Source organism: Phyllobates terribilis, unplaced genomic scaffold (assembly GCF_046119375.1).
Source record: "Phyllobates terribilis strain yellow unplaced genomic scaffold, ASM4611937v1 Scaffold_36__1_contigs__length_13169755, whole genome shotgun sequence".
Classification (NCBI taxonomy): Eukaryota; Metazoa; Chordata; class Amphibia; order Anura; family Dendrobatidae; genus Phyllobates; species Phyllobates terribilis.
Window position 1 is genome coordinate 7,503,312 of NW_027362796.1, and position 144,179 is coordinate 7,647,490.

Sequence of the window (144,179 nt, forward strand, 5' to 3'; positions counted from 1 at the left end):
GGATATGACGCCAAAGAAACTAATGAAGTGCTTTGCAAAGTGCCATAATTTTCACAATTCTGAAAATAAATTGCAAGTTTAGTTCCACTATAAGTGATGTTAATTCTGTTATGAGAGCTAACCTTCTGAGACAGTTTATCAATGCGCTGTGTGAATTGTCACATTAAGCTTTGCTACATCTATACATAGTGAAGTTCAGGATCAAAATGCTGCAGGTCCCATCTCTGCTACAGAACGATCCCATGGAAATAAAGCTGATCATTTTATCAGACGGGATCATTAGAACTTACCTGGTTGGATCCTTTGTTTCTGGTGGTTTCTTTCCCAGGTCGTCATTAAGACCCTTTACAATAAGCTCCAAAAACTCATCGGACTTTCTGAATCTTTCAAGCGTTTTCTCCATCACAGAAAGGACAGAAAGGAGGCGCTTATCCTGGCAGAAGAGAATCACAGATATATTGTTCTACATCTTCCAGATGTTTGGATTTATCTACAGACTAATGATTAATCTCGCATGAAGAATGATAATATTATCAGAGATCACAATTTTGGGGTAAAATTATTCAATTTTAAATATATATATATAGCAATAACATTATTCTGACAAGAGCAATTTTTTGTTTTTTTCCTCCCTTTTTCCCAAAAAATATAACTTTGTTTTTTCATTAACACAGACGGAGGGCTTGTGTTTTGTGGGACTAGTTGTTCTTTGGAATGACAACATTCAATTTAGCACATAAAGTATTGAAAAATGGGGGAAAAAATCAAAGTAAGGTTATTATTTTTGTTTTCGTTACAGCATTGACCCGACGTGTAATAGATTTATATATAATGAAAGATTGTACTTATGTCAATGCAGCAGAAACAAATATTGTTTTACGCTTTTTCTTTTTTATAGTTTCCAGAAAACCGCAAAACCTTCAGCAGAAAATGACATGAATGAGAACATCTGCCCGGCTTGTACCGGATCCGGGGGTGTTACGTACAAGGCGAGGTCGCCAGAATAAGGATTTGCTTCATTTTGGTGCAGAGTTTCTAGTAGTTTCTGGTTACTACTGTTACAGGCAGATGCCGTCTGCATAATACAGCCAGCACCGCCTCAACCCCTCCATGCATGAGGACCCCGGCACAAACACTCAGGTCCATCCTTTTATGCTGAGACATTAATAATTCTACAATTATCACACACAACTTATATACAGAAACCTCCCAACCGTCCCAGATCCAATGGGACTGTCCGGCTGTCGCTGGAGGTCGGGGCTATGTCCTGACGAGCTGTGTTCTGTCAGGACAGTCCGTGTAGTACAAGAATGTCTCATGCCGAGCATGCTGCTGTGATCGCTCCTGGAGAGGGGCAGCATCCGCTCCGCACACCTCGTACACGCGCGGCTCCGCTCCGTACGCCTCGTACACGCGCGGCTCCGCTCCGTACGCCTCGTACAAGCCCGGCTCCGCTCCGTAAACCTCGTACACACGCGGCTCCACTCCGTACGCCTCGTACACGCCCGGTTCCGCTCCGCACGCCTCGTACACACGCGGCTCCGCTCCGTACACCTCGTACACGCGCGACTCCGCTCCGCACGCCTCGTACACGCCCGGCTCCGCTCCGTACACCTCGTACACGCGCGGCTCTGCTCCGTACACACGCGGCTCCGCTCCGTACGCCTCGTACACACGCGGCTCTGCTCCGTACACCTCGTACACACGCGGCTCTGCTCCGTACACCTCGTACACACGCGGCTCTGCTCCGTACACCTCGTACACGCGCGGCTCTGCTCCGTACACCTCGTACACGCGCGGCTCTGCTCCGTACACCTCGTACACACGCGGCTCTGCTCCGTACACCTCGTACACACGCGGCTCCGCTCCGTACACCTCGTACACACGCGGCTCTGCTCGGTACACCTCGTACACACGCGGCTCCGCTCCGTACACCTCGTACACACGCGGCTCTGCTCCGTACACCTCGTACACGCGGCTCTGCTCCGTACACCTCGTACACACACGGCTCCGCTCTGTACACCTCGTACACACGCGGCTCTGCTACATCCACACTGTAAACCCCTCCTGACCCCACACATAAACTTCAGCTCATCCAGCACCATGACAACCAGCACAACAGAGTCCTGCATCCACTGAGGCCCCTGATCATGTGACCCCTGACTCCTCCCCTCCTGTGACCTCATCACAGCTCCTGTGCGCACAGAGCAGCCATATATGTGGTGGCGGCTCTGCAGGTGGAGGTATGTGGAGACCCCATTGCTGGGCGCAGGGGGCATTAACCCCTTCAGCACGGAGGCTCTTTTGGGGTCTTGTGTTGCCCCTTTATAAGAATCATAAGGTTTTTGTTCTGTTTCATGTAATAGATACATACGACCCAACTATGGAGACAGGAAGGGAGGAAACGTATTGTTCTCATAGTACAGGACCCCTTTACTGCCCCACAGTGTAATGCCCCCATTATGCCCCTTATGCAGGATGTATGATGCCCCCACACAGTGTAATGCCCCCATTATGCCCCTTATGCAGTATGTAGCCCCCCACAGTGTAATGCCCCCATTATGCCCCTTATGCAGTATGTATGATGCACCACACAGTGTATGCCCCCATTATGCCCCTTATGCAGTATGTATGATGCCCCCACACAGTGTAATGCCTCCATTATGCCCCTTATGCTGGATGTATGATGCCCCCACACAGTGTAAAGCCCCCATTATGCCCCTTATGCAGTATGTATGATGCATGGCCCCCTCATCCCCCAATCCGGGTATGTATGGCCTCCTCACCCCCCAATCCTGGTATGTGTGGCTCCATCACTGCACACACAAAAAATAAACACATACTCACTTTCCTTCCTCACCTCTGCTCCAGAGCTGCTGTGTTCTGTCTGCCAGCAGCTCATGTTGGTATCTGAGCAGCGCGCGCTCTCAGTTGCCTAGGTGAGCTGCTGCTGCTGCCGGCATATTCACTCCTCTCCACGCCGGAACTATGAGCGTTGACAAGCGTGAATATGCATTCTCTTTAGTAGCGGGCACTGTAAGCAGGAGCCACGGCTCAGCGCTTCTCCGTGCCCGCTACTAAAGAGAATGAATATTCCCTCTTCTCCACGCCCATGGAAGTGGAGAAGAGGGAATATTCATATCCCTTTAGCAGCGGGCACACGTGGTAGCTACAGCAGCCGCTACTGCGTGTGCCCACTCCTCTGCCGCAACCTCCCACCCCCCCAATACTCACCTATCCTCCTCGCTCCCCCGAGGCTCACGGGCCCCATAGCAGTGGTGTGGCCTGCCACCATTGGCGGTACACCACTGATTATGGCATACAGCCAATGAAATCACAAAAGTCATTATCTCAGTAAATTAAAATACTTTATAACATCAGCTTGAAAAATGTTTTTAAAATCCGAAATGTTGTCCTGAAATGTATGTTCAGTAAATGCACTCAATACTTGGTCAGGGCTCCTTTTGCATCAATTACTGCATCAATGCGGCGTGGCATGGAGGCGATCAGCCTGTGGCTGCTGAGGAGTTATGGAAGCCCAGGTTGCTTTGATAGCAGCCTTCAGCTCGTCAGCTTTGTTGGGTCTGGTGTCTCTTATCTTCCTCTTGACAATACCCCATAGATTCTCTATAATAGATTCTCTATGGGGTTAAGGTCATGTGAGTTTGCTGACCAATTAAGCAGAGTCATACTGTTGTTTTTAAACCAGGTATTGGTACTTTTGGCAGTGTGGACAGGTGCCAAGTCCTGCTGGAGAATGAAATTTCCATCTCCAAAAAGCTTGTCGGCAGAGGGAAGCATGAAGTGCTGTAAAATGTCCTGGTAGACGGCTGCGCTGACTTTGGTGTTGATAAAACACAGTGGACCTACACCAGCAGATGACATGGCTCCCCAAACCATCACTGATTGTGGAAACTTCACACTACACCTCAAGCAGCTTGGATTGTGGCCTCTTCACTCTTCCTCCAGACTCTGGGACCTTGATTTCCAAAGGAAAATTGGAACTCTGGGACCTTGTGGATGGTGTCAATGACTGCCTTCTTGACATTTGTCAAGTCAGCAGTCTTCCCCATGATTGTGGAGCCTACTGAAACAGACTATGGGACATTTTTAAACACTTAGGAAGCCGTTGCAGGTGTTTTTTGTTAATTATTCTAATTTACTGAGATAATGACTTTTGTGTTTTCATTGGCTGTAAGCCATAATCATCAACATTAACAGAAATAAACACTTGAAATAGATCCCTCTGTCTGTAATGACTCTATATAATATATCAGTTTCACTTTTTGCATTGAAGAACTCAAATAAATTAACTTTTTGATGATATTGTAATTTAGTGAGATGCACCTGTATATGATGACTGTTGCCCCCAGTGGAATATATGCGGTGTCTATTTTGGGATATTTTAGTACACCCATGATGATACTATAGACAGCCATTATACCTGGAATGGCCTCTTCCTTGCGTGCCGTGCTTTTTTTCACTTACATGTCTAACAATCACATATGTATTGTGTCCCTTCCCCCATCATCCTATTCTTCTATTGCTGAATAAATAGGATAGATTTTATACTCCCTGGACTCCTTTGATGGTCTTTTACCCTGCGGGGTTTTCTTTCATATATGGACTCACTGTGTGGTGGTGATGGTAGAGGACATTGTGTAGCAGGATCATTTTGGCCTTGTATAGTAGTAATTTTGGTAATATTGGTCTTTGTATAGTGTATTTTAGATTAGCAACAGTGGTGTACTGTAATTAAATATGTATAAATCCTCTTTTAAGTGGCAGGGAGGTTATATGGGGAAACATGTACTTTGGGGCTGGGGTCCCTGATCTCTTAGGACCCCAGCAACGCTCCTGCACTGGGGAAAAGCAGGGTCTGGAGGCCACTTTAATATGATCATTTTATGGATATGACGCCAAAGAAACTAATGAAGTGCTTTGCAAAGTGCCATAATTTTCACAATTCTGAAAAAAAATTGTAAGTTTAGTTCCACTATAAGTGATGTTAATTCTCTTATGAGAGCTAACCTGAGACAATTTATCAATGCGCTGTGTGAATTGTCACATTAAGCTTTGCTACATCTATACATAGTGAAGTTCAGGATCAAAATGCTGCAGGTCCCATCTCTTCTACAGAACAATCCCATGGAAATAAAGCTGATCATTTTATCAGATGGGATCATTAGAACTTACCTGGTTGGATCCTTTGTTTCTGGTGGTTTCTTTCCCAGGTCGTCATTAAGGCCCTTTACAATAAGCTCCAAAAACTCATCGGACTTTCTGAATCTTTCAAGCGTTTTCTCCATCACAGAAAGGACAGAAAGGAGGCGCTTATCCTGGCAGAAGAGAATCACAGATATATTGTTCTACATCTTCCAGATGTTTGGATTTATCTACAGACTAATGATTAATCTCGCATGAAGAATGATAATATTATAACAGATCACAATTTTTGGGTAAAATTATTCAATTTTAAAACAATATATATAGCAATTACATTATTCTGACAAGAGCAATTTTTTGTTTTTTCCTCCCCTTTTTCCCAAAAAATATAACTTTGTTTTTTCATTAACAGACTGAGGGCTTGTGTTTTGTGGGACTAGTTGTTGTTTGGAATGACAACATTCAATTTACCACATAAAGTATTGAAAAATGGGGAAAAAAATCAAAGTAAGGTTATTATTTTTGTTTGGGTTTTTTTTATGAACATTTTAAAAAAATGTGGTTTGTGAGACCATTTTCATCTTGCGAAGACCTAATTTTATAAAATGATCCCATTGATGGAGTTGTCGGCTTCTTCTTGTGGAGAGATCAGTAGTTCAATGTCAATGCAGCAGAAACAAATATTGTTTTACGCTTTTTCTTTTTTATAGTTGGCCAGAAAACCACAGAACCTTAAGCAGAAAGTGACATGAATGAGAACATCTGCCCGGCTTGTACCGGATCCGGGGGTGTTACGTACAAGGCGAAGGTCCCAGAATAAGGATTTGCTTCATTTTGGTGCAGAGTTTCTAGTAGTTTCTGGTTACTACTGTTACAGGCAGATGCCGTCTGCATAATACAGCCAGCACCGCCTCAACCCCCTCCATGCATGTGGACCCCGGCACAAACACTCAGGTACATCCTTTTATGCTAAGACATTAATAATTCTACAATTATCACACACAACTTATATACAGAAACCTCCCAACCGTCCCAGATCCAATGGGACTGTCTGGCTGTCGCTGGAGGTCGGGGCTATGTCCTGACGAGCTGTGTTCTGTCAGGACAGTCAGTGTAGTACAAGAATGTCTCATGCCGAGCTGCTGTGATCGCTCCTGGAGAGGGGCAGCATCCGCTCCGCACGCCTCGTACACTCCCGGCTCCGATCCGCACGCCTCGTACATGCCCGGCTCCGCTCCGCACGCCTCATACACGCCCGGCTCCGCTCCGTACACCTCGTACACGCCCAGCTCCGCTCCGCACGCCTCGTACACGCCCGGCTCCGCTCTGTACTCCTCGTACACACGCGGCTCCGCTCCGTACGCCTCGTACACGCCCGGCTCCGCTCTGTACTCCTCGTACACACGCGGCTCCGCTCCGCACGCATCGTACACGCCCGGCTCCACTCTGTACTCCTCGTACACACGTGGCTCCGCTCCGTACACCTCGTACACGCCCAGCTCTGCTCCGCATGCCTCGTACACGCCCGGCTCCGCTCCGTACTCCTCGTACACACGCGGCTCCGCTCCGTACGCCTCGTACACACGCGGCTCCGCTCCGTACGCCTCGTACACACGCGGCTCCGCTCCGTACGCCTCGTACACACGTGGCTCCGCTTCTTACGCCTCGTACACACGGCTCCGCTCCGTACGCCTCGTACACGCGCGGCTCCGCTCCGTACGCCTTGTACACGCGCGGCTCCGCTCCGTACGCCTCGTACACGCGCGGCTCCGCTCCGTACACCTCGTACACACACGGCTCTGCTCCGTACACCTCGTACACGCGCGGCTCTGCTCCGTACACCTCGTACACACACGGCTCCGCTCCGCAGGCCTCGTACACGCGCGGCTCCGCTTCGTACACCTCGTACACGCGCGGCTCCGCTCCGTACACCTCGTACACACACGGCTCCGCTCCGCAGGCCTCGTACACGCGCGGCTCTGCTCCGTACACCTCGTACACGCGCGGCTCCGCTCCGTACACCTCGTACACACACGGCTCAGCTCCGTACACCTCGTACACACGCGGCTCTGCTACATCCACACTGTAAACCCCTCCTGACCCCACACATAACCTTCAGCTCATCCAGCACCATGACAACCAGCACAGCAGAGTCCTGCATCCACTGAGGCCCCTGATCATGTGACCCCTGACTCCTCCCCTCCTGTGACCTCATCACAGCTCCTGTGCGCACAGAGCAGCCATATATGTGGTGGCGGCTCTGCAGGTGGAGGTATGTGGAGACCCCCCATTACTGGGCGCAGGGGGCATTAACCCCTTCAGCACGAAGACCCTTTTTGGGTCTTGTGTTGCCCCTTTATAAGAATCATAAGGTTTTTGTTCTGTTTCCTGTAATAGATACATACGACCCAACTATGGAGACAGGAAGGAAGGAAACGTATTGTTCTCATAGTACAGGACCCCTTTACTGCCCCACAGTGTAATGCCCCCATTATGCCCCTTATGCAGTATGTATGATGCCCCCCACAGTGTAATGCCCCCATTATGCCACTTATGCAGGATGTATGATGCCCCCACACAGTGTAATGCCCCCATTATGCCCCTTATGCAGGATGTATGATGCCCCCACACAGTGTAATGCTCCCATCATGCCCCTTATGTAGGATGTATGATGCCCCCACACAGTGTAATGCCCCCATTATGCCCCTTATGCAGGATGTATGATGTCCTCACACAGTGTTATGCCCCTTATGCAGGATGTATGATGCCCCCACACCGTGTAATGCCCCCATTATGCCCCTTATGCAGGATGTATGATGCCCCCATTATGCCCCTTATGCAGTATGTATGATGTCCCCACACAGTGTAATGCCCCCATTATGCCCCTTATGTAGGATGTATGATGCCCCCACAGTGTAATGCCCCCATTATGCCCCTTATGCAGGATGTATGATGCCCCCACACTGTGTAATGCCCCCATTATGCCCCTTATGCAGGATGTATGATGCCCCACACAGTGTAATGCCCCCATTACGCCCCTTATGCATTATGTATGATCCCCCCCACACAGTGTAATGCCCCCATTATGCCCCTTATGCAGGATGTATGATGCCCCACACAGTGTAATGCCCCCATTACGCCCCTTATGCAGTATGTATGATCCCCCCCACACAGTGTAATGCCCCATTATGCCCCTTATGCAGGATGTATGATGTCCCCACACAGTGTAATGCCCCCATTACACCCCTTATGCAGGATGTATGATGCCCCCACACAGTGTAATGCCCCCATTATGCCCCTTATGCAGGATGTATGATGCCCCCACACAGTGTAATGCCCCCATTATGCCCCTTATGCAGGATGTATGATGTCCTCACACAGTGTAATGCCCACATTATGCCCCTTGTACAGTATGTATGATGCCCCACACAGTGTAATGCCCCCATTATGCCCCTTATGCAGGATGTATGATGCCCCCACACAGTGTAATGCCCCCATTATGCCCCTTATGCAGGATGTATGATGCCCCCACACAGTGTAATGCCCTCATTATGCCCCTTATGCAGGATGTATGATGCCCCCCACACAGTGTAATGCCCACATCATGCCCCTTATGTAGGATGTATGATGCCCCCACAGTGTAATGCCCCCATTATGCCCCTTATGCAGGATGTATGATGCCCACACCATGTAATGCCCCCAGTATCCCCTTATACAGGATGTATGATGCACCCACACAGTGTAATGCCCCCATTATGCCCCTTATGTAGGATGTATGATGCCCCCACAGTGTAATGCTCCCATTATGCCCCTTATGCAGGATGTATGATGCCCCCACACAGTGTAATGCCCCCATTATGCCCCTTATGCAGGATGTATGATGCCCCCACACAGTGTAATGCCCCCATTATGCCCCTTATGCAGGATGTATGATGCCCCCACACAGTGTAATGCCCCCATTATGCCCCTTATGTAGGATGTATGATGCCCCCACAGTGTAATGCCCCCATTATGCCCCTTATTCAGGATGTATGATGCCCCCACACAGTGTAATGCCCCCATTATGCCCCTTATGCAGGATGTATGATGCCCCCACACAGTGTAATGCCCCCATTATAACCCTTATGCAGTATGATGCCCCCCACAGTGTAATGCCCCCATTATGCCCCTTATGCAGTATGTATGATGCACCACACAGTGTAATGCCCCCATTATGCCCCTTATGCAGTATGTATGATGCCCCCCACAGTGTAATGCCCCCATTATGCCCCTTATGCAGGATGTATGATGCCCCCACACAGTGTAATGCCCCCATTATGCCCCTTATGCAGTATGATGCCCCCCACAGTGTAATGCCCCCATTATGCCCCTTATGCAGTATGTATGATGCACCACACAGTGTAATGCCCCCATTATGCCCCTTATGCAGTATGTATGATGCTCCCACACAGTGTAATGCCTCCATTATGCCCCTTATGCTGGATGTATGATGCCCCCACACAGTGTAAAGCCCCCATTATGCCCCTTATGCAGTATGATGCCCCCCACAGTGTAATGCCCCCATTATGCCCCTTATGCAGTATGTATGATGCCCCACACAGTGTAATGCCCCCATTATGTCCCTTATGCAGGATGTATGATGCCCCCACACAGTGTAATGCCCCCATTATGCCCCGTATGTAGGATTTATGATGCCCCCACAGTGTAATGCCCCCATTATGCCCCTTATGCAGTATGTATGATGCCCCACACAGTGTAATGCCCCCATTATGTCCCTTATGCAGGATGTATGATGCCCCCACACAGTGTAATGCTGCCATTATGCCCCTTATGCAGGATGTATGATGCCCTCATTATGCCCCTTATGCAGGATTTATGATGCCCCCCCAGTGTAATGCCCCCATTATGCCCCTTATGCAGCATGTGTGATGCCCCACACAGTGTAATGCCCCCATTGTGCCCCTTATACAGTATGTACGATGCCCCAACACAGTGTAATGCCCCCATTGGGTTCATGGATAACTGGGCCGACTTCTCAGTTGGCTACAGGTTCTACGCTAGGGACGGGCTGCACCTCAATGGGGAAGGTGCAGCTGTGCTGGGGGAGACAATGGCTAGATGGTTGGAGGAGTGTTTAAATTAGGGATTGGGGGGGGGATTCATTTTATTGGTGGGGAAGATAGTGCAGATAGTGACCTGGGCACAAATAAAGAATTTGGGGGTGGGGTTAGGACAGTCAGTATAGTAAGAAGGAATAGAGGTACAGAGAGATACATAAAATGCATGTACACTAATGCCAGAAGCCTCACCAACAAAATGGAGGAATTAGAATTAATTTTGTTGGAAAATAATTATGACATGATGGGGATATCTGAGACATGGCTGGACGAGAGCCATGACTGGGCAGTTAATTTACAGGGCTATAGTCTGTTCAGAAATGACCATACAAACAAGCGAGGGGGGGGGGAGGTGTTTGTATGTTAAATCATCCTTAAAACCCTTCTTGCGGGAGGATATATGTGAATCTAATGGAAATGTAGAGTCCCTGTGGGTGGAGATAAGGGGAAGGGGAAAAATTAATAAATTGCTGATAGGGGTTTGTTATAAGTCTCCAAAATTAATGGAAGCAGCGGAGAATATCCTCATAAAGCAAATAGATGAAGCAGCGACTTAAGGAGAAGTCATTTTTATGGGGGACTTCAACTACCCTGAAATACATTGGGGGACAGAAACCTGTAGTTCAAGCAAAGATAATATGTTTTTGACAACCATGAGAGATAATTACTTTTCACAACTGGTTCAGGACCCAACTAGAAGGAGGGCACTGCTAGACCTAATATTAACCAACAGGCCAGACCGCATATCAAATATACGAGTTGGGGGTCACTTGGGTAATAGTGATCACAAAATAATAAGTTTTCATGTATCCTTTAATAAGATAAATCCTCTTTTAAGTGGCAGGGAGGTTATATGGGGAAACATGTACTTTGGGGCTGGGGTCCCTGATCTCTTAGGACCCCAGCAACGCTCCTGCACTGGGGAAAAGCAGGGTCTGGAGGCCACTTTAATATGATCATTTTATGGATATGACGCCAAAGAAACTAATGAAGTGCTTTGCAAAGTGCCATAATTTTCACAATTCTGAAAAAAAATTGTAAGTTTAGTTCCACTATAAGTGATGTTAATTCTCTTATGAGAGCTAACCTGAGACAATTTATCAATGCGCTGTGTGAATTGTCACATTAAGCTTTGCTACATCTATACATAGTGAAGTTCAGGATCAAAATGCTGCAGGTCCCATCTCTTCTACAGAACAATCCCATGGAAATAAAGCTGATCATTTTATCAGATGGGATCATTAGAACTTACCTGGTTGGATCCTTTGTTTCTGGTGGTTTCTTTCCCATGTCGTCATTAAGGCCCTTTACAATAAGCTCCAAAAACTCATCGGACTTTCTGAATCTTTCAAGCGTTTTCTCCATCACAGAAAGGAGGCGCTTATCCTGGCAGAAGAGAATCAGAGATATATTGTTCTACATCTTCCAGATGTTTGGATTTATCTACAGACTAATGATTAATCTCGCATGAAGAATGATAATATTATAACAGATCACAATTTTTGGGTAAAATTATTCAATTTTAAAAAAATATATATAGCAATTATATTATTCTGACAAGACCAATTTTTTGTTTTTTCCTCCCCTTTTTCCCAAAAAATATAACTTTGTTTTTTCATTAACAGACTGAGGGCTTGTGTTTTGTGGGACTAGTTGTTGTCTGGAATGACAACATTCAATTTACCACATAAAGTATTGAAAAATGGGGAAAAAAATCAAAGTAAGGTTATTATTTTTGTTTGGGTTTTTTTTATGAACATTTAAAAAAAATGTGGTTTGTGAGACCATTTTCATCTTGCGAAGACCTAATTTTATAAAATGATCCCATTGATGGAGTTGTCGGCTTTCTCTTGTGGAGAGATCAGTAGTTACAAGTTTCTGATTGCATTTTTGGGAGGGTAGTAGAGTGACCCAAAAACCACAACCATGGCACTTTAATGTCCTTTACAGCATTGACCCGACGTGTAATAGATTTATATATAATGAAAGATTGTACTTATGTCAATGCAGCAGAAACAAATATTGTTTTACGCTTTTTCTTTTTTATAGTTGGCCAGAAAACCACAGAACCTTAAGCAGAAAGTGACATGAATGAGAACATCTGCCCGGCTTGTACCAGATCCGGGGGTGTTACGTACAAGGCGAAGGTCCCAGAATAAGGATTTGCTTCATTTTGGTGCAGAGTTTCTAGTAGTTTCTGGTTACTACTGTTACAGGCAGATGCCGTCTGCATAATACAGCCAGCACCGCCTCAACCCCCTCCATGCATGTGGACCCCGGCACAAACACTCAGGTACATCCTTTTATGCTAAGACATTAATAATTCTACAATTATCACACACAACTTATATACAGAAACCTCCCAACCGTCCCAGATCCAATGGGACTGTCCGGCTGTCGCTGGAGGTCGGGGCTATGTCCTGACGAGCTGTGTTCTGTCAGGACAGTCAGTGTAGTACAAGAATGTCTCATGCCGAGCATGCTGCTGTGATCGCTCCTGGAGAGGGGCAGCATCCGCTCCGCACGCCTCGTACATGCCCGGCTCCGCTCCGCACGCCTCATACACGCCCGGCTCCGCTCCGTACACCTCGTACACGCCCAGCCCGGCTCCGCTCCGTACTCCTCGTACACACGCGGCTCCGCTCCGTACACCTCGTACACGCCCAGCTCCGCTCCGCACGCCTCGTACACGCCCGGCTCCGCTCCGCACGCCTCGTACACGCCCGGCTCCGCTCCGCACGCCTCGTACACACGCGGCTCCGCTCCGTACTCCTCGTACACGCGCGGCTCCGCTCCGTACTCCTCGTACACGCGCGGCTCCGCTCCGTACGCCTCGTACACGCGCGGCTCCGCTCCGTACGCCTCGTACACGCGCGGCTCCGCTCCGTACGCCTCGTACACGCGCGGCTCCGCTCCGTACGCCTCGTACACGCGCGGCTCCGCTCCGTACGCCTCGTACACGCGAGGCTCCGCTCCGTACGCCTCGTACACGCGCGGCTCCGCTCCGTACGCCTCGTACACGCGCGGCTCCGCTCCGTACGCCTCGTACACGCGCGGCTCCGCTCCGTACGCCTCGTACACGCGCGGCTCCGCTCCGTACGCCTCGTACACGCGCGGCTCCGCTCCGTACGCCTCGTACACGCGCGGCTCCGCTCCGTACGCCTCGTACACGCGCGGCTCCGCTCCGTACGCCTCGTACACGCGCGGCTCTGCTCCGTACGCCTCGTACACGCGCGGCTCTGCTCCGTACGCCTCGTACACGCGCGGCTCTGCTCCGTACGCCTCGTACACGCGCGGCTCTGCTCCGTACGCCTCGTACACGCGCGGCTCTGCTCCGTACGCCTCGTACACGCGCGGCTCCGCTCCGTACACACGCGGCTCCGCTCCGTACGCCTCGTACACACGCGGCTCCGCTCCGTACGCCTCGTACACACACGGCACCGCTCCTTACGCCTCGTACACGCCCGGCTCCGCTCCGTACGCCTCGTACACGCGCGGCTCCGCTCCGTACGCCTCGTACACGCGCGGCTCCGTACGCCTCGTAAACGCGCGGCTCCGCTCCGTACACCTCGTAAACGCGCGGCTCCGCTCCGTATACCTCGTACACGCGCGGATCCGCTCCGTACACACGCGGCTCCGCTCCGTACGCCTCGTACACGCGCGGCTCCGCTCCGTACGCCTCGTACACACGCGGCACCGCTCCTTACGCCTCGTACACGCCCGGCTCCGCTCCGTACGCCTCGTACACGCGCGGCTCCGCTCCGTACGCCTCGTACACGCGCGGCTCCGCTCCGTACGCCTCGTACACGCGCGGCTCCGTACGCCTCGTACACGCGCGGCTTCGCTCCGTACGCCTCGTACACGCGCGGCTCCGCTCCGTACGCCTCGCACACCCGCGGCTCCGCTCCGTACGCCTCGCACACGCGCGGCTCCGCTCCTTACGCCTCGTACACGCACGGCTCCGCTCCTTACGCCTCGTACACGCACGGCTCCGCTCCTTACGCCTCCTACACGCACGGCTCCGCTCCTTACGCCTCCTACACGCCCGGCTCCGCTCCGTACGCCTCGTACACGCGCGGCTCCGCTCCGTACGCCTCGTACACGCGCGGCTCCGCTCCGTACGCCTCGTACACGCGCGGCTCCGCTCCGTACGCCTCGTACACGCGCGGCTCCGCTCCTTACGCCTCGTACACGCGCGGCTCCGCTCCTTACGCCTCGTACACGCGCGGCTCCGCTCCTTACGCCTCGTACACGCGCGGCTCCGCTCCTTACGCCTCGTACACGCGCGGCTCCGCTCCGTACGCCTCGTACACGCGCGGCTCCGCTCCGTACGCCTCGTACACGCGCGGCTCCGCTCCGTACGCCTCGTACACGCGCGGCTCCGCTCCGTACGCCTCGTACACGCGCGGCTCCGCTCCGTACGCCTCGTACACGCGCGGCTCCGCTCCGTACGCCTCGTACACGCGCGGCTCCGCTCCGTACGCCTCGTACACGCGCGGCTCCGCTCCGTACGCCTCGTACACGCGCGGCTCCGCTCCGTACGCCTCGTACACGCGCGGCTCCGCTCCGTACGCCTCGTACACGCGCGGCTCCGCTCCGTACGCCTCGTACACGCGCGGCTCCGCTCCGTACGCCTCGTACACGCGCGGCTCCGCTCCGTACGCCTCGTACACGCGCGGCTCCGCTCCGTACGCCTCGTACACGCGCGGCTCCGTACGCCTCGTACACGCGCGGCTCCGCTCCGTACGCCTCGTACACGCGCGGCTCCGCTCCGTACGCCTCGTACACGCGCGGCTCCGCTCCGTACGCCTCGTACACGCGCGGCTCCGCTCCGTACGCCTCGTACACGCGCGGCTCCGCTCCGTACGCCTCGTACACGCGCGGCTCCGCTCCGTACGCCTCGTACACGCGCGGCTCCGCTCCGTACGCCTCGTACACGCGCGGCTCCGCTCCGTACGCCTCGTACACGCGCGGCTCCGCTCCGTACGCCTCGTCCACGCGCGGCTCCGCTCCGTACGCCTCGTACACTCGCGGCTCCGCTCCGTACGCCTCGTACACGCGCGGCTCCGCTCCGTACGCCTCGTACACGCGCGGCTCCGCTCCGTACACCTCGTAAACGCGCGGCTCCGCTCCGTACACCTCGTACACGCGCGGATCCGCTCCGTACACACGCGGCTCCGCTCCGTACGCCTCGTACACGCGCGGCTCCGCTCCGTACGCCTCGTACACGCGCGGCACCGCTCCTTACGCCTCGTACACGCCCGGCTCCGCTCCGTACGCCTCGTACACGCGCGGCTCCGCTCCGTACGCCTCGTACACGCGCGGCTCCGCTCCGTACGCCTCGTACACGCGCGGCTCCGCTCCGTACGCCTCGTACACGCGCGGCTCCGCTCCGTACGCCTCGTACACGCGCGGCTCCGCTCCGTACGCCTCGTACACGCGCGGCTCCGTACGCCTCGTACACGCGCGGCTCCATACACCTCGTACACGCGCGGCTCCGCTCCGTACGCCTCGTACACACGCGGCTCCGCTCCGTACGCCTCGTACACGCCCGGCACCGCTCCTTACGCCTCGTACACGCCCGGCTCCGCTCCGTACGCCTCGTACACGCGCGGCTCCGTACGCCTCGTACACGCGCGGCTCCGCTCCGTACACCTCGTAAACGCGCGGCTCCGCTCCGTATACCTCGTACACGCGCGGATCCGCTCCGTACACACGCGGCTCCGCTCCGTACGCCTCGTACACACGCGGCTCCGCTCCGTACGCCTCGTACACGCACGGCACCGCTCCTTACGCCTCGTACACGCCCGGCTCCGCTCCGTACGCCTCGTACACGCGCGGCTCCGCTCCGTACGCCTCGTACACGCGCGGCTCCGTACGCCTCGTACACGCGCGGCTCCGCTCCGTACGCCTCGTACACGCGCGGCTCCGCTCCGTACGCCTCGCACACCTGCGGCTCCGCTCCGTACGCCTCGTACACGCGCGGCTCCGCTCCGTACGCCTCGTACACGCGCGGCTCCGCTCCGTACGCCTCGTACACGCGCGGCTCCGCTCCGTACGCCTCGTACACGCGCGGCTCCGCTCCGTACGCCTCGTACACGCGCGGCTCCGCTCCGTACGCCTCGTACACGCGCGGCTCCGCTCCGTACGCCTCGTACACGCGCGGCTCCGCTCCGTACGCCTCGTACACGCGCGGCTCCGCTCCGTACGCCTCGTACACGCGCGGCTCCGCTCCGTACGCCTCGTACACGCGCGGCTCCGCTCCGTACACCTCGTAAACGCGCGGCTCCGCTCCGTATACCTCGTACATGCGAGGATCCGCTCCGTACACACGCGGCTCCGCTCCGTACGCCTCGTACACGCACGGCTCCGCTCCTTACGCCTCCTACACGCCCGGCTCCGCTCCGTACGCCTCGTACACACGCAGCTCCGCTCCGTACGCCTCGTACACGCGGTTCCGCTCCGTACGCCTTGTACACGCGCGGCTCCGCTCCGTACGCCTCGTACACGCGGTTCCGCTCCGTACGCGTCGTACACGCGCGGCTCCGCTCCGTTCGCCTTTTACACGCGCGGCTCCGCTCCGTTCGCCTTGTACACGCACGGCTCTGCTCCGTACAACTCGTACACGCGCGGCTCTGCTCCGTACACCTCGTACACGCGCGGCTCTGCTCCGTACACCTCGTACACGCGCGGCTCTGCTCCGTACACCTCGTACACGCGCGGCTCTGCTCCGTACACCTCGTACACACGCGGCTCCGCTCCGTACACCTCGTACACACGCGGCTCCGCTCCGTACACCTCGTACACACGCGGCTCCGCTCCGTACACCTCGCACACACGCGGCTCCGCTCCGTACCCCTTGTACACGCACGACTCCGCTCCGTACACCTCGTACACGCGCGGCTCCGCTCCGTACACCTCGTACACACGTGGCTCCGCTCCGTACACACGTGGCTCCGCTCCGTACACCTCGTACACACGCGGCTCCGCTCCGTACACACGCGGCTCCGCTCCGTACACGCGCGGCTCCGCTCCGTACACCTCGTAAACGCGCGGCTCCGCTCCGTATACCTCGTACACGCGCGGCTCCGCTCCGTACACACGCGGCTCCGCTCCGTACGCCTCGTACACACGCGGCTCCGCTCCGTACGCCTCATACACACACGGCACCGCTCCTTACGCCTCGTACACGCCCGGCTCCGCTCCGTACGCCTCGTACACGCGCGGCTCCGCTCCGTACGCCTCGTACACGCGCGGCTCCGTACGCCTCGTACACGCGCGGCTCCGCTCCGTACGCCTCGTACACGCGCGGCTCCGCTCCGTACGCCTCGCACACCCGCGGCTCCGCACGCCTCGTACACGCGCGGCTCCGCTCCGTACGCCTCGTACACGCGCGGCTCCGCTCCGTACGCCTCGTACACGCGCGACTCCGCTCCGTACGCCTCGCACACCCGCGGCTCTGCTCCGTACGCCTCGTACACGCGCGGCTCCGCTCCGTACGCCTCGTACACGCGCGGCTCCGCTCCGTACGCCTCGTACACGCGCGGCTCCGCTCCGTACGCCTCGTACACGCGCGGCTCCGCTCCGTACGCCTCGTACACGCGCGGCTCCGCTCCGTACGCCTCGTACACGCGCGGCTCCGCTCCGTACGCCTCGTACACGCGCGGCTCCGCTCCGTACGCCTCGTACACGCGCGGCTCCGCTCCGTACGCCTCGTACACGCGCGGCTCCGCTCCGTACGCCTCGTACACGCGCGGCTCCGCTCCGTACGCCTCGTACACGCGCGGCTCCGCTCCGTACGCCTCGTACACGCGCGGCTCCGCTCCGTACGCCTCGTACACGCGCGGCTCCGCTCCGTACACCTCGTAAACGCGCGGCTCCGCTCCGTATACCTCGTACATGCGAGGATCCGCTCCGTGCACACGCGGCTCCGCTCCGTACGCCTCGTACACACACGGCTCCACTCCTTACGCCTCCTACACGCCCGGTTCCGCTCCGTACGCCTCGTACACACGCAGCTCCGCTCCGTACGCCTCGTACACGCGGTTCCGCTCCGTACGCGTCGTACACGCGCGGCTCCGCTCCGTTCGCCTTGTACACGCACGGCTCTGCTCCGTACAACTCGTACACGCGCGGCTCTGCTCCGTACACCTCGTACACGCGCGGCTCTGCTCCGTACACCTCGTACACGCGCGGCTCTGCTCCGTACACCTCGTACACACGCGGCTCCGCTCCGTACACCTCGTACACACGCGGCTCTGCTCCGTACACATCGTACACACGCGGCTCCGCTCCGTACAGACGCGGCTCCGCTCCGTACGCCTCGTACACACACGGCTCCGCTCCGTACACCTCGTACACACACGGCTCCGCTCCGTACACCTCGTACACACGCGGCTCCGCTCCGTACACCTCGTACACACGCGGCTCCGCTCCGTACACCTCGTACACACGCGGCTCCGCTCCGTACACCTCGTACACACGCGGCTCTGCTCTGTACACCTCGTACACACACGGCTCTGCTCTGTACACCTCGTACACACGCGGCTCTGCTCCGTATACCTCGTACACGCGCGGATCCGCTCCGTACACACGCGGCTCCGCTCCGTACGCCTCGTACACACACGGCACCGCTCCTTACGCCTCGCACACCCGCGGCTCCGCTCCGTACGCCTCGTACACGCGCGGCTCCGCTCCGTACGCCTCGTACACGCGCGGCTCCGCTCCGTACGCCTCGTACACGCGCGGCTCCGCTCCGTACGCCTCGTACACGCGCGGCTCCGCTCCGTACGCCTCGTACACGCGCGGCTCCGCTCCGTACGCCTCGTACACGCGCGGCTCCGCTCCGTACGCCTCGTACACGCGCGGCTCCGCTCCGTACGCCTCGTACACGCGCGGCTCCGCTCCGTACGCCTCGTACACGCGCGGCTCCGCTCCGTACGCCTCGTACACGCCCGGCTCCGCTCCGTACGCCTCGTACACGCCCGGCTCCGCTCCGTACGCCTCGTACACGCCCGGCTCCGCTCCGTACGCCTCGTACACGCCCGGCTCCGCTCCGTACGCCTCGTACACGCGCGGCTCCGCTCCGTACGCCTCGTACACGCGCGGCTCCGCTCCGTACGCCTCGTACACGCGCGGCTCCGCTCCGTACGCCTCGTACACGCGCGGCTCCGCTCCGTACGCCTCGTACACGCGCGGCTCCGCTCCGTACGCCTCGTACACGCGCGGCTCCGCTCCGTACGCCTCGTACACGCCTCGTACACGCGCGGCTCCGCTCCGTACGCCTCGTACACGCGCGGCTCCGTACGCCTCGTACACGCGCGGCTCCGCTCCGTACGCCTCGTACACCCGCGGCTCCGCTCCGTACGCCTCGCACACCCGCGGCTCCGCTCCGTACGCCTCGTACACGCGCGGCTCCGCTCCGTACGCCTCGTACACGCGCGGCTCCGCTCCGTACGCCTCGTACACGCGCGGCTCCGCTCCGTACGCCTCGTACACGCGCGGCTCCGCCCCGCTCGCCTCGTACAAGCGCGGCTCCGCTCCGCTCGCCTCGTACACGCGCGGCTCCGCTCCGTACGCCTCGTACACGCGGTTCCGCTCCGTACGCGTCGTACACGCGCGGCTCCGCTCCGTTCGCCTTGTACACGCGCGGCTCTGCTCCGTACAACTCGTACACGCGCGGCTCTGCTCCGTACACCTCGTACACGCGCGGCTCTGCTCCGTACACCTCGTACACGCGCGGCTCTGCTCCGTACACCTCGTACACACGCGGCTCCGCTCCGTACACCTCGTACACACGCGGCTCTGCTCCGTACACATCGTACACACGCGGCTCCGCTCCGTACAGACGCGGCTCCGCTCCGTACGCCTCGTACACACGCGGCTCCGCTCCGTACACCTCGTACACACGCGGCTCCGCTCCGTACACCTCGTACACACGCGGCTCCGCTCCGTACACCTCGTACACACGCGGCTCCGCTCCGTACACCTCGTACACACGCGGCTCCGCTCCGTACACCTCGTACACACGCGGCTCCGCTCCGTACACCTCGTACACACGCGGCTCTGCTCCGTACACCTCGTACACACACGGCTCTGCTCTGTACACCTCGTACACACGCGGCTCTGCTCCGTATACCTCGTACACGCGCGGATCCGCTCCGTACACACGCGGCTCCGCTCCGTACGCCTCGTACACACACGGCACCGCTCCGTACGCCTCGCACACCCGCGGCTCCGCTCCGTACGCCTCGTACACGCGCGGCTCCGCTCCGTACGCCTCGTACACGCGCGGCTCCGCTCCGTACGCCTCGTACACGCGCGGCTCCGCTCCGTACGCCTCGTACACGCGCGGCTCCGCTCCGTACGCCTCGTACACGCGCGGCTCCGCTCCGTACGCCTCGTACACGCGCGGCTCCGCTCCGTACGCCTCGTACACGCGCGGCTCCGCTCCGTACGCCTCGTACACGCGCGGCTCCGCTCCGTACGCCTCGTACACGCGCGGCTCCGCTCCGTACGCCTCGTACACGCGCGGCTCCGCTCCGTACGCCTCGTACACGCGCGGCTCCGCTCCGTACGCCTCGTACACGCGCGGCTCCGCTCCGTACGCCTCGTACACGCGCGGCTCCGCTCCGTACGCCTCGTACACGCGCGGCTCCGCTCCGTACGCCTCGTACACGCGCGGCTCCGCTCCGTACGCCTCGTACACGCGCGGCTCCGCTCCGTACGCCTCGTACACGCGCGGCTCCGCTCCGTACGCCTCGTACACGCGCGGCTCCGCTCCGTACGCCTCGTACACGCGCGGCTCCGCTCCGTACGCCTCGTACACGCGCGGCTCCGCTCCGTACGCCTCGTACACGCGCGGCTCCGCTCCGTACGCCTCGTACACGCGCGGCTCCGCTCCGTACGCCTCGTACACGCGCGGCTCCGCTCCCTACGCCTCGTACACGCGCGGCTCCGCTCCCTACGCCTCGTACACGCGCGGCTCCGCTCCGTACGCCTCGTACACGCGCGGCTCCGCTCCGTACGCCTCGTACACGCGCGGCTCCGCTCCGTACGCCTCGTACACGCGCGGCTCCGCTCCGTACGCCTCGTACACGCGCGGCTCCGCTCCGTACGCCTCGTACACGCGCGGCTCCGCTCCGTACGCCTCGTACACGCGCGGCTCCGCTCCGTACGCCTCGTACACGCGCGGCTCCGCTCCGTACGCCTCGTACACGCGCGGCTCTGCTCCGTACGCCTCGTACACGCGCGGCTCCGCTCCGTACGCCTCGTACACGCGCGGCTCCGCTCCCTACGCCTCGTACACGCGCGGCTCCGCTCCGTACGCCTCGTACACGCGCGGCTCCGCTCCGTACGCCTCGTACACGCGCGGCTCCGCTCCGTACGCCTCGTACACGCGCGGCTCCGCTCCGTACGCCTCGTACACGCGCGGCTCCGCTCCGTACGCCTCGTACACGCGCGGCTCCGCTCCGTACGCCTCGTACACGCGCGGCTCCGCTCCGTACGCCTCGTACACGCGCGGCTCCGCTCCCTACGCCTCGTACACGCGCGGCTCCGCTCCCTACGCCTCGTACACGCGCGGCTCCGCTCCCTACGCCTCGTACACGCGCGGCTCCGCTCCGTACGCCTCGTACACGCGCGGCTCCGCTCCGTACGCCTCGTACACGCGCGGCTCCGCTCCGTACGCCTCGTACACGCGCGGCTCTGCTCCGTACGCCTCGTACACGCGCGGCTCTGCTCCGTACGCCTCGTACACGCGCGGCTCTGCTCCGTACGCCTCGTACACGCGCGGCTCCGCTCCGTACGCCTCGTACACGCGCGGCTCCGCTCCGTACGCCTCGTACATGCGCGGCTCCGTACGCCTCGTACACGCGCGGCTCCGCTCCGTACGCCTCGTACACCCGCGGCTCCGCTCCGTACGCCTCGCACACCCGCGGCTCCGCTCCGTACGCCTCGTACACGCGCGGCTCCGCTCCGTACGCCTCGTACACGCGCGGCTCCGCTCCGTACGCCTCGTACACGCGCGGCTCCGCTCCGCTCGCCTCGTACAAGCGCTGCTCCGCTCCGCTCGCCTCGTACACGCGCGGCTCCGCTCCGTACGCCTCGTACACGCGCGACTCCGCTCCGTACGCCTCGTACACGCGCGGCTCCGCTCCGTACGCCTCGTACACGCGCGGCTCCGCTCCGTACGCCTCGTACACGCGCGACTCCGCTCCGTACGCCTCGTACACGCGCGGCTCCGCTCCGTACGCCTCGTAAACGCGCGGCTCCGCTCCGTACGCCTCGTAAACGCGCGGCTCCGCTCCGTATACCTCGTACACGCGCGGATCCGCTCCGTACACACGCGGCTCCGCTCCGTACCCCTCGTACACGCACGGCACCGCTCCTTACGCCTCGTACACGCCCGGCTCCGCTCCGTACGCCTCGTACACGCGCGGCTCCGCTCCGTACGCCTCGTACACGCGCGGCTCCGCTCCGTACGCCTCGTACACGCCCGGCTCCGCTCCGTACGCCTCGTACACGCGCGGCTCCGCTCCGTACGCCTCGTACACGCGCGGCTCCGCTTCGTACACCTCGTACACGCGCGGCTCCGCTTCGTACACCTCGTACACGCGCGGATCCGCTTCGTACACCTCGTACACACACGGCTCCGCTCCTTACGCCTCGTACACACACGGCTCCGCTCCTTACGCCTCGTACACGCCCGGCTCCGCTCCGTACGCCTCGTACACACGCGGCTCCGCTCCGTACGCCTCGTACACCCGCGGCTCCGCTCCGTATGCCTCGCACACCCGCGGCTCCGCTCCGTAAGCCTCGTACACGCGCGGCTCCGCTCCGTACGCCTCGTACACGTGCGGCTCTGCTCCGTACGACTCGTACACGTACGCCTCGTAAACGCGCGGCTCCGCTCCGTACGCCTCGTAAACGCGCGGCTCCGCTCCATATACCTCGTACACGCGCGGATCCGCTCCGTACACACGCGGCTCCGCTCCGTACGCCTCGTACACGCACGGCACCGCTCCTTACGCCTCGTACACGCCCGGCTCCGCTCCGTACGCCTCGTACACGCGCGGCTCCGCTCCGTACGCCTCGTACACGCCCGGCTCCGCTCCGTACGCCTCGTACACGCGCGGCTCCGCTCCGTACGCCTCGTACACGCGCGGCTCCGCTCCGCACGCCTCGTACACGCGCGGCTCCGCTTCGTACACCTCGTACACGCGCGGCTCCGCTTCGTACACCTCGTACACGCGCGGATCCGCTTCGTACACCTCGTACACGCGCGGATCCGCTTCGTACACCTCGTACACGCGCGGATCCGCTTCGTACACCTCGTACACGCGCGGATCCGCTTCGTACACCTCGTACACGCGCGGCTCCGCTCCGTACACCTCGTACACGCGCGGATCCACTCTATACACATGCGGCTCCACTCCGTACGCCTCGTACACACACGGCTCCGCTCCTTACGCCTCGTACACACACGGCTCCGCTCCTTACGCCTCGTACACGCCCGGCTCCGCTCCTTACGCCTCGTACACGCCCGGCTCCGCTCCGTACGCCTCGTACACACGCGGCTCCGCTCCGTACGCCTCGTACACACGGCTCCGCTCCGTACGCCTCGTACACGCGCGGCTCCGCTCCGTACGCCTCGTACACGCGCGGCTCCGTACGCCTCGTACACGCGCGGCTCCGTACGCCTCGTACACGCGCGGCTCCGTACGCCTCGTACACGCGCGGCTCCGTACGCCTCGTACACGCGCGGCTCCGTACGCCTCGTACACGCGCGGCTCCGTACGCCTCGTACACGCGCGGCTCCGTACGCCTCGTACACGCGCGGCTCCGCTCCGTACGCCTCGTACACGCGCGGCTCCGCTCCGCTCGCCTCGTACAAGCGCTGCTCCGCTCCGCTCGCCTCGTACACGCGCGGCTCCGCTCCGTACGCCTCGTACACGCGCGGCTCCGCTCCGTACGCCTCGTACACGCGCGGCTCCGCTCCGTACGCCTCGTACACGCGCGGCTCCGCTCCGTACGCCTCGTACACGCGCGGCTCCGCTCCGTACGCCTCGTACACGCGCGGCTCCGTACGCCTCGTACACGCGCGGCTCCATACGCCTCGTACACGCGCGGCTCCGTACGCCTCGTACACGCGCGGCTCCGCTCCGTACGCCTCGTACACCCGCGGCTCCGCTCCGTACGCCTCGTACACCCGCGGCTCCGCTCCATAAGCCTCGTACACGCGCGGCTCCGTACGCCTCGTACACGCGCGGCTCCGCTCCGTACGCCTCGCACACCCGCGTCTCCGCTCCGTACGCCTCGCACACCCGCGTCTCCGCTCCGTACGCCTCGAACACCCGCGTCTCCGCTCCGTACGCCTCGCACACCCGCGGCTCCGCTCCGTACGCCTCGTACACGCGCGGCTCCGCTCCGTACGCCTCGTACACGCGCGGCTCCGCTCCGTACGCCTCGTACACGCGCGGCTCCGCTCCGTACGCCTCGTACACGCGCGGCTCCGCTCCGTACGCCTCGTACACGCGCGGCTCCGCTCCGTACGCCTCGTACACGCGCGGCTCCGCTCCGTACGCCTCGTTCACGCGCGGCTCCGCTCGTACGCCTCGTACACGCGCGGCTCCGCTCCGTACGCCTCGTACACGCGCGGCTCCGCTCCGTACGCCTCGTACACGCGCGGCTCCGCTCCGTACGCCTCGTACACGCGCGGCTCCGCTCCGTACGCCTCGTACACGCGCGGCTCCGCTCCGTACGCCTCGTACACGCGCGGCTCCGCTCCGTACGCCTCGTACACGCGCGGCTCCGCTCCGTAGCCTCGTACCGCGCGGCTCCGCTCCGTACGCCTCGTACACACGGCTCCGCTCCGTACGCCTCGTACACGCGCGGCTCCGCTCCGTACGCCTCGTACACGCGCGGCTCCGTACGCCCTGTACACGCGCGGCTCCGTACGCCTCGTACACGCGCGGCTCCGTACACCTCGTACACGCGCGGATCCGCTCCGTACGCCTCTACACCCGCGGCTCCGCTACGTACGCCTCGCACACCCGCGGCTCCCGCTCCGTAAGCCTCGTACACGCGCGGCTCCGCTCCGTAAGCCTCGTACACGCGCGGCTCCGCTCCGTACGCCTCGTACACGCGCGGCTCCGCTCCGTACGACTCGTACACGCGCGGCTCCGCTCCGCTCGCCTCGTACAAGCGCGGCTCCGCTCCGCTCGCCTCGTACACGTGCGGCTCCGCTCCGTTCGCCTCGTACACGCGCGGCTCCGCTCCGTACGCCTCGTACACGCGCGGCTCCGCTCCGTACGCCTCGTACACGCGCGGCTCCGCTCCGTACGCCTCGTACACGCGCGGCTCCGCTCCGTACGCCTCGTACACGCGCGGCTCCGCTCCGTACGCCTCGTACACGCGCGGCTCCGCTCCGTACGCCTCGTACACGCGCGGCTCTGCTCCGTACGCCTCGTACACGCGCGGCTCTGCTCCGTACGCCTCTTACACGCGCGGCTCTGCTCCGTACGCCTCGTACACGCGCGGCTCTGCTCCGTACGCCTCGTACACGCGCGGCTCTGCTCCGTACGCGGCGTCTGCTCCGTACGCCTCGTACACGCGCGGCTCTGCTCCGTACGCCTCGGTACACGGCGCGGCTCTGCTCCGTACCGCCTCGTACACGCGCGGCTCTGCTCCGTACGCCTCGTACACGCGCGGCTCTGCTCCGTACGCCTCGTACACGCGCGGCTCCGCTCCGTACGCCTCGTACACGCGCGGCTCCGCTCCGTACGCCTCGTACACGCGCTGCTCCGCTCCGTACGCCTCGTACACGCGCGGCTCCGCTCCGTACGCCTCGTACACGCGCGGCTCCGCTCCGTACGCCTCGTACACGCGCGGCTCCGCTCCGTACGCCTCGTACACGCGCGGCTCTGCCCGCCTCGCACACCCGCGGCTCCGCTCCGTACGCCTCGTACACCGCGGCTCCGCTCCGTACGCCTCGTACACGCGCGGCTCCGCTCCGTACGCCTCGTACACGCGCGGCTCCGCTCCGTACGCCTCGTACACGCGCGGCCTGCTCCGTACGCCTCGTACACGCGCGGCTCTGCTCCGTACGCCTCGTACACGCGCGGCTCTGCTCCGTACGCCTCGTACACGCGCGGCTCTGCTCCGTACGCCTCGTACACGCGCGGCTCTGCTCCGTACGCCTCGTACACGCGCGGCTCTGCTCCGTACGCCTCTTACACGCGCGGCTCTGCTCCGTACGCCTCGTACACGCGCGGCTCTGCTCCGTACGCCTCGTACACGCGCGGCTCTGCTCCGTACGCCTCGTACACGCGCGGCTCTGCTCCGTACGCCTCGTACACGCGCGGCTCTGCTCCGTACGCCTCGTACACGCGCGGCTCTGCTCCGTACGCCTCGTACACGCGCGGCTCTGCTCCGTACGCCTCGTACACGCGCGGCTCCGCTCCGTACGCCTCGTACACGCGCGGCTCCGCTCCGTACGCCTCGTACACGCGCGGCTCCGCTCCGTACGCCTCGTACACGCGCTGCTCCGCTCCGTACGCCTCGTACACGCGCGGCTCCGCTCCGTACGCCTCGTACACGCGCGGCTCCGCTCCGTACGCCTCGTACACGCGCGGCTCCGCTCCGTACGCCTCGTAAACGCGCGGCTCCGCACGCCTCGCACACGCGCGGCTCCGCTCCGTACGCCTCGTACACGCGCGGCTCCGCTCCGTACGCCTCGTACACGCGCGGCTCCGCTCCGTACGCCTCGTACACGCGCGGCTCCGCTCCGTACGCCTCGTACACGCGCGGCTCCGCTCCGTACGCCTCGTACACGCGCGGCTCTGCTCCGTACGCCTCGTACACGCGCGGCTCTGCTCCGTACGCCTCTTACACGCGCGGCTCTGCTCCGTACGCCTCGTACACGCGCGGCTCTGCTCCGTACGCCTCGTACACGCGCGGCTCTGCTCCGTACGCCTCGTACACGCGCGGCTCTGCTCCGTACGCCTCGTACACGCGCGGCTCCGCTCCGTACACCTCGTACACGCGCGGCTCCGTACGCCTCGTACACGCGCGGCTCCGCTCCGTACACCTCGTACACGCGCGGCTCTGCTCCGTACGCCTCGTACACGCGCTGCTCCGCTCCGTACGCCTCGTACACGCGCGGCTCCGTACGCCTCGTACACGCGCGGCTCCGCACGCCTCGTACACCCGCGGCTCCGCTCCGTAAGCCTCGTACACGCGCGGCTCCGCTCCGTACGCCTCGTACACGCGCGGCTCCGCTCCGTACGCCTCGTACACGTGCGGCTCTGCTCCGTACGCCTCGTACACGCGCGGCTCCGCTCCGCTCGCCTCGTACAAGCGCGGCTCCGCTCCGCTCGCCTCGTACACGTGCGGCTCCGCTCCGTTCGCCTCGTACACGCGCGGCTCCGCTCCGTACGCCTCGTACACGCGCGGCTCCGCTCCGTACGCCTCGTACACGCGCGGCTCCGCTCCGTACGCCTCGTACACGCGCGGCTCCGCTCCGTACGCCTCGTAAACGCGCGGCTCCGCTCCGTACGCCTCGTAAACGCGCGGCTCCGCTCCGTACGCCTCGTAAACGCGCGGCTCCGCTCCGTACGCCTCGTACACGCGCGGCTCCGCTCCGTACGCCTCGTACACCCGCGGCTCCGCTCCGTACGCCTCGTACACCCGCGGCTCCGCTCCGTACGCCTCGTAAACGCGCGGCTCCGCTCCGTACGCCTCGTAAACGCGCGGCTCCGCTCCGTACACCTCGTACACGCGCGGATCCGCTCCGTACACACGCGGCTCCGCTCCGTACGCCTCGTACACGCACGGCACCGCTCCTTACGCCTCGTACACGCCCGGCTCCGCTCCGTACGCCTCGTACACGCGCGGCTCCGCTCCGTACGCCTCGTACACGCCCGGCTCCGCTCCGTACGCCTCGTACACGCGCGGCTCCGCTCCGTACGCCTCGTACACGCGCGGCTCCGCTCCGTACGCCTCGTACACGCGCGGCTCCGCTCCGCACGCCTCGTACACGAGCGGCTCCGCTTCGTACACCTCGTACACGCGCGGCTCCGCTTCGTACACCTCGTACACGCGCGGATCCGCTTCGTACACCTCGTACACGCGCGGATCCGCTTCGTACACCTCGTACACGCGCGGATCCGCTTCGTACACCTCGTACACGCGCGGCTCCGCTCCGTACACCTCGTACACGCGCGGATCCACTCTATACACATGCGCCTCCACTCCGTACGCCTCGTACACACACGGCTCCGCTCCTTACGCCTCGTACACACACGGCTCCGCTCCTTACGCCTCGTTCACGCCCGGCTCCGCTCCTTACGCCTCGTACACGCCCGGCTCCGCTCCGTACGCCTCGTACACACGCGGCTCCGCTCCGTACGCCTCGTACACACGGCTCCGCTCCGTACGCCTCGTACACGCGCGGCTCCGCTCCGTACGCCTCGTACACGCGCGGCTCCGTACGCCTCGTACACGCGCGGCTCCGTACGCCTCGTACACGCGCGGCTCCGTACGCCTCGTACACGCGCGGCTCCGTACGCCTCGTACACGCGCGGCTCCGTACGCCTCGTACACGCGCGGCTCCGCTCCGTACGCCTCGTACACCCGCGGCTCCGCTCCGTACGCCTCGTACACCCGCGGCTCCGCTCCATAAGCCTCGTACACGCGCGGCTCCGTACGCCTCGTACACGCGCGGCTCCGCTCCGTACGCCTCGCACACCCTCGTCTCCGCTCCGTACGCCTCGCACACCCGCGTCTCCGCTCCGTACGCCTCGAACACCCGCGTCTCCGCTCCGTACGCCTCGCACACCCGCGGCTCCGCTTCGTACACCTCGTACACGCGCGGATCCGCTTCGTACACCTCGTACACGCGCGGCTCCGCTCCGTACGCCTCGTACACGCGCGGCTCCGCTCCGTACGCCTCGTACACGCGCGGCTCCGCTCCGTACGCTTCGTACACGCGCGGCTCCGCTCCGTACGCCTCGTACACGCGCGGCTCCGCTCCGTACGCCTCGTACATGCGCGGCTCCGCTCCGTACGCCTCGTACACGCGCAACTCCGCTCCGTACGCCTCGTACACGCGCGGCTCCGCTCCGTACGCCTCGTACACGCGCGGCTCCGCTCCGTACATCTCGTACGGAGCGGCTTCGCTCCGTACGCCTTGTAAACGCGCGGCTCCGCTCCGTACACCTCGTAAACGCGCGGCTCCGCTCCGTATACCTCGTACACGCGAAGATCCGCTCCGTACACGCGCGGATCCGCTCCGTACACACGCGGCTCCGGTCCGTACGCCTCGTACACACACGGCTCCGCTCCTTACGCCTCCTACACGCCCGGCTCCGCTTCGTACGCCTCGTACACACGCAGCTCCGCTCCGTACGCCTCGTACACGCGGTTCCGCTCCGTACACCTTGTACACACGCGGCTCCGCTCCGTACACCTTGTACACACGCGGCTCCGCTCCGTACACCTTGTACACACGCGGCTCCGCTCCGTACGCCTCGTAAACGCGCGGCTCCGCTCCGTACGCCTCGCACACCTGCGGCTCCGCTCCGTACGCCTCGTACACGCGCGGCTCCGCTCCGTACGCCTCGTACACGCGCGGCTCTGCTCCGTACGCCTCGTACACGCGCGGCTCTGCTCCGTACGCCTCGTACACGCGCGGCTCTGCTCCGTACGCCTCGTACACGCGCGGCTCTGCTCCGTACGCCTCGTACACGCGCGGCTCTGCTCCGTACGCCTCGTACACGCGCGGCTCTGCTCCGTACGCCTCGTACACGCGCGGCTCTGCTCCGTACGCCTCTTACACGCGCGGCTCTGCTCCGTACGCCTCGTACACGCGCGGCTCTGCTCCGTACGCCTCGTACACGCGCGGCTCTGCTCCGTACGCCTCGTACACGCGCGGCTCTGCTCCGTACGCCTCGTACACGCGCGGCTCTGCTCCGTACGCCTCGTACACGCGCGGCTCTGCTCCGTACGCCTCGTACACGCGCGGCTCTGCTCCGTACGCCTCGTACACGCGCGGCTCTGCTCCGTACGCCTCGTACACGCGCGGCTCTGCTCCGTACGCCTCGTACACGCGCGGCTCTGCTCCGTACGCCTCGTACACGCGCGGCTCTGCTCCGTACGCCTCGTACACGCGCTGCTCCGCTCCGTACGCCTCGTACATGCGCGGCTCCGTACGCCTCGTACACGCGCGGCTCCGCTCCGTACGCCTCGTACACCCGCGGCTCCGCTCCGTAAGCCTCGTACACGCGCAGCTCCGCTCCGTACGCCTCGTACACGCGCGGCTCCGCTCCGTACGCCTCGTACACGTGCGGCTCTGCTCCGTACGACTCGTACACGCGCGGCTCCGCTCGCCTCGTACAAGCGCGGCTCCGCTCCGCTCGCCTCGTACACGTGCGGCTCCGTTCGCCTCGTACACGCGCGGCTCCGCTCCGTACGCCTCGTACACGCGCGGCTCCGCTCCGTACGCCTCGTACACGCGCGGCTCCGCTCCGTACGCCTCGTACACGCGCGGCTCCGCTCCGTACGCCTCGTACACGCGCGGCTCCGCTCCGTACGCCTCGTAAACGCGCGGCTCCGCTCCGTACGCCTCGTAAACGCGCGGCTCCGCTCCGTACGCCTCGTAAACGCGCGGCTCCGCTCCGTACGCCTCGTAAACGCGCGGCTCCGCTCCGTATACCTCGTACACGCGCGGATCCGCTCCGTACGCCTCGTACACGCACGGCACCGCTCCTTACGCCTCGTACACGCCCGGCTCCGCTCCGTACGCCTCGTACACGCGCGGATCCGCTTTGTACACCTCGTACACGCGCGGATCCGCTTCGTACACCTCGTACACGCGCGGATCCGCTTCGTACGCCTCGTACACGCGCGGATCCGCTTCGTACGCCTCGTACACGCGCGGCTCCGCTCCGTACGCCTCGTACACGCGCGGCTCCGCTCCGTACGCCTCGTACACGCGCGGCTCCGCTCCGTACGCCTCGTACACGCGCGGCTCCGCTCCGTACGCCTCGTACACGCGCGGCTCCGCTCCGTACACCTCGTAAACGCGCGGCTCCGCTCCGTATACCTCGTACACGCGAGGATCCGCTCCGTACACGCGCGGATCCGCTCCGTACACACGCGGCTCCGTTCCTTACGCCTCGTACACACACGGCTCCGTTCCTTACGCCTCCTACACGCCCGGCTCCGCTTCGTACGCCTCGTACACACGCAGCTCCGCTCCGTACGCCTCGTACACGCGGTTCCGCTCCGTACACCTTGTACACACGCGGCTCCGCTCCGTACACCTCGTACACACGCGGCTCCGCTCCGTACACCTCGTACACACGCGGCTCCGCTCCGTACACCTCGTACACACGCGGCTCCGCTCCGTACACCTCGTACACACGCGGCTCCGCTCCGTACACCTCGTACACGCGCAGCTCCGCTCCGTACGCCTCGTACACGCGCGGCTCCGCTCCGTACGCCTCGTACACGTGCGGCTCTGCTCCGTACGACTCGTACACGCGCGGCTCCGCTCGCCTCGTACAAGCGCGGCTCCGCTCCGCTCGCCTCGTACACGTGCGGCTCCGTTCGCCTCGTACACGCGCGGCTCCGCTCCGTACGCCTCGTACACGCGCGGCTCCGCTCCGTACGCCTCGTACACGCGCGGCTCCGCTCCGTACGCCTCGTACACGCGCGGCTCCGCTCCGTACGCCTCGTACACGCGCGGCTCCGCTCCGTACGCCTCGTAAACGCGCGGCTCCGCTCCGTACGCCTCGTAAACGCGCGGCTCCGCTCCGTACGCCTCGTAAACGCGCGGCTCCGCTCCGTACGCCTCGTAAACGCGCGGCTCCGCTCCGTATACCTCGTACACGCGCGGATCCGCTCCGTACGCCTCGTACACGCACGGCACCGCTCCTTACGCCTCGTACACGCCCGGCTCCGCTCCGTACGCCTCGTACACGCGCGGATCCGCTTCGTACACCTCGTACACGCGCGGATCCGCTTCGTACACCTCGTACACGCGCGGCTCCGCTCCGTACGCCTCGTACACGCGCGGCTCCGTACGCCTCGTACACGCGCGGCTCCATACGCCTCGTACACGCGCGGCTCCGTACGCCTCGTACACGCGCGGCTCCGCTCCGTACGCCTCGTACACCCGCGGCTCCGCTCCGTACGCCTCGTACACCCGCGGCTCCGCTCCATAAGCCTCGTACACGCGCGGCTCCGTACGCCTCGTACACGCGCGGCTCCGCTCCGTACGCCTCGCACACCCGCGTCTCCGCTCCGTACGCCTCGCACACCCGCGTCTCCGCTCCGTACGCCTCGAACACCCGCGTCTCCGCTCCGTACGCCTCGCACACCCGCGGCTCCGCTCCGTACGCCTCGTACACGCGCGGCTCCGCTCCGTACGCCTCGTACACGCGCGGCTCCGCTCCGTACGCCTCGTACACGCGCGGCTCCGCTCCGTACGCCTCGTACACGCGCGGCTCCGCTCCGTACGCCTCGTACACGCGCGGCTCCGCTCCGTACGCCTCGTACACGCGCGGCTCCGCTCCGTACGCCTCGTTCACGCGCGGCTCCGCTCCGTACGCCTCGTACACGCGCGGCTCCGCTCCGTACGCCTCGTACACGCGCGGCTCCGCTCCGTACGCCTCGTACACGCGCGGCTCCGCTCCGTACGCCTCGTACACGCGCGGCTCCGCTCCGTACGCCTCGTACACGCGCGGCTCCGCTCCGTACGCCTCGTACACGCGCGGCTCCGCTCCGTACGCCTCGTACACACGGCTCCGCTCCGTACGCCTCGTACACGCGCGGCTCCGCTCCGTACGCCTCGTACACGCGCGGCTCCGTACGCCTCGTACACGCGCGGCTCCGTACACCTCGTACACGCGCGGATCCGCTCCGTACGCCTCGTACACCCGCGGCTCCGCTACGTACGCCTCGCACACCCGCGGCTCCGCTCCGTAAGCCTCGTACACGCGCGGCTCCGCTCCGTACGCCTCGTACACGCGCGGCTCCGCTCCGTACGACTCGTACACGCGCGGCTCCGCTCCGCTCGCCTCGTACAAGCGCGGCTCCGCTCCGCTCGCCTCGTACACGTGCGGCTCCGCTCCGTTCGCCTCGTACACGCGCGGCTCCGCTCCGTACGCCTCGTACACGCGCGGCTCCTCTCCGTACGCCTCGTACACGCGCGGCTCCGCTCCGTACGCCTCGCACACGCGCGGCTCCGCTCCGTACGCCTCGTACACGCGCGGCTCCGCTCCGTACGCCTCGTACACGCGCGGCTCCGCTCCGTACGCCTCGTACACGCGCGGCTCCGCTCCGTACGCCTCGTACACGCGCGGCTCCGCTCCGTACGCCTCGTACACGCGCGGCTCCGCTCCGTACGCCTCTTACACGCGCGGCTCTGCTCCGTACGCCTCGTACACGCGCGGCTCTGCTCCGTACGCCTCGTACACGCGCGGCTCTGCTCCGTACGCCTCGTACACGCGCGGCTCTGCTCCGTACGCCTCGTACACGCGCGGCTCTGCTCCGTACGCCTCGTACACGCGCGGCTCTGCTCCGTACGCCTCGTACACGCGCGGCTCTGCTCCGTACGCCTCGTACACGCGCGGCTCCGCTCCGTACGCCTCGTACACGCGCGGCTCCGCTCCGTACGCCTCGTACACGCGCGGCTCCGCTCCGTACGCCTCGTACACGCGCGGCTCCGCTCCGTACGCCTCGTACACGCGCTGCTCCGCTCCGTACGCCTCGTACACGCGCGGCTCCGCTCCGTACGCCTCGTACACGCGCGGCTCCGCTCCGTACGCCTCGTAAACGCGCGGCTCCGCTCCGTACGCCTCGTAAACGCGCGGCTCCGCACGCCTCGCACACCCGCGGCTCCGCTCCGTACGCCTCGTACACGCGCGGCTCCGCTCCGTACGCCTCGTACACGCGCGGCTCTGCTCCGTACGCCTCGTACACGCGCGGCTCTGCTCCGTACGCCTCTTACACGCGCGGCTCTGCTCCGTACGCCTCGTACACGCGCGGCTCTGCTCCGTACGCCTCGTACACGCGCGGCTCTGCTCCGTACGCCTCGTACACGCGCGGCTCTGCTCCGTACGCCTCGTACACGCGCGGCTCTGCTCCGTACGCCTCGTACACGCGCGGCTCTGCTCCGTACGCCTCGTACACGCGCGGCTCTGCTCCGTACGCCTCGTACACGCGCGGCTCTGCTCCGTACGCCTCGTACACGCGCGGCTCTGCTCCGTACGCCTCGTACACGCGCGGCTCTGCTCCGTACGCCTCGTACACGCGCGGCTCTGCTCCGTACGCCTCGTACACGCGCGGCTCTGCTCCGTACGCCTCGTACACGCGCGGCTCCGCTCCGTACGCCTCGTACATGCGCGGCTCTGCTCCGTACGCCTCGTACACGCGCGGCTCTGCTCCGTACGCCTCGTACACGCGCGGCTCTGCTCCGTACGCCTCGTACACGCGCGGCTCTGCTCCGTACGCCTCGTACACGCGCGGCTCTGCTCCGTACGCCTCGTACACGCGCTGCTCCGCTCCGTACGCCTCGTACATGCGCGGCTCCGTACGCCTCGTACACGCGCGGCTCCGCTCCGTACGCCTCGTACACCCGCGGCTCCGCTCCGTAAGCCTCGTACACGCGCGGCTCCGCTCCGTACGCCTCGTACACGCGCGGCTCCGCTCCGTACGCCTCGTACACGTGCGGCTCTGCTCCGTACGACTCGTACACGCGCGGCTCCGCTCCGCTCGCCTCGTACAAGCGCGGCTCCGCTCCGCTCGCCTCGTACACGTGCGGCTCCGCTCCGTTCGCCTCGTACACGCGCGGCTCCGCTCCGTACGCCTCGTACACGCGCGGCTCCGCTCCGTACGCCTCGTACACGCGCGGCTCCGCTCCGTACGCCTCGTACACGCGCGGCTCCGCTCCGTACGCCTCGTAAACGCGCGGCTCCGCTCCGTACGCCTCGTAAACGCGCGGCTCCGCTCCGTACGCCTCGTAAACGCGCGGCTCCGCTCCGTACGTCTCGTACACGCGCGGCTCCGCTCCGTACGCCTCGTACACCCGCGGCTCCGCTCCGTACGCCTCGTACACCCGCGGCTCCGCTCCGTACGCCTCGTAAACGCGCGGCTCCGCTCCGTACGCCTCGTAAACGCGCGGCTCCGCTCCGTATACCTCGTACACGCGCGGATCCGCTCCGTACACACGCGGCTCCGCTCCGTACGCCTCGTACACGCACGGCACCGCTCCTTACGCCTCGTACACGCCCGGCTCCGCTCCGTACGCCTCGTACACGCGCGGCTCCGCTCCGTACGCCTCGTACACGCCCGGCTCCGCTCCGTACGCCTCGTACACGCGCGGCTCCGCTCCGTACGCCTCGTACACGCGCGGCTCCGCTCCGTACGCCTCGTACACGCGCGGCTCCGCTCCGCACGCCTCGTACACGAGCGGCTCCGCTTCGTACACCTCGTACACGCGCGGCTCCGCTTCGTACACCTCGTACACGCGCGGATCCGCTTCGTACACCTCGTACACGCGCGGATCCGCTTCGTACACCTCGTACACGCGCGGATCCGCTTCGTACACCTCGTACACGCGCGGCTCCGCTCCGTACACCTCGTACACGCGCGGATCCACTCTATACACATGCGGCTCCACTCCGTACGCCTCGTACACACACGGCTCCGCTCCTTACGCCTCGTACACACACGGCTCCGCTCCTTACGCCTCGTTCACGCCCGGCTCCGCTCCTTACGCCTCGTACACGCCCGGCTCCGCTCCGTACGCCTCGTACACACGCGGCTCCGCTCCGTACGCCTCGTACACACGGCTCCGCTCCGTACGCCTCGTACACGCGCGGCTCCGCTCCGTACGCCTCGTACACGCGCGGCTCCGTACGCCTCGTACACGCGCGGCTCCGTACGCCTCGTACACGCGCGGCTCCGTACGCCTCGTACACGCGCGGCTCCGTACGCCTCGTACACGCGCGGCTCCGCTCCGTACGCCTCGTACACCCGCGGCTCCGCTCCGTACGCCTCGTACACCCGCGGCTCCGCTCCATAAGCCTCGTACACGCGCGGCTCCGTACGCCTCGTACACGCGCGGCTCCGCTCCGTACGCCTCGCACACCCTCGTCTCCGCTCCGTACGCCTCGCACACCCGCGTCTCCGCTCCGTACGCCTCGAACACCCGCGTCTCCGCTCCGTACGCCTCGCACACCCGCGGCTCCGCTTCGTACACCTCGTACACGCGCGGATCCGCTTCGTACACCTCGTACACGCGCGGCTCCGCTCCGTACGCCTCGTACACGCGCGGCTCCGCTCCGTACGCCTCGTACACGCGCGGCTCCGCACGCTTCGTACACGCGCGGCTCCGCTCCGTACGCCTCGTACACGCGCGGCTCCGCTCCGTACGCCTCGTACATGCGCGGCTCCGCTCCGTACGCCTCGTACACGCGCGGCTCCGCTCCGTATGCCTCGTACACGCGCGGCTCCGCTCCGTACGCCTCGTACACGCGCGGCTCCGCTCCGTACATCTCGTACGGAGCGGCTTCGCTCCGTACGCCTTGTAAACGCGCGGCTCCGCTCCGTACACCTCGTAAACGCGCGGCTCCGCTCCGTATACCTCGTACACGCGAGGATCCGCTCCGTACACGCGCGGATCCGCTCCGTACACACGCGGCTCCGGTCCGTACGCCTCGTACACACACGGCTCCGCTCCTTACGCCTCCTACACGCCCGGCTCCGCTTCGTACGCCTCGTACACACGCAGCTCCGCTCCGTACGCCTCGTACACGCGGTTCCGCTCCGTACACCTTGTACACACGCGGCTCCGCTCCGTACACCTTGTACACACGCGGCTCCGCTCCGTACGCCTCGTAAACGCGCGGCTCCGCTCCGTACGCCTCGCACACCTGCGGCTCCGCTCCGTACGCCTCGTACACGCGCGGCTCCGCTCCGTACGCCTCGTACACGCGCGGCTCCGCTCCGTACGCCTCGTACACGCGCGGCTCTGCTCCGTACGCCTCGTACACGCGCGGCTCTGCTCCGTACGCCTCGTACACGCGCGGCTCTGCTCCGTACGCCTCGTACACGCGCGGCTCTGCTCCGTACGCCTCGTACACGCGCGGCTCTGCTCCGTACGCCTCGTACACGCGCGGCTCTGCTCCGTACGCCTCTTACACGCGCGGCTCTGCTCCGTACGCCTCTTACACGCGCGGCTCTGCTCCGTACGCCTCTTACACGCGCGGCTCTGCTCCGTACGCCTCGTACACGCGCGGCTCTGCTCCGTACGCCTCGTACACGCGCGGCTCCTCTCCGTACGCCTCGTACACGCGCGGCTCCGCTCCGTACGCCTCGCACACGCGCGGCTCCGCTCCGTACGCCTCGTACACGCGCGGCTCCGCTCCGTACGCCTCGTACACGCGCGGCTCCGTACGCCTCGTACACGCGCGGCTCCGCTCCGTACGCCTCGTACACGCGCGGCTCCACTCCGTACGCCTCGTACACGCGCGGCTCCGCTCCGTACGCCTCTTACACGCGCGGCTCTGCTCCGTACGCCTCGTACACGCGCGGCTCTGCTCCGTACGCCTCGTACACGCGCGGCTCTGCTCCGTACGCCTCGTACACGCGCGGCTCTGCTCCGTACGCCTCGTACACGCGCGGCTCTGCTCCGTACGCCTCGTACACGCGCGGCTCTGCTCCGTACGCCTCGTACACGCGCGGCTCTGCTCCGTACGCCTCGTACACGCGCGGCTCCGCTCCGTACGCCTCGTACACGCGCGGCTCCGCTCCGTACGCCTCGTACACGCGCGGCTCCGCTCCGTACGCCTCGTACACGCGCGGCTCCGCTCCGTACGCCTCGTACACGCGCTGCTCCGCTCCGTACGCCTCGTACACGCGCGGCTCCGCTCCGTACGCCTCGTACACGCGCGGCTCCGCTCCGTACGCCTCGTAAACGCGCGGCTCCGCTCCGTACGCCTCGTAAACGCGCGGCTCCGCACGCCTCGCACACCCGCGGCTCCGCTCCGTACGCCTCGTACACGCGCGGCTCCGCTCCGTACGCCTCGTACACGCGCGGCTCTGCTCCGTACGCCTCGTACACGCGCGGCTCTGCTCCGTACGCCTCGTACACGCGCGGCTCTGCTCCGTACGCCTCGTACACGCGCGGCTCTGCTCCGTACGCCTCGTACACGCGCGGCTCTGCTCCGTACGCCTCGTACACGCGCGGCTCTGCTCCGTACGCCTCGTACACGCGCGGCTCTGCTCCGTACGCCTCGTACACGCGCGGCTCTGCTCCGTACGCCTCGTACACGCGCGGCTCTGCTCCGTACGCCTCGTACACGCGCGGCTCTGCTCCGTACGCCTCGTACACGCGCGGCTCCGCTCCGTACGCCTCGTACATGCGCGGCTCTGCTCCGTACGCCTCGTACACGCGCGGCTCTGCTCCGTACGCCTCGTACACGCGCGGCTCTGCTCCGTACGCCTCGTACACGCGCGGCTCTGCTCCGTACGCCTCGTACACGCGCGGCTCTGCTCCGTACGCCTCGTACACGCGCTGCTCCGCTCCGTACGCCTCGTACATGCGCGGCTCCGTACGCCTCGTACACGCGCGGCTCCGCTCCGTACGCCTCGTACACCCGCGGCTCCGCTCCGTAAGCCTCGTACACGCGCGGCTCCGCTCCGTACGCCTCGTACACGCGCGGCTCCGCTCCGTACGCCTCGTACACGTGCGGCTCTGCTCCGTACGACTCGTACACGCGCGGCTCCGCTCCGCTCGCCTCGTACAAGCGCGGCTCCGCTCCGCTCGCCTCGTACACGTGCGGCTCCGCTCCGTTCGCCTCGTACACGCGCGGCTCCGCTCCGTACGCCTCGTACACGCGCGGCTCCGCTCCGTACGCCTCGTACACGCGCGGCTCCGCTCCGTACGCCTCGTACACGCGCGGCTCCGCTCCGTACGCCTCGTAAACGCGCGGCTCCGCTCCGTACGCCTCGTAAACGCGCGGCTCCGCTCCGTACGCCTCGTAAACGCGCGGCTCCGCTCCGTACGTCTCGTACACGCGCGGCTCCGCTCCGTACGCCTCGTACACCCGCGGCTCCGCTCCGTACGCCTCGTACACCCGCGGCTCCGCTCCGTACGCCTCGTAAACGCGCGGCTCCGCTCCGTACGCCTCGTAAACGCGCGGCTCCGCTCCGTATACCTCGTACACGCGCGGATCCGCTCCGTACACACGCGGCTCCGCTCCGTACGCCTCGTACACGCACGGCACCGCTCCTTACGCCTCGTACACGCCCGGCTCCGCTCCGTACGCCTCGTACACGCGCGGCTCCGCTCCGTACGCCTCGTACACGCCCGGCTCCGCTCCGTACGCCTCGTACACGCGCGGCTCCGCTCCGTACGCCTCGTACACGCGCGGCTCCGCTCCGTACGCCTCGTACACGCGCGGCTCCGCTCCGCACGCCTCGTACACGAGCGGCTCCGCTTCGTACACCTCGTACACGCGCGGCTCCGCTTCGTACACCTCGTACACGCGCGGATCCGCTTCGTACACCTCGTACACGCGCGGATCCGCTTCGTACACCTCGTACACGCGCGGATCCGCTTCGTACACCTCGTACACGCGCGGCTCCGCTCCGTACACCTCGTACACGCGCGGATCCACTCTATACACATGCGGCTCCACTCCGTACGCCTCGTACACACACGGCTCCGCTCCTTACGCCTCGTACACACACGGCTCCGCTCCTTACGCCTCGTTCACGCCCGGCTCCGCTCCTTACGCCTCGTACACGCCCGGCTCCGCTCCGTACGCCTCGTACACACGCGGCTCCGCTCCGTACGCCTCGTACACACGGCTCCGCTCCGTACGCCTCGTACACGCGCGGCTCCGCTCCGTACGCCTCGTACACGCGCGGCTCCGTACGCCTCGTACACGCGCGGCTCCGTACGCCTCGTACACGCGCGGCTCCGTACGCCTCGTACACGCGCGGCTCCGTACGCCTCGTACACGCGCGGCTCCGCTCCGTACGCCTCGTACACCCGCGGCTCCGCTCCGTACGCCTCGTACACCCGCGGCTCCGCTCCATAAGCCTCGTACACGCGCGGCTCCGTACGCCTCGTACACGCGCGGCTCCGCTCCGTACGCCTCGCACACCCTCGTCTCCGCTCCGTACGCCTCGCACACCCGCGTCTCCGCTCCGTACGCCTCGAACACCCGCGTCTCCGCTCCGTACGCCTCGCACACCCGCGGCTCCGCTTCGTACACCTCGTACACGCGCGGATCCGCTTCGTACACCTCGTACACGCGCGGCTCCGCTCCGTACGCCTCGTACACGCGCGGCTCCGCTCCGTACGCCTCGTACACGCGCGGCTCCGCTCCGTACGCTTCGTACACGCGCGGCTCCGCTCCGTACGCCTCGTACACGCGCGGCTCCGCTCCGTACGCCTCGTACATGCGCGGCTCCGCTCCGTACGCCTCGTACACGCGCGGCTCCGCTCCGTATGCCTCGTACACGCGCGGCTCCGCTCCGTACGCCTCGTACACGCGCGGCTCCGCTCCGTACATCTCGTACGGAGCGGCTTCGCTCCGTACGCCTTGTAAACGCGCGGCTCCGCTCCGTACACCTCGTAAACGCGCGGCTCCGCTCCGTATACCTCGTACACGCGAGGATCCGCTCCGTACACGCGCGGATCCGCTCCGTACACACGCGGCTCCGGTCCGTACGCCTCGTACACACACGGCTCCGCTCCTTACGCCTCCTACACGCCCGGCTCCGCTTCGTACGCCTCGTACACACGCAGCTCCGCTCCGTACGCCTCGTACACGCGGTTCCGCTCCGTACACCTTGTACACACGCGGCTCCGCTCCGTACACCTTGTACACACGCGGCTCCGCTCCGTACGCCTCGTAAACGCGCGGCTCCGCTCCGTACGCCTCGCACACCTGCGGCTCCGCTCCGTACGCCTCGTACACGCGCGGCTCCGCTCCGTACGCCTCGTACACGCGCGGCTCCGCTCCGTACGCCTCGTACACGCGCGGCTCTGCTCCGTACGCCTCGTACACGCGCGGCTCTGCTCCGTACGCCTCGTACACGCGCGGCTCTGCTCCGTACGCCTCGTACACGCGCGGCTCTGCTCCGTACGCCTCGTACACGCGCGGCTCTGCTCCGTACGCCTCGTACACGCGCGGCTCTGCTCCGTACGCCTCTTACACGCGCGGCTCTGCTCCGTACGCCTCTTACACGCGCGGCTCTGCTCCGTACGCCTCTTACACGCGCGGCTCTGCTCCGTACGCCTCGTACACGCGCGGCTCTGCTCCGTACGCCTCGTACACGCGCGGCTCTGCTCCGTACGCCTCGTACACGCGCGGCTCTGCTCCGTACGCCTCGTACACGCGCGGCTCTGCTCCGTACGCCTCGTACACGCGCGGCTCTGCTCCGTACGCCTCGTACACGCGCGGCTCTGCTCCGTACGCCTCGTACACGCGCGGCTCTGCTCCGTACGCCTCGTACACGCGCGGCTCTGCTCCGTACGCCTCGTACACGCGCGGCTCTGCTCCGTACGCCTCGTACACGCGCTGCTCCGCTCCGTACGCCTCGTACATGCGCGGCTCCGTACGCCTCGTACACGCGCGGCTCCGCTCCGTACGCCTCGTACACCCGCGGCTCCGCTCCGTAAGCCTCGTACACGCGCAGCTCCGCTCCGTACGCCTCGTACACGCGCGGCTCCGCTCCGTACGCCTCGTACACGTGCGGCTCTGCTCCGTACGACTCGTACACGCGCGGCTCCGCTCCGCTCGCCTCGTACAAGCGCGGCTCCGCTCCGCTCGCCTCGTACACGTGCGGCTCCGTTCGCCTCGTACACGCGCGGCTCCGCTCCGTACGCCTCGTACACGCGCGGCTCCGCTCCGTACGCCTCGTACACGCGCGGCTCCGCTCCGTACGCCTCGTACACGCGCGGCTCCGCTCCGTACGCCTCGTACACGCGCGGCTCCGCTCCGTACGCCTCGTACACGCGCGGCTCCGCTCCGTACGCCTCGTAAACGCGCGGCTCCGCTCCGTACGCCTCGTAAACGCGCGGCTCCGCTCCATACGCCTCGTAAACGCGCGGCTCCGCTCCGTACACCTCGTACACACGCGGCTCCGCTCCGTACACCTCGTACACACGCGGCTCCGCTCCGTACACCTCGTACACACGCGGCTCCGCTCCGTACACCTCGTACACGCGCAGCTCCGCTCCGTACGCCTCGTACACGCGCGGCTCCGCTCCGTACGCCTCGTACACGCGCGGCTCTGCTCCGTACGACTCGTACACGCGCGGCTCCGCTCCGCTCGCCTCGTACAAGCGCGGCTCCGCTCCGCTCGCCTCGTACACGTGCGGCTCCGTTCGCCTCGTACACGCGCGGCTCCGCTCCGTACGCCTCGTACACGCGCGGCTCCGCTCCGTACGCCTCGTACACGCGCGGCTCCGCTCCGTACGCCTCGTACACGCGCGGCTCCGCTCCGTACGCCTCGTAAACGCGCGGCTCCGCTCCGTACGCCTCGTAAACGCGCGGCTCCGCTCCGTACGCCTCGTAAACGCGCGGCTCCGCTCCGTACGCCTCGTAAACGCGCGGCTCCGCTCCGTACGCCTCGTAAACGCGCGGCTCCGCTCCGTACACCTCGTACACGCGCGGATCCGCTCCGTACGCCTCGTACACGCACGGCACCGCTCCGTACGCCTCGTACACGCGCGGATCCGCTTCGTACACCTCGTACACGCGCGGATCCGCTTCGTACACCTCGTACACGTGCGGATCCGCTTCGTACGCCTCGTACACGCGCGGATCCGCTTCGTACGCCTCGTACACGCGCGGCTCCGCTCCGTACGCCTCGTACACGCGCGGCTCCGCTCCGTACGCCTCGTACACGCGCGGCTCCGCTCCGTACGCCTCGTACACGCGCGGCTCCGCTCCGTACGCCTCGTACACGCGCGGCTCCGCTCCGTACGCCTCGTACACGCGCGGCTCCGCTCCGTACATCTCGTACGGAGCGGCTTCGCTCCGTACGCCTTGTAAACGCGCGGCTCCGCTCCGTACACCTCGTAAACGCGCGGCTCCGCTCCGTATACCTCGTACACGCGAGGATCCGCTCCGTACACGCGCGGATCCGCTCCGTACACACGCGGCTCCGTTCCTTACGCCTCGTACACACACGGCTCCGTTCCTTACGCCTCCTACACGCCCGGCTCCGCTTCGTACGCCTCGTACACACGCAGCTCCGCTCCGTACGCCTCGTACACGCGGTTCCGCTCCGTACACCTTGTACACACGCGGCTCCGCTCCGTACACCTCGTACACACGCGGCTCCGCTCCGTACACCTCGTACACACGCGGCTCCGCTCCGTACACCTCGTACACACGCGGCTCCGCTCCGTACACCTCGTACACACGCGGCTCCGCTCCGTACACCTCGTACACACGCGGCTCCGCTCCGTACGCCTCGTAAACGCGCGGCTCCGCTCCGTACGCCTCGTAAACGCGCGGCTCCGCTCCGTACGCCTCGTAAACGCGCGGCTCCGCTCCGTACGCCTCGTAAACGCGCGGCTCCGCTCCGTACGCCTCGTAAACGCGCGGCTCCGCTCCGTACACCTCGTACACGCGCGGATCCGCTCCGTACGCCTCGTACACGCACGGCACCGCTCCGTACGCCTCGTACACGCGCGGATCCGCTTCGTACGCCTCGTACACGCGCGGATCCGCTTCGTACACCTCGTACACGTGCGGATCCGCTTCGTACGCCTCGTACACGCGCGGATCCGCTTCGTACGCCTCGTACACGCGCGGCTCCGCTCCGTACGCCTCGTACACGCGCGGCTCCGCTCCGTACGCCTCGTACACGCGCGGCTCCGCTCCGTACGCCTCGTACACGCGCGGCTCCGCTCCGTACGCCTCGTACACGCGCGGCTCCGCTCCGTACGCCTCGTACACGCGCGGCTCCGCTCCGTACATCTCGTACGGAGCGGCTTCGCTCCGTACGCCTTGTAAACGCGCGGCTCCGCTCCGTACACCTCGTAAACGCGCGGCTCCGCTCCGTATACCTCGTACACGCGAGGATCCGCTCCGTACACGCGCGGATCCGCTCCGTACACACGCGGCTCCGTTCCTTACGCCTCGTACACACACGGCTCCGTTCCTTACGCCTCCTACACGCCCGGCTCCGCTTCGTACGCCTCGTACACACGCAGCTCCGCTCCGTACGCCTCGTACACGCGGTTCCGCTCCGTACACCTTGTACACACGCGGCTCCGCTCCGTACACCTCGTACACACGCGGCTCCGCTCCGTACACCTCGTACACACGCGGCTCCGCTCCGTACACCTCGTACACACGCGGCTCCGCTCCGTACACCTCGTACACACGCGGCTCCGCTCCGTACACCTCGTACACACGCGGCTCCGCTCCGTACACCTCGTACACACGCGGCTCCGCTCCGTACACCTCGTACACACGCGGCTCCGCTCCGTACACCTCGTACACACGCGGCTCCGCTCCGTACACACGCGGCTCCGCTCCGTACACCTCGTACACACGCGGCTCCGCTCCGTACACCTCGTACACACGCGGCTCCGCTCCGTACACCTCGTACACACGCGGCTCCGCTCCGTACACCTCGTACACACGCGGCTCCGCTCCGTACACCTCGTACACACGCGGCTCCGCTCCGTACACCTCGTACACACGCGGCTCTGCTCCGTACACCTCGTACACACGCGGCTCTGCTCCGTACACCTCGTACACACGCGGCTCTGCTCCGTACACCTCGTACACACGCGGCTCTGCTCCGTACACCTCGTACACACGCGGCTCTGCTCCGTACACACGCGGCTCTGCTCCGTACACACGCGGCTCTGCTCCGTACACACGCGGCTCTGCTCCGTACACACGCGGCTCTGCTCCGTACACCTCGTACACACGCGGCTCTGCTCCGTACACCTCGTACACACGCGGCTCTGCTCCGTACACCTCGTACACACGCGGCTCTGCTCCGTACACCTCGTACACACACGGCTCTGCTCCGTACACCTCGTACACACGCGGCTCTGCTCCGTACACCTCGTACACACGCGGCTCTGCTCCGTACACCTCGTACACACGCGGCTCTGCTCCGTACACCTCGTACACACGCGGCTCTGCTCCGTACACCTCGTACACACGCGGCTCTGCTCCGTACACCTCGTACACACGCGGCTCTGCTCCGTACACCTCGTACACACGCGGCTCTGCTCCGTACACCTCGTACACACGCGGCTCTGCTCCGTACACCTCGTACACACGCGGCTCTGCTCCGTACCCCTCGTACACACGCGGCTCTGCTCCGTACCCCTCGTACACACGCGGCTCTGCTACATCCACACTGTAAACCCCTCCTGACCCCACACATAAACTTCAGCTCATCCAGCACCATGACAACCAGCACAGCAGAGTCCTGCATCCACTGAGGCCCCTGATCATGTGACCCCTGACTCCTCCCCTCCTGTGACCTCATCACAGCTCCTGTGGGCACAGAGCAGCCATATATGTGGTGGCGGCTCTGCAGGTGGAGGTATGTGGAGACCCCATTACTGGGCGCAGGGGGCATTAACCCCTTCAGCACGAAGACCCTTTTTGGGTCTTGTGTTGCCCCTTTATAAGAATCATAAGGTTTTTGTTCTGTTTCCTGTAATAGATACATACGACCCAACTATGGAGACAGGAAGGAAGGAAACGTATTGTTCTCATAGTACAGGACCCCTTTACTGCCCCACAGTGTAATGCCCCCATTATGCCCCTTATGCAGTATGTATGATGCACCACACAGTGTATGCCCCCATTATGCCCCTTATGCAGTATGTATGATGCCCCCACACAGTGTAATGCCTCCATTATGCCCCTTATGCTGGATGTATGATGCCCCCACACAGTGTAAAGCCCCCATTATGCCCCTTATGCAGTATGATGCCCCCCACAGTGTAATGCCCCCATTATGCCCCTTATGCAGTATGTATGATGCCCCACACAGTGTAATGCCCCCATTATGTCCCTTATGCAGGATGTATGATGCCCCCACACAGTGTAATGCTGCCATTATGCCCCTTATGCAGGATGTATGATGCCCTCATTATGCCCCTTATGCAGGATTTATGATGCCCCCCAGTGTAATGCCCCCATTATGCCCCTTATGCAGCATGTGTGATGCCCCACACAGTGTAATGCCCCCATTATGCCCCTTATACAGTATGTATGATGCCCCAACACAGTGTAATGCCCCCATTGGGTTCATGGATAACTGGGCCGACTTCTCAGTTGGCTACAGGTTCTACGCTAGGGACGGGCTGCACCTCAATGGGGAAGGTGCAGCTGTGCTGGGAGAGACAATGGCTAGATGGTTGGAGGAGTGTTTAAATTAGGGATTGGGGGGGGGATTCATTTTATTGGTGGGGAAGATAGTGCAGATAGTGACCTGGGCACAAATAAAGAATTTGGGGGTGGGGTTAGGACAGTCAGTATAGTAAGAAGGAATAGAGGTACAGAGAGATACATAAAATGCATGTACACTAATGCCAGAAGCCTCACCAACAAAATGGAGGAATTAGAATTAATTTTGTTGGAAAATAATTATGACATGATGGGGATATCTGAGACATGGCTGGACGAGAGCCATGACTGGGCAGTTAATTTACAGGGCTATAGTCTGTTCAGAAATGACCATACAAACAAGCGAGGGGGGGGGGAGGTGTTTGTATGTAAAATCATCCTTAAAACCCTTCTTGCGGGAGGATATATGTGAATCTAATGGAAATGTAGAGTCCCTGTGGGTGGAGATAAGGGGAAGGGGAAAAATTAATAAATTGCTGATAGGGGTTTGTTATAAGTCTCCAAAATTAATGGAAGCAGCGGAGAATATCCTCATAAAGCAAATAGATGAAGCAGCGACTTAAGGAGAAGTCATTTTTATGGGGGACTTCAACTACCCTGAAATACATTGGGGGACAGAAACCTGTAGTTCAAGCAAAGATAATATGTTTTTGACAACCATGAGAGATAATTACTTTTCACAACTGGTTCAGGACCCAACTAGAAGGAGGGCACTGCTAGACCTAATATTAATCAACAGGCCAGACCGCATATCAAATATACGAGTTGGGGGTCACTTGGGTAATAGTGATCACAAAATAATAAGTTTTCATGTATCCTTAAATAAGATGTGTAGTAGAGGGGTTACAAGGACACTAAACTTCGGGAAGGCAAATTTCCAATGGTTGAGAGATGATCTTAGTGCAATAAACTGGGATGATATCCTGAGACATAAAACCACACAAAGCAAATGGGAGACATTTATTAGCATCCTGAATAGGACCTGTGCACAATATATACCCTATGGGAATAAACATGCTAGAAATAGGAGGAAACCACTATGGCTAAATAGAGCTGTAAGGGGCGCAATAAGTGACAAAAAGAAAGCATTTAGAGAACTAAAGCGAGTAGGTAGTGATGAGGCAGTAAATACAGAAAATTAAATAAATTCTGTAAAAACCAAATCAAGGCAACAAAGATTGAGACAGAAAGGCTCATTGCCAGAGAAAGTAAAAATAATCCCAAAATATTCTTTAACTACATAAATAGTAAAAAAACTAAAAAATGATAGTGTTGGCCCCCTTAAAAATAGTCTGGGTGAAATGGTGGATGAGGATGAGGAAAAGGCCAATATGCTAAATTATTTTTTTTCAACCGTATTTACACAAGAAAATCGCATGACAGAAAACATGATCAGTATTGACAAAAATTCTCCATTAAATGTCACTTGGATAACCCAGCAGGAAGTACGGCGGCGTCTAAAAATCACTAAAGTTGACAAATCCCCGGGCCCGCATGGGATACACCCGCGAGTACTGCAGGAATTAAGTAATGTCATAGATAGACCATTATTTTTAATCTTTAAAGATTCCATAATAGCAGGGTCTGTACCACAGGACTGGCGTATAGCAAATGTGGTGCCTATATTCAAAAAGGGGACAAAAACTGAACTTGGAAATTATAGGCCAGTAAGCTTAACCTCTACTGTGGGTAAAATCCTGGAGGCTTTCCTAAGAGATGCTATACTAGAGTATCTGAAGAAGAATAACCTTATGACCCAATATCAACATGGGTTTACGAGGGACCGTTCCTGTCAAACTAATCTGATCGGCTTTTATGAGGAGGCAAGTTCTGGACTGGACCAAGGAAATGCAGTGGATGTTGTGTATATGGACTTTTCAAAAGCTTTTGATATGGTTCCACACCAAAGGTTGATACATATATTTTCCCCTATCCCCATTGTTCTCATTTTATGTATGTGTCTTAAGAACTGGCTCAGTGATAGGAAACAAAGGGTGGTTATTAATGGAAGACACTCAGACTAGGTCTCAGTTAACAGTGGGGTACCACAGGGGTCAGTATTGGGCCCGCTTCTTTTTAACATATTTATTAATGACCTTGTAGGGGGCATACAGAGTAATATTTCAATATTTGCAGATGACACTATACTCTGCAGGGTAATCAATACAGAGGAGGACAATTTTATATTACAGGAGGATCTATGTAAACTTGAAGCTTGGGCTGATAAATGGCAAATGAGCTTTAATTTGGATAAATGTAAGGTAATGCACTTGGGCAGAGGAAATAAAATGTATAATTATATGCTTAATTGTAAAACACTGGGTGTATTGGTGGACGACAAGCTCACGTTTGGTGGCCAGTGTCAGGCAGCTGCTGCAAAGGCAAATAAAATAATGGGATGCATTAAAAGAGGCATAGATGCTCATGAGGAGAACATAATTTTACCTCTATACAAGTCACTAGTGCATCCACACTTAGAATACTTTGTACAGTTCTGGTCTCTGGTGTATAAGAAAGACATAGCTGAACTAGAGCGTGTGCAGAGAAGAGCGACCAAGGTTATTAGAGGACTGGGGGGTCTGCAATACCAAGACAGGTTATTACACTTGGGGTTATTTAGTTTGAAAAAACGAAGGCTTAGGGGTGATCTTATTACTATGTTCCAGTATATGAGGGGACAATACAAAGAACTTTCTACTGATCTGTTTACTCTGAGGCCTGAGACAGAGATAAGGTGGCATCTTCTACGTCTGGAGGAAAGAAGGTTTAATCATAATCACAGACTCGGATTCTTTACTGTAAGAGCAGTGAGACTATGGAGCTCTCTGCCGCATGATGTTGTAATGAGTGATTCACTACTAAAATTTAAGAAGGGCATGGATCCCTTTCTTGAAAAGTATAATATTACAGGTTGCACTAACAGCCTGTAGTACTGTAGTATGGCTGAAGGGGATTGGCTATTGATAAACTCAAAACAATATAAAATACTAAGCAAAATAAACGGGATCAGAGATTCTTTTGAATCCTCCCATACAGAGCACTGTTGTCTCCGTCTGGTTCCCTGTTGATTTGCGCAATCAACATAATAATTTGACACTCACTTGGTCAACCGTGAAGGGCCATTGCCCTCCCTCAACAATATATACTAGATTCCTTGATAGGGCGTTGATCCAGCGAACTAGTCTGATTGTCGTATGGAGTCAAATTTTTTTTAATGTCGAGCTTAGTGTTTGCCACATGTTTTTTTTTTTTTGCCTTCCTCTGGATAAACATGTTAGGCTATGGGTTGAACTAGATGGACTTAGTCTTATGCTTCTACTAGGGGTTCAGTCTCTCTGCCCTTATCCATATGTATGTCACTTGACAAATGGTAAGGTTTTTAATATTAGTTAGGACTGTCCCTTAAGGGTTGCCTTAAAATGGCGGGATAGCTTTTACATTATTTTGATCAAAATTATGTTAACTAAATACCCTTTATTATTTATTATTTTTTTGCACTGTGCGATTTATCCATTTACTTTCAGTTATTTGGGTATTTTGCTTGTTTTTGGTTTTTCTCTGTCTAGTGGCCTTATGTGAACATGCATTTACATTTTGCATGCACATCAATTTACATTTCAGTTCAGACTCGCAGGTTTTTTTCTGGATCAACATGTTAGGCTATGGGTTGAACTAGATGGACCTAGTCTTCCTTCAACCTTAAACAAAAAAAACAAAAAAACTATGTTACAGAAAACAGTGCAAAAATAAAAATAAGAACTATTCTTGTACTGCTGTCTGTTTGTTCATTCTACCTTACAAAAATCGGAATAAGGTTCAACTCACATTTATCCTGCGCTCTCCACTGAGCCCTTACGTCGGGATTTCCATGTAAATTACCCAAAACCGAGATTCAGACAAAACCCCGGACGGAACCACTCACTTATGAGGCCGATGAAGTCACTTTGGACTCGTCTCTGTACCAGTGGTCTTCCATTATTTTAAGCTTCTTTTTAGCGCACAAGTGTGGGCGACCACAGATCTGTGCACACCTAAAAAGATGGATACCACCGGAGCTGATGCCAAACAGAGTGCAAAGTGTCTCCATCTGCCTCTTTATGGTGGGTGGGTCTATTAAGGGTTTCGTTTGAATCGCATTTTTGTGGAATTTACACGGAAACCCCGCGGTAAGTGCTCAGAGTTGAGCACAAGTTTGTGATTACAGCCTTATTCTGGAAGCTATCAAAAAATCTATTATGTGTCCCAAAATGTTACCAATAAAAAACCCTAATTTATCCCGCACAAATCCAGCCCCACTGAGGTCCATTATCTGTCACTGGAACTAATAGGGGGTTCCCACGTTACTGGTAGAACAAACTCTGAAAAGCGACATGGCTCCCTTCCCCCTCGATTAAAATCCATTGGATTCTGCTCTCCCAAATCCAAATGCCCCTCCTTCTGAGCCACACTGTGCCTAAACCACAATAAGCGGCCACATGTTTGACATTGTCATAGTGGGGGGAGAGCACTTAACAGTTTATGGGTGCGTATCGCCAGAAGCACAAGCTGGGCACAATGTATGAGGGCGCTACAATATATGGAGGCACTACACTGTATGGGGGCACAATGTGTGGGCATTAAACTGGAAGATTTGCAATTCTCCAAAAAAAGCCTGACTTGGATTTTACAAAATAGTCACTGCAGCCGTAGATGAATTCATTGAGAGGTGCAGTTTCTACATTGGGGTTACTTTTGGGGTTTTTCTGCTGTTCTGACACCTTCAGGTCTCTGCAAATGTCGCCTGTAAACTATTCTACCAAAATCTGTGTTGCAAAAGCCAAATGGCACTCCTGCCTTCTCAGCCCTGACGTGTGGCCTTAAAGTATTTCTGATGACATATGGGGCATCACTGTGTTCGGACGAAATTGTGCAATAAATTATGGGGTCCAGTTTCACCTATTAACCCTTGTGTACCTGAAAATTTGAAGCAAATACAATAATAATATTTTTACCACTAAAATATAATTTCCATGTTTCAGTGTTGTATCATTGCGTTCGGAATAAATTATGTAGCAAATTATGGGATCCATTTTCACCTATTATCCATCGTGAAAATTACAGATTTGGGGCTAAAACAATATTTTCGTGAAAAAAATGACAATTTTCCATATGACGACCTAATGTTATCAAATTATGTGTAGTACCTGTGTGTTCAAAATGCTCACTATACCCATGGATAAAATCCTTGAGGGGTGTAGTTTCCAAAATGGGGCCACTTCTTGGGCTTTTTCACTGTTTAGGCACATCAGGGGCTCTCCAAACGCGAAATGACACCCGCAGACAATTCCATCAAAGTCTGCATTCCAAAACGTCACTCCTTCCTTTCTGAGCCCTGCCGTGCGCCCAAACAATAGTTTTCCTCTATATAGGGGGTATCAGCATACTTGAGAGATTGAACAACAAATTTTGGGATTCAATTTCTTCTGTTACCCTTGTGAAAACAAAGACATTTGGGGCTACAATTATATTTTTGTTGAAAAAGTTGAATTTTTTTATCTTCACTTCTCTATGCTCTAAACTTCTGTGAAGCACCTGGGGGTTCAATGTGATCACCACATATCTAGATACATTCCATGAGGGGTGTACTTTCCAAAATGGGGGGACTTATGGGGGGTTTCCACTATTTAGGCACATCAAGGGCTCTCCAAACGCAACATGGTGTCCGGTCTTATTTCCAGCCATTTTTGCTTTCAAAAAGTCAAACTATGCTCCTTCCCCTCCGAACCCTGCCGTGCACCTAAACAGTGGTTTTCCTCCACATATGGGATATCGGCATGCTCAGCAGAAATTGCACAACACATTTTGTGGTCCATTTTCTATTATTATTTTGTGAAAATAAAAAAAAATTGGGTCTGAAGTAAAATTTATGTGAAAAAAGTTAAATGTTTATTTTTTACTTCCACGTTGCTTCAGTTCCTGTGAAGCATGTGACATAACTCTGATTTAGGGGCATAAGAATTCAAAGTTTGAAAATTGCAAAATTTTCTTCAAATTTCCAATTTTTTTTTACAAATAAACGTAAGTCATATCGAATAAATTTTACCACTATCATGAAGTACAATATGTCGCTAAAAACAATCTTTGAATTAGTAGGATCAGTTGAAGTGTTCCGGAAATAATGCCTCATAAAGTGACACTGGTCATAATTGTAAAATTTGGCTTGGTCAATAAGGTCAAAATTGGCTCCGTCACTAAGGGGTTAAACAACTCTCTTTAGTGCGATCATACAACATACAAGCCTCTGCTTTCTCAGATGATGCACTGTTCTACTGTAGTGCTGTGTACTATCACTGCTTGTCATGTAACACTACCGGCCCCATACACAAGAGATAAGTGTTGGCTGAATGGTCATTTGGCAGACGGCTATCTCTCCTGACTCTCCCATACACACAAATATTCCAGCTTTCCTGTGATCTGTATGAGAGTCGCCTCCAGACTCCTCTAGTGGAGGATTTTTTACAGGAAGAACAAACGGATTAGCCTCTGAAATTCAGGATGCCAAATTCTTCTCTGCCCTGACATCAGCTGTCAGGAGGCCCCCAAATACATTATATAGTCAACCAAACCCCGAAATCAGTGCTTTCATGCAACTTCAGTCTAATGTGCTTATATTTGACCACATACAGTACAGACCAAAAGTTTGGACACACCTTCTCATTTAAAGATTTTTCTGTATTTTCATGACTATGAAAATTGTACATTCACACTGAAGGCATCAAAATTATGAATTAACACGTGGAATTGTATACTTAACAAAAAAGTGTGAAACAACTGAAAATATGTCTTATATTCTAGGTTCTTCAAAGTAGCCACCTTTTGCTTTGATGACTGCTTTGCATACTCTTGGCATTCTCTTGATGAGCTTCAAGAGGTAGTTGCCAGAAATGGTTTTCACTACACAGGTGTGCCCTGTCAGGTTTAATAAGTGGGATTTCTTGCCTTTATAAATGGGGTTGGAACCATCAGCTGTGTTGTGCAGAAGTCTGGTGGATACAAAGCTGATAGTCCTACTGAATAGACTGTAAGAATTTGTATTATGGCATTAAAAAAGCAGCTAAGTAAAGAAAAACGAGTGGCCATCATTACTTTAAGAAATGAAGGTCAGTCCGTGCGAAAAATTGGGCAAACTTTGAAAGTGTCCCCAAGTGCAGTTGCAAAAACCATCAAGCGCTACAAAGAAACTGTCTCACATGAGGACCGCCCCAGGAAAGGAAGACCAAGAGTCACCTCTGCTTCTGAGGATAAGTTTATCCGAGTCACCATCCTCAGAAATCGCAGGTTAACAGCAGCTCTGATTAGAGACCAGGTCAATGCCACACAGAGTTCTAGCAGCAGACACATCTCTTCAACAACTGTTAAGAGGAGACTTTGTGCAGCAGGCCTTCATGGTAAAATAGCTGCTAGGAAACCACTGCTAAGGACAGGCAACAAGCAGAAAAGACTTGTTTGGGCTAAAGAACACAAGGAATGGCCATTAGACCAGTGGAAATCTGTTCTTTGGTCTGATGAGTCCAAATTTGAGATCTTTGGTTCCAACCACCGTGTCTTTGTGTGACTCAGAAAAGGTGAACGGATGGACTCTACATGCCTGGTTCCCACCGTGAAGCATGGAGGAGGAGGTGTGATGGTGTGGGGGTCCTTTGCTGGTGACACTGTTGAGGATTTATTCAAAATTGAAGGCATACTGAACCAGCATGACTACCACAGCATCTTGCAGCGGCATGCTATTCCATCCAGTTTGCGTTTAGTTGGATCATCATTTATTTTTCAACAAGACAATGACCCCAAACACACCTCCAGGCTGTGTAAGGGCTATTTGACCAAGAAGGAGAGTGATGGGGTGCTACGCCAGATGACCTGGCCTCCACAGTCACCAGACCTGAACCCAATTGAGATGGTTTGGGGTGAGCTGGACCGCAGAGTGAAGGTAAAAGGGCCAACAAGTGCTAAGCATCTCTGGGAACTCCTTCAAGATTGTTGGAAGACCATTTCCGGTGACTACCTCTTGAAGCTCATCAAGAGAATGCCAAGAGTGTGCGAAGCAGTCATTAAAGCAAAAGGTGGCTACTTTGAAGACCCTAGAATATGACATATTTTCAGTTGTTTCAAACTTTTTTGTTAAGTATATAATTCCACATGTGTTAATTCATTCAGTTTTGATGCCTTCAGTGTGAATGTATAATTTTCATAGTCAAGAAAATACAGAAAAATCTTTAAATGAGGTGTGTCCAAACTTTTGGTCTTTACTGTATATTAATTGGGTACTGCCAAATTACATAGACATCCAAAAAGACAGAGCGTATATAAACCCAATAGAGTAAAACGTAAATGTTTATGAATCAAACTTTACAAAGACAAAAATATATTAAAATTCAAGAGTAGGGGATACAAAACAGAGTGACACCTCACCCAGTATAAATTAGAAATGGTACCCCTGAGTATGTCACAATTACAAAAATTCATGTGATATAAAAAGAGATTAGTTACTTACCGGTAACGGGATTTCTCGGAGACCATGACAGCACAACGAGAGTGGGAATCCGCCCACCAAGGACAGGAAACCTACAGGCTTAAAAGGGGGCGGCCCTCCCTCTCGCCTCAGTTTGGATTACAGAGCATTGAGAGGACCGCCCGGTTAGTAGACATAGCAATATAATCATGAAACAAACAGTATATACATTTTCTTACAACACCAATGTGTGAGAATAAAGAATGAAAACAGATAAGAAGTGCTCCCAAAAAGGGGTGAAGGGAGGGAATATAAGGGTGCTGTCATGGTCTCCCGAGAAATCCCGTTACCGGTAAGTAACTAATCTCTTTATCGGTCGACCATGACAGCACCACGAGAGAATTGCAGAGATGAAGATTCTAGGTAGGGACCACCGCTTGGAGCACCCTTCTCCCAAATGTGAGGTCAGACAAAGCACCCAGATCTAGTCTATATTGCTTATAGAAGGTAGATGGAGAAGACCAGGTAGCAGCCTTACATATGTCCTCCATCGAGACGCCAGACCTCTCTGCCCATGAGGTTGCCACCGCCCGGGTAGAGTGAGCTTTCAGGCCACGCGGTGCTTCCTCTCCGCTGGATACATAGGCTAGTGTAATGGCCTCCCTAGTCCATCTAGCTATGGTGGATCTAGAGACCTTAAGCCCCTTCCTAACCCCCTGATAGGAGATAAACAGGGAACTATCTCTCCTAAAGGGCTGAGTGACAGCAATGTACCTAACCACACACCTTCTCACATCTAAAGCATGGAAATGTGCTTCTCTCTGATTACTAGGGTTCGGGCAAAAAGAGGGTAATATTACTTCCTGAAGTCTATGAAACCGGGAAGCTACCTTAGGCAAGTATGCTGGATCTGCTCTAAGAATTATTCTGTCGTCCAGGACCTGGGTGAAGGGAGGGCCAGAGGACAGAGCCTGAATATCACCAATCCTCCTAGCAGATGTTAGGGCTACAAGAAGTGCTGTTTTGAGGGTAATAGATCTCAGGTTTAGGTCCCATGGAACGACATTAGTTTTGGTAACCGGCCTGGACCTACCTACTGCTTTTATAAAGCGGGAAATCCAATAGTTTTCTGCGAGGACACAGTTATAGAGAGCACCTAGTGCCGACACTTGGACCTTCAAGGTGCTCGTTGCTAACCCCAGCTCGAAGCCCCTTTGTAGGAACTCTAAAATCTTCCCAATTGGCGCTCCCTTATCCACTTAAGATTTAGAAAAGGATAAAAACTTGTTCCAAATTTTTGCATAAATTTTGGTAGTGACAGGCTTTCTACTACGTAATAAAGTAGATACTAGACTCTGGGAAAAACCTTTTAGTTCTAGCAGGGACCTCTCAAATTCCACGCCATCAAGTGGAGGCCCGGAGCTCGCGGATGGAGCACTGGACCCTGGCTGAGGAGATCCGAAACGTGGGGCATGACCCAAGGGTCCGAGACGGACATGATCCTCAGGCATGAGAACCAGGGCCTTTTGGGCCAAAAGGGGGCGATCAAGAGGACCCTTGCCTTGTCCTCTCTGATCTTTCTTAGCACCATAGGCAGAAGGTTTAACGGTGGGAAGGTATAGGCCAGACTGAAGTTCCAAGGGATTTGGAGAGCGTCTTCTGTCAGGGGCTTTTCTCTCGGATCTAGGGAGCAAAAAACCTTTGTCTTCCGGTTTTGCTTTGTGGCGAAGAGATCCACCACCGGAAGACCCCATTTCCGGACTAATAGGGAAAAAATGTCCTGTTTTAGTTCCCATTCGCCTTGCCTTAAAAAATGACGGCTTAAGAAGTCTGCCTTTGAATTTTCTTTCCCTTTGATGTGGAGGGCTGTCAAAGAGAGGAGATGGCGTTCCGAGATCTGAAAGAGATGATCCGCCACTCTCATTCGCGATCCAGCACGAGTACCCCCCTGATGGTTAATATAAGCTACTGCTATATTATTATCGGACAGGATCCTAATGTTCTTATTGTGAAGGAATGGTAAGAAATGATTAACAGCCCTATCAACTGCCAGTAGTTCCCTGGTATTAGAGGAAAGAGCTCTCTCAGCGTCCGACCAGAACCCCTGGGCAATCATATCCCCCAAGTGAGCTCCCCGTCCATGTAGACTTGCGTCAGTTGTAATTATTTCAGATATTCTGACCACCCAGGGAACTCCTTGAGATAAATTTTCTAAATTCACCCACCACTGTTGAGAGTCAATAGACAAAGGAGATAAGAACATCCGTCTCTCCAAGTGCCCACGTAACGAGACCTCATTCTGCAGGACGTCCCACTGTAAAACTCTGGAGTGGTATTGTGCCCACATTATCCCCGGCAGACAAGATATTAGGGTACCAAGTAAGGACATTGCAGCCCTAAGGGACATGACCAGGTTCGCAAGAGCTCCTTCCACCAGCCTTTTGACCTTCTGTTTTTTGGCTTCTGGAAGGAAACACATCTGGAGGTCTGAGTCTAGCATGATACCTAGGAACTGCTGTACTCTCGAAGGGACTACCCTGGATTTCTCCAGATTTAGAATCCAGCCCAGGTCTTGCAGAATATAGGAGACCAATTTAAGATGGGAGACACATTGAGAGGCTGAGTCCCCAATGATCAAAAAATCATCTAAGTAAGGGATAATTAATACATTATGTTCCCGTACATGAGCCATCACCTCCGCTATCACCTTCGTAAATACTCTAGGGGCTATAGCGAGACCGAATGGCAAGGCCGCAAATTGGAAATGTCTGATTTCATCCCCTATGACCAAGGCCACTCTAAGGTATTTTTGGAAGCTTCTGTGTATAGGTATATGGTAATGTGCATCCTTTAGATCCAAAACTACCATGTGACAGCCTGAAAACAATAGTTTTTTAGTAGACTTAATGGACTCCATTTTAAAGGTGGGAATTAACAAAAATTTATTCAGGGCCTTAAGGTTAATAATACACCTAAAGGATCCGTCAGGTTTAGTGACCAAAAATAACGGTGAGTAGAACCCCAGTCCCTTTTCTGCTATCGGGACCTCGACTAAGACGTCCTTATGGACCAGATTCAGGACCTCCACTTGTAGGGCCATCTGCTCCCGTGTTGAGGACCGGTTTGGGGTCAGGACTAACCTCCCACGAGGGACTCGCTGAAAGTCGAGCTTCAGGCCGGAACCTACCAGACCAAGGATCCAATTATTAGAAGAAATATTTGTCCAGGCAGATAAGAAGCCCAATAACCTCCCCCCTACCTGGGCCGCGAGTCATTGGCTCGCTTTTCGGGGGCCTTGGCTAGCAGAAGAGGATCCGAACAGGAGCCCTTTACCTTTCGGTCTACGGTCTTCCCATTTATCCTGACCCTTCTGGCGCTTATTACATAGAAACCTTCTTTTCTGAAAAGGACGTTTGTACGTGGGGGCAGATAGGTTAGGAAAGCCCCTTTTTTTGTCACTTGCTCTATCGAGTAGCTCATCCAGAACCGACCCAAAAAGATGTCCCCCTTCACAAGGGATAGCGCAGAGTCTTGTCCTCGCATGAATGTCCCCCGGCCAACATTTTAGCCACAAGGCTCTCCGGGCCGAGTTAGACATGGCGGCCGACCTTGCTGCTAATCTTGACAGAATCTGCCGATGCGTCCGCTAGAAAGGCTGCCGCCCCCTGAAGAAGAGACATGTCCGCCAAGATTTCCTTCCTGGGGGTATTGTTTTTAAGATGGGCTTCAAGCTGGTCCAGCCAGATCATTAGGGACCTGGCGGTACAAGTAGCTACCACCGCGGGTTTTAGGGCTCCCGCCGAAGTCTCCCAGGTCCCTCTAAGGAAAGAATCAGCCTTTCTATCCAGGGGGTCTTTAAGAGCTCCCATATCATCAAACGGAAGGGAGGAACTCTTAGAGACTTTGGAAATGGCCACATCTATCTTGGGGGCTTTTTCCCAGTAGGAAGAGGCCGATTCCTCAAAGGGGTACTTCCTTTTGAAGAATGGAGGTAGAGCGCCCTTCCTTTCCGTTTTTTTCCATTCACTAAGGATTAAGCCCTGAATCTTTTCGTTCAACGGAAAACTCCTTATCTTCCTTTGACCCAGCCCCCCGAACATAACGTCCTGGACTGACTTCTCCTGCCTGGCCTCTGTGATGCCCATAGTGGACCGAACCATTTTAATCAATCCGTCCACTTCACCAAGGGGGAAGCAATTTTGTCCCACACCACTATCAGAGGAGGAAGCTGAGGAAAAGGCTGCATTATCTGAATCCGACTCATAGGGAGAGGATAGGGGGTCATCCAAGACTAAGGGGATCTGACAGTCTGAGTTCACTTTCTCTTTAACTCTCTTGGAGAGGACCTTGCGAATCTCTGTTTTAACTAAGGTTTTTAAACCAGAAGTTAGAGCAGGACCCTCTTCTGCCAGTGTCTGGTTTATGCATAACTGACATAGCTTTTTAGGGTATCCGTCAGGAAGAAGAGACTTGCATAGCGCACACTGTATATGCCTTGCCTTGGCTTTACATTTCTTCCCCTGTTAAAATTTAGAAGGGGAGAAGGGATACCATATTACTAAGTGCACCTACTCGAAGATCACTTACCCAGGCGGCTCAGGAAGAAAAAACAGCTGGTACCTGATTGGAGGAAGGACCCTTCTCAGCCGGGGGACCTTCCCTAGAGGCTGCAGATTCGTCCGTTCTACCGGAGGTATGGTGACCAGACCTTGCCCCCGAGCTCCGTTTTCCTGAGGACCGGCTACCAGAACCACGTGCGCGATGCGTTTTTTGGGGCTTCCCAGACAGCCGCTGAGATGGTGAAGATGGCGGCTGCTCCACCTGCTGCTGCTGCAACTGGACACCTTCAGACTCCATAATGAAAGAGTGAAGCTTTGGGAAGCACTGAGCCATGTTACCTGATAGTTTAAATAGGTATTGACTCCTCCCCTCTAGCAGCGCATCAGCACACTTTTTCCATTTTTTATTTTTTTTGAATTTCGCGCTCTTTTGCCACCGTCACATGATCGCCGAGTCGCGGTGACGTCATCGGACCGCGACTTACCGAAACCCGGAAGTACGCGCCGCACGAGCTTCGCGCAAGGACGCATGCTGTCAGCGCTCCCTCAGGTAAGCAGCGCTTTAGCGATGCCCCGCGCTGCGTTCACCCAGGGCAGGGCGAGGGGACACAATCGCCTTGGCCCTCGCCCCCCCTCCCCATACTTACGGAGGGTGATGGTGGGCTGTCACCCCCACTCGGGATGCAGACCCCACCGCACTTTTGGGGCTCAGCCAGGGCCTACACTCCCACTGGAGGCGCACCTGGCTTGAGGCAGAAAAGGGGATGCCACCCCAGACAGGGGCGCAGCCCCACTGCAAAAGGAACCCCCAGTGCTCAGGATGCTGTGCCTCTCCCATATAGGGGCGCACGAGCATAGGCCAACGCTGGAGCTGCCGTCCCCAGACAGGGGCGCAGGATCGACAGCCGTCGCTATCCACGTTCTTTCGCCTGCGACCGGCTTCCTCCATCAAGGACAGGAAACCAAACTGAGGCGAGAGGGAGGGCCGCCCCCTTTTAAGCCTGTAGGTTTCCTGTCCTTGGTGGGCGGATTCCCTCTCTCGTGGTGCTGTCATGGTCGACCGATAAATAATAAATAATTATAGTGTAGCCACCAAGTGGATAGTATATAACATTGTGGTTCTATTACAACATATTCCTAGTACAATGAAATATATAAAAATTAATCAGACCCACAATGGTAACAGGACAATGGATCATGCACTACTAGAGTAGTTTAAGTAGCAAAAAAACAGAATTAAATCTATAAGGAATATGTATATATTAATAAGTAAATGCTTATAATACAGCATATAGATAAATGCATAAAGTGTCTTGCGTGCAATAGACATACCAGCTAAAAAGCTGAAGGGGTTAAAAGAACTACCATATAAATCTATAAGAGCATAGATAAATGTATCTAGGATAGTCGCAGCCACTGGGTAGGAGGAAGCCCCGATGCGCACCTTCTTCTTCCTGGGGGCGTGTGTTTTAGTCTAATGTGTTTGGAGGCGTTAAAAAGTAACTTATTGGACGTTGCCTCTGACCCGGCCTATTAGACTTTCGTACATTGCAGGCCCAGACACCATTATTAGGCATTTAAGTATCGTAGTAACGAGGCAGCCCCATACTATTGAGTACTTGGAGAGGAGGGGCATTGAGCCGAACTCTGTCAAACATTCTTAGATGCCATGTTTGCATTTGCAGCAAGTGGTTAAACTGCCAGGGTTGGTGTAGCAGCCATACCTGTGCCATCCCTGCGGTGTACATCTGTTCTGGTGCTCAAAAGGCAAATTTTTAACATGTTAAAAAGTAACAAAATGTGTCTTGTGCTTTTTGCATGTTTTTTTTCTAATTACAAGAATTGGAAATGTATGTGAAAAAGGAGATGATACAGAGGGGACTAAGGCTAAAAAAAATGGCCTCAACCCTGTATGATGAGACATTTCAAGCAGAGTGGAACTGCATCCTTAGCGATTGTTCATTGAAGTTGATGGGTTAATCCTGAAATATGAGGAGCTGGAACTTACTTTTTATTTCTGTTTTAGTTTTTGTATCCAATCCTCATTGGAAAAATTTGTGCACAACAAGGATTTGACTAGCAGTAATGACAAACTGAAAGCTAATTTAGCGAAGATGGAAGATTTTTTTCTGAACATCCACAAAATACATCTACTAGCATGCCAGAAAACGGAGGAAGGGGGTCCACAAACACAAGCGGAAACAGATATACCACCCGGAACAGAAACCACCGCTATTTAAGCTACCAATTTGGAATTTGTCCAGTTTTGTGTTATCAGAGGAACAATTCTGACTTTTAGTGAAAGGCCTAAGTTTTGCCCCTACCAATGAGTTTGATGTATTTAGAGCAATTTTGGATGTTAATAGACTGGCGCGGACCCTTACTGTGAAATGTCATTTTGATAGCTCTGATAATGATGTTGAAAATATTACTGATGTTGCAACAGTTAATTCTGATATTACTCCTAACAAATCTTTTTCAGAACAAAAGGTGTTATTATAATTGAAATCATTGGAGAGGGAATCTATGAAGTCTGATACCTCTCTGAATAGTCTGTTTCATAGGGGAAATCCATCCTTTAATCCACTTCAATCACGTTCCATGGTTTTAGACCACTTTCAGGATCTTATTGAAAACGATTTGGTTTCTCTAAAAAAATGAAATCACTCATAAGGGAAATAAAAATAACAATCTAACTAGAAAAGAAAAAATTGCCCTGAAGGAACTCAAAACTAATATGAATTTGACAGTGCGACAAGCAGACAAGTGGGGCACAATAGTGGTATTAAAATCTATTTAGCTCAAGCTCAATTTGATTGATTTAAGAAAAAAGAAACACGGATGTGTATTTGGAACTAACCAGAGACCCCACCAATGATTTCAATATGGAATTATATATATTGCTACAAGAAGGATTGAGTACAGGAGCCTTGGATAAAAAAAACTTGCGGAACAGCTCTATGTGGAACAACCTTTCATACCTATATATCAATTTCCTAAGATCCACAAAAACATATTTCCACCACCACTCAGACCAATAGTAGCGGGCTTAGGTTAGAGACTTAGAGACTGGGTGTGTGGATAGATTTCTATCTTCAACCACTAGTGCACGAAATTCCCAGCTACATTAGGGACTCTAAATTTGTGGCTACTGTATTTGAAGATTTTTCTATAGCAAGAAAATTATCACTGGCTATCATGCGATGTTATACCCACGTGGTCAAAATTGTTAGTACCCCTCGTTTAATGAAAGAAAAACCCACAAAGGTCACAGAAATAACTTGAATTTGACAAAAGTAATAATAAATTAAAAATCTATGAAAATGAACAAATGAAAGTCAGACATTGCTTTTCAACCCTGCTTCCACAGAATTTTGAAAAAAATTAAACTCTTGAAATAGGCCTGGACAGAAATGATGGTACCCCTGAAAATAATGTGACAAAAGGGACATATTAAATCAAGTTGTGTCCACTAATTAGCATCACTGGTGTCTACAATCTTGTAATCAGTCAGTGGGCCTGTATATAGGGCTACAGATACTCACTGTGCTGTTTGGTGACATGTTGTGCACCACATTCAACATGGACTAGAGGAAGCAAAGGAAAGAGTTGACAAGCATAGGAAAATTTATGACAAATCAAAGAGACGGATAATACAAATGGTAACAAAAGAGCCCAGGATAACTTCTAAATAGATTAAAGGTGAACTTCAAGCTCAAGGAACATCAGTGTCAGATTGGCCCATCCGTCGTTGTTTGATCCAAAGTGGACTTCATGGGAGACAATCAAGGAGAACACCATTGTTAAAAAAAAAAAAAATCATAAAAAAAACCAGACTGGAATTTGCCAAACTACATGTTGACAATCAAGTAGTGCAAAAGCAGAAATAAAGGTAGCACTCACCAGTGGTTCCAGGGATGTCCTTTATTTGTACTCACAGTACATATTAACTAGCGAACCCTTTGAAGCTCCGGAAGGGAGCGAAACGGCCATCGTCCTCTCTCTCACTCCCCCACACACCCTCAGGAATCTCCGTCCGATGCCGCTAGTTAATATGTACTGTGAGTACAAATAAAGGACATCCTTGGAACCACTGGTGAGTGCTACCTTTATTTCTGCATTTGCACTACTTGATTGTTCACTTGGACATGCACCACCATATATCCAGGAGTTTCACCATATTGAAGGAAAAGTGTATTTAAAGCAGAGGTGGTGCCAGATATCTTCTCTACTATTACCTACATGTTGACAGGCCACAAAGTTTCTGGGAGAATGTCCTATGGATAGATAAGACAAAAAATGAACTTTTTGGCAAGGCACATCAGCTCTATACTCACAGACGAAAAAATGAAGCATATCAAGAAAAGAACACTGTCCCTACTGTGAAACATGGAGGAGGCTCTGTTATGTTCTGGGGCTGCTTTGCTGCATCTGGCACAGGGTGTCTTGAATCTGTGCAGGGTACAATGAAATCTCAAGACTATCAAGGGATTTTAGAGAGAAATGTGCTGTCCAGTGTCAGAAAGCTTGGTCTCAGTCGCAGGTCATGTGTCTTGCAACAGGATAATGACCCAAAACACACAGCTAAAAACACCCAAGAATGGCTAAGAGGAAAACATTGGACTATTCTGAAGTGGCCTTCTATGAGCCCTGACCTAAATCCTATTGAGCATCTTTGGAAAGAGCTGAAACATGCCGTCTGGGAAAGGCAACCTTCAAACATGAGACAACTGGAGCAGTTTGCTCATGAGGAGTGGCCAAAATACCTGTCGAGAGGTGCAGGAGTCTCATTGACAGTTACAGGAATCGTTTGATTGCAGTGATTGCCTCAAAAGGTTGTTCAACAAAATAATAAGTGAAGAGTACCATCATTTCTGTCCAGGCCTATTTCATGAGTTTAATTTTTTTTAATTCTGTGGAAGCAGGGTTGAACAACAATGTCTGACTTTCATTTTCAGAGATTTTTAATTTATTACTTTTGTCAGATTCAAGTTACTTCTGTGACCATTGTGGGTTTTTCTTTCATTAACCCCTTCATGACCGGTCAATATGGCCATGTGAGGGCTTATTTTTTTGGGAACGAGTTGTACTTTTAAACACCATTACTAGTTTGACCCTATTGTGTACTGGAAAACAGGGAAAAAAATTCCAAGTGAGGTGAAATTGCAAAAAAAATGCAATTCCACAGTTGTTTTTTCTTTTTTTTCTTTCCACATTCACTGAATGCTAAAACTGACCTGCCATTCTTATTCTCCAGGTCATTATGAGTTCATAGACACTAGTGTTGAGCGAGCACTAAAATGCTCGGGTGCTTGAAGCTCGGGCCGAGCTCACCGTGATACTCGGGTACTCGACCCGAGCAACGAGCCCAATGTTAGTCTATGGGAGACCCGAGCATTTTTTGCGGCGGCACCCCCGGCAGTCTGTAGAAAGCCTAAAAAGTGACCAAAACGATAGTGACCGTGCTCAAAAGACAGGGGGGCAGCAAGGGGATCGTCCCTGGAAGCATTTCTGACCCCCAGGTCACTGCTGTCAATAACGTGGTCAGAGGTATTAAGCCACTTTTACGGGCTCACAATAAAACGTTCAAAAACTAAACTCAAACGGTTTTCCTGTGAAATATGTTAAGGAATTTCCTTTCCAGGGTAAAGACTTGTGTATAAGGTAAAATAAATAACCAAAGACAAAAATACTCCTCCACACCTTGGGCTATGTTCACAAGTAGCATTTTTCATGCGTTTTTGCACTTTTGCATTGCTTTCAACCGTGACAAATGCATTCACCGGGAAATGTCATTTTAACATTTTACAACCTTATCTGGCCATGTGCTGTGTGACACATGCATACAGTGCTGAAAAGACATGGGAACAGCATGGAGAAGACCCCTGGAAGCATCTCTGACACCCATGTCACTGCCTAAAAGTGTGCCCATCAGAAGTCATCCTTGCCGCATCAGAAGATGCAGACTTGCAACTATCCCCGTGCAAGTCCTTGTCCCAGGGCAGTGTTCAGTTGTACCTCCCACATTCCTTGCAATGCAAGCACAAATATGCAGCCAACCACCCACCCACTCGCATGCTGCAATACCATACTGCTAGCTTGCTTGCACTTGAAATTGGGCCTTTTAGGCATGTGGAGACAGACACCGGCCACCATGTCATGGCTGCGTCAGCGGCCCTTTTATCCATACTCAGTCCCCAGCCGCCTGGCGGCCGGGTGTCCACACTCAGGCCCCAGCCGCCCCGCGGCCGGGTGTCCACACACGGTCCCCAGCCGCCCCTATTTGTCCCGGTGCGCCTTATACACAAAAGCGCATACCAAAACATTACCTGTGCCCTCCCCAGTGCATTTAGTGGGAAGGACAGCCTAACCACAAACAAGTGGACAAGTGAATGTGGCCAGGGATGGTCCATCTCACTGACCATAAACGGTCCCCAGCCGCCCCTATTTCTCCTGTTACCGACCCACACACTTTTCTTAGACTGGCCTGCTTTAGGGCCGCATTGGACGAGCCCACCAGAGAACCCGACTCCTCCTGTGGGCCCTTGCTTCTCCATCAGAGGAGTTGAGAGTGCCAAGGTGAGGAGCATGATGATGATAGAAGTTAGCATCTGCTTTGTTTTCTTGGAATGCAAGCGCATGTATGTAGCAGCGGCTAGGCCTGAGGTGGTCAGCGTTTTGGCGCATATCTTACCTCCTCCGAGGATTGCTGGATGTTTTCCTGCTACTATCCCAGTTCTATGACTCCCGTTAAAACAAAGCTTCAGGTGATAAATGATGGATGAGGTGGTGGCAAAGGAGAAAGAGCAGGACGAACAGGGACCATTCACATCAATATCAGGCCAGTCAACCACACATGTCTTGTAGGATATGTTTCTGTAACAAACTGAGCTGTTCGGCTACACAGTTATAGGGCATACAGTGAGTGCAATGCCCATTGCCTACCAAAAATTTCGAGGCACTCCAATGCCCCTTTGAAGTGACATGGAGGTCAGAGGGCCTTAACTAAACCGTTTTTGCCATTTATAGCAACTGGGTCTCCTGTACACTGTTGGCCTAAGCAGTGCATGGAAGGCTTTCCAAAAATTATGAGGAACTGCAATGCCCCTTGAAACACGTGGATTACAGCATGCTAAAAACCTTCTACCCATTATTGGGGAGTGGGTCTCCCTTAGTTTTCGCCTTTGCATTGAAAAGCAAAAGCTGACTAAAATTAGGAGGAAATGCAATGCACGTTGGAAGAGTCGTGGAGGTTAGAGGTAATTAAAAACAACATTTCAATGCCCCTTGGAAGAGCTGTGGAGTTCAGAGTGGTTTAACAAGACGCTTTTAATGCCCCTTTGAAGAGACGTGGAGGTCACAGTAGCTTAACAAGATGGTTTTAATGCCCCTTGGAAAAGTGGTGGAGGTTACAGTGGAATAAAAAGACAATATCAATGCCCCTTGGAAGAGTGGTGGAGGTCGCAGTGGAATAAAAACACAATATCAATGCCCCGTGGAAGAGACGTGGAGGTCACAGTAGCTTAACAAGACGGTTTTAATGCCCCTTGGAAAAGTGGTGGAGGTCGCAGTGGAATAAAAAGACAATATCAATGCCCCTTGGAAGAGTGGTGGAGGTCGCAGTGGAATAAAAAGACAATATCAATGCCCCGTGGAAGAGACGTGGAGGTCACAGTAGCTTAACAAGACGGTTTTAATGCCCCATGGAAGAGTGGTGGAGGTCACAGTAGCTTAACAAGACGGTTTTAATGCCCCTTGGAAAAGTGGTGGAGGTCACAGTAGCTTAAAAAGACGGTTTTAATGCCCCATGGAAGAGTGGTGGAGGTCACAGTAGCTTAACAAGACGGTTTTAATGCCCCTTGGAAGAGTGGTGAAGGTCGCAGTGGAATATAAACACAATATGAATGCCCCTTGGAAGAGTGGTGGAGGTCACAGTAGCTTAACAAGACTGTTTTAATGCCCCATGGAAGAGTGGTGGAGGTCGCAGTAGCTTAACAAGACGGTTTTAATGCCCCTTACAAGAGCCATACAGTACAGCATCTTAAAAATATTATTCCCATTATTGGGGAGTGGGTCTTCCATAGTATTTGCTTATGCCTTCCAAACAAAAGCTGCCAAAAATTAGGACGGAGGAACTCGCAATGCTGGCAACACGGACCACTGTCACCCTGGTGGTATAGTGGTGGTGGAGGCTGAGGATAAGGAGAAGAGCAAAAAACAGCTGAAATGAGGAAGCGTATACCCATGTGTGGGTGTGAAGTGGTGCATGAGAATACACCTCCCGAAATAACACCGTGGATTTGACTTTATGTTACTCTGCTGTCATTTGGTGGTGATGAGAAGTCTGGCCCAATCCAGCCCTTGTTCATTTTGATAAGGGTCAGCTTGTCAGTATTGTTAGTTGACAGGCGAGTACGCTTATCAGTTATAATTCCCCCAGCTGCACTAAAAACACGCTCCGATAACACGCTAGTGGCAGGGCAGGCCAGGACCTCCAAGGCGTACAGATCAAGTTCATTCCAAGTGTCCAGCTTGGATACCCAATAATTAAAAGGCACAGAGGAATCACGGAGGACGCTGGTACGGTCGGCAAGGTACTCCCTCACCATCTTTTGAAACTTTCCACTCCTTGTGAGAGTACCCCGCGCCTCAGGGTCTGTCCGAAGGGAGGGTCTGAGAAAACTGTCCCAGAATGTTGACAGTGTTCCCCTGCCTCTGCTGGATTGGAGTTGCTTCTCTCTCGCATGTACGCCTTGGTTGGGCAACGAACTGTGACCTCTGCCGCTAGCGTGTTCAGATGGGAATTTTTTTAACAGTTCTGCAGCAAGGGCCTTCTGGTACTGCCCCATTTTTGTAGACCTCTCCTCAGGAATAAGAGAGTAAAAGTTCTCCTTGTTCTCCTTGTAGCGGGGGTCTAAAAGTGTCGCCAACCAGTAATGACTGTCACCCAACATTTTGACAACGCGAGGGTCACAGTTAAGGCAGCGTAACATAAAGTCAGCCATGCTTGCCAGACTGGTAACGGGCAAGACTTCCGTGACCTCACCAAGTTGACGACTGACCATGCTCTCCTCCTCCTCCTCCCCCTGTCCTCAGGCCACCCACGCTGAACCGACGGTATGACAGTTGTACAGGTACTACCATCTACAGCGCATGATACCAGCTCCTGTTCTTCCTCCTCCTCCTCTCCCTCATTGTCCCCCAATGCACATTGGGATGAGATGAGGCTGGGCTGTGTGTAATCGCCCGCTACAGCTTCTTGATCCATCTCATCATACTCTGGCTGCAATGCCTCCTCTTTAATTCTCTGCAGAGAGCGTTGCAAAAGACAGACAAGTGGGATGCTGACGCTAATGATGGCGTCATCGCCACTCACCATCTTGGTGGACTCCTCAAAGTTTGTCAGGATGGTACATATATAAAAGGGGAAGAGCGAGAACTCAAAAAATTGATGATCCATCACAATTGTATATAAAGGTATAAATTTTATTAGAACATCACAATTGGGGTGAATAAACAAAGGCTGGTCGCCGAAACGCGCGTCGGGGTTGGTGCGCACGTGACAGTCTATTCTGAGGTAATTCCTGCTGTATATGGTGATATCCACCTGCCCACAGGCTGATTATTGTAATGTGATATATGTGATAGACATGATTTATATTAAGTACTGTAATGTGATATATGTTTCATAGCATTAGTGTGCAGGGCAATGTGAACAGATGCCTACCATGTTAGGAATACCTACTACACTATGAATATTGGTAATCTGATTATTGTACATCTCATGACAATCATAGTTGTATGAAATTTCTGTCTCCACTGTGTGCATCATTTTAATCCACAGTGTGACTTTGTATGTGTTTATTCACCCCAATTGTGATGTTCTAATAAAATTTATACCTTTTATATACAATTGTGATGGATCACCAATTTTTTGAGTTCTCGCTCTTCCCCTTTTATGCATGTCATTGTTTGGTCCGAGGTGGGTGATACAATACAATGGAATATAACATATATAATAAGTGTATTACATATTTACTGCCCAAATCTGTCAGATTTCTCTTTCTAGGATGATACATATGTCAGACATCCAGGTCCACTCCTGAGGTCTTATGTGTGGAGTCTGACCTGAATATCGACGGCCTTGTTGCAGCTGGTACTCCACAACTGCTCTCTTCTGCTCACAAATCCTTTGCAACATGTGGAGGGTAGAGTTCCAACGTGTGGGGACATCACACACCAGTCGGTGTGCCGGAAGCTGCTAACGCTGCTGCAATACAGCAAGGGCGGCGGAAGTTTTAGCTGACTTGCGAAAATGAGCTGACAGGCGGCGTACTTTGACGAGCAGATCTGGCAACTCTGGGTACGATTTAAGAAACCGTGGAACCACGAGGTTAAGCACATGAGCCAGGCATGGTACGTGTGTGATCTCGCCTCACCTCAGAGCCGCCACCAGGTTACTGCCATTGTCACACACGACCATGCCTGGATGTAGGTTCAGCGGTCTCGGCCACAGATCTGCCTGCTCTTTCACAGCTGTCCACAACTCACAAGCAGTTTGAGGTTTCTCACCTAAGCTTATGAGTTTCAGCACAGCCTGTTGCCGCTTGGCGGAGGCAGTACTGCAGTGCTTCCAGCTTGTAACTGATGTGGTGATATCTGAGATGGAGGCTGAACATGAGGAGGAGGAGGATGATGAAGCGCAGGAGCTGTACACTGTGGGGGCAACTCTGACTGACATAGGGCCCGCAATCCTCGGTGTGGGGAGGATGTGTTCCGTCCCAAGATCCGACTGGGTCCCGGCTTCCACTATGTTTACCCAGTATGCCATCAGGGAGATGTACCGTCCCTGGCCACAAGCATTTGTCCACGTGTCCGTTTTCAGGTGGACTCTCCCAGTAACTGCGTTGTTCAGGGCACGGCAGATGTTTTGGGACACGTGCTTGTGTATTGCGGGGATGGCACACCGGGCAATATAGTGTCGGCTGGGGACCGAGTACCGAGGGACGGCCACCGCCATAAGGTTGCGGAAGGATTCCGTCTCCACCAGCTTAACAGGCAGCATTTCCAACGCAAGCAGTCGTGAAATGTGCAAATTTAGGACTGTGGCCTGTGGGGCGTTGGCTGCGAATTTCCGCTTTCGTTCAAAGGTCTGGGATATGGACAATTGAACGCTGCGGTGGGACGTGGATGTTGATGCTGTTTCTTGAGAAACTGCCATAACAAGTGAAGACTGAGAGTAGGGGGCATCTTTGCATGCAGTATGGACAGGGGATTGCCTTGCACACACAACAGGGGGTTCTATTGCACGCACAACAGTGGAAGAAGCAGTGGTGACACCCGCTGACACTGGTCGTGGACCCTGGGGTTCACCCCACAAAGTCGGGTGCTTTGCTGCCATGTGCCTGATCATGCTGGTGGTGGTCAGAGGGGTAGTTTTGTCACCCCTGCTGATGCTGGCCTGGCAGGTGGTACAAATGGCTTTTTTGGGGTTATCAGCAGAGTCTTTAAAAAAATTCCAGACTCTGGAAGACCTACAGGTTGTACTGGCAACGTCCTTTATGTTGGTGTTATGGGGAACTGTTGCTTGCCTTCTGTATGCGGCCACCACACTGCTTCTTCCTGCCTGTTGGGGTACTCTGCCTCCCTCACCCTGTGTGCTGCTGGCCTCGCTCTGCATGTCCTCCTGCCACGTTGGGTCAGTTACTAGATCATCCACCACCTCCTCCTCTTCCACTTGCGCACCACGATCCTCCTCCTCACTTCCTGGCAATTGTCTCGTCATCGTCCACCTCTTGTGACAAATTGCCAGCGTCGACTTCCTGTGGCCGTGGCTGTTCAAATATTTGGGCATCGCTAAATGGGATCTCCCATTCCACAACTTCAAGCGGAGCAGGCAAGGGGCACAAATCTGGAAATGGACCAGTGAACAGCTCTTCAGAGTGTCCCAGTGTGGGATCAGTTGCTGTCTGACGACACTCGGCATGGTGGGAGGAAGGAGCATCAGGGTGAGGAGGAGTATGCGGTCGAGACTCACGGCGACTAACATTTGACCGTGTGGAAGACCGACCTTAGCTGGTGGTGGCCAGGTAACTGGAAGTATTATCTGCTATCCAATTAATAACCTGTTCACACTGATCAGGTCGCAATACTGGTGTTGTTCTGTGTTTCCCTAGTAATTCGGTCAAGAACTGGGAGTGAGAAGATGTGGCTGTTGGTTGTGGCACATTTTCACCTATCAATGGAAAAAGGGTAATAAAAAGTAGATTACAACCGTGGAAGAGGAAAACCACAGTTCTATTTCTCTGGCCTACACCCGACTCTTTTAAACAATCTGAACAATCAGGGAGGAACCGTTACTGTTTTTCTTAACGGAAAAAATACCAAAAGCTGGATAATAGAGATTTTTTACCATGGAACGGCAAAACAACAGTTATAATTTACTGGTGTATACCAGACCTTTTTAAATATATATACTTGCGGCTGAACAGTGTGCGACACACTCAAACGTTTTTTTTTTTATGTAAAAATGGCCCAAAAGTGGATAATACAGAGGTTTGAACTGTGGAACTGCAAAACCACACTTCTGTTTCTCTGGCCTACACCAGACTCTTTTAAACAGATATATTTGTGTCTGAACTGTCACAGACACACTTTTTTTTTTTGGGGGGGGACACCAAAAGGTTAATAAGACGGGTATTTGTACAGTGTGAAGGAGGGAAAAAAAAGAGGATTTAGATGAGAAAAAAGGATTTTTCCTGGCCCCCCGAGACCTGGAGCTAAGTCCAGAAATTTCAGCAACAGGAGCACACAGGACTGTAATGCAGCTGGTATAACCACTCCGTCTCCTATACAGCCTGCCTGCCTGATATCTGAGATGGATATTAGTCCTGAGAAGGACTGTTTGTTTGATCTGGCAGCCTTTAGAGACCCTACACTAACTATTTTGCAGTATAAATCTCTCCCTAGCTCAGCAGCACTTTCCCTACACTAGCTAATTCCGGGCGTCTGTGTCCAAGATGGCAGCGCCCGGTTTTAAATACTCGAGGTGACGTTGTGCGGCCAGCCAATCACTGTAATGCCCACAAACAACATGGCTGCGGCATTACAGTGACTGGCTGGCAATCCCTGCATGTTCATTGGCTCTGTAAAGAGCGCCAAACATGCTGGGCGGAGACCCGAGCTCCCGCCCGAGTAACCCGGAAATGCTCGGTGCTCGCCGAACATCCCGAGTAGTGTGATGCTTGGGCGAGTACCGAGCAGTGTCGAGCATGTTCGCTCAACACTAGTAGACACCAAACATGTATAGGTTCTTTTTTATTTAAGTAGTGAAATTCCAAATTCCAAAAAAAAAAGGCGCAATTTTCCGAGACCCGTAGCGTCTCCATTTTTCGGGATCTGGGGCCGGGCGAGGGCTTATTTTTTGCCTGACGTTTTTATTGATACCATTTTGGGGTAGATCCGATGTTTTGATCGCCCATAATTGCATTTTATTGCAATGTTGCGGCGACCAAAAAAGCGTAATTCTGGCTTTTGGAATTTTTTTCTTGTTAAGCCGTTTACCGATCGGATTAATTATTTTTTTATATTGATAGATCGGGCGATTCTGAACGCGGCGATACCAAATATGTGTGTGTGGGGTTTATTTTTTATTATTTTATTTTGAATGGGGCAAAAGGGGGGTGATTTAAACTTTTTATATTTTTAAAAACATTTTTTTACACTTCTTGCTTGCTTCTATAGTCTCTATAGGAGACTAGAAGCAGCAACTGTCTGATTGTCTCTGCTACATAGAGGCGATGAGCAGATCACCTCTATGTAGCAGAAATGCTCCTGTGCTATTAGCGCCGACCACTAGGTGGCACTTATGGCAATCTTTTCATGACAACCACTGGTGTCTGCTGCAGACCCTGGGTTGCCATGCCCACCCATCAGTGACCCGCGATTACATGACGGGGTCACCAATGGGCTTGGTAAGTGACACACTTCCGGCGCGGCCCTTTTAAATGCCGCTGTCTGAGATTGACAGCGGCATTTAACTGGTTAACAGCCGCGGGTGGATCGCGATTCCACCCGAGGCTGTTGCGGGCACATGTCAGCTGTAAGAATCAGCTGAAATGTGCCCGGTTCAGTGCGGGCTCAACGCCGAAGCCCGTGCTGAACTGGGGGTGATGGCCTGGGGCGTACTCATATACCCCAGGCCAGTAAGGGGTTAAACGAGGGGTACTAACAATTTTGACCACATGTGTAGCTCTATATTCATCCATACCACACAGTGTAGCATTAACTAGCCTGAGCTATTACTTGGATACCTATAGCACGTATACAGTAGAAATAAAAGATTTCATTAACATGTCAGTTAAATTTCTTCTGGATCATAATTATTTCTGCTTTGACAATCAAATTTTTTTTTTTTTCTTACAAAGGAGGGGAGTAAGTATGGGCAGCAAATTTTCACCGTCATTGGATTAATGTCCAAATGGGAGGAGCAACACATTTACCTTGAGAGCAATATTTACAGCCCAAAAAATCATATGGTACGGTCGATTTATCGACGAACTCCTCCTGATATGGGGAGGCACACAGGAGGAGGCGTTGAAATTTGCACAAAATCTCAACAGCAATGATTTCAATTTGATATTCACACTTTGTTTTGAAACCCCATAAAACACTGTACATGGAAATTTTGGTATCAAATAACTCCTGTCTTTGTGGTCTTACAAACAAGCTTTTATAAATGCCTCAAACTTCGAAGTGTGAATCAGACCTGAGATCTAACGTGATAGAAGATGACAGTCCGGTGAAGACGGGAAACATATAGACGGCCGGTTGTGATGTAGTCAGTGACAGACTCTGGCCAAATATGTATCTAGAGCCGTAGTGGAAGATGAAGATTTTGTCTTAATCATAAAGTAGTTATTTCTCATATCACGTGTAATCAATATCTCCTGCAGTATTGCTAATGCCGATTCCAGTGTTGGTAAATGAGATTAGAATTAGCAATAAGGAAGATGAGTCTATGGGAAAGGTATTCACTTGCAGATTCTGAGGAAGAAACTACTTGTTGTCTGTGGCCTAAAATATATAGGCTTTATTAGTAGATGTAAAGAAGAAAACTAGATACTGTAAAACATAAATCTCCTCAAATGTTTCCCTTATTATCTCCAGTAATTGTATTATTACACAGGGTTTTTGTGCCGTTACATCTGCTCAACTTCACATTCAGGTCTCTACAATATCGGATCCTCTCAGTGAATATCTTCTATATAAGAGAATTTTCCAGAATTACGCATCAAAGATGAATATGGACACAGACAAGATGGCTGAGAAAATAATGCACCTCACCCTAGAGATCCTCTTCTGGGTTACTGGAGAGGTGAGAGATTCTGATGACGTCACATTACATCATTCTTATGTATGGAAATAACAGACAGAACTGGAGAGGTGAGGACTCTGGAAATATTCGTAGTGAGATTTATGAATGTGTCTCTCCATAATCAGGATTACACAGTAGTGAAGAAGACCTCTAGTGAACGCTGTCAGGACCCTGTGTCTGAGGGATGGAGAAGACCCCTGAGCCCAATCACGGAGCATCCACCTCACCACCTGATACATGAGGACATCAATGACCAGAAGATCCTAGAACTCACCTACAAGATGATTGAGCTGCTTACTGGAGAGGTGGCACTGCTAGGAATGAGGAATGCTGGGACATTTTATAGTAAAGCTATGAAGGGATTGGAGGGATAACTATCATTGTATGTGTCAGGTTCCTATAAGATGTCAGGATGTCGCTGTCTATTTCTCCATGGAGGAGTGGGAGTATTTAGAAGGACACAAAGATCTGTACAAGGACGTCAAGATGGAGGTTCCCCAGCCCCTCACATCACCGGGTAATAGACAGGACTGAATACACACAGCCTTTAATTGTCTATATGTAAAGAATGAATTCAGTCCCTGTATGTGCTTCCTCTAGATCTATCCAGTAAGAGGACAACACCAGAGAGATGTCCACATCCTCTTCTTCCACAGGACTGTAAACAAGAAGATCTCAATGTTCCTCAGGATCATCAGGTAGATGGAGAGAAGGTGTCATGAGATCTCTCCTGTGATGTGTATACGGCTGTGAAGGTCTTGTGTTCGGTCTTGTTTTATCCACCAGAGTTGTATGGTTTGTACTTGTATAATGAGAATGGTGGAGATGGCTGGATTAGAGCTGATCATTAGTGATGAGTGAGTGTATTCGCTATACGCACGGATAGTACAGTGTTCAGGTTACTTGTTATATTGCGAGCATTTGTGTTCGCCTCGCTATATTCGAATGTCCTGCTCTGCAGTTTTGGCGCCTCCTTTGCAGCCACTAAACATTCTGGGCTTCATAACCATTCACAGTAATGCTTCAGACATCTTGGTTGTGGCATTACTGTGATTGGCTGGCCACCCAGCTTCATAGGGTCTATTCAAGCCCTGTCGTCGCCATTTTGTGCACATTGCATCTGGAGCCTGCATTCTATAAGCATGCGGAGAGATTGCTGAGCTGCTAGGGAGAGTGTTTAGGCCTCTTGATAAAACAAAAGCCCTTTTAAGGGCTACCTGCAGTGTATGCTAGTTCTGTGTTTAAAGGAGCCGCTCACTAGCTCCATAATACCTTCAAAAAAATAGCTCTTTTCAGAGCTGAAGACACACAACAAAGTCAGAGTACAAGGAGGGAGAGATTGTGTATTAGGTAGGGAGTGTATTAAGTAGCGTTCTACCAGTGTCCATATTAAAACAGCTCCTGTCAGAGGCAAAGCAATATTTTGCCAGCACACACAGAAGTAGCATTTTGTGCTGCCTTTTTTTTTTTTTTTTTTTTTAGCACCAGTCTGTCTTCCCTGCTGTTTTAGGGGTCAGAGCCTACCTTCTGTCCATATTAGTCCACTAAAAAAAGTGTTTTGTGCCCTACACAAAGCAGTAGTCCAAACATTTCCTACTGCCTGCAACAAAGCACGCACCAGGCCATTTGAACCACTATTTTGGCTGTGACAGCTAGCTTGACTTGTGCCATCAACATCTGAAAATCTGTCAACAAAACCCAAAATGCCAAAAAAGTCTGTTGTTAAGGGATGTGTCAATGGTGCGTGAGAAGGCACTCAGTCTGTGTCAGGTCAGAAGCAGCTTGATGCATCCACTATGTTCCTGGAAAAATTTCCCAGTCTGGAACGTAAACGTGTGTGGAAGCCACAAGAGTGAGAGCAGATTCTGAAAAGAGAGCAGATAGCAGAAAAGGCCTCTAAGCATTTGTCAGGCAACAACAAATCTTCCACGACCACACAGTCTACTGTGGATACACAGAAGACTGGCCCATCCAATCCTGAAGCTGGTTCTCCTTCCTCCAACCATTATCAGTCACAGGAGACATATGACCCCAAGCTTGGCCACTCCGAGGATCTGTTTGGTATGTATCCTTTGGTTGGCTCTGGACTATCACTGTGCAGCATTGAAGAGGGACAAGAGGAGGTGGCGTGCATTGATGCTTATGTATTTGAGGACCTATGGCCAGAAGAAAGACACTTGGCGGAACATTATTTTTTGTCTCCAGAGGTGGAGGCTGATGATGATGAGACACAGTTGCTATCAGGTCAGCCTACAATGTCAACTGGGAAGGAGGATGAGATGGAAGACGAGGTAGTCGATGATGAGTCCACTGATCCGACCTGGACCATTGGCATGCGTAGCCATGACAGCAACACAGAGGAAGATGGATATGTAGCACCAACACAGGCACCAAGGGGTCATGGTTTGCCCAGAGTGAGAACTGGGTCAACTGTTCCCAAGAGCACCCCCGCTGTCCGCCAAGTCAGGGTAAGGGGGTGTTCAGCTGCTGTGTGGAATTTTTTTTTCTGAAAGTCCTTCAGAGAAAAACATTGTAGGCTGTAGCATCTGCCATACCAAGTTGAGCAGAGGCCAGGGCAAAGGCAACCTACATTCTCACAAGGCTCAAGTTCGATGCTTGCAAACCTATTCAGGAGACATAAATACAAAACAAAAGACATCAGCCCACCACCTGGATATAGGAGTACTACCGGACTAAGGCACCCTGAAGGAAAAGCCCCTCCAGAGACGGGCCGCCCTCTGGGAAGCCAGTCTTTCATACTCCAGAGAACGTACCTTCACCAGGTCACCTAGGATGTTCCTACAAACTTCATCTGCACTTAGGATTTTACTCTGCGTCAAAACTAAAACTCGTGCTTTCCACGTGGAATACTTGACCACTACACTTATTATGAATAAAGTGGTTCGGTACCTTCTCCCATGGTCTCCGAACGCTCCATAGGCCCACCCGGCATAGGACAGAGTAGCCAGCCGTGACCAACCAATGGATCTCCTGCCCTGTTGTACACCTCTGTATTAAAGCGACAATGAAGCAGGAAGTGCTCCATGCTTTCCAGCATGTTAGCACAAGCCTCACAGGGGGCAATTCCTCGGAGCTCCTGTACTTCAAATTGCCCCTTACACACAGCTTACCTTGGAAGCAGCACCAAGTCAAGTCCCAGTACTTCTTGGGGATCCTGCTAGAATTTAACAAACTCAACCCAACCTCCAGATCCCGACTTGGGCAGTTCTTGAGGACCAATGGACTCTGAAAATGAGAAAGCAAGACCCTCCTATCAAGGAGTTTCCTCGGGAGGGACCTCACTCCCCATATTCCCAGACCCCACCGGTGGATCATTTTGAGAACCAGGATAACATAAGCCGGGAGATGCCCATGCAGTGTGCGAGGATCTTTCAATCTTCCCCCTGAAGATTGATGGCTAAAACCATCCCTTGCAGGATAATACCCATGGAGGAGCCCTCTCCTTCCAGAGGTTTGCCACGTTAACTTTCAAGAAGGTGTTCACTAGGAACACCACGGGGTTCACCATATCCAACCACCCTAGTCTCCTTGTGCGGTAAGTGACCTCCCGCTTGACTAGGTTCAGTCTATTCCCCCATAACATCTGGAAGAACAGACTGTAGACCCGTGTCCAGAGAGGCTTTGGCAAGACACAGACGCTGCCCAGGTAGATTAGCAAGGGGAGCAGGAAAGCTTTGCACAGGTCAACCCTTTCCCTCAGGCTCAAAGACCAACCCTTCCATTGGTCCACTCTTTGGGCGACATCTTTGATTCTGGCCTCCCAGTTTTTCATGAGGTAATCACCCTTGCCGAATTCAGTGCCCAGGACTTTGGCGTGTTCTTGGGGTTCGGGGAGGGTGGCCAGAAGATCAAACATGGGATCTCCGCCTCCCAGCCAGAGACTTTCACACTTATCCTGGTTGACCTTGGACCCGGATGCCTCAGAGTAGCGCTCCACTTCTGACATCACCACCATTGCCTCCTCTTGCGAAGAAACAAATACGGTGATATCGTCCGCATAGGCCACTACCCTCAAGATAGCCTCCGGCGCCGCCCTGCCCATCCGCACCCCTGCCAACGATCCACAATCGATCCTTCTGAGGAAGGGATCAATTGCAAAGGCGTGAAGCAAAGGGCTAAGAGGACAGCACTGACGGACACCAGATCCTACCCTGAAAGGTTGTCCAATCCACCCATTTGTTTCAATTGACATTTCTCGTGTTGGAGCCATGATTCATGTCAGTCCACTTGGTGCAACAGCTCTCCAAGGTGTGATCACTCCTTTTTAGATGCAGACTAACGAGCAGATCTAATTTGATGCAGGTGTTAGTTTTGGAAATTAACATTTACAGGGTGATTCCATAATTTTTTCCTCAGAATTGAGTGACTCCATAATTTTTTCCCTCTGCTTGGTCTGAAAAAAATTACCCTTACTGAGTACCACATTTTTAATCTTGATTTCTTTTAGTGTTCCTTAAAAGCCTAAAGTTGCCATTTGAAATGAATTTAGTTTTGTGCCATGTCTATGATCTGCTTTTTTTCAACATTAAACAACTGAATGAACATCCTCCGAGCCCGGTGATTCCATAATTTTTGCCAGGGGTTGTACAATGGAATCGTTTAAGAGGGCCTTTGTGGATCAGTTGCTGAAAATATCACCTTCAGATAATGATGGTGGCATAGGTACCAGCTCTTTTCAACACCAAGGGATAATGGGGAGATACACGAACCCAAGCTCCAACGGAGGTGGGGGGAAAATGTGCCCAAATTGGCCAATTTTAAATAAACCAGCAAAACTGCAAGGGCTGTCTGTGCCTATAAAAATGCCAAGGAGGGATAAGTTGCAGAACATGGTCAAGGATTACTTTTAAGTGACCATACGTGTGTCCTTTCTGACGCTTCAGTTCCCTTTAATTATTGGGTGTCTAAGCTGAACACTTGGCCCGACCTCTCTTTATATGCCTTGGAGGTGCTGGCCTTCCCGGCTGCTAGTGTGGTGTCTGAGCGTGTTTTCAGTTCCGCTGGGGAAATCATCACTGATAGGCGCACACGCCTCTCCATGGAAAATGCAGACAGACTTACTCTGATTAAATTCAACAAGGACTGGATATCTCCACAGTTTGTAATCCCTCCAGATGACAGCAAGCCAACCTAAATTCACCAAACATGCAGATTCATGCTACTGCTGTTAACCTCACCCCCTTCTCATAAAAACCAGATTCCTTCCTTTGTCAACCATGACTCAGCCCATAGGGCTAATTTTTACAAACTATGCACATTGTGCAGTGGACAAACCAGGACAGTATTCCTACTCCAGCCTAACTACTATTTGTGATTGGAGACCCTTGGGATGGTGGCTTCCTGCGTCAACCATGATTCAGCCCATTGGGCTAATTTTTACAAACCCTATGCACATTGTACAGTGGTCCTACCAAACTAATATTTGTCATTGGAAGTTTGAGGCCCTAGTCACAGGTTGTGCCGCATTGTGACTGAGATAGGGAATACATATTCAATAGAAATGTACTGTCAGTCACCCCATTTGGCAAAAAACATGCCTGGCTTGTGCCACATTGTGACTGAGATAGAGGATACATATTCAATAGAAATTTACACTGACTGTTGATGACCGACTGATGGCCCTCTGAAAATTTGAATTGAGGGCCATAACTACTACAGTACTCCATTGTAGATAATGTTTGACAAGGGATGCCCTTGTCAAGGAATGTCCCTGCACTTATGACACAGCCCCCAGGAGTAATTTTTGGAAGTACGATGCACATTCTGCACTGGACCAAGTAGTACAATATCAAGAAGTCTTCTCCTCCTATATAATCTGGGGAATATTAACAATCAAAAATAACTGAGCCATTTGGAGAAGCTTCACCAATCCATCCTCGAGGGAAGCACCATATATCCTTTGTCCATTGACTTGCACAAATCATATACAGTGCCTACAAGTAGTATTCAACCCCCTGCAGATTTAGCTGGTTTGATAAGATGCAAATAAGTTAGAGCCTTCAAACTGCAAACGAGAGTAGGTTTTATGAACAGAAGCATAAATCTTACAAACCAAAAAGTTATGTTGCTCAGTTGAATTTTATTAAATTTTAAACATAAAAGTGTGGGTCAATTATTATACAACCCCTATGTTTAATATTTTGTGGAATAACCCTTGTTTGCAATTACAGCTAATAATCGTCTTTTATAAGACCTGATCAGGCCGGCACAGGTCTGTGGAGTTATCTTGGCCCACTCCTCCATGCAGATCTTCTCCAAGTTATCTAGGTTCTTTGGGTGTCTCATGTGGACTTTATTCTTGAGCTCCTTCCACAAGTTTTCAATTGGGTTAAGGTCAGGAGACTGACTAGGCCACTCCAACACCTTGACTTTTTCCCTATTGAACCAGGCCTTGGTTTTCTTGGCTGTGTGCTTTGGGTCGTTGTCTTGTTGGAAGATGAAATTACGACCCATCTTAAGATCCTTGATGGAGGAGCGGAGGTTCTTGGCCAAAATCTCCAGGTAGGCCGTGCTATCCATCTTCCCATGGATGCGGACCAGATGGCCATGCCCCTTGGCAGAGAAACAGCCCCACAGCATGATGCTGCCACCACCATGCTTGACTGTAGGGATGGTATTCTTGGGGTCGTATGCAGTGCCATCCAGTCTCCAAACGTCACGTGTGTGGTTGGCACCAAAGATCTCGATCTTGGTCTCATCAGACCATAGAACCTTGAACCAGTCTGTCTCAGAGTCCTCCAAGTGATCATGAGCAAACTGTAGACGAGCCTTGACATGACGCTTTGAAAGTAAAGGTACCTTACGGGCTCGTCTGGAACGGAGACCATTGCGGTGGAGTACGTTACTTATGATATTGACTATCCCCACTGCCATGTGATCTTCCCGGAGCTCCTTCCTTGTTGTCCTTGGGTTAGCCTTGACTCTTCGGACAAGCCTGGCCTCGGCACGGGAGGACACTTTCAAAGGCTGTCCTGGCCGTGGACGGCTAACAGTAGTTCCATAAGCCTTCCACTTACGGATGATGCTCCCAACAGTGGAGACAGGTAGGCCCAACTCCTTGGAAAGGGTTTTGTACCCCTTGCCAGCCTTGTGACCCTCCACGATCTTGTCTCTGATGGCCTTGGAATGCTCCTTTGTCTTACCCATGTTGACCATGTCTGAGTGCTGTTCACAAGTTTGGGGAGGGTCTTAAATAGTCAGGAAAGGCTGGCAAAAGAGATCTTTAATCCACACATGTGAAGCTCATTATTCTTGGTGCCTGAACTACTTCTTAATACTTTAGGGGGACCAAACAGAATTCTTGTGGTTTGAGGGGTTGAATAATAAATGACACTCTGAATTAACTTTTTACGTTTAAAAAAAAAAAAAAAAAAAATTTGCTGCAGTGCATTTCCCACTTCCAGGCTGATCTACAGTACAAATGTCACAATGCCAAGTTAATTCCGCATGTGTCAACCAGCTAAATCTGCAGGGGGTTGAATACTACTTGTAGGCACTGTATTTGAGCTCGTCATCCAGTTAACTAGTGCAGCTTTATTTTTCCGGTTCACTAAGTTCAGCCATACCTGAAGATCGCAGGCTGCACTCACTGCTACCTACTAGTACTCCATTTCTCTTGGATATTTTCTCTGTAGTCTCTGCCCCTAAATGAGTTAAATAATACAGTGAGGGCCCTACAATATGAGTAAGTGATGGCACTCTCAGATGTACACGAGGGACCTCCAAAATCTTTAGAGTAGGGCACTTCAAAATGTATGTTACAGGGCCACACGAGGGCTCTCACAAAACTCAGCTTTCCTGCCTACTGCAGGGCCTCTGAACATTTGAATTTAGGGCCGCAGTATCACATGGTGGTGGTGGTGGAAGAGGAGGAGGAGGGTCAAGCCCAACGCTACAATGGGCACATTGTAAACTGCTATTGAATATGTATTCCACTATCTGAGTGTCAATGATGGAGGGACCGCCCAAATGTCTAAGTAACAGCTGTCCCTCCAAGTCGCATGTTACAGAGCCACCTGAGGCCTCTCAAGTAAAAGATCTACATACCTACTAGTACTTTCTAGCTGTGCTTGTAAAGTGCTGGGGAATAGCGAACTGAAAAATGATTTATGTCCGAGGGACCTACAAAATGTATAACGCAGGGCCCTCCCAATTGTGAAAGGCGAAAAAAAGCCACAACATTATGTGTGAACAAAGGCTAAAAGGATATTTTTTAGGTTTCTCTAGTTTATATAGCCTTATATACAAGTGATTGTGCAGGAAAAACTGTTTCATAATCTTTTTGGCCTGTTAAATGCAATTTAGGTTAGGTTTGGTAGTTGTTCTTATGTGTCTGTAAAGTGGCGTAATACTGCGACAAACTTATTCCCAGAAACCATATGTGAGTCAGAAATGCAGGCATATTCTCCAGGCTCTTCCCATTCTGTTTCATCACTTTCCTATCCATTCCTGCCTTTTCCTCAGGCCCCCAGACCTCTTTGTAGGGTCCAGCATTTCCCATTGACTTACATTGTACTCGCTATTTGGAATGAATACGCGATTATTGCAAAGTACTCATTATGAGTATAGCGATTACGGATATTACGGTACTCGCTCATCACTACTGATCATATATGTGACTTTTCTATCTGTCTGTGACTTGTACAATATTTGTTTCAGGGTGAAGATCTGAACCATATTAAAACTACAAAGACATATGTGAGGGGTGATGAGCGGTGTAAAGAGGAGATTCCTACAGATAACCGTCCAGGTGAGTAGTAACCACTAAATGCAGAGAAGTCACAGATTCTTCTCAGTCACCGGCTGTGGCTGCTTTATCGGTGGTATAGTCCGGCTGTATCACAATCGTGTGATCACCATTTTGCCTCTAGACCAAAACATTGTCCTCCACCAAAAACAGTTCAAATGACTTTGGGCATTGAAATCCCTTTTCTATAGAACTTACAACCTGGAAGATCCACCTACCAACTGAAATTAGAAGATCCTGACTGTTACCTGCCCAGATCTGTAAACTACCAATGCAAATGACAGCATATGTAGAAAGTGCTGACAAGTTAGAAAATCACTTGAAGAAAAATATTATGATGGGCCTGTGAGAGAAAGTGGAGGGTAATGACGCTGTTGGCTTCTTAGAACCCTGATATCTTATTAGATGAATCTACCTTCTCTCCCTTCTGTGCTGCTGAATGTGCTCATATGGTCCCTACAAGACCAGGTCCAGTCTTTATGACCAAACCTCGCTTTTATGATAGGCAACATTAAACGTGCAGTGAGGGCCAAGTGTGAATTTCTGTATAATAACAACGGAGTTTCCCTTTACCCTGACTTTTCAATTTATTTTTAAACCAAATAACTTCAAATAGATAAAGTATACAAAAACGTCACAACTTTGCCATGATATATCTCTAAGCTGTGAGTGGCTGATGGCTGTAAAAAATGTATTCATGCTTGCAGGAGATATGTTGGCATGACTCGAGCCCTGGTTTCATGGATTCACTCCACGTCATAAATTATATTATCGATCCTAAAGAATTTACATACAATTTATCCTGAAATGGGGAGCATTACTACTTTCTCTACTCTTCTGGTCAGGACTCATAGTAGCTCCAACGGTCTACCATAAATAAGTGCAACTCTGATTTAGTGTTGGAGTCCCCCTCTCCCAAACATACATTCTTGCTGGGGATGTAAAGTGTTTTTTTTTTATTCTGTCTTCTTTTTTTATACAGGTTCATTCTGTACGATAGTTTGATTGTGTTGGGATTGGCCTGCCTCACTTATGTGAGTCTGTAACTCAATGGTAGTCTTCCAAAAAAGGTCTCCATTGTCTCTTCCAAATGCCCGAGTTTTACATTTAAGACACCTCAGCTCTGCACTATTATAAAAAGTTTGCATTAAATGTATATTTCTTCTTGATACTCATCTGACAGAAAATATTGGCCCTTACTATAGTTTAAATTGCCAGGAGCTACCAAGATGCATACTCTTAATTATCCCAGAGAGGTTTCACCACTAGTTGCTTTTTTTTTTTATCTTTCCATTAGATGTGTTATTGTCTATAGTCAAAGTTTTGCCCATCACCCTTTAACCCCTCTACATTGATCTGTACTTACACAAAGACCCCTAGGATTGGACTTAATGTTGCCTGCTGTTCTGTGGTGTGAGATGACAAGAAGAATAGTCAGGTTGCCGGATGAGAACAAGGAGGGCAGAGAAAATACGAAATCAGAAGACAGTAGTCAGTAAACGGGCTGGGATCACAAGAAGAAACTAAGAAGAAAATACACAACACGGGAGCTGAACACAGAGGACCTAACCAGCGGAGAACAAGGCTGTATCAGGCTGCTTCCGGCATTATGCGTGAGCTTTAATAGGGTGTGGTGCTTTCCATTTGAGTTAAGTAGGGATCATATTTGACTTTGGAAGAGCGGATTTTGCTGTATTGGTTTATGGAAGCCATGTTTCTTTTCAAGAGTTTTTGAGCCACTAATCATGTGGAAACCTCTGTTTTTCCATTGACAGATGAAGGGCCTGAGTGGAGGCTTGTTTTTTGTGAGATGAGTAGAAATTTTTATTGGTATTATTTTCGCATATTTCATATTTGGGAGGCAGAATGAACAAACAGTTGAACACCAAGCTCTACTGGTTCATGCTATGAGATTTTCTATCAGACTGTCTTGGTGAATAATTCAATATTTTTACATAACTTGCCATTTGTACCAACAGTTTAAGTAGAACTGTTCAAAAATATAAATTTCAAGAATATTTTATACAAATATAATTTTTTTTTACTTAGCAGATAACTGTACTAGGAGATCAGAGGGACGGCTGACATCTTCAATTTTCAAATCAGATGAGCTGGAGATCTCACAGGATACAATTGAAGGGAATGCTGTTACTCCAAATTTACCATCATCCCTTCACAGCAAAGATCTGTCATCTTATCCTTTCAAACAGGTCCTATCTTCTGATTCATTACCGACTACTAAGGAAAATCAAAGTCACACAATAAGCATTAAAAAACTAACTGCTCCTAAAGCTAAGAAGCCATTTTCACGGTCAGTATATGGAAATAGTTTTCCCCTCAAAAAGTTTTTTCTTAAACATCAAAAAATTCACACAGCAAAGAATAGATTTCCTTGTTTCAAGTGTATGAAATGTTTTAATAGGAAAGCAAGCCTTCTTAGTCACCAGAGAACTCACACAGGGGAGAAGCCTTTTTCATGTTCAGAATGTGGGAAATATTTTTCAGAGAAATCAAGTCTTATCAAACATCAGATAATTCACACAGGGGATAAGCCTTTTTCATGTTCAGAATGTGGGAAATGTTTTAACCGGAAAGCGCATCTTGATAGACATCAGAGAACTCACACAGGGGAGAAGCCTTTTTCCTGCTCAGAGTGTGGGAAATGTTTTTTCCGGAAAGCGCATCTTGATATACATCAGAGAACTCACACAGGAAAGATGCCTTTTTCATGTTCAGAATGTGGGAAATGTTTTAACCAGAAATCAGATCTTGTTACACATCAGAGAACTCACACAGGGGAGAAGCCTTTTTCCTGTTCAGACTGTGGGAAATGTTTTAACAACAAATCAGCTCTTGTTAGACATCAGAGAACTCACACAGGGGAAAAGCCTTTTTCATGTTCAGAATGTGAGAAATGTTTTACAGGGAAATCAAATCTTGTTAGGCACCAGAGAACTCACACAGGAGAGAAGCCTTTTTCATGTTTAGCATGTGGGAAATATTTTACAGAGAAATCAAGTCTTACCAAGCATCAGATAATTCACACAGGGAAGAAGCCTTTTTCATGTTCAGAATGTGGAAAATGTTTTAACCGTAAAGCGCATCTTGATAGACATAAGAGAACTCACACAGGAAAGATGCCTTTTTCATGTTCAGAATGTGGGAAATGTTTTAACCAGAAATCAGATCTTGTTACACATGAGAGCACTCACACAGGGGAGAAGCCTTTTTTATGTTCAGAATGTGGAAAATGTTTTAACAACAAATCAGCTCTTGTTAGACATCAGATAACTCACACAGGGGAAAAGCCTTTTTCCTGTTCAGAATGTGGAAAATGTTTTACAGGGAAATCAAATCTTGTTAAGCACCAGAGAACTCACACAGGAGAGAACCCTTTTTCATGCTCAGAATGTCGGAAATATTTTACAGTGAAATCAAGTCTTATCACACATCAGAGAATTCACACAGGGGAGAAGCCTTTTTCATGTTCAGAATGTGGGAAATGTTTTAACCGGAAAACGCATCTTGATAGACACCAGATAACTCACACAGGAAAGATGCCTTTTTCATGTTCAGAATGTGGGAAATGTTTTACCCAGAAATCAGATCTTGTTACACATCAGAGAACTCACACAGGGGAGAAGCCTTTTTCATGTACAGAATGTGGGAAATGTTTTAACCAGAAATCAAATCTTCTTAGTCACCAGAGAACTCACACAGGGGAAAAGCCTTTTTCCTGTTCAGAATGTGGGAAATGTTTTAACTGGAAAGCGCATCTTGATAGACATCAGAGAAGTCATAGAGGGGAGAAGCCTTTTTTATATCCTTAATGTGGAAAATGTTTTACTTGAAAAGACACACTTTTAGCAAGAAAAAATCTTGCTAATAAATGAGTGCATACTATAGACTGGAGGTAGCTTCCTTTGACCGAGAACAATGAGAGACAGTGTCCTTCCTGATCAGTGAGAGAACTGCTCTCTCCTCCAGCCCCACACTTAGCTGATTGGTGCAGAGGAGAGGAAGGTACTGGGACCTGTACAGAGGCTGCACTTCCTTACTGAGCAGCTGAAGAACCTAGCTCAATGACCTTTCAGATTATGTAACACTGTTTTACATATTTTTAAAAGTTGTCAGGTTCTGCTATGAACTGAGCCATTTCTTAATGAGTTTGACCTCCTGAATTTAAATTGGACAATTGAGTTTTCCTTTTACTGCTACATATAATTAATGATAAAAGCTTCAGTACTTTGAAACATTATTATTCTTGTAAATATACAGATGCAGAATATTTTGTTATGCCACTTTCCTGATATTTATTTAGAGAAAACTTAGAACAATTCAAATAACTAAAACCTGTCTAAACCTTATTGCGAATTTTAAACAGTTACAGAAATTGCACTACAAAATTAGTCCTCATTCAGTGACAACTGTTTTTTGCTTGTTTCTTGTACTCCTGTATCGGATCATCTATTAAAATTATGCAACAGTAATCTGCAAGTGTTGATGGATTTCCTTTTTCCTTGATATCTTTTCTCCATAGCTGCAATATCTTGGTTACATCTCTCACAACCCTCGTCTCTCACTACTCCACAGTTTGGTGTAAGAAAAGTCTAGAATGTAAGAAATTAATCATTAAGGACATGTTACAGCCAAGATCCTTATATGTTTTGAGGAGAAATGACACCAACTCTTCATAGTTACTGTATCTGCCCTTGAGTTTCCCAAAACGTTAGTTACCACAAATGCAAATCTAGACCATACAGCCTTTTCCTTGCCCTGCAACAACTGAAGAAACTCCTCATCTTGAAAAAGCTTAAAAATCTGAAGTCCAATAAAGACTCCTTCTTTTATTTTTATATTTGCTTCACTTAACCTTGGAAAATTATCAATCAGATGCATGAATGCTTTTACATTTTTATCCATAGCCTTTGCAAAGTTCTTCATTAGGCCCAACTTGATAAGATTTTGTTACCACCATTGCCTAGGTGGATCCTCAACTTCTGGATGCAGGACAGTTTACTCCCTTTCTGAAGTAAATGTCAGAGAGGCCAGTCCCTTTTTTTTGTAGCAATATTCTCTTGCATGACTATCCCACTCACACAGAAAGCAGCAGTACTTTCATGCAACAACCCTGACGACATATGTGAACAAGCAGATGTAGGAGCTTGTAAAGATCTGAGGTTGTAGGTTGTAAGTAATCACCTAGGCAGGTTAACGATGCAACAACATTTTATTGATCACAGCCACGGTAACAAAGCAATTCCAAGAAAATGGCCAAAATACCGTTCTCTCAGTCCTCAAATTCCCAATCTGGGTTCAGTAGTTCCACTGGCTTTGTATAAGGCCATACTCACTGTCTCCCAACTTTAGGTTGGCCCACAGATTTCGTATCTCCAGCCACTATAGTCTGTAGCCACAGTCCATGATCCTCTAGACGACAGATAAAACGATGAAAGCACATGTATCCCGTAGCAGCAGTCCTTGTAAGAAAGTGTAAATCCAAAGAACATAATCCATAATGGTAACATGTTTATCCATTCCTCCTTCCAAGTCCACGGTCTCCATCCTCTTCCTTTCAATCCTTCCACACAACTCTCCCTCAAACATGTCTGTCCTTTCTTCCACTGGGCTCAGTCCCCTCCCAGGTCAGAAGTGATCACATGCTCCCCCCTTAAACATTCACTGTTAGCTAAAAACAATGAAAAATAGTCTAGAAGCCTTCATCTGATACTGCATGTAAGACCCCCTGTGATGACTGCTCCACTGTGTCTCAATCTACAGTCCCCTAATGAGATTATTGGCTGTTGAGACAATGGACTCCTGAGATAAAGATGAGATTAGTGGAATGCTGGACATTTTACAAGTGAATCTAGTGCACATACAGACAAGTTAGCAGAACTATATAAAACATAACAAGCAAATCACTAATACACAATAATAATATTAACAAAAATGGTGGTCCGTTGCTGGAAAAGTATTATAGTCTTTAGAAAGTGGGCAGCTCCTCACAGAGCTCCTGCCGAGCATCTAGCTATTTATCCTATATAAGACCTGACGACCGTCCTGAAAATTGTCATACATCTACCAGTTAACTTTCTGAGTGTGGAGGTACTTTGCTCCAGGGAAAAAAAATGACCAGGAAAAGCCACACAAAGACTGTGGGACAAGCAGGCTCTCAGCTCAAAGATGACACCACGGTTGTCATGCTGGAGACAGATTGAGCAGGGGAGACGAGGCGGAGGGAAGTGGTGGCCAGGCTGTAGCAATTTGCTTGAACAGAAACGCAGGTCTCATCAGGTGACAGTGGCCTTCTTATAGCAGCTACCCACACCTGTGCATGGGTTCCAAGTGGAGGAGTTGGGTGTGCAGGAGATGGGAGAGGCAGCCGCATTGAAGGGGATGAAAAGACCACAAAATTGCATGTGGTACAATACTCACTGCCCGACGGCCTAATCTGCACCAATGGGACATACATGTACCTGAGGAACCTACTTTAAAAGACGTTTTCATTGCAGTGGTACATTGTAAATTCTCTCCATCTGCTTTCAATGTACATTTTGGTGGTCTTAAAGATGAGATAGCAGGTATACGACACTGTGACGGGAGCTAGTTACCCCATCTGCAGATGTCCAATCTTCTTCTGCAGGCCCCTGACAAAGGCTTTTCTTACACTGGGATATATAAAATATGACTATCACACAGTGTTTTATAGAGAATCACACAAGCTATTTTTAGCACCCATTGTTCTCACCAAATAATACCCACAGTAGGCTCCCAGACAGCAGTTATGCAACAACCCATTAATCAGCACATTGTCTGTTTGCCACTGCTAAGAGAGCACAGGAAGGTGGGGGCCAGGATTGCTTCGGTCACATCACAGAATGTCCAACAATATGTGATCCACAATATTCACCCCACTTTATAACATTATGTCCCATTAGCTGCATAGGCTCTACGACAACCCCCATGTGGCAAAATCTTGGAGTACGGGGTTGATCCGTCACAATGCTCCCCCTTCCCGGACAGGATCGGCCTGCCCAGTCTACTCCCCGACGGATCAGCTGGAGGAGGTCCACGATTCATGAGGTTGGTAGCAGGTCAGTTTGTCGGTTTAGTCCATCGGCGTTACCATTTTGCTTGCCGGGTCTATAGTGGATGGTGAAGTCTAACGGTTGTAGCGCCAAACTCCACCGTAGTAGTCTGACATTGTCCCTGGAGACCCGATTAAGCCATACCAGGGGGTTATGGTCCGTTATGAGGGAAAACTGTCTTCCATACAAATATGGTTGGAGCTGCGTGGCAGCCCATACTACTGCCAGGCATTCCTTTTCGACGGCCGCATAGCTGACTTCTCGAGGCAGTAATTTCCGACTCAGATAAGCTATTGGGTGTTCTTGGCCGTCCGGCCCGACTTGGCTCAGTACTGCCCCCAACCCAAACATAGATGCGTCTGTGTGAACAGGTAAAGTTTAGTTGGATCGGGTGCGGCCAATATCGGGGTATTTGTGAAAGCGTCTTTTAGCTGGCGGAAGGCTTCCTCACACTCGGGGGTCCAGGTTACCTGGCGGGGGAGGTTCTTAAGTGTCAGATCAGTGAGGGGCTTGGCAATGCTGCTGTAATTGGGGACATATTTCCTATAATACCCTGCTGTCCCTAGAAAGGCCATGACTTGGGTTTTAATACGTGGGGTGGGCCACTTGGCTACGGCCTCAATCTTGGCGGGTTCCGGTCGTTGTTTTCCACCCCCCACCCAATGTCCTAAATACTGCACCTCTGCTTTGCCTACATGACACTTGTTGGGGTTCAGGGTGATTCCGGCTTTGTGGATCCTATCCAATACTGTCTCTAGGTGATTTAGATGCTCATCCCATGTCGCGCTGTAGACGGCGATGTCATCCAGGTAGGCACAAGCATAGTCCTGGAGACCAGAAGCCGGTCAGCCAGCCTCTGGAAGGTCGCGGGGACATTCTTCATCCCAAATGGCATAAACCGAAACTGGAATAAGCCAAACGGGGTGAGAAATGCAGACTTGGGAATAGCATCAGGACTTAGGGGGATCTGCCAATAGCCTTTGCATAGATCGATGGTGGTCAAATACTTTGCCCCAGCCAGCCGGTCTAACAACTTGTCCACACGCGGCATGGGATACGCATCCATCACAGTTTTCTCATTTAGCTTTCGATAGTCTACACAAAACCTGGTAGTCCCATCTTTCTTAGGCACTAACACTACAGGGGACGCCCAGGGACTATCTGACTCCTCAATGACCCCTAAACGCAACATCTCCTGTATCTCTTGTCGCATCCCTTCTCGTACAGACTCCGGGACGCGGAAGGGGGGGTTGTCTCAGGGGGGTCTGATCTTGTGTCTCAACCTTGTGTTGTGCAAGTCGGGTGAATCCCGGTCTCTCTGAGAACATCCTCTGCCGCTGCCTCAGCAATGCCTCGGCCTGCTCTCCCGGGCCCCTAGGTTTTCTCCTAAGTGTACCTGGTCCCAGGTTTTCGACTGAGTCCTCTCACCTAAGACATCAGGCAAGGGGAGTTCGGCTAAATCCTCTGTTTCGGGTGCGCAGATGGCAGCTACCTTTTCAGGGCGCTCCCGGTAGGGCTTCAGCATATTCACGTGGAACATGCGGATAACCCTGGGGTCGTCACAATCGGCGACATTGTAAGTGGTGTCGGCTATTTTCCCCACTACCCGGTAAGGCCCCTGCCATGCGGCCTGGAATTTGTTCTGCCTAACCGGTTCTAATACCAGGACCTTCTGTCCTATCTCGAAGGTGCGTTCTCTAGCCCTCTGATCTTACCATACGAGCTGGCGCCATTGGGCTGCCTGCATGTTCACGCGCACAGCCTGAGTCAACTCCTGCAGGCGGTCCCGGAGTTCCAGCACGAAGGGCACGATAGGGGTTCCTGCTATGGTTTCCTCCCCTTCCCAGAGTTCCCGCACTAAGTCTAGAGGCCCCCTCACCCGCCTCCCATATAACAGTTCAATTGGGGAGAACCCCGTAGATTCTTGGGGCACCTCCCGATTGGCGAACAGGAGGTGCGGCAAGAATTTCTCCCAGTCCCTGTAGGTCCTGGTGAACGTCCCAATGAGTTGTTTTAACGTTCCGTTAAAGCACTCACACAACCCATTGGTCTGCGGATGGTATGGGGCGCTTCTAATGGACTTTACACCACACAGTCTCCACAGTTGGTTGGTCACCTCTGCCGTAAATTGGGTGCCCTCATCCGAGATAATCTCCCGGGGAAATCCAACCCGTGAGAAAACCTGGAGCAGAGCAGCCGCCACCGTCTCTGCCAGTATGTTAGGTAAGGCAACCGCCTCTGGATACCGCGTGGCGTAATCTATCACTGTCAATATATACCTTTTCCCTGATGGACTGGGTTTGGCTAACGGCCCTATCAGATCGACCGCTACTCGGCTAAATGGCTCCTCCACAATGGGAAGGGGATGTAATTTGGCCTTGCAGCGATCTCCCCTCTTGCCAATGCGCTGGCAACTGTCACAGGTCTGGCAGTACTGACGAACATCATGGGATAACCCTGGCCAAAAGAAGTTTTGTGTCAGACGATGCCTGGTGTGGCTAACTCCGAGGTGCCCCGCCAAGGGTATGTCATGAGAAATTCGCAGCAACTCCTGCCTATACTTTTTGGGAACTACCAGCTGTCGTTTTATAGTGGGGCTCGTCCCTGAGTGAGTTTGCTCTGTAACCCCTGTAGAGGAGTCCCTGATGCCATATAAACTGTTCACCTTCCAGTACCCCTCTCCCCTCCTGTGCCTTCCCGCGATAACCCTGCAATGAGGGATCCTCTAGTACCTCCCTCCTAAATTCTGCTGGGGTGTCCCATGAAATGTGTCTGGCTATGGGAATACGCGAAGGGCTGTAGTGTCTTACCTGGGCCTCCTCCGAGTGTGATTCCGCCTCCGCAGCTCGAGCTTGTCTCTGGGTAGTCACAGGATATGTCTCAGCCAGGGGGGCGACCGAGAAGGAAGACAACATGGGCCCCAAGTCATTTCCCAGCATCTGCAGGCAAATCCTTCTTCATGCCGGTCTCGACAAGGCCATCCCCGACCCCTCCAGTTCAGGTGAATCTTGGCCGTGGGCAGTCGATGTATGGCTCCCCCAGCTACTCGGACCGCCACTGTCCGACCCGTCTTTTGGCCTTGGGCGAGATGTGACTTCACAAGGGTCAGAGTAGCTCCAGAATCTCTTAATCCCTGCAGCCGTTTCCCATTAATCCACACCGACTGTTGATGTTGTTGTCGATTATCTGCCTGGGCTGCCTGCACAGGGTCCACTTCATGCAGCACTCCCTCTATCTCTTCCATCCCATAATTAGCCATAGCCACCGATGCCGGGTTGGCTTCGCCTTGGTAGCAGTGTACAGCGGCCTGGTTGAAGGTAGCCATTTCCGGTTTTGGCCACTGGGTGCGCTGGGTCCGGTTGGGACAGTGTCTCTGCAGGTGACCCAGCTGATGGCAGGTGTGGCATCACACCCCAGGAGGACTCTGGTAGGCCGGGGTATTGGTGGGTCCCCCGCCAAGCTTCTGTTTAGGGGCCTCCAGACCCATGGGAGGGCCCCTTGAGACAGTTTTGGACCCTGACAATTGGGCCCTCCTGGCATCATAATGTTCATCGGTCAGCCGTGCGGCCTCCTCAAGAGTCGTCGGTCCCGAAGCCAATCTTGCGTCTCGGGAGTTAACCCAGTAAAGAATCGTTCTAACGCGATGAGCTGTAGGACATCCTCCTTCATGTCTGCTTTGCTACCTTGTACCCACTGTAGCAGTGACCACCATAGTTTGCAGGCCCATTCTGCGTGGGTATTCGTTTCCCGTTTTGTGGTTTTGCGGAACTTTTGACGGTATGCCTGTGGTGTTAGTGCATACCGGGCCAAGATCACTTCTTTGACTCGCTTATAGTCCATACAGTCCTTATCCGATACAGTGCGATAGGCATCCGCTGCCCGGCCTGTCAGTTTTCTGGCCAGAATCTGGACCCAATCCTCCGGCTCCACTTTATGAAGGGTACACTGCCGCTCAAAGTCCTGCAGAAAGCCATCAATGTCTTCCTCTGCCTCCCCCAACTGTCGGAAGGCATTGTATTGGATCTTTTTGTGGTTTACTCCTGCTGGTACCGGGGAGGAAGCCAGGGCTCCCCCTGCTCGCTGTATCTTCTCTCTCCGCTCCGCCATCTCCATCTTGGCTAGCTCTATCTTGGTCCGCTCTGCCATCTCCATCCTGGCTAGCTCCATCCGCTCTGCCCTCTCCATCTCCATCTTTTCATCCAGATCAGTACGTATCAGCCATCACCTTATCTATGATCTGTACTGCCGGGTTGGGAGCATAAAGTGCCAGTCTGCTCTTTACCTCCCTCTGGAATTCAGTCTCTTCCACGTTCCCGTTGGAGGTTGTTGCGTTGTCGAGCTCCATAATGGCTGCTATCAAATCCGCTTTTGTTTTGTTGCTGGCGGTTAACCCTCTAACTTCCACAAGGTTCTTCAGCGTATTCCTCTTTAGCTTCCGGTAGATGTCTTCCATTCAGTCCTTGGTTCCTGAAGAAGATGGACCGCATCGCACCGCTGCCACCAGTGTGACGGGAGCTAGTTACCCCATCTGCAGATGTCCAATCTTCTTCTGCAGACCCCTGACATGGAAAGGCTTTTCTTACATTGGGATATATAAAATATGACTATCGCACAGTGTCTCCAAGATGGACTAACTTTTATTCTCACAAGCAGGTTTTATAGAGAATCACACAAGCTATTTTTAGCACCCATTGTTCTCACCAAATAATACCCAGAGTAGGCTCCCAGACAGCAGTTATGCAACAACCCATTAATCAGCACATTGTCTGTTTGCCACTGCTAAGTGAGCACAGGAAGGTGGGGGCCAGGAGTGCTTCGGTCACATCACAGAATGTCCAACAATATGTGATCCACAATATTCACCCCACTTTATAACATTATGTCCCATTAGCTGCATAGGCGCTACGACAACCCCCATGTGGCAAAATCTTGGAGTACGGGGTTGATCCGTCACAGACACAAACTGCAGAAAATAGAGGAGGGGCAGTGGAAGGCAGAGTTAGCGCCATTGAGGACCAGATAGCCAATAAAAGCAAGGAGAACAGGCTTGCAGAACAGCAAATATCAGCACAGCTGGCAGAAACATAGAATCATAGAATCATAGAATGGTAGAGTTGGAAGGGACCTCCTGGGTCATCTGGTCCAACCCCCTGCTCAAAGCAGATGAACTTGAAAATAGGTCAAGGCTCAATGATATACCACTTATTGGTGTGCCTGAAAAAATAGAAGGCTCCTTTCCTACTGAATTCTTTGAAAACTGGCTGAAATTAATAATCAGGCTTGAAACCTTAACCCTCCTATAAGCTGTAGAACGAGCTCATAGGGTGCTCATCTTCCTCCTGGGCTTCCACAAAGACCTGTGCTGGCTAAAGTTTTACGCTACCTGGACAGAGATATTATCCTGCGACAGGCAAGGGATCACCCAGATGTAACAATCAATGGGTCCAAAATCTAGATCTTTCCAGATTATTCTATAGAAGTGCAGAAACAAAGAGACAGATTAATTGATATAAAAAAACATCTGAGAGATCTGCACGTTCCATATTCAATTATTATATTTAATAAACGTTTCTGAATTGACGTCTTCAATAAACCAGCAGCACGGGAATTATCCACAAATTTCTCCACATCCTGATATTCATCGGTTTTGACAAACCCATGAATCTGCAGCAGCTGAACATCAAACTTAAAACGCCAAAGAAAAGAATACCGATCAGGTTAGCACAATATGATTCAAATACTCTTAAATGTTTGTTGGGTAAGACCCTATTTGCACTACTTTCTCCCTAGTGTTTTATCTTGGATACAGCAGCAGTACATTGGAATCGGCTCCCGGTCTGGCAATTGTCAAAGGAGAGCCCGGCTGCAGAGGGAATTATCTATATATCTACATCATGGAATACTTTTACAATCGACTATCATCAAGGTAACGGCTCATGTTACAAACTATTAGACAAACAGAAGGATCCATTATGGACATGGACAGTTCTACAAACATTTCCTAATGAAAATACGTTTACACTTGAATGGGACTCTAATTTAAATAATTGTATGCACATTATGTTAATGTTGCGGGTTCGGGTGGTGGAACCTCTGTGCTGCGGTGCAAGGAGGGACCAGAGGGGCATGACTAAGTACCTACTCAAGGTCGCACGGCGGCTCAATCGACTCCGTGAACCAGGGAGGGACCGAGCTGGGGGACCAGGTGCCACTCTGGGACTGACCTTGTATAAGAGCAGGTGACTCCCATGGGTCAGATGGCAGGAACTGACCTGTACAGCGGATGAGCACGGCAGGAAGGCTGATGGGTGGTCCGGGTAGACAACCTAGCGGGCACGACAGGTAACAGGCAAGTGCTTCCAGGTAAGCAGGCTGGTGGGCACGACAGGTAACTGGCAGGTGCTTCCAGGTAGGCAGGCAGGCGGGCACAACAGGTAACTGGCGAGCAGGACTGATAGGCAGACAGGCTAGCAGGACTGACAGGCAGGCTGGCGAGCAGGACTAACAGGCAGCGGGACCTGAGGGCTGAAGCAAGTGTTAGCATACAGAACAACAACCATTGCACATGCACCTCCATTTTGGAGGAGGTGCCTTATATATGGGAAGTCCTACGGCCATTGGTTGGGGACTCTTTAGGACGGCGCACATGGCCCCTTTAAGAGGGTCACTCCCTCTTAAAGGGGCCACACGCGCTATCCTAAAGAGTCCCCGGCTAATGCACCGTGCCCAGGAAGCTGCGTGCCGCAGCAGCAGGGGGACCAGAAGACGCCGGACCAGGACCGCGGCGGTAAGGAGGACGGCGTCTCTGCCCCCTGCTACAGTACCCCCCACCTTTACGCCCCCTCTTCTTTAGGCCTGCAAGAAATTCTTTAAGAAGATGAGGGGCATGGATGTTCTCCCTGGGTTTCCAAGACCTCTCTTCTGGGCCAAACCCCTTCCAATCCACCAGAAAAAAGGTTTTTCCTCTTACCCTTTTGGTGGCCAAAATGTTCTCTACCTCACAGACGTCCTCAGCGGAGACCGGAGCTGGGGTGGTACCTGGATCGTCAGAGAAAGAATTAAGGACAACTGGTTTGAGGAGAGATACGTGGAAGGAGTTGGGAATCCGTAGGGTGGCCGGGAGTTTTAGCTTGTAAGCTATGGGATTGATTTGGTTCAAAACCTCGAATGGGCCGATGAACCGCGGACCCAACTTATACTATGGTATTTTGATACGAACATATTTAGAGGAGAGCCAGACCTTGTCTCCTGGACGGAATTGAGGTGGATCCAGACGTCTGTTATCAGCATGTCTCTTCATCCGCTCGGAGGACTGAAGAAGTGCAGATCTAGTGTCCTCCCAAATAGAAAATTCACTGACAAGAGACTCCGCAGCATGATTGTCCACTGAAGAAGAGACGGGAAACGGAATCCGGGGGTGTTGACCGTAGACCACAAAGAACGGGGATTTGGAAGTAGACTCGCTCTCATGATTGTTATAGGAGAACTCGGCCCAGGGTAGGAGCTCAACCCAATCGTTATGGTGAGCGTTGACGAAGTGCCGAAGAAAGCTGGTAAGGACCTGGTTGATACGTTCCACTTGACCATTGGATTGAGGGTGATAAGCAGAGGAAAAATCCAAGGAGACATCCAGAAGCTTGCACGTAGCTCTCCAGAAGTGCGAAGTGAACTGGACCCCGTGATCAGACACAATGTGGAGGAGTAGGCCGTGGAGACGAAAGATATGATGGATGAAGTCCTTAGCGAGCACAGATGCAGATGGGAGATCAGGCAGAGGGATGAAGTGGGCCATTTTAGAAAAGTGGTCAGCGACCACCCAAATGACAGTACAACCGGCAGAAACAGGGAGACGAAGGCCTCCTCCGCTTCGGAAGTCCACTCCCTGGGGTTTGCTCCCTTATGGGTGAGTGTGGAGATGGGAGCGGTCCGGGAGGAGAAATGTGGGATGAAGAGGCGGTAATAATTTGCGAAGCCCAGGAATCGCCTTCAACCCCTCCGGTAAGGGCCACTTTAAGACGGCAGAAACCTTCTCGGGATCCATCCGCAAACCAGTCTCGGAGATAATATAGCCCAGGAAAAGAAAGGAGGTCTGCTCGAAGAGGTATTTCTCAAATTTTTCATATAGGCGATTCTGCCGGAGCCTTAGCAGAACCTGACAAACATCCCTCCGGTGTGTGGGCAGGTCCGGAGAGAAGACCAGGTAAACCCCCACGCAAGATTACAGGAGATCACGGAAGATGTCGTTAACCAGCTCCTGGAAGACGGCTGGGGTATTACAGAGACCAAAGGGCATCACGCGGTATTCATAGTGACCGTCCCAGGTGTTGAATGCCGTCTTCCACTCGTCTCCCTGGCGGATCCGGACCAAATTGTACGCCCCACGAAGATCGAGCTTGGTGAAGATCTTCGCGCCTTTAAGGTGGTCGAACAGCTCCGAGATGAGAGGCAAGGGGTACTTTTTCTTGATAGTAATCTGATTAAGACCCCTGTAATCGATACAGGGACGTAGTGAGCCATCTTTCTTCTTAACAAAGAAGAATCCTGCTCCAGCCGGGGAGGTAGATTTCTGGATGAATCCCCTAGCAAGATTCTCCTCTATGTACTCAGACATGGCCCGGGTCTCAGCCAGCGACAAGGGGTAGATTCGCCAACGGGGAGGAGAAGCACCAGGTACCTGGTCGATGGGGCAATCATATGGCCTATGAGGTGGTAGAGTCTCTGCTTCCTTCTTGTTGAAGACGTCCACATAGGACCAGTAAGGTGCCGGCAGACCAGGTAGATTAGCCGGGGTAGACGGGGGTCGAACTGGACGAACCGGAACCAGGCAGGACTCATGGCATTCCTGCCCCCAACAGAGCAGTTCACCTGAACTCCAATTCAGGACGGGTTCATGTCTCCGAAACCAGGGAAGACCAAGCAAGAGGGAGTGAGAGAGACCGGACAGCACATGAAAGGAGATCTTCTCCGAGTGCAGCATTCCCACCTGAAGGGTTACAGGCTCTGTGATGAGCAAGATGGTCTCCGGAAGAAGTCTCTCATCAATGGAAGCGACCGCCAACGGTTCAGCCAGACGTATGGTAGGAATTTGATACCGCTCCACAAGGGCCTGAGAAATGAGATTCCCAGCGGCTCCGGAATCCAGGTGAGCGGTCTCAAAGAAGCGGGTCTCACCACAGGAAATAGAAACAGATAGAGTCAAGGACGGAGAGGATTTACTCTTGTCTAGGACGACCTCTCCAAGCGGTCCTAGACACTGGAGTTTCCCGGCTTCACCGGACAGGAACGGATCAGATGCTCCTTACTGCCACAGTAGAAGCAACTCCCTTCGGCTCTGCGCGTCTCCTGGCACGACTTGACCATCTTGGTTTGGTCAATTTGCATGGGTTCAGGTGAGCATGCCCGGGGAATTGCTGGTTGGGAGGCAGGCTTTTGGAATACAGGAGCGAGACACGGAAATCTTCTCTCCTGGGTAGTCTCCTTAGCTCGTTCCAAAAAATGGATGTCAATCCGGGTAGCTAATAACAAGGGGTCGTCCAGGGTGGAAGGGATGTCACGACCGGCTAGCTTATCCTTGATCCGTCCAGAAAGACCCTCCCAGAAGGTGGACACTAGGGCCTCATTGTTCCAGGCAAGCTCTGATGCGAGGGTACGGAAATGTATGGCATACTGGCCCACGGTGAGACTCCCTTGGTGGAGACGAAGAACTGAGGAGGCAGAAGAAGTTTTTCGTCCGGGCTAATGGAAGACTTTCCGGAAGGCAGTGAGGAAAGCCGGAAGATCGGATACCAGGGGATCCCCTCTTTCCCACAGATGGTTTAGCCATGCCAATGCCTCCCCGGTGAGGTGAGACATGATGAACGCCACCTTGGCCCGGTCGGAGGGGAACTGATGTGCCAGGAGTTCAAAGTGCAGCGAGCACTGATTTAGAATACCCTGACATAAGACTGGGTCACCACCAAAACGTGGAGGCGCAGAGAGCCGGGGGCCAGAGCCGGATGCCATAGTGCTAGTAGGTTGAGGCGCCGCCGGAGCGGGTGCCGCTCTGCTAGAGACAGACACAGATGGGGTGGACAGCGTGTCCAGGCCGGAGTTGACAGACCGCAGGTAGGTCAGGATAGTTTCCTGTTGGGATCTCTGACGTGAAATCTCCTGGTACAGGTCAGAGAGCAAAGGAGCCTGGGGGCTACCGGGTTCCATGGGCTGTACAAACTGTTGCAGGTCCAGGTGGTGGAACCTCTGTGCTGCGGTGCAAGGAGGGACCAGAGGGGCATGACTAAGTACCTACTCGGCCTGACCAAGGTCGCACGGCGGCTCAATCGACTCCGTGAACCAAGGAGGGACTGAGCAGGGGGACCAGGTGCCACTCTGGGACCGACCTTGTATGAGAGCAGGTGACTCCCACGGGTCAGATGGCAGGAACTGACCGATACAGCGGATGAGCACGGCAGGAAGACTGATGGGTGGTCCGGGTAGACAACCTAGCAGGCACGACAGGTAACAGGCAGCTGCTCCAGGTAGGCAGGCAGGCGGGCACAACAGGTAACAGGCAGGTGATTCCAGGTAAGCAGGCTGGTGGGCACGACAGGTAACTGGCAGGTGCTTCCAGGTAGGCAGGCAGGCACAACAGGTAACTGGCGGGCAGACTGGCGAGCAGGACTGACAAGCAGACAGGCGAGCAGGACTGACGGGCAGACAGGCAGGCTGGCGAGCAGGACTGACAGGCAGCGGGACCTGAGGGCTGAAGCAAGTATTAGCACACGGAACAACAACCATTGCACAGGCACCTCCATTTTGGAGGAGGTGCCTTATATATGGGAAGTCCTCCGGCCAGGGACTCTTTAGGACGGCGCGCGTGGCCCCTTTAAGAGAGAGGGAGCGCGCCCTAAGCCCGGGAAGCCGCGTGCACCAGCAGGGAGGCCAGAAGACGCCGGACCAGGACCGCGGCGGTAAGGGGGAGGGCGTCTCTGCCTGGCAGGGGGCAGAGACGCCGATGCTACAGTTAACATGTTTACATAAAAAGAGAACACAATTGTGTGAAACTACAACTGAAAAAGTTCTATCTTTAGCTAAGGACTGTGAAGACCTGGGGTCTTCCATTGGAATAATACTACTCAGACAACACAGTGTGAGGGTAAAGCAGTGTGGCAATATTTTATTGAACCAAAAACGGACATTAAACAGAACAGTCCCAGTAAATACCCAAGATGGTACAACATTACACAGTCTCGTCCTTCCGCTGACCCGCCAGCGATAGAACTGCAACTTTGGGACTTCCAGGGCCAGCTAACTCAACCAGTGGCCCCCGCTTTTGGCGGATGCCCATAGAGAGGAGGTAGCAGCAAGCTTTGGAAGCTGACAGTACATCGAGGTACAAGGCTAAAAGACCCAAGGGTCCAACTCTGGCCTCGCCGAGAGTTTCTATGGGTTCCAGGCGACCTGGCGACCCCAAACATATCCATGGGGCCAGGTGACTTCATCCTCCCAACCTGGTCTCCCCAAATGTATCTATGGGTTCTCTGATGGTCAATGGAGCAGATCCATATCCTTCCAGTCAGGGCCGTACATCTTTAGGCGGAATCATGTAGAATCCAAATCTGTGTCTCTCTGGATTGAGCTATGCTACCAAGCTGATGCCCTGAAGACTCTGACTGATTTTTGATTCTCTCTTTCAATTCTCACTGCTACAGAGGCATATGTCCCTTAAATAGTTACAGTTGTCCTTTCACGTACGCATCCACAGGTCAAGGATTAGGGAGGGTATTATTCCACAGGGCTCATGTCTCATTGTTTGAGCATTTAATCAATATATATAGTTGATATAGCAGGGGTTCTTGTAAATCAACATCTAGATGGCTTTAGTACAATATGCAATTAGCATAGTAACAAACATCATTGTTTAAAAACCAAGAGACGTCAACATTCAGCTTTATACAAATAATCGTATGTCCTTCTTGACCAGCCACAGAAATACACATACATTCACAAACACAATACTGGATTTCTCTTGCCTTAACAAATGTAGACTTCTGGCTGATTAAGATAAAAAGCTGTTTTGTCACAAGGACCTATTAAGGTTTGAATCTTATCCAAAATATAAAAAAATAAATTCTAACACTATCACATCCATATTACAATTGGAACATGAGCCAATAATGAATAAATTGAAAAAAATGCAACGAGACAGGGATGATTATCATATAAAAAGAAAGAATCACAAAGTGTGCCCTGAGTGATTGAACAAAAATCTAAAAATTCTCTACTTATGCAATTAAAGGACAAGGCTAATGAATGTACTGATACAAATAAAAAAATATTGAAAATAATAAGATCGAACCGAAGATAACAAATAACAAAATAATTGTCCTACCAAATAGAATTGAACCTTTATCAATTTCAACAGTTGAATCTACAAAAAGCGCTGTGAGCAGGAGAACAATTTTGACAAACGCTCCTCCTATACAAAATTCAAACACACTACTTTCATCTTCTGAATGGAAAACCTCTACCTTCATTTCGGTTCTTAATGCAAAACAAATCTAGACAACATTAGACTACAAATAAATAGAATGAATGAAGAAAGGGAAAGAGCTTGTCTAAGTTAAAATAAAATGGAGATGACTCGCCCCCTGGGCCGTGGGGCACTCGGATCCGGGCAATAGGGAAATGGTCGGAGTAGTAGTGGCAACCCGGTTCCGTGGCTCAGGGTGGTCAGGCCAGTGGTAGTCCGTTATGTGCTGATGATTATGTCCGACTACACCACCCGTGGATTTGCGGTCATTAGGAACCGCCGCTGCAAGGCAGACCGCTGGGGCTGATGATGTATGCAGCTGGGATGGTGTGACTCCCCACGGGAAGAGTGCGGCCCCAGGGCAGTATAATGGATGGTGGGAGTGATGGTGGTGAGAGTCCCAGTGCCGTTAGTGCTGGAGGAGCAAGGAGCACACAGACAACAGGTTGCAGTCCAGGGTCTTTACTAGAACAGGTAAACTGGCCCACAAACAGTCCCGGCTAGGAGGGGACCTGGATGTCTGAGAGCAATGGGAAATTGGCCCTGGTCAGGGTGAGGGTGTAGGCCTACCGTGCTTTCTGCGCTCCTTCTGGCTATCTCCTCCTTATAGGGTAACAGCCCATGTTTCCGAGCTCTCCGTGTATTCTCGCCTGTATGGCCTGCGACGTGGGTTCCTTTCTGCTCCCAGCCTGGTACGACTTTGCTGGTCCCTTCTGTTGTGGCAGAGCCTCCAGGCTTCTTAGACCAAGGAATATACAGTCCCCTACGGACTGGTTATCTGCTGTAGGATGTGGAATCCTCCCAGCCTCAGACACCAAAGTCTGGTAAATTAAGTCCTTTATCTGCCAAGACAGGCTCACTTTGCCTCTTGTCTCTGGCTTGTGGCTCTCCTCCTGCCACACTTCCTCTTAGGTGCAATACAACTTTCTGTCCCTGCTCTGCTCTGGGACAAGTCTCAGTCCTGAGACAGGTCGTCCAGTTCTCCCTAACCCTGCCCCCAGCACCAGCTTTTATAGGGGCAGCCAGCTCCCCCTACTGGCCTGAGACAGGAGGTACTGCATGCTAATGTTCCCCTGACTAGAGAACCTCCCCCTTGCTCTCAGACATAGCTTTATTACACTTGTGGCATCCAGGCCAGGGTGACACAGAGACAACTAGAGGCAATAAATTAAAGTCTAATTCCACCTAATGAAATTGAATCTCTTGCTCTAATCGAATTCTCAGATCCCATTTCTACTCCACTACTGGACCTCTCAATATATGACACTACATCAGACATTGTTTCCTCTACAAAAAAAAACAAGCAATATTATCATAGTGGACAATACCACAACTGGTACTAAAGGTCTGGTTGCTTTTTTACCTCGGGCTGTATCTCCTAAGAAAGGGCAATTAACCAACACTTCTCCCCCAAACCAGGGAAAAGAAAAAAACTACTAGAGGAATGCAAAAAAAAGAAAAGAGGGAAAATAAACCTACCCCAAGCCCCAAACAATAATGCTCACAAATATTTTTAATCTGTCAGACTACCTTTTATAAAATGATGATAAATTAATATTATCAAAAGGACTTTCTTTTTGTGCCACAAACAAACCCAAAGACTTTGATCTGTTTTTACATCTTCAGGTATTTACGAGGAACATGACACTGAAAAGACATTCATAGGCAATTTCTCGCTTATGCATTAAGTGGACCCTATCTTTTACCATATGCGTTTCAGAAATACATAGTATAGCTGGATGGAACTGTTTTAAATACGTAAAAACCGCACATCTCTTAGTGGCTTCCCCATCAACCGGACATTCCACGATATCACATCTAGCGTACCCTTCCTGGTATAATGCGCCCCATTCTGGTCCCCTTCCTGGTATAATGTGCACCATCCTGGTCCCCTTCCTGGTATAATGTGCTCCATCCTGGTCCTGTTCCTTGGATAATGCGTCCCATCCTGGTCCCCTTCCTGGTATAATGCGCCCCATCCTGGTCCCCTTCCTGGTATAATGCGCCCCATCCTGGTCCCCTTCCTGGTATAATGTGGCCCCATCCTGGTATAATGTGCTCCATCCTGGTCCCCTTCCTGGTATAATGTGGCCCCATCCTGGTCCCCTTCCTGGTATAATGTGCACCATCCTGGTCCCCTTCCTGGTATAATGCGCCCCATCCTGGTCCCCTTCCTGGTATAATGTGCACCATCCTGGTCCCCTTCCTGGTATAATGTGCTCCATCCTGGTCCTGTTCCTTGGATAATGCGTCCCATCCTGGTCCCCTTCCTGGTATAATGCGCCCCATCCTGGTCCCCTTCCTGGTATAATGCGCCCCATCCTGGTCCCCTTCCTGGTATAATGTGGCCCCATCCTGGTATAATGTGCTCCATCCTGGTCCCCTTCCTGGTATAATGTGGCCCCATCCTGGTCCCCTTCCTGGTATAATGTGCACCATCCTGGTCCCCTTCCTGGTATAATGCGCCTCATCCTGGTCCCCTTCCTGGTATAATGTGCACCATCCTGGTCCCCTTCCTGGTATAATGTGCTCCATCCTGGTCCTGTTCCTTGGATAATGCGCCCCATCCTGGTCCCCTCCTGGTATAATGTGCTCCATTCTGTTCCCGTTCCTTGGATAATGTACCCCATCCTGGTCCTGTTCCTTGGATAATGTACCCCATCCTAGTTCTGTCCCTTGGATAATGTACCCCATCCTGGTCCTGTTCCTTGGATAATGTACCCCATCCTAGTTCTGTCCCTTGGATAATGTGCCCCATCCTGGTCCCCTTCCTGGTGTAATGTGCACCATCCTGGTCTCCTTCCTGGTATACAGTAACTCATCCTTGTCCCGTTCTTTGGATAATGTGCCCCATCCTGGTCAGTAGTGTAGCAGTCCTATGTATCTTCAAACTCAATTTGACAGGTGCCACGCCCCTATCAAAGTGTATCAAAGTGTATCAGTGTGTAGCCGCACCCCTCCTCCCCCTCCCCTGTATTGTATCTTGTTCAGCATTTCATATGAATTTTATATGAGTTTGATGTTGCTATCAGAGTATTTACTCTAATTTGATAGTGTGATTCTTAGGTCATATATTTTATACGTTTGTAAAAACCAACACTGCTAATCACCAAGCACTGATCACATTTCACTGATGAAGATTCTCATTTTATATGAGTTTTATAGCCCCAAGACTTTATTCTTATTTGATAGGCTGATACTTATTGATTGGGCATATTATGTATATGGCCAAGTTACAATTATCATTTTCTATGAGTTTTATATCCCCATACTGTTTATTTGATAGTGTGGATCTTATTGCTTGGGCATATTATCTATATGGCCAAGTTACAACTACCCCCAAGTATATAAAGTGTACGGATGTAAAAAGCAAAGACACAGTAAAAGTATTAAAAGATTTTATTGTTCTAAAAATAAATACATCTCCAAGACATTTCAATAATATAAAAATCATTACAGAATAATATAAAAAGTATCACAAGTACAATTAATATACATCATTACAATTCTTACAACATAATATAAAAAGTGTTACATTCACATGTACCAAATTGCATGTAATAATAATAATATACATCATTACATTTCTTGCAGATTAATATAGAGTGTTACAATTCAGACAGATCATTTATCCAATACATCACTTACATCGTGAGCCACATGGATTGTAGTAATGGTAGAGACCTTTTTTTAGGCAGCGAAGTTCCTTGTGTGATACCTAATGATGGAGAGTGTAAAGATTGAATAGCGCGGGTCGGTGTGGATGGCGTCCGGGGTGTAGATACATCGCTACCTTCACTGATGGAGATTTTTAATCCATCTAAAAGCTGTCTAGTAGCGGGATTGCCCACAACTGTAGATGAAATATTTAGCTCAGCCATTGCCTGCATAAATGAATCCCAACCCCGAGGCAGATTCCTGCTGGTCAGGGCATGGCTCTGTGTTGTACAACGTACCAAATCCAGCAAGTTAGATCCTGGTATTACAGTTCCTTTGAAAATAAATTCGCTTTTATCATTCCAGGATGTAACATTTTTATTCTGCAGCAGCCTGTTTAGTAAAAATTCAGCCTTCTTTTTCTATCGTTGGTTTACATGGCTTACAATTTCAGTGACCTCTTGATTTTTATCAGGGCCTGTATTTGGCAATTGTTGCTGATCAGATTCAGGAGTGCTGACGAGATATAAAGTTGTTACTTCTTTTGAGCTGTGCCTCGCATGTACCAAGTATCGTTGTAGCACGGAACTATACATTTTAATTTTCACATCATCGGGTATGTCACGACGTTGTAAAACTGCGCTAATTTCATCATCAAGGCCACGAATAACACTCTCTCGTATGTTATCTGTATTAGAGGGTCTTCGTTTGACTAGATCCTGTTTGGAGGCTAGATACATTTTCTCTGTATGCCCCATTATTTGCCTGTGAGCAGACTTGTTATTATCGGTATTGCAAATCCTAAAAGAGTCCCTATAAACCCACCGGTCAGCTTTAGTAGGCGCTTCTTTTTCTTTATGGGCTGCGATCTATCACTCAGGGTTCTTATAGCTTTACGCCACTTCTTTAATATGTTTTTTTGTTGCTCTTTCAGGGGTATTCGGCCTTTTAAAATGTTTAAAGCAATTTCACCTATGGCTGTAATTAAATCTCTGCTTGCATTGCGCAAAATAGATTTTCTGACAGCGGGTGTTGCCTTCACCAGCATTTTAGAAGAGCCCAGTTACGACGGAGTCTCTCAGACATCTTTACGACACTATGGCCGCAGTGTAGAATGCCTGATTCCATGTAAAATTCACTTTTTAGAACTATTTTTCTTCTGCACATAGACAGCGGGCAATGCTGGTGGAAACAACCCCGTCCTTAAGTGAAGATCCTCAGGGGTATTAGCTCTCAAGTCTAACAGCAAATACTCATAAGGTTCCCACGTGGCATCCTCAAAAGCTTCTAAGAAAAAACGTGTTTTTCCGGGGTACATCTGGCGGGCTAGAGTTAAAATTTGTAATTTATCTTGTGGATTTTTAATAAGCACCATGTACTTTGTGTTTATAGTTATTGTGTGGCTTTTCTTACCCTGACAAAATATGTTTTGTACCAGGTAGAAAATGCTGAGATTTCTGTGGTGAACGTACTTGGTAAATGCTTTTTCTATCTCGCAGTTTTCGCTAGCAGTCTCCATGAGATCATCAACAATAGTCAAATTTACCTTGTCAGGAGGGAATAAACCATCATCTACGAATGTATGCGGCAGACCCTCCACAAATCTGATGTGGGGAAAAGAGAGGGAGATTTCATCATATAGTTTTTGCCAGCACGAATAAAACCAAACAATATTATTGGGTTTGTGAGAAAAATGAGTTTCAATATTATGTAACAGCTGTTTTACAAAATAGCTCTTTCCAGAATTAGACGGGCCGGCTAGAATACAGGAGAATGGGTGTTGTAGCCGCGGATCCATCACAATCCTCAACTAATAGCCAAATGGCAGGGTGGTGAGATCGTCTAATAGGCGTCGCTTTGTGTAAATGCACTCTTGTGTTTTGCGCAATGGTCTTGTTTCAATGTCCCAGAACTTTTTATTTCTCACAATGCCGGGCTGTTCTACGACAATACGCTTCTGTGTTTCTGTGTCAGAATTACGCGGGTAGTCCAGAACTAAATCTTTCAGACTGCTAAAATTAATAGATTGAGTGTTACCGACATTTAGTGTTATGCCCTTAACTTTTAAGACCGTTTTACCAGTGTTGAGTTTGTATCCGTAAGTTTTGGGTCCCGCAGATACAAACTCTGTGATGTGTGTGTCATCGGGTATCTCACTGGTCAGCTCGCCCAGGTAATCGCCTAAAGTCGGCTGCCACTCACCTTCTCTCTGCACAAAAATAACTGAATCTGTGTCGTTATAAAGACACCTCTCCTGCAGCCGGTCCAGCAGAGAATAGAGCTCTAGCCGGGCATACGCGGTTGTAAAACACGCTATAAAAATGTTTGTGTTTTTGTTGACGGTATGATGGCCTTTTGCATATTTCCAGTTAATGGTCGCAGTTTCATCATCAATGAAATGTAACATTGAAATGTCATAGTAAGGTAGAAACACATGCTGAAAAAGCTCATCGGGGTTGCTAACAATGCTGGTACCATGGTAAGTATGATTGATTCAAAGCCAACAGCTTGGTCTATTCTTGACAAAGAATGATGGGAGGCGAAGTAACAGGAATATTGTCTGACATCAGGGTGCCGTATTCTCCATAGGTCCACTATGCCTACCTCCTCTAGCAGATAATGTAGAGATGTATATTGTGCATTTTGAAAAATATTTCCAGTATGGAATATATCCCAGAAAGGGTGGAGGTAGGTGGTAAAATCCCCTCCCCCTGCGAGGTTGGGATTTAGGAGGATGTTAGTTTTAGATCAGTTGCAGAACGGAGGGCACGGGAGGCGTGATAGACAGAAATGAGGGATGAGATATAGGGTGGTGCAGAACTGTGGAGGGCTTTATGGGTGAGAGAGATGAGTTTGTATTGTATTCTGTGGTGAATGGGTAACCAGTGCAATGACTGGCACTGGTTAGAGGCGTTGGTGAAGCGGCCTGATAGAAATACGACCCTGGCTGCTGCATTCAGAATGGATTGGAGAGGAGAGAGTTTGTTTAGAGGGAGACCGATTAGAAGAGAGTTGCAGTAGTCCAGACGAGAGTGAATAAGAGCGACAGTAAGAGTTTTTGCAGTATCAAAGGTGAGAAAATGTGGGGTTCTGGAGATGTTTTTAAGGTGCAGGTGACATGAGTGAGTGAGTGATTGTAGCCCAGTCAAGAGAGCTTGTAAAAGAACTTCTACATGATGTTTCAAGGATGGAAAGAGACTGCCATCTACTGGCCGGACGCAGTCAAGCGGAACCAAGATATGCAAGGGAAGTTGCAGGGAGAGCAAGTTCAGATGCTGGACCTGATCAGGTGACTTCCAGGAAGGAGTTCCGGAAAATAAGAGGCCAGCGCGCCAAACCTGAGGGGTCTTTGGCGCCAAGTAGCAGAAAGGAGCAGATGTGTTCCCTGCGTCCTGAGAAACCCCGCGTGACAGGCCTAAGCCAGAGGCCTGTGAGGTGCCACAGCCGGGCACCGGTAAAAGAGCTCCGGATATCTCGCGGATGTTACCTGAGTGCTGTGCCTGCTGAGGAGACTAGGAACCTAATTGCGGTGCTGAGTGAGTTCGCGGAACCCGACGTCGCCCACCGACAGACGAGGCCTGGACCCCCCTATCCAAGGCTCGAGAGACTGCCTCCAACAGCCAAGCCGAGAGGAGTTGAGAGACGGTTGCCCCAGGAAAGTCACGCCAGCGGAAGCGGAGGAGCTGCATATGACGCGCCCCCTGGGCCAGTGCTATTTGGGGATTACCCGGAGCCGGATCAGATGGGGGTTGTAGTCTCCGAGTGGCGGCGACCCGGTCCGTGCCCAGGGTGTCAAACTCAGTGTGTGGCAGTCCTTACAGATGTTATTAGTGTTCTTTGTGTCGACTACGCCACCCGTTGATTTGCGGTCAAAAGGCCGCCGCTGCAGCAGGGTCCGCTGAGGCTGTTGGTATGTGTGCAGCTTTGGTAGTATAACCCCCAACGGGAGGGGTATAGCCTCAGGGGGTCAGGTGTAGAGGATGGTGGTAGTGGTGGTGCAGTGTGGATGTTAAGAAGACTCCGAGCCGGGCTGTGCAGTTCAGGGTTTTTACTTACTGCTGTTCTTGTGGTCACTCTGGCCTTAAGTGACCGCCTGAGCCGTGCTGCGTCCACCAGGTCTTGGACTCGGCCAACCCCCAGGTGATTCTGGAGCGTGGTCCTGAGCTCCCTTTCTGACTTGTCCTTCTCTCTGGCCTTCCCCACCAGGGATCCACCTAAGTCCGGCTCCCTCGGGCCTCTTGTTGGTAAACCCTTGTCTCTGGGTTCCCTGACCCTATTCTTGGTTTGCCTTCCGGGTGGATTTAGTGGGTGGTCGTGGCAGATCCTGCCCACGACCTCCGGTCTCTGGCTAAGGTGTGCTGTAGCCTCCACCAGCTTGGGATCCGGTACCCTGTTGCCAACTCTTCACCCTCTGATCTAATTTTGGGTTCTTGGAGTTCCCTCTTCTCCCCCTTCTGGGTCCTTCTTTCTCCTCTCTCTCTGCTTCTCAGGCTCTCTCAGACTGACCAAACCTCTACAAAAGACTGACGTCTCACAGACTGACCCTGACCTAAGATGGTTCCCACCTTATATACTCCCTCTATGTGTGAGCTCAGGTGACCAGCACCCAATGAGCTCCTAGCTTTACCCAGGCTGCTCCCCCTATCTGCCCCTACACTACTGGGATGTTCCACCCCCCTCCCACTCCAGCCAGGAACAGACACTGTCGTACCTGCACATTTCTCTAGTGGGAGTACCATCGGTCTGTCCCTCGGAAATGGGATGTGTGTAGTGCATGCAGCTAACTGAGCTCAGTTCCACACTCCATCCTTACCCGGGAGTGGAATATCACACCTCTGGGTTGAGGTGCAATACCCCTGTAGCAGCCGAATCCTCAGGGTGCTACACATACGTGAACAGGGCCGTCACTTCCACTGTTCACCCATAGTACCGGGGACAATTGGGTTTAGATACTCAGGTTGGGAGGGAAGCGGTTGGGACTAAAGGAGCACAACGTGATCTAATTGAATTTATGCGGAAGAGACTCACGGCCTAGCGTGAATAACCGATGACCACCGCTAGGGCCAAATGTACAGTTAAAGAACTTACGTGGTGTCTCCCATGACTGAGGGCATCACCCTACTTAAGAGACTTCGCCTTACTTAAGAGACTTCACCTTACTTAAGAGACTTCAAACTACTAAAGAGACTGCACCTTACTTAAGAGACTTCACCTTACTTTGAGAGGCTTCACCTTACTTTGAGAGACTGCGTCTTATTTTGAGAGATTTTGCCTTTTGCTGATATATTGAATTACTGTTCATTACCCTTATTACTAATCCCTTGTTCAGAATACCTGTTGCATAAAATTGTTTATCTTCATCTCAGACTGTTCTCGTCTTGTGTCTCTGTGCATTGCATTCCCGCACCTGCATTACATTTGGCGTAGTCGGCAGGATGCAACATTCAGATGCAGAGATGGGGGATCAGTCTGTGGCTGGGTCCGGTCGGACCCATATACCCCTGGGGGCTATGCTCAGCCATCTTCCCAAGTTTTCAGAGGATGGCATGTCACTGTGGGACTGGGTAGAAAGACTGAGAAGTATGCTAAGGATGTACCCCCTTGATCCCCTAGCCCAGGCGGAGCTGGCCCTCCTAACCCTTGATGGAGAGGCCCGACAGACTGTGATGTACCGCCCACCTGGGGACCGTGACACCGTGGATAAAGTGATAAAAATTTTAGAGGACATGCACGGTGACACTACAGATTTGGGACACTTGCACTTACGGTTGTTCCAGCGGGTCCAAAGGGAAAATGAGACAGTAAATCAGTATGTTAATGCGTTGCAGGAAGTGACGGCCCATATCACTAAGAAAGCTCGAGATGGGAACCGAGGACTGGGACCATTGGATGAGGTGTTGCGTGACCAACTGATTGCCGGCTTGAAAGACCCTTCCCTGAGGCAGATCCTGAAAGAGCGGCTGCGATTGAGCCCTGATATGGGCTTCCTGGAGGTAGGGGCTGAAGCTATAGTCCTGGAGAGAGAAGTTCCTGTTCTCAAAGCCACAATTAGAAGTCAAGAGGCAATTGCTCCTGGATTCACCAACCAAGAGCCTGATTGGGTACGGGAAATACGTCAGGAAATTCGAGACATTCGGGGTGAGCTGAATGCTATTAGAAAGCCCCCTACTGCCCCCTTGCTGACGGACCGTACTGCTCAACGCGGACGGAGACCAGAACTAGAGAGACGTTCCTACCCGGCCCCAGCACGGCATGTGCCTGACCTATCGGCAGAAAGAGGACCGGAGTGCTGGACTTGCGAAGGTAGGGGGCATATCTCCAAAGACTGTCCCAAATGAGAAAGGAGGAGGAGGGGACAGCCATTAAACTAAAATGCCCCACGGTTGTGGAACATACCGTGGGGTCTCGTGCTTCAGAGAGTAGAAGAGGGAGCTCTGAAGACATTGTCTCCGAGAGGCCCATCATCTGGGCTGAATTCAATGGGCAGAGGATCCGCTGTTTGATGGACACCGGGTCTCAAGTGACCACTATGCCTGAGACGTATTTCCAAAGTCACTTTCCTGAAGTCACTCGTTCCTGCCGGGAACCCACTGTCAAATTGGTGGCGGCCAATCAACTACCTATCCCAGTAGTGGGAGTAGTATGGATGTCCATGCGGGCATGTGGAAAGGACCTCGGTCGAAAAGGGATCGTACTAACCACAGGGCCCGGAGGCGATGGGCCCATTGTAACCCTGGGCATGAATGTGCTGAAAGAAGTCGGACAGTTCCTGGCTGAGGGCTGTAGCAAAAACAACTGGACCCGCACCACTCGAGACCCAGCTAGCAAGAGAGTGTTCCAACACCTCGTACGGGTCAGCCATATTCAAAAATTGCCTGCTACCTCTCAGTACCTTGGCAAGGTATCGATACTGCCGGAAGCCACAATGACACTGCCGGTGGGACAGACTGTACTCACGTTGCCGGTGCTGGCACATGTGTCCTTAGAGGGCGTGGACATTCAAACTGAACCGATGGAAGGAGAAGAAGCGCCCTCTGGACTCCTGATTGCTCGAACCCTGGCCACCGTGCGGCACGGCCGAGTACCCGTGCGCTGCATCAATTTAGGTGGCACCAATTTACAGTTGTTTCCCCGACAAGAGGTGGCGCGAGTGTACATAATGCCAGAGGCCCTTACTAGAGCGGACTCTATAGGGCTGGCACCTGTGGAAGGAAAACCATGTACCCTGGAGGTGTCCCTCAACAGCCAGGAGAATGGAAGAGAACCGTTTGCTGGACGCCACCTTCTGGAAGAAATGGAGGCTAATCTGACTGAGTTTTCTGCTGGACAAGTAAGGCAGATCGAACAACTTCTACAGCGATATCAGGGAGTGTTTGCACAGCATGAAGATGATTTCGGGTGCACTTGGGACATTCAGCACAAAATACCCACCGGAAATACTGTTCCCATCCGAGAGAGATATCGGCAGATCCCGCCTCAAATGTACCAGGAGGTGAAAGAGCTGTTGGCCCACATGTTGCGGAACGGTGTGATCCGTGAAAGTCAGAGCCCCTGGGCGGCTCCGATCGTGCTGGTCCGAAAGAAGGATGGTACCCTGAGATTTTGCGTGGACTATCGAAAGCTGAATGCCTGTACAGTCCGGGACTCCTATCCACTCCCCTGAATCGAAGAGTCTCTATCTGCACTAGGGAGCGCCAAATTCTTCTCTTCCCTCGACCTGGCCAGTGGCTATTGGCAGGTCCCAGTAGCTGAGAAGGATCATCCGAAGACCGCCTTTATTCTCCCTATGGGCCTGTTTGAGTTCAATCGGATGCCGTTCGGACTAACAAATGCGCCAGGGACCTTCCAACAGCTGATGGAGAGATGCTTGGGGGACCTCAACTTTGAAGCCACTTTAATATATCTGGACAATATAATTATCTATTCCGCTACGTTTGAGGATCATCTCCGCCGATTGGAACAAGTGTTAGAACGGCTTCAGAGACACGGCCTGAAAATTAAGCCTCGAAAGCGTCGTCTCTTCAAACGAGAAATTGAGTATCTGGGGCACATTGTGTCCAGTGCAGGAGTACACCCCACTGCAGAGAAAGTAGCTGCCGTGCAGAAGTGGCCCACGCCCGCCAACCTAAGGGAACTGAGGGCGTTCCTGGGGCTTGCTGGATACTACTGCAGATTCATTAAAGACTTCGCTAAGATTGCGATCCCGCTCAATGAATTGCTGAGAGGAACAGCTGGGGGAGTCAAGCGACAGCCCATCCAGTGGGGCCCACGACAAGAAGAGGCATTCCGAGCATTGAAAATGGCACTAACAGATGCCCCAATCTTGGCCTACGCCGACTTTTCGCAGCCTTTCGTGTTGTACACCGATGGAAGCTTGCATGGACTGGGAGCAGTGCTGGCTCAAGTACAAGGAGGAAAAGAGCGAGTGATCGCGTATGCCAGCAGGTCACTCCGAGATACGGAGAAGAATCCGGAGAACTACAGTTCGTTTAAGCTGGAGCTACTAGCACTGGTGTGGGCCATGACCGAGAAATTTGCTGAGTACTTGTCAGGGTCAGAAGTGCAAGTGCGGACAGATAACAACCCTTTGGCCCACTTGGAGAACGCCAAACTGGGCGCGTTAGGACAGCGGTGGGTCGCAAGGATGTCCAAATGCCAGTATAAGATTGCCTATCGGTCCAAGGCCCTGAACACCCATGCCGATGCCCTGTCCCGGGTCACTCAGGCGGGGCTGAAGTAGGACAGAGATGAGGAGCTCGAAGGCGATGAGATTCCGGATTTCAGCCAGTTCATCGCTGCCCAAGAGACCAGAGAGGAGCCGAAGCCCACTCAGATTCTGGGCCGTTCAAGAGACGAATGGATACATCTGCAGCAATCCGATCCGGAGTTAGCAAAATTGATGGAATGGGTCGCCATTAATCAAAGACCCGACCAGGAAACCAGAGCCGCTTCACTTCCAACTACCCTACAAATCCTAGGTCAGTGGGAGAGGCTTCTCCTGAAGGACGGCTTGCTATGCCGAAGAATCCAGCTGCCTCGAGAGTTTGATGTTACCTGGCAGGTGGTAGTTTCAGGAGCGCTAGTAACACAGCTAGCCCAAGAAGCTCATAGAAGAGGTGCTCACTTCGGTGTAGAAAAGACCTTTCGGTGGTTGCAACGGCTGGTGTATTGGCCTCAACTGCAGCAAGAAGTCGAGGGAGTCTGCCGAGCATGTCGCCAGTGTGAGTTGAATAAGCCCCCAGAACAAAGAGCTCCCATTCAGACCATCCGAACTTTTGCCCCCTTGGAGGTCTTGATGATTGATTACTTGATGATAGGAACTTCATACAATGGTTATGGACACTGTTTGGTCATGACTGATCACTTCACCAAGTTCGCAGTAGTGACGCCTACTAAAGACCAGACGGCAGAAGCCGCAGCTAAGGCCATCTGTCAAGATTTCATCCGGATTTATGGGTGCCCGAAGCGAATACATTCTGACCAGGGGGCCTGCTTCCAAGGGCGAGTGATGGATGAGTTGTACCGCATCTATGGAATCGACCGTTCCCGAACAACGCCCTGCCACCCGCAAGGGAACGGCGCATGCGAGCGCTTTAACCGAACCCTGTTGCAAATGTTGCGAACCCTGGAAGCGGACAAAAAGATGAAGTGGCCCGAATATGTGTCCAAGCTGGTGTGGGTGTATAATAATCGAGTTCATGCGACCACCGGCTACACCCCTTACATGTTGCTGTTTGGAAGAAGTGGCCGAGAAATCACTGAACTGGAGCTAGACTCAGAAGAACCCGGCCCGGGCGGTAGCCCAAGTACCTGGATGCAAGAACACCGGTGTCGGCTCCATACAGTAAGAAGACTGGTTGCTCAGACGTTTCAGAGCATGCAGTTCGGCCCTCGACGACAGGTGGATCACTTCAGCTAGGAGACCGAGTGCTGGTGAGGGCTAAACGATTTGGAAGTAAACTGGACCATCGTTGGGAGGCGATACCATATCGGGTGGTGAAGAAAGTTCACCCAGACAACCCAGTCTACGAGGTTAGGCCCGAAGGGGATGACGCCGCGACACCCAGGGTGTTGCACCGTAATATGCTGCGACCTTGCTCCTCTGAAGCAGAAGTCTGTAACGGAGTTGGGCCCCCAGACGTATTGGCTGAAGTGCCACATGCAGGAACCTTAGGGGATGAAGAAGGATGGGCCACAATGCAGTTGGGCCCGTCAGAACCGTTGATGCCAACCCCGAGAGGAATTTCAAATGAGTCGGGAAATGATTTGCAATCCCCAGTGGTTGATTCCTCGGATCTCCCGGAGTCACCTCCGCAAGAAGAGCTCCGCAGAACTGAGCGGGCTAATGCCGGAATCCTTCCTAACCGGTATGCTCAGGAAGAGTTCATCTGGTCTCAAATCCAACAGAAAACGCAGGAGTGTGCCCAACTCCTGTCTGAGCTTGCACTGCCTGGAAGGAGGCATCAGTTCTGCGAGAAGCCAACTCGCCCGAGGACTGGCGAGCAAAAAGGAGGGAGGAATGTAGCCCAGTCAAGAGAGCTTGTCAAAGAACTTCTACATGATGTTTCAAGGATGGAAAGAGACTTCCATCTACTGGCCAGATGCAGTCAAGCAGAACCAAGATATGCAAGGGAAGTTGCAGGGAGAGCAAGTTCAGACGCTGGACCTGATCAGGTGACTTCCAGGAAGGAGTTCCGGAAAATAAGAGGCCAGCGCGCCAAACCTGAGGGGTCTTTGGCGCCAAGCAGCAGAAAGGAGCAGACGTGTTCCCTGCATCCTGAGAAACCCCGCGTGACAGGCCTAAGCCAGAGGCCTGTGAGGTGCCACAGCCGGGCACCGGTAAAAGAGCTCCGGATATCTTGCGGATGTTACCTGAGTGCTGTACCTGCTGAGGAGACAAGGAACCTGATTGCGGTGCTGAGTGAGTTGCGGAACCCGACGTCGCCCGCCAACAGACGAGGCCTGGACCCCCCTATCCAAGGCTCGAGAGACTGCCTCCAACAGCCAAGCAGAGAGGAGTTGAGAGACGGTTGCCCCAGGAAAGTCACGCTAGCGGAAGCGGAGGAGCTGCATACGTGAACAGGGCCGTCACTTCCATTGTTCACCCACGGTACCGGGGACAATTGGGTTTAGATACTCAGGTTGGGAGGGGAACGGTTGGGACTAAAGGAGCACAATGTGATCTAATTGAATTTATGCGAAAGAGACTCACGGCCTAGCGGGAATAACCGGTGACCCCCGCTAGGGCCAAATGTACAGTTAAAGAACTTACGTGGTGTCTCCCATGACTTAGGGCATCACCCTACTTAAGAGACTTCGCCTTACTTAAGAGACTTCGCCTTACTTAAGAGACTTCACCGTACTAAAGAGACTGCACCTTACTTTGAGAGGCTTCACCTTACTTTGAGAGGCTTCACCTTACTTTGAGAGACTGAGTCTTATTTTGAGAGATTTTGCCTTTTGCTGATATATTGAATTACTGCTTATTACCCTTGTTACTAATCCCTTGTTCAGAATACCTGTTGCATAAAATTGTTTATTTTCATCTCAGACTGTTCTCGCCTTGTGTCTCTCTGCGTTGCATTCCCGCACCTGCATTACATGATTGTATATGGGGGATAAAGGAAAGTTGTGTGTCAAATATGACTCCAAGACATCGAGCTTGCTGCTTGGGGGTTATGGTGGCGCAATCCAAGAAAATTGAAAAGTCAGGTATAGGTAGGTTAGTAGAGAGAGAAAAAACAAGGAGTTCAGTTTTGGAGCGATTCAGTTTCAGATAGAGGGAAGACATGATGTTAGAGACAGCAGACAGACAATCACTGGTATTTTGTATTAGAGTGGGGTGATGTCAGGTGAAGAGATGTATAGTTGGGTGTCATTAGCATTGAGATGGTACTGGAAATCAAATCTGCTGATGGTTTGTCCAATAGGAGCAGTATACAAGGAGAAGAGGAGGGGACCTAGGACTGATCCTTGTGTAACCCCGATAGTAAGAGGAAGATTTGAGGAAGAAGAGCCGGCAAAAGATACCGTGAAGGAGCGGTCAGAGGTAGGAGAAGAACCAGGAGGGAGCGGTGTCCTTGAGGCCTATACAGCGGAGCATAGTGAGGAGGAGCTGATGATCTACAGTGTCAAAAGCGGCAGAGAGATCCAGGAGAAACAGCAGGGAGTAGTGACCATTAGATTTAGCTGTTAGTAGATCATTAGAGATTTTAGTGAGGGCAGTTTCAGTAGAGTGTGAGGAGCGGAAACCGGATTGTAAAGGGTCGAGAAGAGAGTTATCTGAGAGATAGCGGATTAGGCGGGAATGGACCAGGCGTTCCTGGAGTTTAGAGATGAAGGGAAGATTAGAGACCGGTCTGTAGTTAGCAGTGCAGTTCTGGTCCAGGGATGGCTTTTTCAGTAAAAGGGTTATGATGGCATGTTTAAGTGAGGAGGGAAAGATACCTGAAGAAAGAGAGAGGTCAAATATTTTAGTTAGGTGGGTAGTGATGTCAAGGTAAAATATATATATTATAGAAAATCAATTAGTTTATTTTAATAGATTACCTAATCAGTGTGAATTAATATAGAGATGATGGAATAATCTATGTGTATGTATGTATGCAAATGTGTATATGCACATTGATTATGTTAATAGTTAATGATATATAACACTTTCTGTTCTCAGGCTATGTGCCCACGATGCAGAAATGCTCCGGATTTTTCCTGAGCATTTCTGCATCTCCCTGGCAGAAAAAATGTATGCGGATTTTACATGTGGATTGTACATGCGGATTGTACATGCGGATTTTACATGCGGATTTTACATGCGGATTGTACATGCGGATTTTTCATGCGGATTGTACATGCGGATTTTACATGTGGATTGTACATGCGGATTTTACATGCGTTTTTCCTGCCAAGGACAAGCGGATGTGAAGCTTTCTTCACATGCATTTCCGCATGAGCATTGAAAAGCGCTTTCCAATCGATTTTAACATCACTTGGCACTTGGAAAGTGCTTGACAACTTGGTCACATTATATAAATCCATGCAAACGGCATGGATTTATATAGTGTGTCTGAAAGAATGTTAAAAAATAAAAAATAAATGTCATACTTACCTTCTGATGGCCCCCGGTGTCTTTATCCGATGCGTCTCAGCTTGCCGGCAGCTCGCGGTACACTGAAGGACCTGTCGTCACATGACTAAATGACGTCAGCGCAGGTCCTTGAGTCCACCGCGATCTGCCGGCAAGCCAAGACAAGCACACCGGGGGCCATCAGAAGGTAAGTATAATATTTATTTTTTATTTTATTCTTTTTTTACAGGTACTATGGTACCTGGGTCCGGAGGAGAGTCTCCTCTTCTCCAGACCCGGGTACCATCCGCACATTGAAACGCATGAAATGCGCATGTACAGATCCAGTGATGCGGATTCCATGCGTTCCAATGCAAGTCAATGGCGGCAAAAACGCAGCGCTTCCGCAAAATAATTGATTGTGCTGCGTTTTTTTCCGCAATGATAAGACGCAGCGGAAATTTCTGCAGCATGTGCACAGCACATGCGGATTATCACTGGGGAACATGGCAGGCCTTCTACCAAGCGTTTTTTAAGCGTTTCTGCAGCGGAATTGCCGCTGCGGAAACGCTTAAAAAACGCATCGTGGGCACACAGCCTTATTGTAGACATGAACAACTAAATGATTTCCTGGGAATGACGTATGTATGTGCATGGCTGATAACAGAGAGATTCATGTCGAGTTGGCAAAGATGGCGCTGAGAGACGACTTCACCCCTCCCATCAGAATTCCTAAGGTGTTACTGAGGCCAGGAGATACATGGATGAGCAAATTGCAGTGTGCCAAGTTATCAGAAGGAGCAATGAATTTTACTAATCCCACCTAGAAGTAGAATACTATATAACCCCATGTCTATATAATAAAGTATGTCATTTTGCGTGGTTTAGTCTCTGAGTGAAATTTTTCAACCATATTAGCAAATTTGGTTGATTTGCATTCACTCCGACATCTTTAATTAGGAGGAGAGCAGTTACCTAGTGTATCTTAAATTGGTGAAACCTCCACAGTGACAGCTGGGGAAAGGAACTGAATGAGCTGTGAGGGAATAGGGTCACTGTTGCAGGTTGTAGGGCGGGAAGAAGTGAGGAGTCTGGTCACTTCTTCTTCTGTGACCAGCTCGAAGATGGAAAGTGAACTTGAGGTGCGGGACGGAAGGGAATCCAGACTCTGAGGGGATTGTGTAAAAATGTCTTGACAGATATGATTGATTTTTTGTAGGAAATAAGTGGCCAGATCGTCAGCGCTTAGGTTGGTGACGGGGGGTCTGTACTTTAGAGCTCAGGAGGGAGTGGAAGGTTTCAAAGAGTCGTTTAGGATTGTTGGCTAGAGATGTGATGAGAGTGGTAAAGTAGACTTGTTTAGCCGGATGGAGAGCAGAATTATAAGTTTTGAGCATGAACTTATAGTGGATGAAGAGAAACCAAAAACAAGAAAAATACCCAAATAATTGAAAGTAAATGTATAGTGGATGAAGTTTTCTGTCAAAAGAGATTTTCTCCACAGATGCTCCACTCACAAAATAAGAATACTTTGTATGTACAATAAGGCAGGTACATAACTCATCATAGCTCATAATAGAATAACGGAATAGATTCAGGGATAGGCATTTTTTCATAATGGTATATGAAAACTGCTTGGAGAAAACCGCCTCAAGGAGAAGTCTCTCATCCAGCTCCATTTCGCAGAGATCTCTTATTGGCATCCATTCATGATAAAGCATCTGGAAGGGAGTCAAACATATGAACTCCACCCTGAACCGAGCAGGGTAGATTATAGAATAGGAAATTTGCTTTTCACAGAGCCTCCTTTTTCTATCCCAGAACTTGACCCTCTTCTTCTGAACTTCTGTTGAAAAGTCAGGATAAATAGATATTTTCCTTCCATCAAGGGTAAGTGAAGAGTGGTCCCTGGCCTTTCGTAGGATAAGGTCTCTCTCTTTAAAATTTTGTAATTTGATGAGTACAGGTCTTGGTGGAGCTCCCGGTGGCAAAGGACGTGTAGGAACTCTGTGAGCTCTTTCAATTGCAAAAAATTGAGAGAGAGTGTCTTTGCCGAACATCGTAGTCAGCCAGAGCTTTTCACCTTCTAACGAATTCGACATTTTCAGAACAATTCTGGATGTTAACAAACTAGCACGTAACCTCACCATCCGATGTCATTTTATGGACATGAAAAATCCACAGAATACAGCTTCAGAAGAAGTTTCTCCTAGGACAAGCCAGGATTCCATGTTATTATTCACAGAACAACAGTCTTTATTACAAATGAAACAATTCGAGACGGAATCTTTAATTCCAAATGTAAATTTAAATGACGACTTTCGGGCTGGTAATCCTTTCTTTTACCCACTTCAGTCCAGACCATTGGTTCTGGATCAGTTCCAGGACTTAACTGAAAAAGAACTAGTGGAATTAAAGAATGAATTATCTTCTACTAATCATTTGGACTCTAATCTGACATATAGAGAAAAAGACGCTCTGAAAAAATTAAAGGATAATTCAGACATACTAGTCCGCTCAGCGGATAATGGCGGCACTGTAGTACTGAATGCAGGATTGTATAAAAAATTGAATTTGATGGATTTAGAAAATAGGGATGTTTATTTGGAGTTAGCTAGAGATCCTACTGTTGAGTTTAATGCTGCTATGTATAATCTATTAAACGAAGGTTTGCACTGAGGGGCCCTAAAAAAAAAATTAATGGAATATTTATACATAGATCACCCAATTGTTCCAGTTTACCATTCGCTGCCAAAAATACATAAAAATATTTTTTCACCACCTTTAACCCCTTTACTACCCAAGGTGGTTTGCACATTAATGACCAGGCCAATTTTTACAATTCTGACCACTGTCAGTTTATGAGGTGATTACTCTGGAACGCTTCAACGGATCCCCCTGATTCTGAGAATGTTTTTTCGGGACATATTGTACTTCATGATTGTGGTAAAATTTCTCCGATAACACTTGCATTAATTTGTGACAAAAACTGAAATTTGGCGAAAATTTTTGAAAATTGAGCAATTTTCAAAATTTGAATTTTTATGCCCTTAAATCAGAGAGATACAGTACAGACCAAAAGTTTGGACACACCTTCTCATTTAAAGATTTTTCTGTATTTTCACGACTATGAAAATTGTACATTCACACTGAAGGCATCAAAACTATGAATTAACACATGTGGAATTATATACTTAACAAAAAAGTGTGAAACAACTGAAAATATGTCTTATATTCTAGGTTCTTCAAAGTAGCCACCTTTTGCTTTGATGACTGCTTTGCACACTCTTGGCATTCTCTTGATGATTTTCAAGAGGTAGTCGCTGGAAATGGTTTTCACTTCACATGTGTGCCCTGTCAGGTTTAATAAGTGGGATTTCTTGCCTTATAAATGGGGTTGGGACCATCAGTTGTGTTGTGCAGAAGTCTGGTGGATACACAGCTGATAGTCCTACTGAATAGACTGTTAGAATTTGTATTATGGCAAGAAAAAAGCAGCTAAGTAAAGAAAAATGAGTGGCCATCATTACTTTAAGAAATGAAGGTCAGTCAGTGTGAAAAATTGGGAAAACTTTGAAAGTGTCCCCAAGTGCAGTTGCAAAAACCATCAAGCGCTACAAAGAAACTGGCTCACATGAGGACCGCCCCAGGAAAGGAAGACCAAGAGTCACCTCTGCTTCTGAGGGTAAGTTTATCCGAGTCACCAGCCTCAGAAATCTCAGGTTAACAGCAGCTCAGATTAGAGACCAGGTCAATGACACACAGAGTTCTAGCAGCAGACACATCTCTTCAACAACTGTTAAGAGGAGACTTTGTGCAGCAGGCCTTCATGGTAAAATAGCTGCTAGGAAACCACTGCTAAGGACAGGCAACAAGGAGAAGAGACTTGTTTGGGCTAAAGAACACAAGGAATGGACATTAGACCAGTGTAAATCTGTGCTTTGGTCTGATGAGTCCAAATTTGAGATCTTTGGTTCCAACCACCGTGTCTTTGGGCGATACAGAAAAGGTGAACAGATGTACTCTAATGCCTGGTTCCCACCGTGAAGCATGGAGGAGGAGATGTGATGGTGTGGGGGTGCTTTGCTGGTGACACTGTTGGGGATTTATTCAAAATTGAAGGCAAACTGAACCAGCATGGCTACCACAGCATCTTGCAGCTGCATGCTATTCCATCCGGTTTGCGTTTAGTTGGACCATCATTTATTTTTCAACAGGACAATGACCCCAAACACACCTCCAGGCTGTGTAAGGGCTATTTGACCAAAAAGGAGAGTGATGGGGTGCTACGCCAGATGACCTGGCCTCCACAGTCACCAGGTGAGCTGGACCGTAGAGTGAAGACAAAATGGCCAACAAGTGCTAAGCATCTCTGGAAACTCCTTCAAGATTGTTGGAAGACCATTTCCGGTGACTACCTCTTGAAGCTCATCAAGAGAATGCCAAGAGTGTGCAAAGTAGTCATCAAAGCAAAAGGTGGCTACTTTGAAGAACTTAGAATATAAGACATATTTTCAGTTCTTTCACACTTTTTTGTTAAGTATATAATCCCACATGTGTTAATTCATAGTTTTGATGCCTTCAGTGTGAATGTACAATTTTCATAGTCATGAAATTACAGAAAAATCTTTAAATGAGGTGTGTCCAAACTTTTGGTCTGTACTGTATGTCACACAAAATAGTTAATAAATAACATTTACCACATATCTACTTTACATCAGCACAATTTTGGAACCAAATTTTTTTTCTATTAGAGAGCTATAAGGGTTAAAAGTTGACCAGAGATTTCTCATTTTTCCAACAAAATTTGCAAAACCATTTTTTTAGGGACCACATCACATTTGAAGTAACTTTGAGGGGTTTTCATGACAGAAAATGCCCAAAAGTAACACCACTCTAAAATCTGCAGCCCCAAGGTGCTCAAAACCACATTTAAAAAATGTATTAACCCTTCAAGTGCTTCACAGAAATTTTTAGAATGTGGAAGAAAAAATTAACATTTAACTTTTTTCACAAAAATGTTACTTTACCCAATTTTTTTTATTTTCACAGGGTTAACAGGAAAACATGGACCACAAAATTTGTTGTTCAATTTCCCCTGACCACACAGATACCCCATATGTGGGGAAAAACCACTGTTTAGGCGTACGGCAGGGTTCGGAAGGGAAGGAGCGCCATTTGACTTTTTGAAAGTAAAATTTGCTTGAATAATTAGCGGACGCCATGTTGTGTTTGGGGAGCCCCTGATGTGCCTAAACAGTGGAAACCCCCCACAAGTGACACCATTTTGGAAACTAGACCCCTCAGAGAACCTTTACAGAAGTTTAAACATGGAGCCATGAAAATAAATAATCAAACTTTTTCCACAAAAATTATGTTTTAGCCCCAATTTTTTTATTTTCACAAGGGTAAGATGAGAAAATGGACCCCAAAAACTTTTTGCAATTTCTCCTGAGTACGCCAATACCCTATATGTCGGGAAAATACAGTGTTTGGGCGCACGGCAGAGTTCAGAAGGGAAGGAGCACTATGTGACTTTTTGAACGCAAAATTGGCTGGAATCGATAGCGGTCGCCATGTCGCGTTTGAAGAGCCCCTGATGTGCCTAAATAGTTGAAACCCCCCAGAAGTGACCCCATTTTGGAAACTACACCCCTCAAGGATTTTATCAAGGGGTATAATGAACATTTTGAACCCGGTACGACACATAATTTGATAACATTAGGTCATCATATTGAATAAGTTGTCATTAGTCTTGAGCACAAGTGCTCACTACTTGAGTTTGCATCGTGTACTCGGGTATGCACCATGTATCGCACGTGCTCGAGTGACATGCTCGAGTCCTGCCCACATGTTTCACAGTTATTAGACACCCAAAACAAACATGCAGGGATTGCTGGTGCATGGCAGGCAATCCCCGCACTTTTTTTTTGACTGTGAAGCATATGGGGCAGAGACTCGAGCACCCGCGATACTCAATGCATACCCGAGCACCCGATGCAAACTCAAGTAGCGAGCACTTGTGCTCAACACTAATCGCCATATCGTCACCTTTTTTTTTTTTTGCTTTTGAAAAAAATCCCAACCCTAGCACAACCCTAACCCTAGAGTTTATTTTTCACACCGTTCCTTGTGAAGTATAAGTAATTAGACGACTTTATTCTTTGGGTCGGTGCGATTACAGCGATACCAGAATCCTATCGGGTTTTTATGATTGACAGCTGTCTCACACTAAAAGACGCATTTTTTTGCAAAATCTAGTTTTTGCATCGCCATATTTTGAGAGCTATAATTTTTCCATATTTTGGCCGACAGAGTCATTTGACAACTTGTTTTCTGCAGGATGAGTTGACGTTTTTATTGGTACCATTTTCAGGCACGTGACATTTTTTGATCGCTTTCTATTCCGATTTTTAGGAGGCAGAATAAGCAAAAACCAACAATTCAGGAATTGTTTTTTAAATTTTTTTTATGCTGTTCCGCGTGTGGTAAAATTGATGAGGTAGCTTTATTCTTTGGGTCTGTACGTTTACAGCGGTACCACATTTATATCTTTTTTTATGTTTTGGCGCTTCTACACAATAAAAGCTATTTTCTAGAAAAAAATATTTTTTTGCATCACTTTATTCTGAGAGCTATAACTTTTTTATTTTTCAGCTGATGGAGCTGTATGGTGGCTTGTTTTTTGTGGAATAAGATGACGTTTTCAGTGGTACCATTTTTATTTATATTCATCTTTTTGATCGCGTTTAATTCCATTTTTTGTTTGGCGGTATGATGATAAAGCATAGTTTTTTGCTTTGTTTTTTATTTTAACTTTTTACCGTGTTCACTAAAGGAGTTAACTTGTGACACAGTTTTATAGGTCAGGTCGTTCAGGACGTGGTGATACCAAATATGTGTACTTTTATTGTTTTGTTTTGTTTTTTTTCATTATAATATTTATTGATGGGTACATTATATTTTTATTTTTGGTGCATTATTTTTTTTTTACATTTTTTTACCACTTTTTTTTACTTTGTCCCACTATGGGACTTTCACTTTTTATACTCTGATCGCCTGTATAACATAGGGATGGAGCACCATCCCTGTGCTATACAGGCTGTCAGCGCTGTAGATGCAGAAGATACTTTGGTCATGCACTGTGCATGATCAAAGTATCTTTCTGCTGTCTGGTGACCCGGATGTTTTCATGACGACATCTGGGTTACCATGACAACCACGGAACCCAGCCTCAGACAGCGCACGACGGCGGGGAAGAGGTGAGTATGCAGTACTTACCTCCGCAATGCTGTGATCGACTTCGATCGCAGCATTGCGGGGGTTAATGTGCCGGGAGCCGTGCGTGACCGCTCCCAGCACATTGCAAAAATCAGCTCACACACGGCGGCGATCTCGCCCGCACAGCCTGTGTGTGGCCGAAATCAACAGGGCGTACTAATACGTACCTGGCTCTTAAAGCCCAGGGTGCAGGTACAGTACGTATTAGTACATCCTGGGCTGTAAAGGGGTTAAGACCCATAGTGGTGGGGATTGGTTCCCATTGTGAAAAATTAAGTGCCTGGATGGATTTTTACCTACAGCCTCTGGTTCAGGAAACTCCGAGTTACATTAGGGATTCAAAATTCATAGTGACCATTTTTGATAAATTTGAATGGCAAAAAACCTTTGGATGATTGTCCTGTGATGTGGTGGCATTATACCCCCTCAATTCCACACCATATTGCTTTAGCATGTTTAACCTACCACCTTGACACATACAGTTCGTACACTATAGAAATAAAAGAATTTCTGGTCATAGCAGTACAGTTCCTCTTAGAGCGTAATTATTTTAGCTTTGATAAAAGTTTTTTTTTTACAGAAAAGAGGAGTCAGCATGGGCAGTAAATTTTCTCCTTCGCTAGCGAACATAGTGATGTGTAGTTGGGAGGAGCTTTTCATTTACCATAATGATAACACATATAGTGGACACATTGTGTGGTACGGTAGATTTATTGATGACCTCCTCCTGGTGTGGGGGGCACACAGGAGGAGGTGGTACAATTTGTACAGTTCATCAACTGCAATAATTTTAATCTTAAATTCACTTAGTTCTACCATTCATCCAAAATTACTTTTTTGGATCTCGAACTTGAGGCTACCAAGGAGAAAGAATTGGTCAAAATTAATCCCCACAGAAAATCTACAGCCTCAAATTCTATTCTATCAGCTAAATGTTGTCATCCGCCACATATTAAGAGAAATATCCCTTACGGTGAGCTAATACGAACAATACGAAATTGTTCAGATAACATCACTTTTCAGAAGGAATCAGAAAAAATTTGTAACAGACTATCCAATAGGTGCTATCCCGAGTGGTCTTTAAGAAAAGCGAGTAGAATTGTCTCCAATATAAATCGGAAAGATATACTCCGAAATAAACAGAAAAATAACATTAACACATTGGATACTAGGGTAACGTTTTCTACCACCTATAGTCCTCAGTATAAGAAAATTACATCTAGAATTAAAAAGTATAACCCTATTATATATCAGAACAAGAAACTAAAAAACCTACTTTCTAATGCCATCCGCTTTGTAGCCAGGAAAGCGCCCGCTCTGGGAACCATCCTTTCTCCTAGCTTATACACCAGTGAGACTAATACTGTACAACCAAATTGGCTCAGCACAAAAGGTTTCTTCAGATGTGGAGCCAATCGGTGCAAAGCGTGTCTACACGCGGTTAAAACAGATAGTTTTATATCCTTAAGTAATGATAGAGAATATAAAATTCATGATTTCCTCAATTGTAATTCATCAGGGGTTATATACCTTATAGAATGCACCTTGTGTAAGGTCCACTATGTGGGTTGTACCACAGGTGCGCTGAAAGTCCGTATCAGAAGACATCTTTCTGATGCGATTCATTTGGAAGCCATAAATACATCAGCAGTAGCGAGGCATTTTGCGAGAGTTCATAAAGGTGACACCTCATTCTTTAAATATATGGAGATAGAGAAGGTATATAGATCCACACGAGGGGGGGATCATAAGTGCAAACTTCTGAACCGGGAGTCCCTGTGGATTTTCACATTGGATACCACAGGGGTTAAATTCAAGACAGGATCTGATACTGCAGTATTAAGAAATATAATTCTGCATTTATTTCCATGCATGTACACTGGGTACGGAAAGTGTTCAGACCCCTTTAAATTTTTCACTCTTTGTTTCATTGCAGCCATTTGGTAAATTCTAAAAAGTTCATTTTTTTCTCATTAAAGTCCACTCTGCACCCCATTTTGACTGAAAGAAAAGAGAAATGTAGAAATTTTTGCAAATTTAATAAAAAAGAAAAACTGAAATATCACACGGGCATAAGTATTCAGACCCTTTGCTCAGTATTGAGTAGAAGCACCCTTTTGGGCTAGTACAGCCATGAGTCTTCTTGGAAATGATGCAACAAGTTTTTCACACCTGCATTTTGGGATCCTCTGCCATTCTTCCTTGCAGATCTTCTCCAGTTCCGTCAGGATGAATGGTAAACGTTGGTGGACAGCCATTTTCAGGTCTCTCCAGAGATGCTCAATTGGGTTTAGGTCAGGGCTCTGGCTGGGCCAGTCAAGAATGGTCACATAGTTGTTCTGAAGCCACTCCTTTGTTATTTTAGCTGTGTGCTTAGGGTCATAGTCTTGTTGGAAGGAGAACCTTTGGCCAAGTCTGAGGTGCAGAGCACTCTGGAAGAGGTTTTCATCCAGGATATCTCTGTACTTGGCCGCATTCATGTTTCCTTCAATTGCAACCAGTCGTCCTGTCCCTGCAGCTGAAAAACACACCCATAGCATGATACTGCTGTTATGATCTGCTACAAGAACTAAGGAAAGAGAGGAAATCTGTCCATACAATAGGACTAAGCTGATCCGTACGATGCAGTGGGCAACCTGTTCCTTGTGAACAGACCCGTCTTCGTCCGCGGCTAGTCTGAACGCAGACCTATAGATTAAAGGGAGGGGTACCTAAAAGAACTAAGGAGTGGGACAAAATTGGACACCTCCTGGCAGAAGTAGTAGCAGAAGAAGACAAACAGACAAAAGTACTTAGTGGTCCAAGGACCAAACAAACTAGAGAGATACAGTAGGTACAAAGCACCTGGCTAGATTAAGAGTCAAAGTAACACTGAAGTCCAGCAAAGCCTGAAGGGCGGAGCTGGAATAAATAGGCAGAAGGTCACGTGACCACAAAATAGAAAAAACTAACAGGAGGGTTCTAACAACTGCCACCACCATGTTTCACTGTTGGGATTGTATTAGGCAGGTGATGAGCAGTGCCTGTTTTTTTCCACACATACCACTTAGAATTATCACCAAAAAGTTCTATCTTTGTCTCATCAGACCAGAGAATCTTATTTCTCATAGTCTGGGAGTCCTTCATGTGTTTTTGAGCAAACTCTATGCGGGCTTTCATATGAGGAGAGGCTTCCGTCTGGCCACTCTGCCATAAAGGCCCAACTGGTGGAGGGCTGCAGTGATAGTTGATTTTGTGGAACTTTCTCCCATCTCCCTACTGCATCTCTGGAGCTCAGCCACAGTGATCTTGGGGTTCTTCTTTACCTCTCTCACCAAGGCTCTTCTCCCACGATTGCTCAGTTTGGCTGGACGGCCAGGTCTAGGAAGACTTCTGGTGGTCCCAAACTTCTTACATTTAAGGATTATGGAGGCCACTGTGCTCTTATGAACCTTGAGTAATGCAGAAATTCTTTTATAACCTTGGCTAGATCTGTGCCTTGCCACAATTCGGTCTCTGAGCTCCTTGGGCAGTTCCTTTGAGCTCATGATTCTCATTTGGTCTGACATGCACTGTGAGCCGTGGGGTCTTATATAGACAGGTGTGTGCCTTTCCAAATCAAGTCCTATCAGTTTAATTAAACACATTTGGACTCCATTGAAGGAGTATAACCATCTCAAGGAGGATCACAAGGAAATGGACAGTATGTGACTTAAATATGAGTGTCTGAGCAAAGGATCTGAATACTTATGACCATGTGATATTTCAGTTTTTCTTTTTTAATAAATTTGCAAAAAAATTCTACATTGTTGTTTTTTTTCAGTCAAGATGGGGTGCAGAGTGTACTTTAATGAGAAAAAAATGAACTTTTTAGAATTTATCAAATGGCTGCAATGAAACAAAGAGTGAAAAATTTAAAGTAGTCTGAATACTTTCCGTACTCACTGTATGTATCTATATACACTGCTCCAAAAATAAAGGGAACACTTAAAACAACAGAATATAACTCCAAGTAAATCAAACTTCTGTGAAATCAAACTGTCCACTTAGGAAGCAACACTGATTGACAATCAATTTCACATGCTGATGTGCAAATGGAATAGAGGATAGATGGAAATTATTGGCACTTATCAAGACACCCTCAATAAAGGAGTGGTTCTGCAGGTGGGGACCACAGACCACTTCTCAGTACCAATGCTTTCTGGCTGATGTTTTGGTCACTTTTGAATGTTGGTTGTGCTTTCACACTCGTGGTAGCATGAGACAGACTCTACAACCCACAGAAGTTGCTCAGATAGTGCAGCTTATCCAGGATGGCACATCAATGCGAGCTGTGGCAAGAAGGTTGGCTGTGTCCAGAGGCTGGAGGCGCTACCAGGAGACAGGCCAGTACACCAGGAGATGTGGAGGGGGCCGTAGGAGGGCAACAACCCAGCAGCAGGACCGCTACCTCCGCCTTTGTGCAAGGAGGAACAGGAGGAGCACTGCCAGAGCCCTGCAAAATGACCTCCAGCAGGCCACAAATGTGCATGTGACGCGCCCCCTGGGCCATGTTCAGGGGATACCCGGAGCCGGATCTGGATAGGGGTAGTAGTCCTTGTGGCGGTGACCCGGTCCGTGGCCAGGGTGTCAAACTAAGTGGCAGTCTATGGCAGTAGATGTTAACTTCGATGTCGACTACGCCACCCGTTGAGTACGGCTTTGCAGCCGCCGCTGCAGAACAGTCCGCTGAGGCCGGTGGTATGGGAGCAGCGATGATGGTATAACCCCCAACGGGAGGGGTATGGCCTCAGGGCAGCAGGTGAAGATGATGGGGGTTGTGACGGTCAGTAAGAAGAGTCAGAGTCAGGAGATGCAGTTTCAGGGGTTTTACTCACAAGTGTTCTCTCAGTCACTCTGGCCTTGAGTGACCACCCGAGCCGTGCTGCGTCCACCAGGTCCTGGACTCGGCTAACCCCCAGGCAGTTCTGAAGCGTGGTCCTGAGCTCCCTTCTCTCTCTCTGTCTCTGGCCGTTCCCACCAGGGATCCACCTTTGGCCGGCTCCCTCGGATCTCTTGGTGGTGAAACCTCCTCTGGGTTCCCTGACCCTATGCTTGGTGTGCCTTTCTGGTGGATTTGGTGAGGGTCGTGGCAAATCTTAACCACGACCTCCGGTTCCTGGCTGAGGATAAGTGGCCTCCACCAGTTCGGGTTCCGGTACCCGTGTCCGCCAACCCTTCACCCTTTCTGGTCTGTTTCTGGGTTCTTGGGGTTCCCTCTGTCTTTCTCTCTGGGTCCTTCTTTCTCCTCTCTCCTCTGCAGGCTTAGCTCTGGAGCTGGGCCCAGCCGGAGCCACAGCTCCCTGTCAGCCCTCCTGGCTGAACTCCTCTGCTCTGCTCCTCAGGCTAAAAAGACCCTGTCCTAAGATGGTGCCCACCATATATACTCCCTCTATGTGTGAGCCCAGGTGACTAGCACCCAATGAGCTCCTAGCTTTACCCAGACTACTCCCCCTATCTGCCCCTACACTACTGGGATGTTCCACCCCCCTCCCACTCCAGCCAGGGACAGACGCTGTCGTACCTGCACATATACTGGTGGGAGTACCGTAGTTCTGTCCCCCGGAAATGGGATGTATGTAGTGCATGCAGCCTACTGAGCTCAGTCCCACACTCCATCCTTACCCGGGAGTGGAATACCACACCTCTGGAGTGAGGTGCAATACCCCTGTAGCAGCCGAGTCCTCAGGGTGCTACATTCCCCCCTGATAAATCACAGCACGTCCTCGGGCTGTAAAAGAGCAAAAACATAAAACATACAAGCTTTTTAAAGTGCACTACATATAAAATATATAAACAGTAACCTTCAATCATCCCTTTATGGGAGGTACTTCTCTTTTAAAATGTTACGGACACATCATAAAATAATATTAACTCTTTCATCATAATAAAACTTTTCATATAAAACATTTTTGACCTCTGGCCACTTGTGCAAATTGTGACCAGGTAAGTGCCACAGTCTCTGGTAGAAAAAACAGTTTCCTATAAAACCGGTAGGGGGCACTTTAGGAAGCGCAACTATTTACAAGGGATATGGCCGCTCTCAGTCCTCGGCCAGTGGGAAAAGGGGATGGCTGCTCACAGTCCTCAGCCTGTGGGGAGATGGGACACACTGGAACAGTTCACTGGTCCCAACGGGGACTATAATGGTAACAGTTATTGTACCTTCACGGGTAACTATTTACAGTGCTCCTACTGTACATCAGTGGCGACGTCCTCCAGCTCCTTCTTCCGTGTACCCTTCAGACCCGTCCGGGTCCTCTTGCTCCTCCTGACACCTCAGCTCTTTCTCTGTCAGTCGGTGTACATGAAGGGCATAGGGTCCTTTGGCACATTGGTGCCGGGTGAAGGTGACCTCATCACCCAGGTAAAGGTCACGACCTCTGTGTCCCTCCGGTAGGTGGGACTCGACATCTCTTCTGGTCACGAAGACGTCGCCGGGGGTGTGATGATCTCTGATGAAGCCCCAACCGTGCTGCAGTTGGAATTTGATTACAGTCCCGGTGGCACGGGGACCGTGGGCTGCACGGGGGTTCCTTCGGGTCCGGCTCTTTTGTTCTGCACTCTTTACTTGCAGCTGCTCCTCGCGGACCCGTCTCTCTCTCCGTTCTCGCTCAAAGACTTCCAACTGCTGGCGGCAGCACTCCGCACGCTCAGTTGCAGCCGCCCGGGTCTCTTGAGTGAACCCGATGAGGTCTCCTCCTGCGGGGTCCCACTCAAACTGCGCCTCCTCTAACGAGAGCGGGGTCATCTTGACAGGCGCCGGAACCGGGATTAGGGGCTCATCCAGGGGTCTTTCTTTCCGGAGTCGGGGATGGTGGTACTCCGGTGGCCACGCAAAGGGCTGCCCATCCGGGCAAGTGTGCTGGGCAAACAAGTCTTCACCCAGGTGCGGCACAGTGGAAGTTGAGGGCGCGGTGGTGGCAGCGGTGCCCGGGATCACTAGGCCTTGCGACCAGGCTTGGGGTACCCTGAAGGTAAAGGGCACCGTGAAGACGGCGGCGCCCGGGGGCACTCGGCCTTGCGACCAGGCCGGTGGCGTCTCCTGCTTGGCCGCGCTCAGGGTTGAGGCGCGTGACGTCACAGGGGGCGTGGTCGCGGCTCCTGCTTGGGGCCTAGTCTGGAGCGGTAGCGGTGCGGCAACGGGCACGATCAGTGGGACTTCGGGCTCTGCGACGGGGAGCGGGGGTAGGCTTACGGTGGCTGGGCTCGGGGTAATAACGTCCCCTTTACTTGCCTCCGTCTCTTCAGCTCCCTCTGCGGCGTCGTCTCCAGCCTCCGTCCCTTCTGCATCCTCTTCAGGGGCAGGCGTGCTCCTCGTTGCAGGTGGTGTGCTCCGCTGGCGGGTTCCAGCCTGCTGGGCCATCTCCCTGCTCCACTCCATCAGCGTTTCTCGCTGCACCTGGGCCATCCTCCGTGCGAGGCCCTCCAGCGCGGTCTGTGCACGCTCCCGGTCTCGGGGAAGCTGTGCCAGGATCTCCACCAGGTCTTGTGGGGTGGTTGCTTGCATCAGGCTCCTGACCACAGGGTCGGTGCTGCCTGCCTCTCCCTCCATCTCCGGGTACGGCTCCTCCAGACTTCTCCAAGCTGCTCCCATCTTCTCTCTTTTGTTCTGTCTCCGCCCCCATTGAGGGCGGTCCTCGGGCAACTTGGTGATTGTCAGTTCCAGGGGCAGACCCCCCACGCTGATGGACATCTCAATCATTGCAGTCTCTGCTGGTGGGGGCGGTCTTCGTTTTTGGCGCCATTCTTGGTCCTGGCCCACGATGGGAGGTCGTCTCTTACCACCCTCTGGCACGCCCATAATGGCGTCCGCTCTGCCAGGGCGGGAAATCTTCTTAGATGGCGGGAATCGCTTCCCAGTGGCGGGAAACACTGCAGATGGCGGGAAAAGACTGCAGATGACGGGCAAATGGCGGGAACCGATCCGAGATGGCGTCCGATGGCGGGGACCCTCCGGAACCGGCGGGAGACTTCTTTTTGAGGTAAATGCGAACTTTTCTTCAGGCACGCAGTACCCGATGGTTGCGGGCACGTGATCCTGCCGACTACGCCAAAAGTTGCGCGCCCCCTGGGCCATGTTCAGGGGATACCCGGAGCCGGATCTGGATAGGGGTAGTAGTCCTTGTGGCGGTGACCCGGTCCGTGCCCAGGGTGTCAAACTAAGTGGCAGTCTATGGCAGTAGATGTTAACTTGGATGTCGACTACGCCACCCGTTGAGTACGGCTTTGCAGCCGCCGCTGCAGAACAGTCCGCTGAGGCCGGTGGTATGGGTGCAGCGATGATGGTATAACCCCCAACGGGAGGGGTATGGCCTCAGGGCAGCAGGTGAAGATGATGGGGGTTGTGACGGTCAGTAAGAAGAGTCAGAGTCAGGAGATGCAGTTTCAGGGGTTTTACTCACAAGTGTTCTCTCAGTCACTCTGGCCTTGAGTGACCACCCGAGCCGTGCTGCGTCCACCAGGTCCTGGACTCGGCTAACCCCCAGGCAGTTCTGAAGCGTGGTCCTGAGCTCCCTTCTCTCTCTCTGTCTCTGGCCGTTCCCACCAGGGATCCACCTTTGGCCGGCTCCCTCGGGTCTCTTGGTGGTCAAACCTCCTCTGGGTTCCCTGACCCTATGCTTGGTGTGCCTTTCTGGTGGATTTGGTGAGGGTCGTGGCAAATCTTGACCACGACCTCCGGTTCCTGGCTGAGGATAAGTGGCCTCCACCAGTTCGGGTTCTGGTACCCGTGTCCGCCAACCCTTCACCCTTTCTGGTCTGTTTCTGGGTTCTTGGGGTTCCCTCTGTCTTTCTCTCTGGGTCCTTCTTTCTCCTCTCTCCTCTGCAGGCTTAGCTCTGGAGCTGGGCCCAGCCGGAGCCACAGCTCCCTGTCAGCCCTCCTGGCTGAACTCCTCTGCTCTGCTCCTCAGGCTAAAAAGACCCTGTCCTAAGATGGTGCCCACCATATATACTCCCTCTATGTGTGAGCCCAGGTGACTAGCACCCAATGAGCTCCTAGCTTTACCCAGACTACTCCCCCTATCTGCCCCTACACTACTGGGATGTTCCACCCCCCTCCCACTCCAGCCAGGGACAGACGCTGTCGTACCTGCACATATACTGGTGGGAGTACCGTAGTTCTGTCCCCCGGAAATGGGATGTATGTAGTGCATGCAGCCTACTGAGCTCAGTCCCACACTCCATCCTTACCCGGGAGTGGAATACCACACCTCTGGAGTGAGGTGCAATACCCCTGTAGCAGCCGAGTCCTCAGGGTGCTACACATGTGTTTGCACAAACGGTTAGATACCGACTCCATGAGGGTGGTATGAGGGCCCGACGTCCACAGATAGGGGTTGTGCTCACAGCCCAACACCATGCAGGACGCTTGGCATTTGCCACAGAACACCAGGATTGGCAAAGTCGCCACTCGCGCCCTGTGCTCTTCACAGATGAAAGCAGGTTCACACTGAGCACATGTGATAGACGTGACAGAGTCTGGAGACGCCGTGGAGAGCGACATCCTTCAGCATGACCGCTTTGGCAGTTGGTGAGTAATGGTGTGGGGTGGCATTTCTTTGGAGGGCCGCACAGCCCTCCATGTGCTCGCCAGAGGTAGCCTGACTTCCATTAGGTACCGAGATGAGATCCTCAGACCCCTTGTGAGACCATATGCTTGTGCGGTTGGCCCTGGGTTCCTCCTAATGCAGGACAATGCCAGACCTCATGTGGCTGGAGTGTGTCAGCAGTTCCTGCAAGATGAAGGCATTGAAGCTATGGACTGGCCCGCCCGTTCCCCAGACCTGAATCCGATTGAGCACATCTGGGACATCATGTCTCGTTCCATCCGCCAACGTCACGTTGCACCGCAGACTGTCCAGGAGTTGGCGGATGCTTTAGTCCAGGTCTGGGAGGAGATCCCACAGGAGACCATCCGCAGCCTCATCAGGAGCATGCCCAGGCGTTGTAGGGAGGTCATACAGGCACGTGGATATATATATATATATATGCCTTTTTGTCATTCTAGTAGTAGGGCCATAATTAAGACATGATTTGTTGAAACGCGTAGGTCGGTAAGCTATGATAGTTGCACATTTGCTTTATTCTTTGTGGAGCAGTGTTTTATATGACATTTTGAGACTTTCTCCTGTTGTTGCACATATTTTTTTTCCCTTCATCTGCACAGGTATCATTAATCTATCAACTATAATGGCCGTACCAGGTCCTGCAGGTCCTGTATCCCGTACACATGACGTGGGCAGTGCACGGCATGCCGCTAGTTTTTATTCTGAGTGCTCTTATATACGGTGTTAGTTTTACACAATGTTGAGCCTGTGATCTGCAGAGTGAAATGTCTGACTGCTAGAACAGAAGTATACGGCAGATTCTACAGCATGGATACATAAAGGACGTCCTGGGGGAATATACCTCCCTCCAACACTCGTCCAGTCCCTGCCTCACACTAGAGACATTTATAATAACTCCAGGACTATGGAGCTGGTCATTTTCTCATAATCTGTGGCCATTATTAGTGATCTCGCATTGTACGGTAATATCACCCTGGAAGTTGTGATGTATTTAGTGTAATAGCGCCATCTAGAATATACAGTATATATCAGGCGAAACCATGCTTTCTATAGTTAGTCGTCTTCTGTGCCCTCTATAGCTATCTATTATACTTTATATTTCTTTATAATAATTTATAATAAATTACTCGATAGTTTTACAGCTTTATGATGTTTATTAATCTGCTGTAATTATAAAAGAAAGTCCAACCTTACAGCGGACACAGGTGGAAGTGTCCTCCATGATGGTGTAGGCTGAGGTGGAGCAAGTATATAGTCAGTGGGGGATCAAGATGACCAGTATTTCCCAGGGTTCCTTGTTATCAGGGAGGGACCAGGTGTATGCAATCAAAAGGTCTTATCCTCTGACCGGCTGTGTGCCATCAACAGGTAACGATCCTCTTTCCGGCTGTGTGCCATCAACAGGTAATGACCATCCGGCAGTGCGACATCAACTGGTCATCACCCTCCAGCTGTGTGCCATCAACAGGTAATGACCATCCGGCAGTGCGCCATCAACAGGTAATGACCCTCTGGCTATGGCCATCAATAGGTCATCACCCTCCGGCTGTGTGCCATCAAATGTTTTTATCTTCTGTTCAGTTTTGTGCCATCAAGAGGTAATGACCCTCCAGCTGTGGGCCATCAACAGGTCATCACCCTTCGGCATTTAGGCTTCTTGTCTTCTGTAAGATGCGATTCTTGAGTCTCCTGATGTTAAAAAATATTTAAAAAATCACCGATTAAACTAATAATCTATCTAGTACATAAGCATCACAATTTATAATCTATCTAGTGCATAAGTATGACAATTTAGCTCACAGAACATACACTATGCTAAAACATTAGACCCTACAAGCAGAAATTTGCTAAACTAACATAAATATAATTGACAAATCAGTAGAAAAATCTCTACCAATGGCACAGCTCTCTTCACATCAACCTGTAACCATAGTAGATAAGAAATAGAGGACAATGCTCATAGTCAGTTATCAACAATTCGGCATGGGGCATCCCACTAGAGACATTATAATATCTAGTAGATTATAGATGGCAATAGAATTTACCAACAAGCACATAGTACGCCAAACTCAAGTATATAGTATGCCAAACCTCGACACGTTTTCCTAAAATAAGTTCATCAGAAGCACATACTAGACAGTGATACTTAGCAAAGCGTTCATAGATATATGTGCCATATGATAAGGTGCTAAAGTGCAAGTGTGTGAAAAAATATCCATTCGATTTCAGGCGCAATGCTGCATTGTATGTAGTAAGATGGTGCCCATCAGACAGCATGTATAGGACTAACCTGTGATGAAAACATGAGCAATGGGAAAGGTCAAGCAGTTGCCTTCTCAATCTTCCTCGCCTGTAAGACATCTAAGGAAACATCTTCTCCTCTTGATTTTGGGTGGAGGTGTTGTAGGCATTTCAGGCTCTGGCATTCTAGGTTCTGACATACTAGGTTCTGACATGGTAGGTTCTGGTGTTCTAGGTTCTGGTGCTCTTGGCTCTGGAATTCTGGGTTGTTGGCTTCTCTGAAAAATCAGTAACCTCTCTTTATGCTCCGTGGAACTTCGAGCTCTTCTTCCTATATTGTTGTGAGGGATCGTTCTGACCCAGACAATATCACTGAACGCCACTTTATAGTTGCAACTAGGAACCTTTTTCGCATCCTGCGGTGCAGGAGCCATGGATGGAGTAGAACATTTGCCATTGGGCAGGACAGGTGTTCTCCTGGAGTCTTGCTCCTGAATCTGAGGGATGCAAATCGGCTCCTTACAAGCACTCTGTTCCTTCAGAATGGTTTTGTTCTCAGGAGTTTTCTGATTGTTTCACCAGGTTCAGACATTGCCCACTTGCTCAGGACAAGACTTAAGGCCAAATACTCTAGTATTGTCAGTAGTGTCATCACCGCAACAAAAACTGCGTCACGGAAGAGCCAAAGAGGAAGATTGATGGAAGCTTGATAGGTGCTTCTCCTGAGATCCACGGGTAGTGGGTCATCCTATAATAAAGAAAAGAAACATAATAAAGTCCTGTATATTTATACCCAATCCAGTCAAACAGAGAGCCCTTGTTATTATACAGTGATGGATACATTATCAAGCAACTTTCAGAAATATCCCATTGAGAAGATCAGGAAGAAGTTTGGGATTCACCTCCAGGGTCCATGGAATATTATTTACAGTTGGACTTTCATATGACGGACGGTCACGTGTCCAGTATGAGAAGTCCTGCAAGAGGCGATATTCTCAATAGCTGAACCTTGTGACCTCCAAATTGATGAGAACATACTCGCCCTCAGTGTACTGTAATGTGGGGGGTAGAGCAACGTAAAGCACAGAAATGATAGGATGATACTCATCATCTCCAGAGGTCTCTCAGCACCAAGGTATGGTCAATGAGATACAAGCTGCAGATGGGCCGAGGCTTCTAATATACCCAGGGGTGACATCACAAAGCCCTCTGTGACATCATTGCACAGTTCTATCCATCATGTCACTGATACTTTGGACCTAACTAAATGTCTAAAAGAGAACCCTTCCACATGATTTCCAATCACGGAGCAGCTTCAGTTTTTCAAGAAAAGTTTAAAAAATATAATCTGTGCTGTGATTGGTCACAATGGCACATGAAGCAGAACGTCTTTAGATCTTTTAAAGGGAAAGTGTCAGCAATTTTTTTACAATTGTAAAATTGTAAAGTATTTATATTTATATATAAATACACATATATATTTAAAAAGGTTTCAATGGTATAAAATCTGAAAAAAATATTTTAACTCTTTTGATGTTTTCATCTTGTAAACACTAGGGGGAGCAGCTGCTGACATTTCCATGAAAACAGAATACAGCTAGCTCGCATTACGACTGCAGTAAAAGTGGGCGGGATCTGCTCACATGGGTGTGATGTCACTCCTCCCCTTCTGGGCGTTTGCAAAAAGGTAAATGAGACTATAGTTTAGGATCACAGTGCGGAGCGATCACTGGTGACTGCAAAGTGATATATAAGGGACAGCACCAAAGTCATTAATCACTACAAGGACAAGGCAGGAATGTGGGAGTCAGAGGGGTCACCCCACACTTATATCCCCTTTGACTGTCACTTCCTAAGCTCCTTTCCCTGCCATAACCTCTTATTCCCGCAGGTAAATTCTTACAGGACCCCCCTCCCCATCCCCTTCCCCTGCCGCAGCTGATTCTAAACGTCCTCCATATGTAATAATAGACAGGTACTCACCGGCAGCCTATGGTAATTCACAGGGTAGAACAGGGTACAGCACAGAAACAATATGGCGATCCTCATTGTCTCCAGGGGGTATCTCAGCACCAAGATATGGCCAATGAGATATGAGCTCCAGGTGGATGGAGCCCCCTTATATACCCCAAGGGTGACATCACAACGCCCTCTGTGACATCATCACCCACAACATTCCGTCACATGACATCACCCAGCACCAGCATCATGTGACCCTGCATAAATAGAAACGGTCCCTGTTGCCTATAGCAACTATTCAAAACTAAGTTTAAACTTTTCCAACAGCTAAAGGCGGCTCTGTGATGGCAGTTTCTTCTTGTGGACGGTTGTGATAAATCTGCAGAACATCTACATAACGCGACATGTAGAAAATCCTGTCTTTTCCCCTCTGTTCTTCCTCTGGTGCTACAGAGACGGATAGAAGGAGCTTTTCCAGACCTTACAGTGCACAATATGGGACCTAATCACTGATATCCCAGATCTCCTCAGTACAAGCATACCGCCAACCTATGAGGACTAGAAAGAGGGCGAAACCATGCGGCACGCGTAGTCTGACCATGCCCCTATCCACACCCCAAGCTACGCCCATTTACCATGTCTTTCTCCCCCGGCAGGAAGAGTTATCAGAGGGGCGGTGGCAGTGAGGGACATTCAGCAGAAACTCGGGACTGCAGGGCATAGACCTAAATCCGGGACTGTCTGCTGTATCCAGGACGGCTGGGACTAGAGATGAGAGGATCGACTCATGGGACTCAGGTCCAGCATCCAGGTCAGTGGTAATTGGTGGCTGGACGGGAGGCCCTGTCGCGGCTTTAGATTAGCCCGGGCTGCTGCAATATCATCTGTGCGTCCTGCTCTTCTCTAGTTGGGACCTGTGGATTATTTTTTGTTCCCTCATTCACAGTCGGACCCTTCAGAACTTTCTCATATCTGTGTAGTTTCACTATATGACATCTGGCTTTTTTGTGTCTGCAAGGCCGTGTTCACACGTAGCATAAATACTGTGCACCAATCTACACAATAACAATCTCCTCTGGTTATTGCATTTTTGGTGCACTATTTTAGGCTTTTTCCCCCTTATTTGATGCATTTTGGTGCAGATGTGAAACCGCGTTTTTAATTGTTTTTTACAGTACAGAAAAGCTTTGATTCTGCACTTAAAAAAGTATCTGCAGTTTCTTACAGACGTTTTTTTATGCTCCACATAGAAGTCTATAGAGGAAAAAAATCACCAAAACCGCACAGGGTGGGCAGAATGGAGACGGGGCAGAATAGAGACCGGGGGGCAGAATGGAGATAGGGGGCAGAATGGAGACAGGGGGCAGTATGGAGACATTGGGGGCAGAATAGAAACCAGAGGGCAGTTTGGATGGTGATAAGGGTGGCAGAATAGAAACATGGGGGCAGAATGGAGACAGGGGAGAAGAATGGAGACAGGGGGGCAGAATGGAGACAGGGGGACAGAATGGAGACAGGGAGGGCAGAATGGAGACAAGGGGGGCAGAATGGAGACAAGGGGGGCAGAATGGAGACATTGGGGCAGAATAGAAACATTGGGGCAGAATGGAGGCAAGGGGGGCAGAATGGAGAAAGGGGAGCAGAATGGAGACATTGGATGCATAATAGAAACATGGAGGCAGAATAGAAACATGGTGGCAGAATGGAGACGGGGCAGAATGGAGAGACATTGGGGGCAGAATGGAGACGGGGCAGAATTGAGACAGGCAGAATGGAGACATTGGAGGCAGAATGGAGAGACATTGGGGGCAGAATGGAGACATGGGGCAAAATAAACACATGGAGGCAGAATGGAGACGTGGGCAGAATGGAGAGACATTGGCAGAATGGAAAGAAATGGGGGCAGAATGGAGAGACATTGGGGCAGAATGGAGAGACATTGGGGGCAAGATGGAGAGACATTGGAGGCAGAATGGAGAGACATTGGGGGCAGAATGGAGACATGGGGCAAAATAGACACATGGAGGCAGAATGGAGAGACATTGGCAGAATGGAAAGAAATGGGGGCAGAATGGAGAGACATTGGGGCAGAATGGAAAGACATTGGGGCAGAATGGAGAGACATTGGGGGCAGGATGGAGAGACATTGTGGGCAGGATGGAGAGACATTGGGGCAGGATGGAGACAAATGGAAACATGGGGGCAGGATGGAGACATTGGGGCAGGATGGAGACAATGGGGGCAGGATGAAGACAATGAGAGTAGGATTTGGGACATTATTACTGTAGGGGCTAATTAAAGGATATTATTATTGCTGTAATGTATTTTATTTTTGAGGATACTGTTTTCTGTGGGGGTTCATGTTACTGTGCAGGGCGGCACTATATCACTTTTTTTCTTCATCTGGTGTAGTGTACAAGTTGGGGAAATATTGGGGAATGTGCTCTGTAAGCTGCTCTAGATAACTGTGTTATTTTATGCAGAGACGAGTCCTGGCAAGAAGAAGTGATGGCGGTCTGCGATGGATGAAGAGGAAAAGTGGAGATGAAGGCCTTCAACTAGAGACATCACCAGTGAGTCAGTGTGTTATCTGTACACTGACACTATACACTGTATACTATACACAGAGCTCCTGTGAATAATGGCACTATTAGTAATGGTAATATTAGTATTCTGTTTTTGTATTAATGCGCAGTATGGTAGTATTCGGTCACTATGTGGTGGTAATATGTGATCTGGTCATGGTGTGGCGGTATTTGTCCCTTGTCCACTACAGGATATTGGCCCCTCATGCCGTCCACATGGAGTTTGTTTCCGTCCTCTTGAGACTGTGCTGCGAGATATAGCAAACCTTCTTGTGACGGCACGTATGGATGCCGTCCTGGCAGAGCCAGACCACC

General features: G+C 51.7%; 1 protein-coding gene across 1 annotated transcript; it reads left to right on the top strand.

Moving 5' to 3' along the window:
* Positions 1-7,376: 7,376 nt before the first annotated feature.
* LOC141182817 (uncharacterized) lies at positions 7,377-88,382 on the top strand. The gene is made up of 8 exons (XM_073660937.1): positions 7,377-7,438; positions 12,333-12,576; positions 74,976-75,125; positions 75,251-75,430; positions 75,519-75,642; positions 75,726-75,823; positions 83,805-83,895; positions 85,945-88,382. The coding sequence occupies exons 2-8, from the start codon at positions 12,547-12,549 to the stop codon at positions 87,720-87,722; spliced, it is 2,451 nt and encodes an 816-aa protein (XP_073517038.1). The 5' UTR covers positions 7,377-7,438; positions 12,333-12,546; the 3' UTR covers positions 87,723-88,382.
* The last annotated feature ends 55,797 nt before the right edge of the window (positions 88,383-144,179 follow it).

Bases quoted from the DNA above. Each gene is read 5' to 3' on its own strand.
- LOC141182817 (XM_073660937.1), top strand. From the start codon at position 12,547: ATGCATGTGGACCCCGGCACAAACACTCAG. The intron at 75,126-75,250 runs GTGAGAGATTCT...CTCCATAATCAG, and splicing joins TCTTCTGGGTTACTGGAGAG to GATTACACAGTAGTGAAGAA. The intron at 75,824-83,804 runs GTAGATGGAGAG...TATTTGTTTCAG, and splicing joins ATGTTCCTCAGGATCATCAG to GGTGAAGATCTGAACCATAT.